The following is a 121,896-nucleotide window of genomic DNA, read 5'->3' on the forward strand; positions in this document are numbered from 1 at the left end:
CGGCAAAATCAATGTCTGGAGATTAAAAGTAGATGGTTTCTGAAGCACACTTTTTCTTTAAATTACTTTAAATTACAAAGTCCCGGGTAGCTAACCTACGGTGGCTCATAGAGGACACGCCATCCACTTTTAAAATTCAATTTTATTGCGCGATGAAATCAAAACATCGCGCGATAAATGGGAAACTTGTTAGGTCGCATGTGATCGGCTGTCACGCACGTTTTTTCTATGGACGAGACGACAATGGCTACAACAGATGAAGAGGTATGTTTTGAGGTCAATAGTTTATTTCATTTTCGTGAGAAGATCATCGAGCAGTACTTTGCAATACTACTACGACACACAGCTCTGTGAATCAGTTCAGTAAACCTTAATTTTGCGAAATCTTACCAGACACTTTCAGAGATAACTGTCAGTGTCTGAGAACAAGTGTGGATTATCTAATCTTTCTGATTACATTGCAAGTTTGTAAATCTCTGGATGTCACCCTCTGCATCGCCAGCCCCGTTAAGAAAGAACTTTCCAACTGTTGCAGCCATTGTAGTCTCGTCCGCGCAAACGACGTGCGTGACAGCCGATCACGTGCGACCTAACAACTTTCACATTTATCACGCAATAACGTTCATTTTTCGCGTGATATTTTGATTTCATCACGCGATAAATCTTCTTTAAGTCAACCTGTGAAAGTCGTGAATTTAGCGTGCCCACAAGTGCCTAACACGTCGTCTAACCGCATTCTATCGCTAGAGGTGTTTTGCTACGGAAAATAGTACGAATATCTCCACTATGAAAAGGAAATCTCTTTAACTTCTTTAAGCCGTAATAGACGAAAATAAAAATGCATTAGCACGATCGCTCGCTGAAATTTAATGTTTTGCCTTCAAAAACGAATCGTCTATGTATTTTCCTACACGATGTTAAATCATTAAAGGGATCTTAAATGTGACAAAAAAGGGAACAAATCCAACTTTCGTCAGCTTCATCAACATTTTCCTCGCTCTCAAAACAAAAAATTCAAGATATTAAATTTTCAGCTCGTTTTTCGTATACTAGTATCATTCCTCTTGTCATGTAAATGGACAAAGAAAAACTCTGAGATCAGTCGAAAGCGCCCTCTGGCCTTTATAATTGGTTGAGGGACTTTTTATTCACTCGTTAATTGTCTTTTGCCGTTTAAATCTTTCTACGAACTTTTCATTTCCAAAAGTTGTATTGAAAAAGACAATACAGGTTTCAATTTGTTTAAATGAAACCTTTTTTTAATGTGCCATCGCCAGAGGTTTTCCTTCTCAGAAATTTGTCTTCTTCTCTGGCTTAAGGCCTGAAATTCAGTTTGTGTTTAGTAATTCAGCAAAGCTTCTGCACAGATAAGTTATATCAAGTAAGGATTTGTGTGACGCAACACCGTTTAGCTCTTTAACTTCCAGACTTACCTTGTAATTCTCCTTACTGTCAACTTTACAATTCTTATAATGTTAGTTCAGAGAATTTAGTATCGAATCAACTAATTATTCCCCAAATTGATAGTTTTCTTTATTCTCATCACTTTTCTGGTTGATATTGTATTGACATTGTAAGGAGAAATTCTCTCTTAGTCATTCATAGGAGTTAAAAGGTTAAGTTGGCTTGTTAGCTCAGTTGGTAGAGCGCTGCACCGGTATCGCAGAGGTCATGGGTTCAAATCACGAACGGGCCTGAATTTTTTTCAGGTCTTATTTTCAACTACTATTTCAGTAGTGTTCTTAGTTGCGAGGATCTCTTATATTCGTTTCTTCACCGCAGTGCACATATATGATTTTCATACATCCACAATCATTATACGGGTTAAGACAAATTACAAGCCGCACGACCTCTGAGCTTTTCGTTTCGTTCCTAGAAAGTGTATCGCCGGGAATGTGAGGTATTACATGTGGAGCTTTACTCAGTGTTTGAGAATCATGAAAAGAATTCCAGGTCCATCATTTTTAAGTCGAGAGTGTAAATGTTAAATAATCTTTTAACTTTTGTGTGAAGAGTTACCGTCAGGGAGACTGAGCTCCAGTTCCACTGACAAAATGATGTAACGCCACGTGTATTTCCTACGGATCAACATCCTCGACACTGCTTGGCGAGCTTTGATACATTATACAAGAATCATTAGGGGTTTCGTACTGAAAAGTCCTGAAAGATCGGTCATGAATGTATTCTTCTGGATGTTAGGTCTTCCTGGGAGCGTGCAGATTTTGGTGGCCTACATATAACTTGGTCCAAGCTGAGAAAAGTTGTGATGTGTAAAACTTCGACAACTATCAAGGAAATAAGCAAGTAGGTCAAGTAGGTCAACCTTAAGTGTTAAGTGTCTTAACATGTTTCATTTATCTCGTAAATGAACCTGCGTCACCGCTTTACTCTGTTTGTTGCATTTTACTACAAATATATCTGAATATAAGATTAGTCAGCGTTGTTGTCTGTGATAATGCAAATTCCAAGTTTGATTTTGAACGGTTGTTATCTTATTCAAGAATAACGTTTGTCCCATTTGTGTTATTGTTAACTAATCTCAATCATTCTTCGCTGAAAAATGCGATATTGAAAACAAAATCGACCTGACTGCTTTAAAAAAAATTTATCAAGTCGGTAATTTCAGTTTCAGTCTTCAATGACTCCGAGGGAAATGGAGCCTATGACATGCCATGTGCGTGTGTGCGGTAAGCCAAGTAGCCCTGCAGTCAGTGGACCTCAAAGGATATTTTGATGGACTTTGTTACAAAATCAAAATCGAAAATCACATGATTTAGTTCTAGAACGACTGAAGTTAATGTCAACATGGTAGCAACGCAAAAATCATCGTGGCGGAACCAACTAAGACACGTTTGACCCGGCCATAATAATGAAAATGGCCATTATTTTCTCCTTCACAGTCTCCAAAGGAAATTAATCGAGACCGAAACGTGAGGCTGTTTTTGTGGTCTCGCTAGACTGTTTCAATTTCATCTTTAATTCATGCTAAGTGTATCTGTGCGTCAAAATAGAAGCACTTTGACTTGACTTTTCGGGTCTGTAATCGACAAATACTGACAGCTGTGTTTTCTTTTTTCCTCAAGACAGTGGGGGTGTAATACACGTACTTCGAAATGTGGACTATGACTCTTTAAAGTGTGGCTTGCTCCTGCAACTACTTGTCACGTGAAAGGGAATCAATCTGAATTTACTTTTATCTTAATTTGTATTTTGTGGTGGATGAAATCTTTCGATATGGCTGTTGCAAACTGGAGACGAAGCATATTAGTTGAATTATAACGCAAGATTTATTTGTTTTAAAAGCAAAGCTACTTTAATATTATTTTTTCGAATGTAATGCAGCACCGTATTTTAACTTTTATCATCGCGAAGACTTGTGATTTTAGTTTACAATGATTTTGTTCTAAATTCTGTTTATTTAATGGTGTGGAACGGATTACTAAGTTGTGTCAAGGTAGGCCATACCTTCTATGACTTAGTTTCTTTTCATTAGTTTACTACGTCATAGGTCAGTTTCACGCAAATTGTTCTCAATTTTGCATGAAATGTCGATGTTTAAAAGCATTTTACTTTGCTATCTGCTATGCCTGAGTAAATGCTGTGCCCGACAAATTGTTTCATGGGAATGTATAGAACTGTCAGCGACCGAATTTTTTTTAATAAGTCGTCGCCTACGTTTTTAGATAGTCAATAATTTCCGTCAATCGTTTTTTAAAGCTTGAAATTTATTAGCAAAAAGATTTTGTAGAAGGCGAGGTGTGAAAACTCACTACATCCAACTTTATTTCTTCAAGCAACGCTCAAATAGCTGAGCGCCTACTTGAGGATATTGATTTTTTATGCATTTAATTTCGTTTTAGCACCTAAAATTCATCGCTCGCGACTAGATGCGGTTCGGTTGGTTCAGTTAAATGGATAACTCAGACAGTCGAAGACATTTTAAACCCTAACGACAAATAAGACATTTAAACCCACTCCGGACAATAAAGTTCCGGGAGTTACAACATACTTTGTGCTTGAAGTGACACCAGTAATACAAAGAAGAAATAGTTTGATTGTTCCTCGACTATCTTCAAGGTGCTGAAGCGATAAAATAACTCGCAATAATTTCATGGTCAAATTTCAGCCTCTGTTTCCGTGTGATAATGAATTCTCTTCATGAAATTAATGACCAATGCAACAAACACTTTTGACGAGATCACAGTAAATGGCATGCCCAAACTTGCCCGCTACATATGCTCGTTTGTGTTCGCGGTAAAAACTCAGTTGCTACAAAAAATATCAAAGGAAATGACTTTGTGTGTTCTTAAACGTCACTTAACCGAAAAATGAATCTTACCTTTCTTTCCTGAGCTGACATTTGCTTTCCTTTTCAGTATCTGTGGGTAATCAATTATTTTTTATTTGACCGAACTTCAGCTCACGTGACAGTTAATAACTCGAAGCCGGTGAAATTAGGAGACACCAATAAGATTGCCTTACCACCGCAGTGCCACGCATTTGGAGTCTTGGGAAGTATCATCACGCTTTACTTCTATGTATCGAGTACTGTAATAAGGAAAAACCGAAACATAGATTTTATATATATATATATATATATATATATATATACCTATATTTCTTTCTCGTGTAGTTTTTTCTGATCTAAGACTAGATTGAGTTATTTTGACAGCCAAATGATTATAAATTTAATGGCATGGGTTTGGTACATCTGTATCAATATGAATGTGGTTTGCTTACATCGACAAATTCATCACTTTTAGAATTCTCTCTTTTTTCTGCATATACTTTGTGGTCATCTTTGTCATGCTTTTCGTGTTAGTTTCAGCGTGTACTAGCGAGCGATTTATGCGTAAGCGTAATGCACAGTATTTGGCAGGTCAACTAGAAAACAACTCCTTATGTATGAAAAAATTCCCCCTCCTGAATGAAGCCCCCTGTCTGGAACTTCAAGTTTGCAATAAGTTTCTCTATATTGAGGTCCTCCCTTTCCAAAACAAAAACTCTAAAACAGTTGTGATATTGATATTCATTTGGGTTAGTTTGCGCCTTAGTACAAAATATTCGTGTCATTGAAAGCTTGTACTAGTTTCCTTCAAGGGAAAAGGAGTAAATCCCTTATTTTCTCTTGTTTCCTAATTAGATATCACAGGGTTTTTTCCAAAGAAAGTCATATTGTAAACAGAATTTATTAAACCTGGGCGAAAATTCAGAAAAGAAACATAATACGCATTTTGACCTTCGAAAATTTTTCAAACAATCCCCTTCCCCTTCTCTGACAAGCCACCTTTCCAGTGAGCCCCCTCCTCCTCCCCCTGACAAGCATCCTCGATAAAATCGCCCTCGTCCCTCTCTTTGGCAAAGCTCCTTTGCAGTAGTACCCCTCCTCCCTCTCGGGCAAGCTTCCCCTGCCGTAATTCCTCTATTTCCTCCCTGGCAAGCTCCCTCGCTAATAATCCCCTTCTTCTCTCTCTAATGAGCCTTCCGTTTAGGAAATTAGAAACTACCTTAGTGTTTCATTAAGCGTTTATGGAAAATCACTTTCAAAGAATAAAATATTCGTTGCTTGTCTGGCGTTTTGAGAAATTGGATATATAAATAAGGAATAGATAAAGTGATTTAATTCCTGTTGTGAGTGAAATTATTGTTGTTTTGATTCATACAGGTACAAAATCGTTTTCATTTATTGGTACCTCTGGTTTACCTTGAGAATCTAATGACCTTTACCATGCACGTGCTCGATATGGGTGGGCATATTTAGAGACAGCACAAGTGGTGGTTGAGATCTAAAGACAAATTCCTATTTAAATCAAAATATTGGGACAAGCGACATTGTTTGTCTTATCTAGTATTAAGGACATTCAACTCTATAATTCGCTTCTGCTCTATCTCCATTTTACTTATTTTAGAGGATTGGTCAAAAGTGTTTTTAACGCATGCTCAACCGAAGAGCCTCCCTTTCCATTTAAGGTAGTCTTTGAAGAGGGCCTCAATGAGGTTTACCCGTGACCAGTCAAAGGGCTTATTGACTGACGGTTAAACTTCAATCGTCAGCTGTGAAAAAGGATAGATTTTACCATCAACCGTCAAAATTCAAATCAATATCTAACCATCAAACACTTCATTGAATCTCCCTATTTAAGCCGCTTGCTAACAATAGTTTTAGACCTTGAAGAATCTTTAAAATGGTAAACTTAGTCTCCAGATTTCCAAAAGTTGCCCAGTTTATCGTCATTTTCACTAATCGTGACTGATTAACTGGCTGGTTTCACATTTTCGCCCGTAAAACGAACAGATTGTAAATATTGTAATATTTTCCTTGATGCTTTAAACTTGTCTTTGCGCACGCCACTACGCACCATTCCTAGTGTCACGTATAGATAATGTTGAGTGTCCCGGAAACTAGTCGAACGAAAGAGAATCCAAAATGTGCACGAGATACTAAAGAAAAAATAGACCGTAAGACAGTACAAAGAATGCACTAGATACAAACGTGACATAAGACGTGAAAATCCAATAAAAGCGAACCCTAAATGAGCGAGGAATACTCACGTTTCCATCCATTGAAATAGAATCCTATGAGTGTACGAGATATAAACACAACAATCGAAAGAAAAGAATTCTAAAAATATAATGTGCAATGTAATAACGTAACTAACGAATGAAGGAGTATCCTGAAGTGCTCAAGATAAAAACTAACGTAACAATCGAATGAAAAAGAATCCTAAGAGTGCGTGAGATAAAAACGCAACAGTGGCATGAAAGAGAATCTTTAAAATGTGCGAAATGCTAACAAAACAATCCACAATCCATTGCAAGTCAAGCCTAAAATGCGCGAGATACTGACATTACTTATCAATGAAGAAGTATCCTAAAAGTGCACGAGAAACTAATGTTACAATCGAATGAATGATAATCCCAAAAGTTTGCGAGATGGTAACGTAACATTTATTGTTGATGTTCGAAAAAGGAAAAATGTAATTTTTATTATAACTATTAGAAATATATCTTCTTCTTAATAAAATTCAAGCTCAAAGGCCCTTAAATTTAATTACAAACCGTCAAAGGCCATAAAATATTAACCATCAACAGGAATGGGTTCCCGCCATCAACCATCAAATCTACCCGGACTTTTCCCGGACAAGGATATCCACAAGCTGAAATGGCATTCCAAGAAAGCAAGAACAGCCACCAGATTGACCACATCATGATTAACGGGACCTGCAGGCGCTCACTACAAGATATACGTGTTTGGCGAGGTGCGGTCGTTACTATCACTTGCTTTCGGCTGTTTTGAAGCTCAAGCTCAGAAGGACTGGGAGGCAACCTCACAGACATCAAAGGTTCGATACAGAGAAGCTGAAACGACCTGATGTTGTGAAAGCGTTTGTCCTTCAAGAAAAGAACAAGTTTCAAGACAGAGGGTCCAAAATAGACTTTTCCAATCCTGCATCCTGCCTTTTTTTTATTTCACCCCGCTATCCCGCCGCAGTGAACATTTTTATGCCGATCCCACGTGGTTAAACCAAAGTTTCTCTAGTTCACCGCCAACTGATAAAAAATTATAGCCTTTAAAATAATCATAATGTACTCCAATTAAGGAGAAAGGCAAAGATTTGCTTAACGCATATGTAGCTGGCTTAAAAAACGGTTGTTCCACCGTGTGTTTACGGTCTTCATAAGTGAGAAGCAAAACTCCGCCTAAGGAAGGACTGACTAAAAAGCTATCCTGTTACATACATCAAATTCGTCAGCCGATCGCAAAACGACAGAAATCGTATCTCAAAGATACGACAGACTTCGTCAACTTCATAAAAAGCCAAAGCTTTCGAAACAAGTGATATTTGTTTCGATCGACGTTACGAGCTTACAGTGACACAGATATACACCCCTACCCATTCCAAAGCGCTTATTAGAAAAAGTATTTAGACTCATATTTCAGCAAATCTCATCCCAATTCAACGAACAAAATTACTTGCAACGCACGAAACCGCCATGGGCACTAAAAATGGCAGTGGCTTTTGCAAATATATTCATGGCTAAAATCGAAATTCAAATCCTAGATAAAAGGCGCTAACAAACCGTTCGTTTCATGAAACGCTACATCAACGACATTATCTCTCTCCTGCACACCAACAGACACGTCGTCAACCATTTTATTGAACAAGCAAATAAACTCTTCCCAATAATCAAACTTTCGCCTGAAATATCTGATTCAGAAGGTACTCCCTTAGACACCGCTATCTATAAGGGTGAAAGATTAAACAGGGAGTCAGTTCTCTACGTGAGAACCCACTTCGAACCAACAGAGACATTCCGATACAAATTATCCACAACGTGTCACCAACTGGGAGCAAAGGAAGGCTTCGTCAAAGAAAAAGCGTTGTGATTCCTCAGGAATAATTCTTTTAAAAGAAAAATTTTAAGGTAACGTTAGACATACCTGGCTGAGAGAGATACTACCTGAAAAACTTCATTGACAACCAACTCTCAATAGTAAAATTTGAAAGACGTAAACGGGCTCTCTTCCAAAAGGAAAAAAAAACCGAATCTTACCCTTTGTAATAAAACAATACCACTCAACAGTTCCAAACATCAAAGAAATCCTTATGAGTAAGTGGCATTTAATAAATCAACAACCATTGCTAAGGGAAATCTTCCAAGAACCGTCGACGATATCATAGAGAAAGGGGCGTTCACTCAGACAAACTCGCGAGAGCAAAACTACTACGAAGGTGAGAAAACCGGACGTAGTGTGTAGTTGTGTAAACACTTGTAACTAATACAGAAAAAACTGGACGTAGAACGGAGTCATTTACGCCTGCTAACCCCAATTTACACGGAAGCATCGGGTGACTCGTAACGAGCTAAATTATGATCCCGCCTGTACCCGTCCTATCCCCTATCCCACCTTCGAAACGGAGCATATCCCGGTCTCGCCTTCCTATTTTTTTCTCGCATCTCGACTATAAAATGTCTCGTATTTCCACATCCCGCCTCGACTTTAAGCCTCATGCTGCATCCCGCCAAACTTATGTTGGACCCTCGAGACAGTGCTACAGTACCTTGATGAAGACCAAACAGAGCGAGAGGACTTGGGCAACAAGAGATGTCATAATGACTGTGAATACATGGAAATCATATATGTGTACTGCAGTTGAAGAAACGAATTATATAAAATTGATCCTCGCAGTTATGAAACACCACTTCAGTAGTGTTCATAACTGCGAGGATCGTTTATATTCGTAGATGTCATAATGTTGTACCTGCCTGCACGAAAAGCAGAGAGCAATATCTGGGATATCGGAAACAGAACAGCGGGAAAGAGTAGACGGCAGATAGTACTGGGCGCACCATTGAACACAGGTGGAAAACGAAGAAGAAATTTTTGGAGGCAAGATCAGAGATACTAAAAGACAGGCTCCAACAGTAGTACAAAGATGCCAACCGTAAGTAGGCATAAGAAGCAGCGAGGCGTAATAAACAAGGACCTGTCTATTAGATCACCAAAAAGATCTGCAAGAAGTACACAGCTTACAACACTTCAACAATAAGGGACAAGACTGGGAGACTGATGTTTAGAGAGAAGGAACAAGAGGACAGACGGATAGAGTGCGTCGAAGAAGTATTGAACAGACCACCGCCGGAAGTAGCTGCTGATATTCCACCGGCAGAAGTAGACTCAAAGGTTAAATCTCTGAAAAAAGGGAACGCACCAGGGCTGGATAACCTAGGTCCAGAGCTGTTTAATGCTCACCCAGTGGTTGCAGCAAGCATCCTACAGCAACTGTTCTACGAAATATGGAAAGGAGAGAGAATTCTTGAAGAATGGTAAAAAAACTTGATTGGGCTCAAGTTTCGCCGGAAGAAAACGGAGGTTATGACTATCAATGTGTCCAATCCATAACCTATTAAGATTGAGGATCAAGATTTTAATCAAACGGGATCCTTCACTTATCTTAGTACTGTAATAAAAAGCGACGGTGGAGAAGACAGTGAATTCCAGAACCGAACAAGGTAAGTGGAACCTAGAATCGGACGCAACGGGGAAACAAAGCTGCGAATTTACAAGGATTGCGTCCTGCCAACCTCGCTATACGGCTCAGAGTGCTGGCGAATGCGATCTTAAAAGGTTGTTGGTATTCCACAGGACATCTCTCCGAAGGATCTACCGTATATTAGGCCCAAGCAGCATCTCCAATCAAGAGCTTCTGGAGCGCTGCCAACGTGAAGATATGAAGACCACCCTCAAAAAACGACGGTGAAGATGGGTCGGGCATGTCCTTCGGAGAGAACCCGACAGCATTGCAAGAGTGGCCTTCTACTGTATACCAATGGGAAAAAGAAAGAGAGACTGACCTAAAACAACTTGGCGTCGGACGGTCGAGAAGGAGATGAAGACCACATATGAGACGTGGGGTGCAATCTAGAGGCGTGCCCAGGATAGAGAAGAATGGAGAGATTTCGTTGCTGCCCAATGCGCTAAGAGGCGCGATTGGTAGTAAGTAGGTAAGAAAGTTAGAGAATTACAGATAAGAGGGTTTCCTAATATCTTACTATTTTAAACTGGAGATAGAACAACCTTATTTTTGAGCTTACCTTGTTTGGTATGTGCTATAAAATTCCTTTGATATTTAAAATACGTTTCGATAAAAGCAACACTATCTTGTCTCCAAGAAATATACGATCACCTCGCGGATAAACTTTGTTGGAATAGAAGCCAGGCCTCTGCACCATTTTCAAAATTCCTATATATTCAGTTTCATCTCGGACTTTTTTCGGCGAGAACTTACCAACCCTAGGCAAACCAAAGCGTTTTAAAAGTGGATAGGAAAATGTACCCTATCGGTTATCCTTTAAGGGGTGAAGGCTAACACGACCCCTCACGACATGGGAGCTGTCAGTTGATTTGTGCCCTAACCTGTAAACGGCTACTCAGGTATGCCTCACGCAGGACTGGCCAAGTGTTTTAACGTGTGCGCAATCAGGTTTAGCAGGTGGCGAAAGCTGTTAAACAATTGGTACTCCCGTTTGTTTGCTACTACTACTTCGGGCCGATTTACGACAGGCCTACGATGCGAGTTGTTTCGTGTAAATCAAACCTACAACTTGCTTATGACTGTCGCGTACGTCTCAAAACATGTCGTAAGATTTTATAACATGTTTTAGAATGTTGCGACAATCGTCGCCGAAATCAATAAAAATGGTTTATCGTGACAAATTTTCACTGAGTAGGGGGAGGAAAGTAAAGCTTCTTTGCGTCAAAATGGCGGACGAAGTTGCTGTTGTTGGGAAGAGGTTGAATACAAAATTGAAGATAACTTTTTCAAAAGAGGAGACAGAGAAATTAATTTCGTTATGGGGCGTGAAGAACAAGTCCTGTTATGGCATATAAAGTAAAGTATAATTTTAAGATATCCACCCTCTTGTAAAATTTATCCCCCCCATATGAAACCTTTAGGTCAGTGGTTCTTATGAAAGCCGACAGTAAATTCTGCAACATTTCGCTTAATGACCTCTGCGATATTTTAAATACTTTAAAATGTAATTTAAACTCTGGTAATTAAACGACCTCTGCGATCTTTAAAGTACTTTAAACTCTGGTAATTTATTTCCAATTAAAACAGCGCGTGATATGAGCTACAATGCCCCGAAGTTGCAGAACTTCCAACCCTTGTAATCAACCCCAAAGCAATTGCTTATACCTTTGTCCTCTTTCCTGCTACTCTATAGAATAATTCCGCCTATCACTCCTTTCAAGATAATCAGTCGCTGCAGCCGTTAAAGATCGATAACCGATCAAGAGGAAACGGTGGTCATCGAGCTTGTGTCACTGTAGATTAAGTTTATGTATAGATGATGTCGCACAGTTATCGCGACTACAATGTGAAATCAAAATTGGAGTAAAGAGAAAGAAAAAAAAACCTACATTCTGGCTACAGCGTAAGTGAGATGTGTGACATTGAAATCAATGAGAGCGTAGAATTAGTTTCGATAGGGTTGAAATGTCAAAGACTGCATGGATAAACTCAATTGAATTATTAGATTGATTAACTATAGTCGAAGACAGAATTAGGGTGTAGATCAATTATTCATGCATACAATAAAGACATTTTATCCTCACGCGGAACGCACACGAAGGTTAACTGTTAAAGGCCGGATCACCGTGAAGTCACGTTTTTCATATTTCTTATTCAAACAAACATGAAACTTACCAATCGATCAGTTACTCATAGCAAGGAAACCTGCCAAGTTTGATATTAATTAGTTGATAATTCATGTAAATATCTCGGGATCCCTTATTTTGCAAGTTTTGCAAAGGAATGTTCGGCCTCCTAAAGAGGCATTTTTGTAAAAATTCGTAAGATGTGGGTCATAAATTTTCAAGAGTTTAATCGGATTCCTGTGGAACCTAACAGACTTAATAAAATCACTATTATGTCTACACTGCTATAAAATGATTAATGGAGACAGTTTTACTGTCAATATGTGAATAACAGTAAAAAGACACGAGGAGTGCCTGACATTGTCGTAGCAGGAAAAGCTCGGGACAAGTGGATTAGTGCGTGACTGTTCTCAACATGTGTAGATGTATGCAATGGGCTGCTAATGCGCAAAGATTCCCTGTCCAGGCTATTCGTTCACTGTTAACTTTACTCGGTAAGATAGAAGAAACCCAGATTTTTGGCGCCTCCAAAATTGTTCGCACTACTGAATAGTAAGAAAAATCACAAGTTTTTGCGACTGACCTCGAAAGTGAACGGAGTAAAGAGGAATCCAAATAATGAAAAGAACCTAAATTGACACTGTAATGATGAATTTTGAAGCAAGTGAGACCCCTGGGATTGGTTCTCTTGACGGAATCAAGGAATTTTTGCGTCCATGTTACTTTAAATAAGCAATGAAGCGTTTCCTCTTTCTTCACGGGCCGCGGGATACAGTTTGCGGAATGCAGAATGTGTGTCGGTCACGCGCGTTGCATGGTTATCTTTTCTCCTTCATTGCTACCGATCCATCGCCAATTTTCCAAACTGATCGAAAAAAGGAAACACATGATCCAGTATAAGGTCACAGCTGAGGGCGGGGGAAGATATAGGGTGCAGGTAGCTTTCCCTGCTCACGTTTTTCCTTTCCCCTTCCCCTGTGATACTTTAAACCAACAAAGAACAAAGAAAGCTGGCGTGTTCCCAAATTTCATAAGTATGCTTAGCCAGAACCTCTCCTTGAGAACATCTTGCCTTTTCCGTTACGTAATTGCTATCGAAATTATTACATGATCTACAACCTAGCACCTTTGATATTGCGAACAGTAGCCTTTAGTATATACGCAACAGTTGACTAGCTGTGCGTGAACTATGCTTTTGGGGGGTTTTCGGGGCACTGTGAGAACGTAAATAGAAATGCGTCATCCAAAAGCGAAACCAAGGTGCTTAGCACTTGACCAAGCTGTTTTTTTCAAGACATGCTTTGCTGACTGCTTCGCTATAAAGTCTGTTTCCAATTATCTGATACGTGCAGGAGTTGAAACCGGATTTCCTGTGTCTTAGTGATCATGTAATTGTTGGCACGCGCCTAAATCAAATTACTCCTTCACGTTTTCGTTAAGAGAGTCTTTACCCTCGAATTTGGCGACACTACAAATAACACTTCAGCGATGCCGTCACGAAACAAGGGAAAGAGTCTCAAAAGATATTTCTTCAATTTCTTTTCTTTTCGAGACAATTTGCGAGCGAGATAGCTGCATGATGTGCAAACATTAACTTTCATATACCACGAAATAGAAAAAGTCCCTCAGCGAAATGTACCTATTGCTCTTTTGATGATCTCCAAAATCATTTGAAAGCGTAGTAAGGCGATAAGTGCATCTTGAAAAATTTAACACAGGAAGTTGAAGTTCGTAGGCTGTGCCAGCACAATCCCTGTTATCCCTGTTAACCTGAAGCAATTTCAATTGTACAAAGAATCGAAACACTCCAGTAAGTAGTGGCCTTTTAAGTTAGACGATGACGCCACATGAGTGGGTTAGATTTACTAGTCAGCGTTCTATCGCATTCGTCTGAGTAAACATAATATAAAAAAATATGACGGGAAAAGGAGAACTGAAGTGCTATTTCTTCTGGCTTTTTAGCCTTTTATTCTAGAGTCTAAAAGTTTGCCAAATTAAAATTTCTAAATATGATACAGAGAAAAAGATAGAAACAGCAACGCATCTCAGCCCCTTCACTCTCAAGATCTCATTAGTAATTCTAATAATCACCTCATTGATAAAATTTCTTTATTCTCATTACTTGCCAGTTGAAATTGCATTTGAAATTGTAAGAAGAAATTCTGTTTTGGTCACTCACAGGAGTTGAAGGTTTAAACGAAGTATTGATTTATGTGCGAAAGTCTGTAAATCATGGAAATATTCCTCCGAAAAATTCTGTACTCTAAACCGTCAGTTGTCCTCCACATGTGTGCAGCAGTGCATCTTCGATGTTTTCGTCATCACTCTAAAATCCTGATTGATGAAAATCTGCACTGCATCCAATATGATTCCCTCAATGTGATTGGTGCGCCTTAAATTATCCAGTCTCTGCATACGTAATAAATAGCGTGACCTCAGAAGAAATCAATTACTTGAGACATCCATCGCCAGCGCAGGTTTAAAAGCGTTCAAGGTAGGTTGGTAATCATTTGTTTGATAGAATTGATTTTGTAGCTTTTAAGGTGTGAAGATGAACTGCAGAAGCCTCAATCCTGCCATCGATCAATCGCGGCAACGCTTCAAAGCTGAACCGAGTCGCTTGTTGTTTTACATAGAATCCATTCATTTCGAAACGTGCGACTTTGGTAATGAGTGTAATCCCCTTTTCACTCTTTCGGTTTAATACAATGTTCTCATGAACAGTTCCAATGAAGCAATGGAGCATGTCACTTATTGTCGCAAATGGAAATTTCTCCCTGTTTCGATACGACATTTAAATATGGGAAAACCACCGCTCCATATGTAAATAACGACGAGAGCAAAACGCTTACAGTTCAGTTTTCCGGCTTCGGAAGATCAGCATGATCTTGACCTGGTACCGTTAAGAGAGATCTCTTTAGTCATGAAAGCTTGAAGTTCCAAGAATTTGATATTACCTGTTAACCGCAAGATTCTAAAGGAAAAGCACTCAGCGTTTCTCCTGCAGGTGAGCGAAAACGTGCATGAATATTTTCTTCCAAATCAGCTCCAAATGAACCTTGATATTAATCAAACTTTCGGGCTTGCAAGACACGGTGAGCTCATAACTCGAGGTGATGTCTCGGGTAATATAAGCACTCTCTCGTCTCCGTTAGGATTTTATATTGTTATAGTGGTATAATATCACGCTTTGCATCTAGCCCACGTTCCTGCGTAAGTTCCATGCCCAATGTCTATTGTCTTGGCACAATTATCTATCGTGTACAACACAAAACAACAACTCAGCAGAATAATTTTTCATTGTAGCGAGTTTAAAGAGTTTGTGATAGAACCTGTCGAAGCGGAAGTGAAAGTGCTCGGCATGGCGGAATAATGTTTCGTTAAAAATACATCAATCATAACTTTCACCATCGTTTTCCCAGGTATCTATGACGATTAATCTTAAAGTTATGGATGATTTGAAGTCGATTATTTAATTTTGGTTTCGAAAGTGCAAGTTCTGTTTTGGGTCATGATTTTGAGGTATTTGGTTTCATCTGGTAGATTCTTTCAATTCAAGATCATCTGCATTTATTGAAATTTGCTCATTGTTTGTGAGACCTTTCTGCCCTTCGCCAGGTAGCCAAAAATATAACAACGTGGCAATTGTTTTCAAATGTGCAGACAAATATTTCCGAGGGACTGCGATGCAATTATTTTTAAGACAATGTTGATCATTCGGTAAGGGCCTTTTCATATAAACAAGACTAAACCATAATAAATTTATGTAAGAGATTTCGGCCAGGTGAGTATAGGTTATTGAGAGCTGAGGTCTAATCGGCCCCCATCTCAGTTCATATTGGAAAATGCAGTTTGGTTGATACGATAAACAAGGAACAATTTTAATAAGCCAGAGTGGTTGTTCTCAAATTGTCGCTATTACATTGTGGTCTAGTTGCGCTGAACACTTGACCTGATGTGCACATCTTCTCTAACGATCTAAACTTCTTATGTCCTCTTTTTCTCTTTGGCATCGAAGCTACAGAAACTGCGGTTCCATTGTAGCTATGACTCGACTATATATGATCAGAAACATTTGTGAAGAGAATTTATTTAAAACGTGGACTGCTATCATGAACCGGAAACTTTCAGAATGATAAATTATGAATTATAGGCCGCGCTACAACATAAGCTAAATATCTGCCGTAACTGAATATTTGCCATATTAATTCTTAACCTCTCAAAATTTATGTTCGAAGGATGGATAACGTTAATTATCCACTGGATAATTATCCTTTGGATAACGCAATACGTTTTGCTGAGATTTACTTGCTCTGGATAGTGAGTTATCCGTTGGATACAGATATATCTATCCTTCGAACAACTTGGCCCTGGATGATACATGTCATTTCTTTTTAATGTAAGCACAAAATCATAAGGATTGCGAGTAATGGGAATGTAGGATAGGAAATAACGATTGCTCTATAATACTTAAGATTGAGCTAAACAGAGACGACACTGACTTTGGGCAACTGAGTAGGGAATATATTCCAATTGCTGAAATCACATAACGTCGATCCAGCGAAGCTTGAGGCAAACAGCAGGCCATATGAGAAATATAGAAAAAAGATAAAAAAAAATACTTTTGAAAAACACAAGAATTTTGCTGTATAGAGATCGAATAAAGTTATACTTCGACGGTTATCAACTTAGCTGACGTGACTAGACACATTTTTGTAGCCTGGAACTTTTCAATTATTACATGACTCGATGAAACTTGCAGTGTTTGCGATTTTGTGAAACTGAGAAGGGAATGGATTTCAACAGCCAAATTAATACGATGTCCAATATAGTTTGGAGCAAACCGTAGACCATATGAGAAATTAAGAAAATCATTTAAAAAATAAAAGAAATTCAAGAAACTTTCGTTGAGGAGCTCGAATAAAGTTAGTTTTACAACTTGGAACATTTCCACGATTGCATAACGGAATGAAAAGTGCAGTGGTTGCAAAATCGCGACTTCCGTGTAATGAAAGCAGGACGAAGGAACTCAAAATTATCAGCCAAGCGCGGCTTAACTGATAATATCCAACACTTATATCATAGTTTGCAGAAGGCTTAATCATTCTTTTTTTCAAATCTCTAACCGTTTCCTGATTCAGCAAATAAATAACCAGGGACATTTTGCCCCCGAGACCTTATTTAACCATAGGCAGGCAACAAACAGACATTACTGCTCATTTGACATGATGTTGAAAGAAGCTGTTGTTTTTTTGAGCCCTTGACAAGTCATGAAACGTTTTAATTGTTTTTTTTGTCGGACGATCTCAGTCAAAATGACCCAGTGAAGATAATTGTGGCCACCAGCCAAATCAATTTTGATTTTAGTCGCTCCACTCTTATGCTAGCGATCTATTTTCAGTCGTGACTTTATAAGTTTTGTTGACGGATAAAATGCCAAGTCACGTTTTATAATCGAGGTCATTTATCAAAAAACGTTTCGTCATAGGCATCATAAGCAAACCTGGTAGGTAAACTTCACCGATTTGCACCTGGAACGTAATTTAAATGATATTCCTTGTCAGTTTTTTTGTCCCTATTGATTCAGGCTCATCTTTTTGCAAAGGGCTTACTTTTTGAAAAATTAAGTGCAAAAATAGCTTTCGTCGCGAGGTATTCTTAAGCGTTGCGAGTTTCTTGTCGAAGCTTATTGCGAAATTAATACGATGCCAAAGCGATTAACCATTAAAAACCTTATGGCCTTACAAACTGAAGAGAATATTAAGAAAAATTATACACTACATGGTCGATTATTTTCCAATTAACAACTCTATAATAGACCAAAATGATCACCACTATCCGCGTATTATAACAGAGAAGACTTTTAATTGTTAAATGTTCCGTTTCCAATTTTATTCATGTCTTCCCTTGAAAACCCACCCCACAAGAGAAACCTCATCGCAGTGAAGAAAAGTGAAGGCAATGGCGAACACTGACCTCACATGTCATACGTGATATTCCTTTTGGATTTGACCGCATATGGACAGTTTCACTTCAAACTATCATGCGACCTGACTGACAAATGCCACAGCTGAAATAAGAAATCCATCTCAGCTTACCAGGGGAAAGTCAAAGATTCATTGGGTAATTTCCCAACTTAATGGCTCATTTCCAGTTTTATTGATGATGTCTGTAAATTTACTTGATTGACGTTTGTTGAAAGAGGGTACGATTACATGACGTGGGCTGTAAAATCGTGCCATTCTAAGGTAATACTTTTTTGTATGGTGACCAGATGGAACGATCTAAGTCCACGAAATTGGGTAACATAAAATAACAGAGAAAAATTCAAAACAAACAGAAAAGGAAGACAAAAACGCAAAACTAACAAAATTAAATCCACATAATTTTAACAGCCCAGGTTTCGTTCTTCGACGAGATTAACCATTTTTCTTTCTATATATAAAATAATTTGTAATGTCTGACCTGAGCAGTATGCAAGATGCTTGTCACAAAATTACCATGAAGCAGTTTTTCTTGGCACGGAAAGGACCCATGATATTCTTCATGAAATGCCCATCAAAAATCATAATCTACCTTTGGTGAGATTTTAAAGGTAACCCTTAAAGTGCCGATGTTTGTAAGAATAATTCCATACCTTTATACGCGACAAAGATGATCACGTTTTTTTTTAGAGAATGATCGTTACAGAATTATCACAAAAGTGTGTTTATATCACCAAATTGAAGTTTAACTTTGTCGATTATGCGTCTTGTTGTGCAGGTTTTTGATCTGAAATGGGTAATCTGAATTCAGTTTTGCATATCAGATTTAAAGTTTCCTTCCAGACCAGCTCTTTTAGACTTAGCCCATTTAAAAATAACTTTATTGACGAAGGAAAGTTTTTTTTAGAGGTTATTTAACATTGAGAATATTTTGCTCTATTTTTTTCGCCTGGAACTCAATACTGATAATCGAAAGACCCATAATACATAAATTTTCCCTAATAGGTGTCTGAACTCATTTTTGCATATCAGATTTAAAGTTTCCTTCCAGACCAGCTCTTTTAGACTTAGCCCATTAAAAAATAACTTTATTGACGGAGGAAAGCTTTTTTTAGAGGTTATTTAACATTGAGAATATTTTTCTCTATTTTTTTTCGCCTGGAACTCAATACTGATAATCGAAAGACCCATAATACATAAATTTTCCTTAATAGGTGTCGTTGATACTAATTTTTGCTCACAAGGCACACAAATACTACTCCTGTTATTTTGATAGTTCAATGCAAGCCTGCCAATTATACTTCCACTCACTTTGTTTCACCCTAAAAAGTCCTGTAATCCTCTCTCAAGAAACAGCTTAATACCAACACTGCTTTGTCAAAGTTTTAGCGAAATGAAGGATGTGATAAGAGTTGTTGGCATCGTCGCGGGAAAACGCAGAACCTTGGAGCTTTCGTGATCGTTTATCCAAAATCTTAAGTCAGTCAAAATACCCTTTCACCACAGGGGTTGTTATTGAGTTCGCGTGCCATTTATTTGGTTACACGCGTGCCAATTGCCGCATACACGCGCCAAAAACCCAATCAATGCTCTGTTTTTGGAATATTTTTTGAAAAAAAAAAAGAAACAAACAAACAAAATGAAATAGCCGTTTCGTTTCGATGCTACTAATATTCTTTGCATTGAAACTGTCGATTTCGGCGTCACAGAGAGATTTTCGCCGCTGGCATGATATTTTCCGTCGGTAATACCGGTGACTAAATTCAGCCTGGCTTAACTGCAGCTGTATGACAACGTTAATTTGCGTTGAATCAAGGAGGAGGATATTCTTAGTTCTTTAGCTGATCTGTACGTGTAAAAATTTTTGCAACAACTGGAGGAAACTGTCAAGTGAAGTAATCCATTCATTCAAGAGATGAAAGCTTTGAAAATGACATGATAGTAAATGTTTAGATGCTGTTTTAGAATCGGGTCATGCACCGCATCATGTACCAGCAAAATAAAATCATGGTAAATTCAAATCTACATGTGTTTACGACAACTTTGGAAGAAGAGGTTCTTTGTTTTTTGGAATAATTGTCACCCGTTGGAATGCTTCCAGATTTCTTATTTGTTTGGTTTTCCTGAACAAAATATTCGCAGTTGAAAGCATCTATTGTATTTCGATTGCCCTTTACACCCACACAAAAGATTGTTTTGATGAGATAACATTAAAAAAAAAGCCCCACTTCATGAAGGAATCTTTGCATATTTTGTCCCACAGTCCTTTAACTGGGAAAATAACGAAAAAACAACAACTCAAAAGTAGAGATTTAGACGGCCCTTCATGACTTGTATTTAATCATTTAAGCTCTAAAACTCTTGAAAATTATTTAATTGAATTAATACGTGAAACATCGACAAACCCAGCGCTGAAAATTGATTTTTCATTAAAGACCTTGACGAGTTTACTGCTTAATTATGCATGAAAACTCGTGATCTCTCTGGCTCGGATATTAAACTCCACGTGACAGGGTTCAAATCAATAGAACGGAATAAGAAAGACAAGCATTCTTTAGTGCTTATTTTTAGTCCAAGTTGTTACAACGAAAGCATTGCCCACGGATTACACGGGGCACAGGGATTAAATTCACGTCTCTTTGCTGAAATTGTAAAGACTTGGTAAGTCTTAATGTATTTCCGAGTACAGAGAAATATCGTGTACAATCGTGTTTTCGACTCTATCAAGGGACAATGCTGATATTGTTATCTTTAAAGCCCGTGTTTTATCGTTTTCTCGAAGAACGCATTCTCAAGTCTATGAGGTGTACATTTAATTCTTCGCTTTTGGAGGTTAAATGCAGCGACTCTTCCCTGCAACAGTATTTTGAAATGAAGGCGAACTATTCATGAAATGATATTCACAACAATTTTGTTTTGATATAAAACATCTGGCTCTTTACTGGATAGTTAAATTCACAAACACAGTTCACAATTTTTCCATGCATAATGGTAGAGGTCAGTCAGTACTGTTCAATTTTTCTCAGAGCTGCCTTATACTGAGCTGTTAACAAATTTTAAGACCTCGTGTATAAGGTCTACAGCAATTGGGTCATGTCACGCGACTGTTGATTTTTATGACACTAATTCAATGAAACGATTTGCGGTTTCCTTTGCCGTTTGTAGCAAGAAACCTCTGGAACCGCAACGAAATATTTTTTTTACTTCAGAATTAATTTTCTGGTGAGCAAGTTTATTTTATGTCGTAGGCGTAAACCTCTCACAACATAGCAACGTTTTAGAGTAGTGTGAAAACTGTCGATTCATCGCAAGATTTTCAAACGGAGTCCTAAAAAGCGCAGGAAATTAATTGTAGAGAAGTTATCCGCGTGGTTTAATTTTATCGCGAGTTTTGACCTCTGCATCGGACATTCAAGGTCGTGGGTTAGAAAATAAAAATTTGTATATCTTGAAATAATTTCGCGCATCTATTCAAGTCTACTAAAGAAGCTTCGTTAGTCTGACCTGTTCAGTACAAATCTCTAAAGATGAAGCGTTTGGATGTTGAAAACCTGGAAGGCGATATAATTTCCTATTTGATCGGTGAGAAAGAGTCTTTTTTTATATCTTAGCCCAGCGCTAAAACTAAGGAAATTGTGCCTTTTGTATAGATGCGATAACACTCCTGTTTTTGAGAAAAGTGTGCATGCACGCAATACATCTTAGCAATTTGAGGTGCAGCGAGGTTCTTATGATGGAAAAGGAGTTTGCGTAAAGGCGGTGTATATACAAATGACTCCTGAAAATTTGTCTCACTGGGTTTTCCGAGCTGGAAGTGTTTTTAAAATTCTACGCAGTACACATTTTAGGCAGAGGTTTGTGTGACATCTCAGTAAGGGAATGTCACACACATTGGGTAGCCCCTGGATTAATGGACTGATTGACAGCTTACCGAGCTCAGCCGGGTAACTGAGTAGTAGTCCAGCTAAATTACCACAATGAATTCGAACGAGACCAGAACCTTTCAAAAGTGTTATTGCGTAGCTATGCTAGAGCCCCGCAGTATTTAAGTCTTGAAGAATGGTACACGATATCAATTCGGCTTGACCCTTCACACCCTAACATCAGTATGCATATTCTCCATAATATTTTTTAAACATTTTCCAAGGTGTTGATAAGAAGAATTTGTCTAATAATTGAGAGCTTCTTTAGTTGGGGATCATTTCCTTTAATTCTCGTGACCTCAATATTTGATTTGGGGGTGATATTGTAAGGAGAAATTAGATGCTAGTTAAATAGCTAACACAGAATTTAATCATAAACCAAGAGATAACTTCCATGACTAACTGTGGAAATATCAAAACGGTTTGCCAAGGAATGAGAAAATTAGGAATCTCAGTATCACAAGCCGTGAGGTGGAATTATTTTTCACCAGAACAGCTACCTAATTAGAGGAACGTTTTTAAACTCGCTCAAACTTTTCCGGACTTTGCCCTCCCTGCAGCGAACTTTTCATCAAAGCTTATTGACTAATGGTGTTAATTGTAAGAAATGATGTTTACTCAGACTGTGGACGATTATCGTGTTACCGACTGTAACCTTTATACTGTATAGTATGTGAATTTGGTATTAAGCTGCTACTCGATGAGAAGTTAATAATGGTTGAGCGCTCCTTTATTGCAGTTACTCAAGGCCCGACGTCGGTAAATGTCACACCCTAGGAATAAACAGATTATTCTAAATTATATTTGCGCTGGAATTAAATTCCGATCATTACTGTACTTAGAAAAGTAACTGCGGCCACTAACAGCGATTCCAAGCGTCAATCATTTAACCCATGAGTTTATCAAGAGCTTTCCAGTTGTATCATCGCCAGTACTTGAAAATCCATTTTACATTCAGAAAATTTCCCTTTGTAATATTGAAAATCATTGATTCCCCTAAGTTTAATTCTGGCGCAGTTGGAGCTCTCCTTTCAAAAATTTTAGATCTGAAATAAAGTGACTTAGAATACTTCTATCCAAAACCGTGTTTTTTAAAACACTTTTACAAAGCCGACCTTCGAAAAAGTGTTTGTGTGATCAACTTTTAATTGCATACCAGATTTACACTTTCGGTTCTGAACTAGAATGGATTATCGACAGTCGAGGGGAAAAGTACATAGTATCAGTACCCAGACGCTTTGAAATTTCCAATGTCATTTTGATTTCCAACAACACATAGCTGCCTAAAGCGTCATATGATAACTGTAGTCTTTTTACTTATCCACTTTCACCTGAGCTGCCTTAAACATCACTTTGTGTCATTACAAAAAAAATTATATGGCCGAGGATAGTAAAATAAATTACAGGACAAAACGGTTTTGTTGCCTCTTGATTTGATATGCAATATGTTGTTGGGAGATATTCTAAAATATCGACAGCCTAAAAGAACTGAGTTTTTTGGTTGCGATTGTGCTGCTGTTATGTATTTTCTCATCTTAATAGCCCTATTAACGTGGAGAGAAAGCAATCCTATGTCACATTTACCGTCGCAATCTCTTGTTTTCACTCCATATTAGGTGGAAACTGACTGATGACAAGCTCTTCTGTCGCGTTCATGTTTTTGGTCGCGTGCTAATTGAACAACTTACACGCGCTAAAATGACTTCTTATCATCTTAGTTTCAGCTGACGCACGTTCTTGTCTCAATTGTTCCGGAAATAATCCCCGCTAAAAACCCAAGTGAAAATTGAAGAGCTTGAAAATGTTTCTACTAATATTTTTGCTGGATATCCACAGAGATAATGTGTGCAATGCTCAAGGTTTCTCTCTAATCGCTATGGTTTTTGCAAGGGGTCGGTATCAGAGCGGTGTCGTACAACAGAAGGCGGTTTTTGTATTTGACAACATGACTTTGGCTCGTTGTTTGCTCTCAAAACAAGGCTGCTCTAAATAACGAATTTAACGAAACATATATCTTGGTAGTCTATGGCATCATACTAAACACCGTTTATTTTCTCTCGAATAATTACTTCGTTTGGAACTTTTAACACGTAATGCACAGGCGAAAAGAAAAAAAAAACATACAGTTTCATAGTCTACTAGCTCGATCAAACACGGTTCTGTCTGTCTCATTTCCGAAATCCGCTGGGTAAATATTTCCGGTTCAGGAAACCGGATTGTCTACGCCAGCAAGAAAGTTCACGTGGATCTTTTTATTGCCGTGGACAGCACATTGTCAATCGGTTCACGACGCTAGTTATTGCTTCTTAATTGGTTTTTATATCTAAACGATGCGACAGAAATTAGAAAACAGTTCTGTTATCTTGAATAATACATTTGTGATCAAAGACCGCGTTTACATAGAGATTAAGAAAATGTTAATTTAGTATCATGCGGCTTTTCTTGTCATTATATACTTGCCTTATGTCATCACAATGCAATACAATATTGTTCTATCTTGGAACTAAAATTTTCTTCACATTAGGAAACTACAAGCTCATTCTCTGTTGGAAATAAATCCACGTCGCCCGCCGATTAAAAAACTCCAGTTTTTCGTTTGCTCGCCAAGCACTTTGTTTGTATTTCTGAACAAAAGAATAGAACGTAAAAAACAAAACCTGGCTGATTACAATTTTTATGCATACGCAAGTGTTTTTGATGATGTAACTTTCCAAAAGCGAAACATTTAAATTTGAAAGCTTTAACATATTTCTGTAGTAAAATTAAGTGTGGAAATTTAACCCGAAAATTCGACTCAGATATTGATGTTTTAAGTCTCTTTCAGTGCTAAAACGGGTCTACTAACTTTTTGAAGTTTTGTAAAACTCATTCAGTGGACGAATCAGCAAAAGCGGAGATATAAAGCACCGAAAATTGGTTTTGATTAATTTAACCTTTAAAATTGTTTATGCATTCGAAAGCTCGTGATCATTGAGTCGGAAAATTAACTAACCCCACGTGATAGGACCTCCAATTAATAATCTGAAATAAAAGGGCGAACATTCTTTCGTGCAAAAAAACTCACTCAGTGACTGTGAACATTTCACATTGCTTGCGCAAAAAACAGCCGTCATTTGACAGCCGTTCCAGGATTTTCAAAGATTTAGTAAGTGTTATGTTTTGTTTTCCTAGGTGTGATCGGTGTCCAAATGAAGGTGCTTTGAGTTAATGCAGAAAGTTGACGTTGATTTGTTTGCGATAGTAGAACTCTTTTAGACGAACATTCTCGAGTTTTGGTATAAATTTCTAAATTTCCTGGTATTATTTGGAGAAAATTTTGCGTTTTACCCTCAAAATCGAGTGTTGATGTCTGATAAAGCACTATCTTTAACATAAACGTGTCGGGCTGTATCAAAAGGATTACACACGATTTACTGATTTTTGAAGCAATCAATTTCTAAGACGACCCACGATTTGAACAATTTCCAGGAGCATTCTTTTACCATGAGGTATCAAATATGATACCTCGTAAATTCACTAATGCATATTGACTGAAGGGATACGCAATATCGCAACACAAAGAAAGTTTTCCAAGCATTTCCATCGCGGATAGTGAACTGGCAGGACAATGCCGAAAATTTTAATAGACTGTTATATCCTTCACGGTATAGAACTACAATTTTGGGCCGGCTAACTTGATTTTACAACCAACACACTAAGAGTCACAAAAAATTTATTTGTGGCAAAAGAGCCGAGTAAATGGTAAAATTTTTCCCAAAATGGCAAGAAGGTCAAGAAGTAATAAAATTGTCGGGCTTCGTCGTGAGATTGAGAAATACCGTCACAAATGAAGCCGCTAATGTCTAATGATGTTTGGGCCACGTGTAAACGAAAGTAAAAGGTGCGGCTTACAAGCTTACGGCTGGCGGTTTCATAACTCCTAACATAGAAATTTAACACTTTCTTTAGTTGTATGCCGAGACATTTTGAACTAATACTTCGCTTTGTTTGTCAAAGAATGGATAAACAAAGCAAAACAAGAGGAAACTGGAAAGAATAAGCTCTGTGATCGCGATTTTATTCAGTTTTTAATTAGTTATACTGCTCAAGCATTTTTTACACCCTAGTAGATCTTTTCATATTGCAAAGCCTTTAGCCGATATACAACCGGAAAGCTTGGAATTATGTCAAATACAAATGTTTTGCAAACATTATTCTTAAAATGAGTTATGCGTTACGATCGGGAACACCCCAAATTGTATTTAATTCAAAGTAAGTTGATGAAGTGAACTAAAGTTGTATGGAAGTGTGAGGGTTGGAACGCGCTCTTTTAACTAACACAGAATGGGCACATGGCGGTCAGCTATTTTAGGTTTAAGGGCGGACGCTTTTGCTAATATTGTTGCGGCTCTAATTACTGTTTCATCGCCGCTTTAAGGGTGGAGTCCAAGTTCTAACTTGACACCGCGAAGGACTTTTGCATGTTCCGTAAAGTCACGTGTTAACTTCATGTTTACGTCATTTTCGAGTCTCGAGTCATTTCCAAGTCGTGCCACCGGTCAGATTTGAGTCACGAGTAAACTAGTCGAGTTCTACTTTACCTAAATTATCTCCGGCCATTTATTACTTATTTTCTTTCTGTTTCTTCATTCTTTGCAGTGCCTCTTTTTCAGCCTGTCGCGCTGACAGTTAAGTCTCCTAGACTGAGATCATGTCAGGAGCCCAGCTCCCAATAATGTTATTGATGATGTTTTGGATGTTTTTGCGAAGTCTTAAAAAAAAAAACAGGTTTTAGGCTTTCGTTCATAATACGCGTTAATCTCCTTAATCCTCATTCGTTGTTGTTCCCTCTCCTTGTATCAACACTTTACCTATAGCCGCTGTTATTGGTCAAATAAGCAACCATACTTAGCTGAATGGCTAGAGCTAAAATTGACTATTTCTGCAGCCAAAATCTCACGCTATCAATCACCAATTGTTTTTAAATCTCGTGGTGAGGTGAAAGCTCAAATCTTTTTGTTGTCATGAGATTGTGTTTAAGACTTATCAACGACATAAAATTGATTCATCTTTAATTTGACGTGCGTCAGTCATTTGAAGCCAATCTGCGAGATTAAAAATTGATTCTCAAACAAGAGAGAGCTAATAATCCTTTCTTGTTCTCGAGATCGTCAGACACACAGTAGGGACATACGTATCTTACAAACCTCGTCTTTACAGTCTAAGCTGCGTAAGTTGCACTTCGTTTTAATCCCAGTATATTCATCGCCTGCGCTCATTAGTCATTCGAAGAAAACTCATTCCACAACTTGCGATTCCAGTCTTGACCTTACTGTCATATTTATATCTCGTGGCTTTCTATAGGTTTACTGTTGTCTTCTTTCTATTGGTTTACTGTTATCTTGCACAGAGCAAAACAAACAAACAAAAACAAAAATCGTTTAGTTAGTTTCTGCCTTATTTCAGTATTTTTCTTTGTTCAAACGCAAGAAAATCCAAAAGCAAGAAAATTTTTTCCCTATTTTGGACACTTGACCCCAAAGCCATCCTTCAATAAAAGATAGATATTCTCGAAGCGTGTGCGGTGTGGGTCTCTCGCATTAGATTTAAAGTGGCATATTTATGAACACGGTGGTCTAACGTCTGCACATGTACAAACGTTGAAATCACTAGGTTATGTGCTTTCAGGATCTCAGAATCTAACATGTCTCACACGAGCTTAAAGAGCCACAGTTAGGGTGTTTAGGAAGCGTTAAACATTTTTTGCTAGAGCTCTAAACAGAAGAGTAAATCTACACGATACCTGTACTTGAATAAGCTTTGTTTTCCACGAGTGTTACTGAACTTTTCTTTTTCGCTACTTTTGTTCCTTACAGATTTCTATAAGAGATTCAATTTAATTTTCTTTCACTTTTTTTGCGATGTAGTGATGGTTTCATATGTTTGGTATGAAATTTTGGGCGTGAAATTAGCTCGTGGCCGGCCAGAATTGATCCCCTCGCGCATGCTCAAAGTTTGACTGCTGTGTTCATATTTCCTTGCGATAAAATTATCTAGAAGTCAGGGTTCTATCTTTTGAAAAAAGACTGTTTTCTTTCGTTTTCAATAACCAAAATTTAAGCTGGTTCCTTCTTGGCTTTTCCAGCCACTGTGATATGTAGTAACAACCTTAGTTGAGCATTCATATCGCTTTTTCAAAGCTGGGAATAAGTTTACCCCAGGACAAGTAAAAGTGCCAACATTTTCTTAACCAACGGCGCAAGTTTAGTCCATTCCGCACTAAATTTCCGTGAAAGTCCTAAAAAAATCCATCCATAACCGAACATTGTCGAAAACGTCTATCAGATCCCGAAGAATATATGTTAAGATGTAACACAAAACCAAAACGTAGCAGCTCATATCTCCGAAATCTAACTTGCGATTTGACCATTTTCTCGAATTGTGAAAGAGGCTATTTTATTTTTAGGTAGAAGTGATTAAATACACAAGCTTGCGTGAGATACCATGTTTTCTTAACCAGCGCGCGTGAGGTCCACGGTAATTGCGTAGGTGTACTTAAAAAAAGATTGAGTATTTTTTTTTCTCGCCATTTTTAAATATTAACGCCCTATTGTCATTTCGGCACGATTCTACCCCTTACGTCGCTCAAAACTGATTTAATATTGAATAAAAATGACTAACAGTCCCTGAGCACACTAACCAATTAACCAGCTCCCACTGGAAATAGCCAATCGTTAGGCTTCTACCGTGAGATGCAAATCCAACGCAAGCCAATCTTGGCAAATCGTTGGGTGTCTCTGACAGCTCGCAAATTTAACGTGCGGTTTGGTAAACGTATAAGAGCATAATTACTTGTCAGGAGGAAGATTTGCTGGAATTAGCCTCAACATTAGATGTTCCACAAGTGAATCAATCGACGTTTCAAAGGTACATAATTTCAGTATGGATATTAATTATTTCAGATTCTATTGTAGGAATGTAAGTGCCGGGGGACGCTGCGTTTGACTTGCGTGCAACTCGTTTGCGATCGTCGCTGTACGCTATTTTCGCGCATAATGTATGCGCACGCGATTGATGATTTTTTTTTTAAAGAAGTTAATGGAAGAAGCGGTTTGATTTATCTTTCCTGAAGTGGGAAGGAATAAGAACGAATCCAACTGTTTTGGTTGTTTTAGAAATCTACTTAATCAGCAAAAAATCAAGCGAAATATTTTACGCGGGAAAAAATAGCTTTAAAATGACGTGATACAATTCAAATTTTAAAAATCACTGCGCAAAATGTTTTGATCGTGCATTCTTGCGTCTTATTGCATCATTTATCAACGTTCAGATAAATTAGTGAGGGCAGTAGTAAAAGTTTGGTGTTGTCCATCTTTGCAAGCTTTCTTCTAAGTGTTTACATACTACAGAAAGGGAAGATTATAATTAAGTTGGCAAAGGATTGTATGTTCGCAACTGAACAATTCTGGTACCGTAAACCAACTTGAAAACGCCTCAAAACGCATTTTCGAAGACCAGAATGGCAGTCGGGGGTTTTTCATGCAGTAAACGTAAACTAATGTCATGTTCGTTAAGCTTTAAATCACCACAGTATAAAACAATTGGGCACCATTTCTTCAAGTGACGTAGTACATAATTTTTTCGTTTATTAAAAGCTTTATCATTCGTTTTCGAAGAACGTAGTTTTTGCGATATAGCAGTTTAGAGGCTTGACGTTCGTTTCTCACGCAGGTAACTGAAATTTCTGCTCTGTTTGTTGGGCTTTAAATCGCCAAAAGTTAAAACTATTGAAAACCATTTCAGTCTTCAAGTAATGCACCGAAGAGTTGTTCATTAACTAAAGGCTACATCTTTCAGTCAGAACATACGTGTTTGCTTTTAAATATATTTAAAGCTGATTAAAGTGCTATATGCGAACTATCATGCTAGGGCTTATTAGCAGACGGCCGAACATAGCCATTTAATGTGGACCGCTACATACCTAAGCAAGAACAACGGTCAGAGAAAACAGAAATTCAAGTAGACGAAAAGAGAGCATAACTAAAATCCGCTAGAAATTGACTCGTGACACAGCCTTGACCCGCTCGTGGTTCGATTTAAAATTCAGTCACCTTAACTCGTGATCGCTTGTTCGGATTTGAAGGCACTTTAAACAAGAATTTCTACTGAGTATGAAGCTTCCAGTAGTCTTTTTTATTGCTTGAGTTTTGGATAGTGCGTGAACATCGATACTGTCGCAAAAAAAGGAAAATCATTTGAGTAGATTGACAGAAGTAATGAAGCTTTGGATGTGATTTCAATGCAAAATATAATTTGTCTTTCATAGTCAAGTTTGCAATTGTTAATTCACGAAACTGACATTTTGGTTGCGATTCTTTGACATTAGTCAAACTGCTTTTTTTAACTTACTGCGAAAATCTCGTGTTCCGTGAACGCCTTTCCGGTAGTTGGCAGAGATCAGAAATTTTCAGATTTACCACCAAAACTGTAATGAAAATTCCTCTTATGTTTCTCTAAGTCGAAATATACATACCTTCCCTGTGTGTGGGCTTTAGAAGAAGTATTGATAAACCAAGTGGTTAACCAGTAACTTCTCCCTGTAATATCCGTACATTATCCAGTAAAACAGGTCATGGGAATATCCAAATTTATCAGGTAGAAGTTATCTTGATCTTACACCAAATTCTCGTGACTAATTCGCAAGAAAATGTGTAGCAGCTAGAGAGGAGAATTGAAAAATGATCTTGGGAATTAAGGGGTTAAGCGTCAAAGACACGCTATCAGACAAAAGTAACTAATTAATTGCTTTCTTTTAAATATTTAAACTCAGCAAAGGCGAACAACTGCAAAAGTCTTAAAAAAAAGGGCAGTGCAGAGAGGAAAACAAAATCTATCATACGGGGAATCGTAAGGGGTGTGCCAAACAAAATAAGCTTGTCCGGCTTAAAGACAGTTGTCTGAATGGCACAACTTTTTTGTCTCTCTGTCTTATTTATCAAGCTCGTGATAACTTCTCAATCCCAATCTATTCATTCTCCGGCGTCATATGACAGCCATATGACTTCTGTTTCATAGTTTGTGTAAACAATGAATCAATTAGTAAATTGTGTTTGAGCTATACCATTAAACGACATGCCATCTCCTTTCTATTCGTGTGACCAGAAAAAAAAAGATACTATGACATATTATACTCAAGCAAGGAGACTGATGCCCTTACAGACCCGATGGCAAGTGCAGATTTCCTCAGTTGAGTCATGATAAAGTTAACGACCTTTGACCATTCGATCCTTGGGCGTAGCTCTATTTGATATTGCGTGATAAAGCTTTGACCTACGTACTTTGAACTTTTTCAACCATCTGAAGTGTCTAGTTACGGCTGTAAACTGTCTTATGTTATCCATGAGTTTTATCTCTAGGGAGCTGTACATTCACACCGTTCTACGTTTTCAGTCTCGCACGTTCAACAGCTCCGCGTTTACAGCCCAGCACAAGTTATATACCCTCTCACAAAACATATGCATTAAGGATATCTTTTGCCGGTCGGGAAGCTTTTTGAATTTTACATTCAAGCAATTTTCAAAGGGGAGTCAAGGGTCGTCTGGGATTGCATCGGTTTCGCTTTTCTCTTTCTGTGATTGGTCCTGTAAATTTTGCGCCACCATCGCAGCCAATCAGATGAGAAAGCAAAAGCAGCTGCGTCTTGGTCACTCGTGTTTTCCCGTTCTTCGGGCAACTTGCTTGTTTAGGCTACTTGTATTACTTTCCTTCTCTCTGATTGGCAGCTGTAAGTACGGCACCGTAAGGGGCTACACAAAAACACCAGTTTGCACGAGGAAAAATATAGTCCTCATGCCATGAATACTCATGATTTTTGGCGCGTTAACTTTCGAAATAAATTGTTATATTCTGGCGATAAGATGAACAATTGGCTCTTGATTCTAACAATAGCAGGAAAAGAGATTCATCTTGTCAGAGAGTGGCAATTTTAAGAATCACCACTCAAACTCAAGTACAATTTTTCATCGTTTCATCACAGCTATTTTTGGTTTATTAACTTTGTCTCGTCTAATGATCTCTCATTCTCTGATAAGGGAATACAAAATTTTGTATAACGTCAAAAGTGCTTTTCAGAGACGAACCGTTCAATTTCTTATGACATTACCGATGCAGTTGATGCCCCGTCGGAATTCTCTCTTTTCAAAGATGATTACGTGAATAATTCTCTCCCGTGTCCTAGGTATTGTCAAAGCCAAGAAATTCATGTGAATTTCTCGAGAAATTTCTCTATAATAAATAAATGTTCCTTTGAGACTTCATGCAAAAACGTGCTCCGAGTCCAAACCCCATGAAACTACTCTTTCAGGGGTTCGATAAGCTATGGGCGTGTGCGACCCATTCACAAAGTTGACAGCTCAGTTTACTTTAAAAATGACGCTATAAAATATACAACAATCGTTTCGTAAGAGTCCAATCCGCCCCTATTTCAGACCACACCCTGTGTCTAAAATCGTTTTTCCTTCTAAACCCTTTGAGGGAATTTAGCCCCCTCTTTTCAACCCTCGACCCCCATAACATGATGGGTTTCTCTACCTTCATGCCAGTCCTCCGTGAGCAACTGACCTTTATACTGTTAAAGGGTAATGTTTAAGAAGTGAACATCGCCTTTTGCAGATGAATGTAAACAAAAATAGACATATTTCTTTCTTGCTTAAAAAAAACTTTTTAAAACCTGTTATGATTGTGCAAATTTGGGAGTAAAATTAAAACTTAAAAACATGTCATTGCATGAACGTTTGTAATACCCTTGACCGACTTAAGAAAAAAATTCGAGATAGACAATATTTTAGATGATATCAATTTTTTTGTCACGCGTCTTTAATCAGAATAAATTCTCCACCATTATTTTAGATTATGTCTCGTAAATTAAAAATTTTCACCTTTGCAAAGCGTTTTTCCTGGTATGAGAAACAAGGGAAAGGAAGGTTAAGAAGGATGCTGCATCAATTTTTCTTTCCTTGTGGTAAATTGCCTTAGTCATTTAAGTTGCAAATCTTTACATAAAGAAACTGATTCAGTCTACAACCTCGACACTAAAGGAAATTGAAAAGTATCATTTCGCCTGGTTTTTATCACCATAATAATAAAGAATTTTTTTCTGCATTAAAATAGGTAATCTGTTCGTATCCGGCAACACCCCTTAGTTCTCAAAGAAATCGACGATTTCTAGTGATTTTTATAAGATCACAAACTAGCTCATCGATAGAAATAGCACATCATCCAAGTGATCTTGGGAAATGTACAATTTTGCCAGAAATCTTGGCACGTGAGCAACGAAAGCCAAAATGGCCGATTGCTTTTGTTTGGGGGATTTTATCAGCCTCTATAGTATTCAAACTTTGCAACATGGAATCTGCAGAATGATTCACCGACTTTCGATTGAGTCGGTAAATTTTGTAATTTTACCTGGGGAGACACTGAAAGTTCCAACTACTTTAGTATAAACGTGATCTCAATTCATGTGGCATAAAGGCTACACAAAATCTTGTTTCCATCTCGTGATTGTGTTTGGCAGCGAATCATAACGTAAATAGCAATTCGTTTTTTTGAAACTTCGGCCAGTCAGCTGCTTCAATCAGGAGCTCTACTTATAAAACTAGAGCTGTCATTGAAGCAAACACTTCTTCATTTGACCAAGGACACCTTGAATCTGTCTGAGAGGAAGAAGCATTTTATCTGCACCTTGCTATAACTCTCAAATTGTAAGTTGTTCATTGTCCCTTTTCGTGTACATATTCTCTTTTCGGTATCTATTTTAATTTTCTCTCAGTCATTTATTCTTTTGAAACTAGTTTTGAAATCAATTTTAATGGAAAGCCGAACATATAATTACTATTTTTCGGTCTGAAAATGCTCTTAAGCTGAAAGTCAACTCTTGCTAAAGTGTAAGAGTATGTTAATTGCTGGTACATGAATATTGCACTACTAAGTGAGGATTTTAACACATCGAAACTCATTATTTTAGTTCCACCATGTTGGATTCAGTTGCAAATTTGGACTATGACATTTCTGCAACCAGTCAACAAAGTTTTATAAGGTATGTTCTCAACCAGACTTAGAGTTTTAGCGTTTATCAAGGCTAAACATATGCATTATTATATACAAAAACGAGAAAAATAAGCCATGATGTTCGAAAGTTGTTGTTCCAAAGATGGAACAGTGGAAATAAAAAAACCAAACTTTTTGTCCTTCGACCATGGATATTAACAATAATATACACATAATTCTGAAGAGTATTTTTAGAATTCGCGTTTACAGCGGTAAAGTAAAGGTTCGTTTAAACCCTTTGCCAGCTTTGTTTTGATGTCGAGGGTGCGAATCGACAGGCGGGGCTTGAGGTGCCCAAAAACCCTCAAGTTTTTGCTGAAAACAAATACCTTATGGTATTTGCTGCAATGCGCCAGTTCAACCGTTTCCTATGAGAAAGTTCCTTAAAAAAACCATTAGCATTTAGGTTTAGAATTTTTCGATCATCTTCTGTTTGTATCACAGTGCCATTGCAGACATGTTTCTGTCAATTTATTACTTAATTCCAGGAGGACTAATTTAACCAACTCCCTTAACGGCTAAGAAAAGATGCTTTGAAATTTGTTCTTTCCTTAGGTGAAACAGAGAGGTTTCGTTTCAATTTTCAACTTTTTTAGCACCAAAACAAGTTTGAGTACTTCCATCATAACAGACTAATTCTGTTTCTAAAACATTTTAAAAAACGATTGAAAGACAACAAGCGCAAAACTGAAATTAGAATGTATCATGTCTTTATTCATGAGTTAGTAGAAGACATTTTTTGCCAGTAAACGTACTGTCGATGTACAAACTACTCGTCAGGTGCACTTGAAACACTGAGCGTGACAGTGTTACGTGCCAGTCCTTAGTTTTGTATTTCCTTTGAAAATTATATTATAGGGAAATATCACTTTGATCCCACATTACGTCCAACAATCTCAACAACAGTGAAACAATTTGACTCTAAAATAAGACTCTAGAAAATTCGAACAGACGAGAGAATTTGGTTTAGCGGATTAGCGTAGTGCCAGAGTTTATACAAATTGCTTCGTCTCCTTACCAGCTATGCACGTTCCAGGTTTGAATCCTAGAAAAAAATAAAGACGGAGAAATTCGAACTACTTCAGGCCTGTGATAATTGCTGTGATTGGAGTAACAAAGTTCAAAAATTCAGCTTCTTTTCCCTCTTCAATCGGTTGAAAAAATCTTTATAAGTCCTTACTTGTCTATTGCGCTCTTTTGTTTAGTATTTTTTTTTCCACTTTTTTTTTGTAAGGGTGCAAAGCTCTGGATTAAAAAAAATGTGGTTTTGGTCAATTATTCTTTTAACCTATTTGAAAGCTTTCATAAATATAGAGAATATATAATATAAATGTTTAAAAAAAACGAAGATTGCTAGATGGAAACGATAAAAGTATCCATTAAAACTGGACTAAGAAAACAAAAGTCGAAGACAATGGAAAATAAGAGGGCCAAAGCACAGGAGAATAATGAATTAGGCTAATCGTTTTTTCAAGACCAGACAATAGGTATTATTTTTTCCAATTAAAATTTGTCTACAGGAAATTCAGAATGATCCAATTTTATACCCTAAGGGTTGACAACAGATAAATTAGTCACGCGAAAAAAATAACCCAATACCAAAGCTGCCCATAGGAGACCGTTGCATTGTTATTACATTGAGCGGACTGAAACCAGTAATCGCAGCAATCGGCCTGTAGCAGCTGCAAAGGACAGTTTTTATTTTTTTTCAATTTTTTTGGGTAACCAGAAAGAGGGTTTGGAAAGAAATTACGCTCACTTAGAATAAAAAGCAATAATAAAATTGTGACAATCACAAGCGCAAGCGATTTTATCACGTGCAATAAACTGATCTTCACCTTCTTTTCTTTGAGCCCCAAGATGAACATAAGACCTCGAAATTCATTCGCGAAAAGTTCTTCAGAGCAGCATTTACTGCGGTTTTGCTTGTACCATTCAATGTTGTCCACTCGGTTGAATCCCTCGCTTGCTCCATCCGCTCCCTCTAAGGGCGACGCAAACTTCATTTTCGACATCAAGAATCTGCAAAAGAGGTAACAAGAATTGTTTGTTGTAGACCAGTTTCTGTAGAGGAAATTTGTTTCGGCGATGGAAAAGTGAAACACTTAGGTAAATCAAACGAGAAGGTAGATTAAGCGCGATAGCGTGTTTTCAGGAGGCTAACATTTCGAGCGACAGCCCTTGAAGAGAGCAAAGTCTAAGCCGGCTTACAAACTTCAGTAACACGTATTGTGCTAAGATAGAGCCAAGGAGCCTTTTTTTTTCCAATAACTGCAGTGTTGTGTATTATAAATTTTTAAAGCTGAACATTTCAGTTGGTTTCACAAAAGATTTTCATATCAAATTTTTCCCCTTAAAATAACAAGCAGCAAAGTCATTGTTGGCGCTGTAAAAGGTTTGACGAAATGGCATTCGTTCCTAAATCATTGGTTTTGACTCTGCAAAAACGAACGGCCGGTTTTTATTTCCCGTTACTTGGATAAGGTATCCTACTGCTCAGGCCATGGAGATCAAACCTGAGAAATTTGTGACTAAAATCTAAACATACTTGCTCTTGTTTTTGTTTGAAACTGCATCTATTTGTAAACTGATCTTGCTGGGCTCTTTTTTTTCTAAGGGCATACAGGAAATAATCTTCATTAAACATGTTATCTGGCATACTCTTTGATCACAAAACTATAGAAGTGCAATTTTTCGATAAATTATTCCCCGTTCCCACATGACTCTCACAATCGCGAGAAAGGACTATGATTGCATGGATCAAAAGCTCTTTGGTCACTTGGCCCTAAAGATATTGGTCATCTTTTGTGTCTTATCGATAAACTAATAGTATTAAACTTATCCTATATACAGATAGTTTGCAGTTTAACACATCCAGCAGAATTAATAGAAGACCGAATCGAATAAAGGTTCATATATTTCACCTGAGAGCAAATATTTTCTTAGTTTCTATTGAGAAATAAGGACTTTGACAATAATCGGTTAAATGAGCAAGGTCTTGGCGTCCCTTTATTATACATGTTAAACAGACACAAGAAGCCGAGGTAAAATCATTAAAATTGCAAAGTATTTTAATGAAGCACACTCAAGAGCCACTCTAAGCAAATTCTTCGAGATCGTACGCTTTTCGACGGCGTTTTGAAAATTTACTGGATAATTGTTCTAGGAGGACTTTTTAGGTAGTCATCCTGGTTGAAGATGTCGATGAGATCATGATCTTTCATTTCTTCACCAAAATAACAACGATCTAGAAACTTCAAGGCATTTTTTTTAGGTCTTTCTGTTGGTCGACAAAGTTAGAGATAGTCGCAACTTGACGGTTATAGGTAAACGGCGAGAGTTGAATTTCTACAACCTCCTTTTCATACGTTCGTGCAGAGGTGGAAAATATTTCCTTTTCATCCGAATTGGAGATATCCTTTTCGTTTTTATCATCTGATGGATCTTTAAAACTCCTTGTGAAATCGAAAGATAAGCGAGATACATTTAGTCAGAGGCGATTATTAAAAATTAGCTTTTGAAACTATACAAGAAGACTTTGAGTTTTATGCTCATGCAATGAATCGATCAAAGAGCGGCTAACATGACCTCCCCTTCTAGTCAACATTGGTTACGATAAAAATTTCTCTGTTGTCATGAAAGAGTCAAATACCTCCATGAGTGTGGACGTTCCTTCAGTGAAAAAGAGATGGGCGTTTCTGTCTCTCTGATCTCGATTTCCAAAGATTTCGCATCAGAAAGCATATGACTTCTTTATCGCATAATGGGCTTGTTGTATCGGTTTTTGGCTTCTTCAATCTTTAATTTGTAACCAGATTGACCTTTAATTAATGGATAACCATACATGTTACACGAGAGTGCTTTCTAATTGGCTTTCAACGTATTAAACCTTTCTCAGACATCTCTGTTGGATTTGTAGAACGAGGAATTTCTATACTTCAACTCATTTAATTGATTTTTTTATGAATTTCCCTCTTATTTTCTGGAAATTCTTGAAAAGATAAGATTCATCAGTTTTGACGATAACTGTAAACTGTAAAAGGTCACAAAATACGTTTTTATTTCAGCTGAGTGGCTGTTGATTCGTAACTCTCATCTTTGTCTCAAAGTATAGCGTTTTAGTCATTTCGATCACTCTACGTTAGTTAATTCAGCAACACGATTGTTCATTTAGCCCTCTAATTTTTCAAGTCATTGATCTTTTCATCAATAAATTTGCTTATCTACCTCTGCCATCTTTTTTCAGCCAGGATTTAGTCTGCACGTAATTTGTCGTTTTATTTTGGAGGGTCACTTAATTATCTTGTGCTCAATTTTGCCTAAGGCCAATCTGTTCTTCGATTGTCAAAATATACAAAAAATGTGAACAGGCAGGCATAATATCTATAGATACCATAGTTAAGAAGACAGAAAATGCAAATGCCTTAAGAGCAACTTCATGATCTGTCAGGATCATCTATAGTATGTTATACTTGCTGACAAGTAAACAATTATGATCAACGTCGCGTTAATTTTCGGCAATTAAACCCGGAAAAGGTTAGCATAAAACATCTGCGGATTAATTAGATCGAGATCTTAGTGTCACCATAGATTAACGAATAAAATACACCAAAGGTTCAGAATAGCAAAGAGTAGGGAGAGTGATAGTAATGTTACTTCCACTATATTTAATAATGGTGATAAAGAGTTTACAGTTGTGATAGTAAAGATAACACTGACATTGACAATAGCGATACTTGAGTAATAACAATTGATAATAATTAACATTGATCTCCTGCAAAAAATTAATATTGGTTTATTGTTGCACAAAAATGAAGAAGAACTAAATCTATTAGAAGTATTAGTCATGAAAGTTACCCTGCATTGACACATTACACCCATACTTAAAAAAAATACACTCGAGTAAACGTTTAAGGTAAATTTAATTAAAACTATTTTGGTTTTCTTAAGCTGCAACGTATTGACATTACCAATTTACACTCTCGGCTTCGAAAATGTTTCCATAGAAAGATTCTAATCACAGAAATTTAAGGTGGGGAGGTAAAGGTAATAAAGAGAGAGAGATTCTTGGAATTTTTGTCTAAAGCTCGTCATCTCACACAATATTGATTACAGTGATAAAAATTGATAATGATAACGATGATGATTTGGATGATACTGGTACTAATTGTAACGAAAATAATTACAAAAATGGAAATTCCAGCAAGGTTCATAGTATTGTAAAAACTATAAACTTAGATTACACAATTATATGAAAACATACAGCATCTCCAACTCGTGTTCTAAAAACGGTCATCCTCGACAGGCGACTTCAGATTGTTTTAGTCTCTTGAAGCAGTTGGAGGACACAACTTTGTCGTTGGTCTCAGTTTGGTTTAGGAAATGGCAATGTAAAGTCCATCTTTCTTTTGATTATAGCTGTTCTGCTTAACAGTTATCAGTCACCAGTCTCGGGTTAGTTTCGCACCACGGTTAGTTTCTCAATAGGGAAGAATTGAGATAATTGGAAAAAATGATGGAGTACAAAGAGAAAAAAAAAAAAAAGAAATTTGATGACCAAAGACCGTATACAGTTGACCCCTTCCGCATTGGAAACATATCTAGCAGGGGTAGCTATATCATAGAAGACATACCAAAGATACCACGTCATGTTTTACATTGTTTTTTTGTTTGTTTGTTTGTTTGTTTGTTTGTTTGTTTGTTGTTTGGTAATATGTTTCTTCGGGGTAGAATAACCAAAGATAAACCAAAGATATTGTTGTAAGCAGAATTTTGCTTTTGCAACAATTGCAACTCGTCGTTTGTTGTGATCGCGTGGACTTCCAAATTGGATAAAACAAATCAAGGTGTTGGTATGGATATTCTGGTTTTTACACAATTAAGTTGTCTCAAAGTCTAATTTTATTTTTAAATATATTGACCTGTGAGCGGCTAACGGCAAACCCGTGCATTGTCAAGGTTAAGCGACTCACAAGGTGAACCAAACACAGATAAATGTACAAAACAAACAAATGTTAAACTAGGTTTGGCAGTTATATTAAGAACGTGATTCAAGGTTAGGGTGAGTCACTGTGAATCATTACAGCTCTTTTTATCTTGTATCCAGCGGAAAAGCTAGTTCGCGGTTTTGGCTTTTGTCGAAATTTGAAAAACCGATCAAGCAAGTACGGAACGGGGATGGGCATAGAATTCCTTCAGCTGACTGCACGTGATCTCCCTCTTCGCATATTTTGGCAAAACCTCAGCAAAGTGCATAACCTCTTGCATAGCCTGTAACTTACTCAACTGATACAGACGATACAAGACTAAATATAATCCATAATTATATTCTCGGTGAGCGCAACATTGTTTTCAGCAGAAAATAAAAGATAATAACTTCTGTTTCTTTAGCTGTCAACATCGCAAGTGGGGTGGAGGACTCCTGGTACGTCTGGAGAAATCATCGTCCAAAATAAACGCGTTATATTTACTTTCTGGAGATATTTCAATTTTTGCACGTGTAGTGAATTCTCAATGATTACTTTTTCACGTGAAAAAAAACTGAACTTGACTTATTTACTTCGTACATGATATTACTTTTGCCCCCGTCAAACTTTTAGTCGTCCAACTAAATCTCTGGCTTTCGTCTTCGAGGACTGCTTCTTTTATTCCCAAAACGAGTTTCACATTGATGTTAAGATTGCTGGAGGAAAGGTACACTTAAGTAACTACTTGATAGAAAAATTTTAGTCACGTCAAATTTTGAAGGGCCTCGGACGGAACATTGGCGTTGTTTGCGTTTTTCAAGAAATAACACAGAATCGTGCTTTCATGGAGTTTATTTATGAAAATTTGGCTGGGTAAAATTTTAGTGCCATGTAGGAATATCCTTTAGACAATCATTCCATCCCGAAACTCCTTTACCAGTCAGGATTTGCCGAGTGTAAGGAAATTTTGTTCTATTTAGCTATATATGACTCGCATGGAAATCAACGTTCAGATGAAGCATTTGACCAATGCCCCATTCACACCAAAGCTTAAACATGTTTAAAAGTTGTTTTGTTAAACACACTTTAATTTTTTTTTTCTTCATAGAAACTATTTAGCCGAATATTTTTGACTTGAATGTAGCACATTGGAAATGCAAGTTAGCAAGTACTTGAATCCAATGGAAAATCAAGTTTTTCAGTTCTCTGTTTATAATTTTCATTCAATGAAAACCAGTTTAACAAAACATGTTTTGCTGGTGTGAATGGGGTATAAGTTACAGACGTTCTAGAACGCACTTCTGCTCAACGATGGTTAGAATGTGTTGGGTTAGCTGGCCCTAAGCTGGCCCTCGTTTAAACATTTGGTAATTTGTGCTAGGATCTTTATTTGTAGCCGACGCTTGCGGTGTAGCACTTATTGTCTTTTGACGTCTTCTGTGCCTCTATTAGAAGCCAAAAGCGTACGAACTTGTTATGTGTTCGAAACCCGCGCAGAAAAATTCATTATACTTAGGTAATTGTTACTAGACTTCAATGCATGGGAGGAAACTGCGTAGCGTTATGTTGAAAATTCTGAAAGGTGTTCGTTTTGACACATAATTTTCTATTAAATAATACTTTTCGGACTTAAAAGATGATATTTACTAGGGTGTGGCATCTTCAAATTGTCACTTGAAGTCAGAAAGCTAGGTACGTCTTACAAACGAGTTTTTCCGCGAAACTTTCCAGCTGGGAGTTTGACGTTGTCACCTTCTCAAGTTGGGTTGCTTCTTGTAACCGAGTGCGTCTTAAAGCCAAATAACCGCATATAAGCATTTTCAACAACAAGTATTTCAGAGTCGTCTAATTTGATCAATGTTGAAATTGTATGGTTAAAATCCCGAATTTTGTGCGGCATGCAAAGTTTTAATACTGGAAATTATCAGCTCTAAAGGGGGGAGAATGTGGATATAAAAATCTACTCTTAGTGTGAAAACCATGGTTTTCTTAAAGTATAAAAGATCATATCTTGGGCGGTTTTTCTCAGTCAGTGAATATCCTATAAGGTATTGACAATTTTTTGCATCAAAATTGTTAATTGTAGACATTAGGAATACTACAAGGCTGAGCGTGGAGCGAATTTTACTGAACACGAGACTCATGTCCCGTTACAATAATTTAAACATCCAACATAACGATAACACAAGTTTACTCGATAATTTTTTTCCATGTCGTAGATAATTTGAATCCTACTTCAGTTACCCGAGCAACTAAAAAACGCCTTCATATGGAGCAAAACAGCAAAGTTAATCAACCGATTTTCCAGAATTACCTATATGAGAGATGTATGCAATATGCTCACAGCACGCGGTAAAGATATCATGATTTAGAAGTCTGAAAAATTTCGCTATTTCATCAGTTTCTATATAGTAAATTTCAGTTCAAATTCTATTAAATCCCAAATCTAGTATTTGAGTTTTGGAGTTTGAAGCTCCAGTTTTGTATTTGATCAAACAATCACCTTAAATGAACCACTCGCGTCTTGCTGCCTCCGAATTAAAAGGTTCTATGGCAGACGATTGTATATTGAAGTTTGACAATCAGTTGTCCAGATCAGTTCAGGTACAATTTCCTAAAAACGCAAAGAGAGGTAGATCTATCAGTAGTTCCAACATCTTAATCCTTCAGTTAACTTGAGTTTTGCTATTTTACTGCTTACCTTTTGGTGTGGTGATGATATACCACGCGCTCTACGATATTTCGCTGGGACAATATATCGATGGAGCGATGTATCGCAAGAACGAAACATTGCAAAAAAAGCCCCAAAATCTCGCCGATTTATTGCTCTAACGTGTCGATAAAAAGCGCCATATATCGGCGGCGATATTTCGGAAGAAAAAAGCGCAATATTTGACGATGATCGTTTGCAATACTTTTGCGCAGTGCTGTAAATAATGATGATAATACATTAATTGTGGTTTTGATTTTAAAAAATCAGGAATTCAGCGATCAGCTCCACAAAAGTGTTTAAGTGGATATAACTTTTGCGGATCAAATAAGAACTTTTGACTCAATGGACATTTTCTAGTTGTTAAAAAGAGGATGAAATAGCGGTGCGAAAACACGGATATCATTTTCGAGTCATTAAAAGCTATATTTCACGATCAGAGGCAGCAAGTGAGAAAAATGCTGTCTTCTCTAGCACGGAGAAAAAAATTACTTCTTCCTTTTTTTTCTTATCATTTAAACCAAAAAAGGGAAAGCAGAAAGTGTTTTGCAAATTCTTACACAAGCCCTATGGGTGAAATTTAGTTTAATTTGGTTTTTCACCTTCTTTCTTCATATGAAAGGAGCCTTGAAAAATTTTAAGGTTTTTATGGTTTTCGCTTCTGTTCCTCTGAAAGAGATTTTATATCAGCTTCAGAGAATCTCTTCATCGCTTGCCATGTTTCAGTGATTGTTTGCGCAGACAACTGTGCAAAAGCTTAAAACTAAGTTATCAACTGATACCCTCACCTGCATACGCGTTACTCTGGTCTCGGATGAAGTATTGTGCGGATTCAGTATGCGAATGGCTCAATTTCTAGTAAAAAAAATCGTTTCTATGTTATAGAGACCAACATTTACATCCCATTAGAGCACAGGGATCGATTCGCATACGTTGGGGCTTTTCTGATAAATCTCTTGAATTGTATGGGCTATCTGGTAGACATGATTCCCTTTCTTCACAATCTATCGACATTTTTCACAGATCATTCATGGGGTGAAGCAGTTTTAACAAAATAGGGCACATTTTCCTTAGTAGAGCAAGACTGAAATGAAAATGATCACAACAGCCAATCACAACAAAATAAAATATTATAAGGAGCCAATAAGAAATCGAATAGAACTGCCTCAAGCGAGGGAAAACGTGATAACAGTCGCCAAATTGCATTTTGTTCTAGTTTTGTATTTTATTGGTTAAGATACCAACTCAAGTTTTCTATAAAAATCACACAGTGAAGTAATGCAAAGACATTACAATGTCATCGTTCTCTCGATACTTGAATGAAAATTTTCCTGACGCTCGTCGCTATAAGAATAACAGAAGCTTCAGTGAGAAGTATGTCTGAAAAGGCAGAATTATTTTTGGCGTCCAGTGCAGTTTGTACGATGTATATGTAAATTTTTACTTATCTCCACGCAGAATGCTTCCGTAAAAATAAGTTCTAAAAGTAAATTGTCAATTGCCAGTTATCTTTTTTGATTAGGAAAGGACAATTTCTATTAAGTTTCAAAACTTTCGCTAATATTTATTACCAATAACCGCCAATTTGTGTAATTTTGCGGATCTTTTTTTCCTCATGCACATGACATCAGGAAAATCGTCAATATTTGAGAATGAAGGCGAGATTTTCAACGCTGACTGGAGTAATAATGCACATGAAAAATTACGCGCTTCTGATTGGCTGAAAACGAATGCATTCTCACGTAACCGCGTGCAAAGTTGTAACATGAGTGCAAACTACAAAGTAATAACATGATTTCTCCTGCAATTTGGTGTAATAAGCACTAGTAAATTTGTCAAAGACTACAAATTCTAGAGAAAGATGTTTTTGGTCTTGTCACGAGCGTGAGCAAAACAAAAATTCTGAGTCCTCATGAGGAATCGAGCCTCAAACCCTCTGATTCCGCGCTCCAATGCCCTACCATTGAGCCACAAAGACTCCACGGTGGAGGCGGCCCATTACGAAGTTCATATTACGCGCGTCCTGCATGAGGATCAGCAATGTCGATAGCGTAATGTTTGTAGATGGAATAAGAGAGATGGTAAGGTTTGAGCTCGGTAAAGAAGTAAAGAAAGATGTTTATCGTCTTGTCACGAGCATGGGACAAATAAAAATTTATTCGTGCTTATTAACACCAAGTTGCGCTCGAAATCATGTCATTACCTGTGGATTAATTACCGTCAGCTAAATTCTCACAATTAACTGAAATAGCAGAGCTTTCTTTTTGTCTCTGAGACTTTCGCCATTATACATTTCATAAAACGTTTTTAGTTTGGTAGCAACTTAGTTATTTATATGTATATATGCCCAAGTTAAGCTATGATGATCCTCTCACGCAAGTTTCAATGGTAGCAAATGCAGTAAAGAAGCCTGGGCGAGATTCGAACCATGTCCCTTAGATAGTTGATGGCTACTAGCAACTTTGCTAAGAATCCACTCGTTGGTAGCGAGGCAAATGAACTTTTGTTACTATTGCAATACTTGAAATTAACGGCGCGTTCTTCGACACCAGCTGTAGATAAATTGCCCTCAGTTAAATTCCCACAATGAAGTGAAAAAGCAGTAGCTTTCTTTTTGTCTCTAAGACTTTGGATATCATCGTGAGAACAGACAGGTCTGGGTATCGCACCAAATTCTTTTGTCAAATTTACAAAAAACTATATGGCAGTTAGAAAGGAGAATTTCTCATTCGATCTTGGTAATTAAAAGCAGTTTTGCGCGGCGCCATAAAATATGTTTTACATCCTCTTCACGTGTAGCCAATCACCCTGTCAAATTGATAGCTAGAAGGGTGTGGGGGCGTCTAATTAATGGCATTTCGTTTTCAATACTCTGACATAAGGGTTATGATGTAACTTGAGGATGACATCAAAAGCAAGCCGTTTTCTGGCATAGCAAGGCAATATAATTAATTACGTGATACACTCTTGAATATGGCGCTCTTCAACAGGATATATTTAGACGTAATCAATATCACTTTGCACGACTTCATATCTGGAACTGATTTCATGGATCTGTAAACAAAAAAATATATTGGATGTTGTATTCAAACCAAGAGAATGTTTGCTTCGAGATTTAATCTAGATAATTTTATCGGTATCTCAGACTTCTTGATTTCATTTCTACCAAATTAAATGCTTCCATATTCGGTCAAAAGTAGTATGCTTGGTCTTTAAAAGCAATCCTATTTCGAAGTTGCGGGAAATTTATCCATTGTGCGCACAGCATCCTGACTCAAACCTTAAGGAAAATGGTGGAAGAAGAAATTCCTATATACAATTTTAATTGTACTTTTTCAAATCACATCGAGTTACTCAAGTTATTTTCGAAAAGGTGATTTTAAATGTCTTTGTAGCATGTATTGTTCGAATTTCAGTTTTATGTGATGTGTGGCGGCCCACTTTGTGTCGAGGCGCAAGCCTGAAGTTTGGTACTGCGTGAAATCCAACAAAAGCTTGATTGTTCTTATTCAGTGAATTACAGAGTTTTAATTTAACGATATCTTGTATGTTTCGTCTTCTGAATACAACTTATTATAAGGTTTCTTCAAATTGGTTCCAGAACGAATGATATTTGAATGCACTGCGCGTGCTCTACCTTAATTACTGTCGTGGCTTTCGACCATGACCAATAGCAAAGATAATTACTGGGATACCTGTGGTAGCCCAGTCATAAAATGCCTTTGTTTTTTTGTCTTTTTTTTTTTTTTTTTTTTCCTCCGCCACAAAATGGAAAAATTGCGCAATAGTACCTAGAGTTCATTGGGCCCTCAACACCATGACAACTAACTGTGATCCAATGAGGGTGAAGATGTTCACATGCTGATCACGTGTTATCTTCATGATGATTGACGTTGTCATGCATGGACAGATCCGGGTCACATGACGAGCACGAGATTTTCTTTTGTCGGTCGTGTCGTATTTCAACGTGTTTGGATTACGATCACCTGAAGCGTTATAGCGCAAACGCTCGAAATACTTACAGACGCATACACAAGTCGTATTGTTCGCGGCCAGTCCACACTAAAAGATGTTATTGAGCGGTAATTTTGGACCGGATTGAGTCGCGAACTGTGTATCCGTTGTAGTTTCTGGTGATTTCTGCCGTTTTAAGCTTGCTTTACCATCACTGTTATTCACATCATCTACTTTTATTACGTTGGTAAAATCTGTACAGACATCACACAAACCAACTCGCGCACAAAATAAGAAGAGTATATTGAAGGCTTGAAATTATATTACGATCGATTTTCATCAAGAAATGGGCCAGGAATTTTCCACATATAGTGCAAATAATCGTGAAGGCTGATCGAAGAAAAGCGATTGCGTGACGCTCGGTAAGCTGTAAGATGACATGTTATTATTTACCAGACGTAAAAACTCTTCAGATTCTCAGTCTGCATTTTGTACCCACTCTGCAGTCTCCAGTCTATATTTTGTATCCGGTCTGCTGTCTGCATTTTGTACTAACAGGTATCTGTGGCACCAATACAGTTTACTTTTGGTTACATTTATTCGCACAACACACATAATCTACCACAAAATACCTGTGTGTGAGGTAATTCGACATTTTCGTTCTTTTCCACGTTAATACTCTTCTTTCCTTTTGTAAGAATGTAGACCACAAGTAATCCACCCACCCTACAAAAAATAACTCTTGCATGCATATCATGCCTATGTTTTAAAATAGGTGTATGCCCTTAGCCAGACTTGAGCTCACTATTTCAGTATACTAATCCGACACCCGTAGTATCACTACACTTGATTCCAAGGATCCAGTACCATCCAGGTATCCCAGTTACCCTGCTCACAGGGTCTAGTTAAAATAATAAAAGAAAGTTTGCCGGCATATCACATTTCTAACCTTCTTTGCCAAGTGGTTTACAATATTGAACACGCCTCCGGTCAATAATTTGCCATTTGATGACATGTTTTATGAGATCTATCTAAAGAGGTCATCGAGTAACTCGCGTGCCATGGTTGTGGTTGAATAATACAGTTTCAACTTCGACTCAACAATTATATCACAGTTCACAGCTCAGCTCGTCTTATCTTCAATAATTGTTTTGACTGGAATATTGTTGAAAATCTAGAATTTACGCAAACTGTTTTGAAAGTACTTTTATCTTAGGCAATGCAATATTTTTCTCGTACAACATATTTTCGTCGTTCGTCAACCGTCCCCTTCCCCCCCTCCCCCTTCCCGGCTTTCCAGCCCAATCCCAAAGGCTGTATTCAATGGAAAGGACTAAGAGAGATTCACGATTTACGACAACAGTAAAACCGACATTCCCTCTCAAAAAGCCTCACTTTATGAGCAAAAGCTTATTACCCTATAACTTCCAAGGATTGCACTTGCATTTATATAGCGGAATTAAAAATAGACAGGGAATCCCCGACCTCTACGTATTATTTTATGAGAATAGAATGATCTGATTGGCGAAGAAATCATCGCGTAAACAATTTGTGTCCACTGATTGGTCAGAAACGGACTGCTCCGATTTCGTGCAATGTCATCAAAATGTTATACGACGTCATAGTTACCGCGTGTCCGTCTAGCTTTGAGATCGGGGATTTAGTGGATTAGAAAAGGTACGACTTTTATGTTTTAAATGCACAGCTGAAACAACAGTCAGATTTGTTTCCCCTCCATAATTTTGCTGAAGTCGATATCGTAACTAAATGGCGTCATGTCGGAGTGCTGTGAGAAGTTATTGAGCTTTTAACCTAGGTAAACAATCCCGTGGCGCCGCTGCGATGTAAATCTCTTTGTCCGTCCACGCTTCCCTTGAAGCTTTTAACGGCGTACTTCCTCTTTACAACGTTCGATCCAAACTGAAGGACTCTTGCAGGAAATAGAAAATCAGTCGAGTGAAAGTGTAGTTTTGACTAGAACGCACGTCAAGTAACGGAAAGAGACGCAATCAGGAATTGTTTTGGTTTTATTCAATGAAAGAGTGCTCAGGGTCATGTTACGTTAATCGGAAGCTCTACTTGTTGAGCCTACAACACTTTCGTTATCACTACACAAGTTGCAAGCATTTTAATCGGTGAATACTGATTCGTGTTTCCATGGTAGTTACTCCAAGTCGATTTTCATCCATGTTGTGGCACACAATATCAATATATGTCTACACCGGTCGTTTGACTTATCGGAACCATTAGTGCTTTGCCAAACAGGAAATCTGAACCGATAGGAATAACTGATGAATTGATTTAGAACGGCACGTTTCTATAATCCAGGTCTTACAAAGCGTTTCTCCAGTTTTCGATTTTTGAATAGTTAATCGTTGTTCTTCGGTTAGATATTTCTTTTTTCGTCGATCGATTTCTGTCGCTTGTTAAGGGATGAGTCGTTCCTTCGCGAGTTCATGTTCATTACAGTACGTAAACGTCATGATTTAATTGTATGAACATCTAGCGTCGTAAGAGAATATGAGACTATATGACGATATTCTTCATTTTTTTAAATTTCTGTTCAGAGCGGGGATTAATTTTGGTTACGTGAAAAGAGGCCTTGGTGGAGATCTTGCATCACGTTCCACTGTGCCAAACAAAATGGTGGATAATGTTGAACCGACGATTAACACTCTTCTGCATGATAAACATTATAAACACCTTCTCGATGATGTTCGGGGGGACGAGAATCCTTCATGGTAAGTACGTTAATTTTGCGTAGCTCTTCATCGAGTGACTTGAGCCAAAGCGAAGCCATGTACTTTTGGGAATTATGTATACTATCATATGTCCATCGCTTCACTTCGATCAACGATTCACATACTGAAGCGTATCTGCATTTTTATTATCATTATTATTATTTTCTTTCGTCGTATCTCATCAATTGAGAAATATCTCTTCAACTTACAGATACTTAGAAGTGGATTTGCGTAGTCAATCAGTGTATTAGATGTTTACTATTTTTGGTCCCGATCAGGATCTATTGCTCAGGCTTGACTTGGAGTCGCGCCCTGTTGTTTTCGTTTCGTTTCCTGATGCAATATCATTGCAATAATACTCTGCAACTGTCTTCTTGACGCAAAACATACACAGGGCTGATGCCCTACTTATATTTTCACTCAGCGGATCGTTTTACCCCCTTTTTTTTCTAAATCGACGAATGCAATATCGACAAGATTGTTATAGATATTGGCTAATGAACTTGTCAAAGTTGACACGGTAGAGTATCGTGTGCGAATGAAAGTCACGCTTTCTTTGGATTTTGTCTGTATTCTGTCACGTGAATATCACACGCGGGTCAAACTTATGAATGCATCTTGTGAGTGCTATAGATCACGTCAAGTTAAAATCCACAAGCGAATTATTTCATCAGAAAGGTGAACTTAAAGTATTAAAACGATTGGGACTTCCTTGCTGTAAATAATAAGATGGACCGTAGGATCAAATCTGAAAAACCCAGGTTAGATTCATTACCTCTAGGAAGAGCAACTGTGTAGCAAATGCTTTTAATTATTATTTGTTCCATCTTTTAGAAACACATCCAACTTAATGTTCAAATTATAATTAAGTGGTATGTTAACTTAGTCACAAGTTAAATGTGTTTGGAGGAAAGATTCTACATGATAAACAATCGCAAAACACTATTGCACTGCATCCCTCACTTTGTGTTTACTGTTGAAAACTACTGTCATAGATTTTCAGGAAAACTGCATTGAGTTCATGGGGATTTAATTTTTCTGGTAAGGGTCTTTGAAAATTCCCTAACCCACCCTTGTTAAGTTTTGCAGCCAAAAAAAGTTGCCATAGGGTAAGAATTGGGTTTAAATGCCCTCTTTTTCTTTCTCTAAATTGAACAGCATTTGACATTTTATTGAAATCATCTTTTGGACATTAGCCCTTGTGGTTGCAAAACAACATGATATCACCATCAGAAATAACACTCGACTTTGTGACAGCCCAAATTACCTATTTTGGTTATACTTTGATTTTCATTTTGAAACAAGGAGGAAAGTGTTTAATCTGTTGAAAACTTAATATTAATTTACAAAATGATATTTTGCAATATACTTTTATTACAGTTTTTTTCTCGTCCCACACCTGTGGTCACAAAGGTGTTCCAAATTTGGTTGCAAAGTTCAACTTGGCAATGCATCATACCATTTCGACCCTTACACTTTTCATATCTGATCAATGATTCTCTCCTTTGGTGGAATGGATTTCCTAGCAAATTAGTTTAGGAAATATGGTGTTACACAGTTTAATATTGAGATATAATTTTATCACTGATGGACTTTTCTCTACTCAAATTAAAACTTTTAGGCGAAGTTACTTTTTCATCACCTCTGAGAGGAGGTTGGGGTTAGTTAATAGCCAATCCTGTGTGACTCTTCTTATTTCAATTCAACCCTCAGACTCCCAAGATCTGATTGTGAATATTTCTCTCTAGCTGCTACATATTTCTTTGTAAGTTAGGTACAAGAATTTGGTTTTAGATCATAATATTAAGTATAAAAATTCTCATCACCTGTTTTAAGGATAATATATGGATATTATTGGGAGAAGTTACTTGTTAATCACTTCTGGGAGTAAAGGTATATCAAGTGTGAAAGTCAGTTTTGCTATGGTATAATTCCAGCCCTCTCTTCAACCTGACTTCCAATTCTGCTGCTATAAAAAGCGGCAAGTGCAGTTGTTAGTATTGTTGTGCAAGCTCGTTAGTTATCCAGTTGATTGACTGACGTGCCACTTATGCTGAGAGAAAGGAGCTTGTCAGTTTTACAAGGCTTTATTTAGTGATGACTTTGACAAACCTACTTTGCGATCAAACAATACTTGTCAAACCAGTGTGGACTTGCCCAAAACCACAAGCGAAATGCAACATCAGCAACTTTTTTTAGTGATGTTCTTAAGTACTACTTGTGCAAACTCCTACATCTAGTGGCAGAGTATCGTTTATCAAAGAATTATGTTGTACATGTATGACTTGTTTTGAGGCATTTATTGAAAGCATCAAAGATTTTTACTAGTTATCAACCAAATGGGTGACAAATCATATGTTGGTGTAACTTGAAGGGTTTTACAATCTTTGTTTGACTGAATTTCTTCATTCTCTTTAATTGTTTTGAGGGTAAACAAATTGAAGTTGTTTTTTTTCCTTTGTTGTGTAATTTTTTGTCAGTACAAAAAAACTGTGGTCAAATGCAGGAAGTTGTTGTTGTCCTCTAGAAAGTCAGGAAGTTCATTAAATAGCCCAAGGTTAATGACAATTTTTTTTGTCCTTATCTTACCTTATAGCTGTCTATTGTCAGGTATTAAAAAAAAAAGTGTGTTGCCAATTGAGTTGTTATTTATTCAAACATGCTCTCATGAAAGACATGTTATGAAAGAGTTAAGTCAAGAAAGTCTTAAATAAGGTGTTTACCGCTAGAACAGAATTTAAAGTTTGTTTTCTTGCCAAAATCCTGAAGATCACCTGTTGCTAAGTGGATTAAATTTCTTTTGTTGTCTGATGAGTTTAACTTAGCAGTAGTATTACATAAGAGATAAGAAAAGTGTCAGATAGTGTTGAGGCCTTCCAACATTCATCAGATTAACTTCTTTGTTGTTAGAAGTCAACTTTGCCTAGGTCAACAGTGGTAGATATCAGGTTTCTATTGTGTCTTATTGTTTTTCTATAATGTCAGTGGTTGCAGAAACAATGGCTTTTGTATTTCTCAGTTAAATTTGGCACAATAACAATAGTTGGCAGAGGTGATGAGTTCCGCTGACACAAATATAATGGCAAGCCGGCACCCCATTTTAGCTTAGTCAGCTTAGAGAATTATTCAGTTTCACTAGTTAAAGTGAATTTGAAACTTTGGATCAGTTCAGTAGTAATACAAAGCAAAGATGTCATGTACTCTGGATTCAGGCTTTCCAAAAATGATGCAATGGGACAAAGATTTATGCCACAGGTAGCAGAGTTGATCATGTTATGCAGCTTAATAGCAGCCATAGAAAATTTCTGGTACATTTTCACAGCTTTTCTTGTGCTTTGCTTTTTGTGAGCTTGCTTAATTTAAAAACATGGTCCAGTTTCATGAAGGGTTTCCCAGTCCAAAGCTTCTTAATACCTGCAGTATTCCACGACATCATTTAAATGTGGTAGTTGATAAATTTCTGGTTAGTTATAGGTTTGATTTACAATTTCCTATACGGTAATGTACTTTAATCTGTAAACAAAGAAACTGCAATCGCGAGTCATTTCAACAAAGTAGTCTCAAATACAGCATTGAGTCATGTTTATTAGCCACCTTTGTTGAACAATAGTTCTTAGTAAATTTGTCTTCAGGTGAACTTCTGATTGGAGGTTAACAACAGATTTTCAAACACATGAATTTTAACAAGGATGAATATATAAGAGTGAGCCACATTAGAATCTATATTGTCCTTAGAGTAAAAGTGGCATTTGTTGTTGTTGTGTAACGCAACTAACCCTTTTCTTACTTTTGTTTTTAGTTTTCTGTCTCCACTGGAAACAGGAGAAGGTAAGAAATACAAAATTTGAATACTTGTTTGTTTTCTTCGCTTGAGTATGTTGCAATCAGCTATATCAGTGATCTGTTTTGAAAGTTGGCATAAAACCAAAACGAAAATATTATCTCTAGTAATGTCAGTAGTAAATTGCCACATTTTCTGAGTACAAAGCAGCTTTGATTTTGTATCAAGTGGAGAAATACGTTTTTATGTTTTGTTCTGATGAAAAGGGAATTTGAACAAATGTGTGCTGTGCGAGTGACTAATCTGTAAGTGGATATCCGGAGTAGTTATATTTTTGTTTTTAGGATATTGGATAATTCAGTAATCTGAGATAACATGGCAGATATTCAAGAAAACAATATCATGTACCTTTGACCTCTTTGCGGATGTTTCTGGATGCTAATCTTTACATCTAGTGTATTGTTTGCAAGTGATTTCCTACAAGTCCAAGGAAAGGAAAAATTGAGCTGAAAACAAAGATTTTGTGAAATATTGCATTCCCAGCTGTAAGATATTGCATAATATAAAATCCAACTCTTTGTCTTGCAATCAAATTTAGAGCTGTGTTGATGAAAATTCAGAATTGTGGTGAAGCCAACAACTGCAGGTCATCCTCACGGAAATGTTTGCTCTTTTTTTTAAATTTTTTTTATTTTAGATTCTCAAGACAATTTTTTGCCAAGTGATATGAGGTCATACAGCCAGCCATTCCCGGTAAGCTGAGGAATTATTCCGTCATTTTGTAGCTGTATTCTTTCCACACAAGTGTTGTGTTACCCTTGCGTGGGTTGGTACTAGGATACATGTAGGATTTCTCTGATTTTTCTTCTTTTTGTTTGTGTTTGGCCCAAGTGAACTTTCCATTGTTTTGAGGAGAATGTTGCTGTAATTGTACATGTATATCATAATTTGAATCTTGATATTGTGGCTTACTGTGTCAAGCAAAAGTGGAACTGATAGTATTTGCCATAACAAAGGAAATGATATCAAATTAACACTGTGATTTTGGGCAGTTGAGGTGAATCCACATTAAGTCTGTGATATTACATTAATTCAGTTTGAGTCCACAAGGTTACAACTTTTTCTCTATTTTTTTTTCTCAGAGAAGAGATTTAAACTATAACAATGTGTGCTGTACAGTTAAATTCATTTCTATTTTTTCTTGCCATAGCTGTGATTAGGAAATGGGACACTTATCTATTTAAGGGATTGAGAAATAACTCCATATTGTAAAACTTTTGAAAAGCCCTTTCTCCTTTACAAGAAGGGAACAGCATCTCAACATGTCACAACATCCCATCTCCATCTTTATATTTTTAGTAGTTTTCAGGCACTGTTGGACACAGTGTTGGAAGCCAGCATTCACTAATTCATGCACTCAACTGGAAGTAAAGTTTCATGACTTAAATGTTGTGTTTGAATTTTGTATTTACACCACAGTACATACCAAGTTCTCAGGCACCAGTGGATTTGCCGACATCTACCAGCCCCAATCCCCCAGCTTATCCACACAATATTCCACAATCTCCTGGCCTTGTGTCAGTGCACAGGAGCTCTTCTTCTATTTCTCCAATCAATACTGCACATTATGAGACTGTAAGTGGATTCTTGGTTTGAAGTGCTTTTACAGTCACTGTGATTATTTTTCATCTCATGTATTTTTGAGCAACAGCTCTGAGAAGTTCCAAGGGGAACAACCCACAAGATTGCATCATAAGCACAGCATGTACTTGTTTGCAAAATTGTTACATTTACATTTGTAAGCTCTTAGATCTTTAAACTTTCTTATAAACAGTCATTCAGGGATATTGCTTTTTTTCCTAAGTATTTAAGTCTTAAGTTTCCACAATCTTGTGGTAGATGTACGCATGTAATTTTACTTAGGACTAAAATTGTCTTTAACTGCTTGACTCTCCATTATCTGTGAAACCTTTGATCCCTCAGAGTGACAAGCATCAGATTTCTTCCCACAGTAATACTGCTGCATCATTCATTAAGATCTTGAGAACAAAGGAAATGATTGCCAATCTAAGAAGCTTTGATTGTTAAACAAATTCTCCTTGTCAGTACCAAAGGAAATGTATAGAGAAGAGTATGGAGAATTTGGATACTAATATTAGGGGGTGAAGGGTTTATCAAATGATTGCTACAAATGCAGGATGTCAACAGAGATACTTTACTCTACAGTCTAGCACATACAGTGACGCCTCCACTCCTGGTACTCCAGCAACTTCATCTCCCAACATGGTGCACACCTTCATGCACCCTTCCCGCTTACCGCAGATTCCCAGCACCACAGAATACCCAGGAGAATTGAATTTCCAGTTATCTTTTGGCCCTCTGACTGAGTCAGCCTCCAAGTCTGCCACATGGACCTACTCGGATGTCTGCAAGAAGTTATATGTGAATCTAAACAGTTACTGTCCAATTAAGTTTAAGACATCTTGTCTCCCATTGCCTGGGACATACTTGCGAGCTGTTGCGGTATTCAAGGGCTCCACTAATTTGCATGATGTTGTGAAGAGGTGCCCCAATCATATGGAGAACTCCAATGATGGTAAAAATCTCCTTTATTAAATGTAGCTTAAGACCCATCTGTTATTCTCTAGCTGGAACCTGTTTAAGGTTTAACTAACCACTGTTTTAACAAGTAACATAGTTCATGTATGTACAAGTAATTGTTGATAACAAAGTTAGGACAAATGTATGATTCCCTTTTGGTAGTAATTCCAGTTACCAATTGAAACAATAACAATTAATTTTTGCATTCCTTGGTATGATATTGGTTGCTTCATCTTTTGACGGTGTCCAATTTTTTTTATAAACTAATTCAATAAAAACAAATGATCTCAAAATACCCTCCACCAATGCAGCATCACAGTTTCTTTCAAAACTGAACCTCTTCAATCTACTTTCTCTTGGTTCTTTGTGATTTTCAAAGCAAATGAATATTTTCAAATGAAATAAATTGTTTTTGGTTTCTTGCTATGTAAAGGTTCTGCTCCAAATGCCCATTTCATGCGGAGTAACAATCCTGCTGCCCAATACCACACTTGTCCTGAGTCATCAAGACACTCCGTCATTATTCCTTACAGTGGCCCACAAGGTGAGACTAGTTAAGATGAAGATCATACTAGCATACAGTTCATTTATTGCTGTTAATTTTTTTTGCAAAACAATGTGAGGTTGGGACATGAGAGGTGACTGAGTTATTTTGGAGGTCTTTTGCGACAAACTGCTATAACTGTATTGCTTGAATATATACATGTATGCTATGTTTATGACTACTTTTCTTGCTGCAGTCATATCTGTACATATCTAGGCTACTCTTAATTTGTTACCTGAATTATGGGCAAAATTGTGTTGCAAGGACGCATGTTTGAACAAAACTTCTCCCTTTAAAATGCAAAATTGTTTACTCTCAGTGATCCTGTTTGGGTGCAGTCATTTTCCCTCAAAGTGCCTCTGCATGTTGAGGTTTGTATGGATACAGAGAGAGTATGAAGAACTACACATGTAGTCACAATTTGAATTGCAGCCTGGAAAGGAAGCAGCATTGGTTAGGGCAATGAAATCATCCAGATGATATAACATATTCACTTCATATACTATAAGTTTGGTCTCTAAATCTGAGCTTTACCTGATAGCACACTCATTTTATGTTTCAGTTGGTACAGAGTATGTTACCGAGATGTTTGCATTTATGTGCTTCTCGAGCTGTGCATCAGGGCCAAGCAGAAGGCCAGTTGAAGTTATCTTCACACTCGAGAGGGACGGACAGACTCTTGGCCGACGTGTAGTGGAAATAAGGGTGTGTGCTTGTCCAGGGAGGGACAGAAAATCTGATGAAAGGATTGCATGCGGTGAGCCTAGTTCATCACAAGGAGCCAAACGCCCAAGAAAAGGTGAGTTTTAATGAACTTTCTTTTTTACCAAGCACCAGTCAATGATCAAGGCAAAGGATTTTATCAAATGTGAAAGAGATATTCTGTTTGTTTTATAATTTGGTTCACCAGAGTTTTGAATTTTGTGTCTTGTTTAGAGGTTGTTCATATACCAATTTTTGCATACATGTTTACCAGAAAATTTTGAATTGCTTCAGGGTCAAAGGGTCCTATGTCAAAGAGAAGGAGAACAAGCTCAAGATCTCAGGAAGAAGAGTTCACAGTTACCGTAAGTGGAACTCTCAAATAATAGTCATTTTATCCTTGCAAGAAGTAAATGTTGATCTTATAGTAGATGTCTTAGATCCCTGCTTGAAAATTGAGATGCCTTGGTATATAGCCATAGCTGAAATGATGAGCTCAAATGTTTAGACACTTTAGCAAGATGTGCCAGTCGTGGTTGCCACAAAAATTTTTGTAGACACCACCAAAATTATGAAAATAAGTATGATCTATCCACTTTGTTCTCAGTTGTTTTTGAAGTGATATCTCTGGTAAATTTGTTTAACCCCCCAAGATCTGATTGTTAATTCTCCCCTGTGGCTGCTACACATTTCGTTGTGAGTTAGATGCGAAAATTTTGGCGTAAGATCAAGATAGTAACTTTTATCTGATAAGTTTGAGTGTTCTCATAGCTGTTTGTTGGATAATATATTGATATTATAGAGAGAAGTTACATAGTAATCACAGCCCTGACTACCATCTCCACATATCCTCGTTGTATAAGTAGTAAATGCAAAGAAAAACCTAAAGGCTAGTTTGACAAACATACCTGAACTGGTGTAATTTGCATAGTAGTGCTTCGTGGTCAAGTTTTTGCTTTCTCTTGTCATGATGGTTTCTTCAATGCTTTTATTTCTCTTTGCAGACAAAAAATTATCATGTCTACGAGATTCTGCTGGACATGAAGGAGAAGCTGGAAGAGAAGTTTGAAAGTTGGAATATTCAGAGCCCAGATCACTCAATGTAAGTAATCGGAGATCCTTTTAGGAATTCTCTGAAATGTTCATCATACAAATTTTCATCACCGGATATTGGTCCTCCTTGCGACGAAATAGCAAATAGAACTTAAAAATTCATTGTATGTCGCGAAGCAAATTCTTTGTCCAAGGTCAGTGAAAGGGCAGGCTGTTGTTGAGTAAAGTTTATAGGAAAATTTTTGATAGTTTTTAAAGTGAATGTACAGTAAAGCGACGGAAAATAAACTTGTTCCTTTTGATAGACTTCTCTGTAGCATGTTTTAACTTTTTTTCTTCATCGGTCGATTTCTGAGCAATAAATTTTATTTGGTTTTAGAAGCCTTGGCCATGTTTACGCTTAATCGTTTCGACATTTTGAACCGTGTGCTATCAGTGTGTTTACAGCGTTTCAAGAGCAGTTTTTTCTTCTCGCTGTTTTTATTACACGCAACAGAACATAAGGAGTGATTTGGGTGCAATGAAGTTAAAAAGATGGTTCGTATTCGTCACCAACTTTTACAATGAGGAACAAAAATGAGAAATTGCTTTGGGTTAGGGTTAGGCTAATTTCTGTCCTCGCTACTTCGCAGTCGAATGGTGTGCTAAGTTGTAGAGAAATTATTAATGAGCCAAGTTTTGAACTTCTGTAAGCTCGTTAGTGACATGCAAGATAAAGGTTCGCAAAAAGCTGGTGAATTATGAGCCAAATCGTCGAATTTAGAAAGTTGTCGAGCACAAGAGGGTAACAGACAAAACTTTTGCTCCGTCAGCAGCTTGCTAACCCCATAAAGCTCCGGTTTGGGGGGTTTTATTGTAAGGGAAAGTCTTGCAACTGCTATTTTAGGTCTTAGTGAGACAACTTTTTATTTCTTATAAAAAATTGTTTGGTTGTTGTCGTCGTGGCAGTATTGAGAAAGATTTTCCCATTCCTCGCCTCGTTCACCATTACAATGTGTAAATTTGGCCGGATTAAGTGAAAGAAAGGGGAAACGTTTGAAAAATTGGTTTTTGTCTCTTCATACAGTCTGTCAAGGTCTTTGGGAAACTTTAAAAAAAAACATACACCCATTTTTAGGCTTCATGAGACCTTTTTAAGTGGAACAAAGAATGTTTGTAATTAGATCGTTCAAGATTCCCCGGGAAACCAACTACAGTGAAAAAGTACTTTTACTTTTAAAATGCGTTGGTGTTCAATCACGGTTTCTTTCTTTCCAAAAAGGGACTTTCCCTAAAGTATTTCGCAATGCTAAGTTTTTGATTTCCTCTGTGGGCAGAACTCTATTGTCCCACCGCGAATGAAGTTTTAAATTTCGCTGTACAATAGGGAAAGAGTATATCGCGACAAGTTGCTGGCAGTTTTTCAGCTGTACTTTAGCCCTTCCCTGTGTAGGCTGTTGACCTCAGATCGGAAACAATAGCTTTTAATTGTATCTTCTGCTGTAAGGTGAAGTGGTTCCTTAGTCAGCTCATCATGATTTCAAAACATGAACACGCGTTCCAGCAGGTGACTTGTTGACATCCCACAAAGTTAAATTTAGCTCCAACTACTTTGTTGTCAAATTGTGAGTCAGAAAAGTCTGTTTACCTTAACTTACTCGCAAATTACGTCTCAACATGTTATTAACATGAGATCATTTGTCACTTATGCGAGACTTACTGTAAAGTGATAAAGATCTGTCTCAACAAGAATCCTTTTTTCCGATACATGTTGTTTTTGTGTTTTCGGTTTTATGTTTTTAACCGGTCGTGCATGTGCTTGTGTGTAAAGGAATTGAAAGTCATTTTGTCCTCTTTCAGGGTTTTGAGTACATCTGAAGACGAAGGTGAACAGCCGTCGACGTCCAGTAGTCCAGGGGCCGTGTACAAGAGAACGAGTCTTGCATCCATGTGAACAACTGAAAGAGCAGAGCTCCGCTAAAGTGCGTACACTTGCGAGCTCGATAAACCATTCTCAGTAAATGTGTTAAATGTGATTTTTGTTATGTTCAGGTTTTTTTTACGTTAATTTACTCAGGTGCTGAACTATGAGTGAATCAGAGTGTGTCTTTACTTCAAATTTCTTTTAATTTATTTCTTTTTGGTTTGTAATAGAAAGGTCAGCCTTGCTTTTTTTTGGTAGATGTTTATTCAGGTTATAGTGCCGTTTTCAAAGCTTTGTTCATCCTATTTTATGTACGTTGTTTAAATACGAAATTTAATTCACATATCTGTTAAAAATTTAGCCCTCTCCATTTCAGAGGTTGCGTGAACGAACCTCAGGAGAGTAATTTTTACGCTAGCGCATCGTTATGGGAAGGAAGCTTCGCTTGTAACTTTGATACTGATTTATTTGGAAAAATCCTATTGAAAAAAAATATATTTAGGGAGGCTTTGGTTTTACAGAGCGATCTCTCAAAAACTCGAATACACGCCACGCGTGAAAAAATCAATCACATTTAGTGATCAAAGCTCTATTAATTTATATCTAAATGTCTTCTTTTTGGAAGACAAATCACATTTGGTTTTACAAATGTCTGATTCCTAGAAGGATCTTATGTGTTTCTATTAACGCGAAAGCTATAAAATGACGCATTTCCGAACGTTAATGGCACTACCGGTTTTGATTGCCTTTTTTCTTTCATCCATTTTGTAATGCTACCAATTTTTTCGTTATACGCAATTGCTGTGAATTTCTCGCGCAAGATGGCGGCAAAAGTTTGGGCCAATTTTTTTCGTAGTTAGGCTAAGCTATTAGGTATTTTTCCTTGAGTACAAGTTACTAAAGTTGAATTTTTCTAAAGATGGAGAAACGCCCCCAATTCTTTTCCTTTGATTTGGTGTGCAATCAAAATACTTTTGAAATGGTTGTTCAGATCATTTTGCACTTTGGATGAAGTCATCACTTTGAATTTTCGCTTGTATACCGCCTTCTTTGGCCGCCATTTTGCCGAAATACAGTTTTGTTTAATTCATTTGTACTAAAGGATATATTTTGTTTGCATAAAATTGGTTATTATAAAAAGCTGGCTTTTAAGAGTAATATTTTTTTCTATAATGATTTTTATGTTTGCTTTCGTCCAAATTTTAACTCCTTCTCTCCCTGACAAAGCGATGGTTTAAGGTTTTGGAATCTCTTGCCGCAAAATCAGTTGTGTTGGCTTTGAAACGAAAACCATTCACTACTTTTATGTGATGTTGTAATTCTTTTGAAATGTGTTCTTCTCATGAAATTACCTTTGATCTGCATTTTTAAAGATAAATATCTTTTGGTTTGTCGTGTTAATTTTAAGGAGTGAAGGAGTTAAATCATTAATGGTGAGAAATGCTATCTTTTTATTGATTCTGCAGTTCTCGAGAGATAAGAAGTTTCCGATAGTAGAGCAGTATATTGTTCCATAAGATGAGATCTATTTTGAAGGATTTCTGTCTTTTTCGAGAGTCTTGTAGGATTTCCTACCTATGTTTGTCTTCCTTCGTAAAACAAACATTCTTGTAGTTTGCAATCATTTTAATTACACGTAACTTGCCTGGAAGTCGTCGCATACGCTCGCTCGCTGACTTGGGTTTTGCAATGGGTCTTTGATCGAGGTGTCATTTTATAGAGCAATGAATTAAAATCGCAATCCTAAAACTTACAGTGTGGATCTCTGACTTGTTTACTATTTGCATAAGCAATGCTCTCCGCAAGTAACGAGTCCCGTATGAAGATTAAAGCAAGTTGGTTGGGCGGGACGTGCGAGTCGGAGATGTTTTGTTTTATGTCGCAATTTCTGCGATGGTTAACCCATCCTATTTGACTCCAGGTATGGATGGACGTCCCTCCAATTTTTTAGGACTTTTTCTCGGTTTCAGACGTCAAACAAATAAATTGAACGAGACTGAACACGTTTCGGCTGAGCCATAGCGTGTCAAATTTGACTTATAAAATGTTCATATTAGGTTTTGAATATGGAAGGAAAAGCGTTTATTTGTCATTATATTACCATAAAGATATGCAACTCTTCTATGTGAGCAAAACATTTGTAGGTTTGGTGTCTACCTCTAAATCAATTTCCCTCGATGAAGCGATGAGTTCAAATCTGTTTTCTTTTGCCATTACTCATCGCAAAGGAAACCTGTATGTTTCTCTGCGTAGGTTTTTGGTTATTTGTTATTGTTTCCGAGGATGATTATCCTAATCCTTCATAAATTGAACTTTAAGTAGCCGTAGATAATCTCATATAGCCTTGACCTCATCTTACGGAAACATACGGAGGAAATCACTCCCTAGCTTACGATAAACAATACTCCGACTTGTATGCGTGTGAGATGGACTGCGCGGTGGAGGGGGAGGGGGGCTGGGGGAAGACGTGCCTTCGTAACTGTAGAAATTCATGCATGTGCAAGTCTAAGCTTATGAATATTGACATCTCATGGAATTAACAGAAAGGTGAGGCTCCACCCTCTTCCCTCCACCCCTTCGGATAATTGCTCTCTCCCACTCCTGGTAGAAAACTTTTTGGAGTAGGTTATACTTTATTGGAAACTGTAGTTGAAGGATTTAAGGGAAATCTGCTTAGCCTTACACGTTAGTGGGCTAAAAGGAGGTTTATAGGTGAAGGTGATCGGGAAGGTTACATCAACACCAAGGTATTGATGACTAGCTAAAAAAAAATTTTTTTGACGAGTTCTCCTGTTCAAGAGAACTTGCAATTTGAATACCTTTTAAGGCCCTGTCACTGGATGTTGCTAGGTCAGTTTAACACAGAAAAAAGGATCCCCTCTCTCTCAAAATCAGTCGGATAAATTTAGTTGTTTACAACAATGTTTCCAACTGTTAATGCAAACACCGTCGGACAAAATTGAAATCTGCCAAATCATTTGATATGATTTTTGGATAATCTCTACAACGGATTATGTTTTATTTAAATCGTACCAGTTGGCGCTTTTCCAGACAGGTTTTTAATTAACGGTATACACGCAATACGGAAAACAAACGGTAATTGTTTATTCAATTCATCTACGGCGCTGGAGATCACGAAGACATAAATGCTAAATTTTGTTGAAGGACTTACACGAGACTGGGATGGATAGAAAGATAGCCAGATTTTTCAAGTTTGTCACAAAGACCTGTTCGCCTCTCAATCGCATACCTTCCTTGTTCATTGTCCGTCCATTTTTTCATCTCTCATGTTTGTTTAAACGTAAAAAAAGCTATCATTTTTATGTTATTATGGCTTAAGGAAAAAAATCGACAACAGTAACACAATGAGAAATTTCGTGATATTTGCAATTGGACAGGGGCAAGGCTTGAATACTCGCCTAGTCGCCCTTGGAAGAGGTCCAGTGTTATCAATTTATAAAATCTAGAAAGAAAAAAAGACAAATAAGGAACGAAATAATCAAATGGGTGTCTAAGTGTGGGATTACAATGGCTTAATTTCACCACACTTTGGGATTGGTCCAGAAATCTTAATCCATTTTCTAAAACAACCAGACGCAAAACCAATTACAGCATCAAGTATTACATGTACTTCACTTTTTTTTTTCGCCTAGTCCAGCATGCACTTCGAGGTGCTTCAAACAGGTTGCCTGTCTTGACTATTTGTTTGTTTGTAATGTATTGTACAGTTCGTATCACTTAGTGTGGCCACGAACAAAGATTGTCACAGTAGTAACTGGCGGCAAATATTTTCCTCTCCGAACCATCTGTTATTATGAGAAAAAGAGGATTGAACTTGGTAGGGAAGAATTTGGCCGCATACTGAACAAATTGCGCGAAACAAACGGGCACAGAGACATGCATTACAGCCCTAGCTAAATAGGGAAAAAGAGTTATCATACTACGCAATGCAAGTTCTGAAATACTTTTATTCATTTCTTAATAAAAGTTGTAACAAGCTTCATCTTTTACTTAAATATAGTTTTTGTTAATTTTATTGTCTATAAAATTACAAAGACGAAATTAATATTTTACATAGGTGTGTTGCGCAGAAATATGCACAAAATATTCACGATAAGTTGTTCAATGATAATATTTAACATCAAAATTACCCTTGCTTTTGAGATAAATCTTCCTCCAGAAGCTTACGAGTTTCGGCCCTTTTTCGAGCTTCATTACATTTACTGATATAAAATCTAATTAATTAAATCTGTTAATGTAAAATATTGTCACCCAGTTGAACCCAGCAGCTTCTCAAAATAACCATCAATTTGCTACTTGAAGTTTAAAAAGCTTGGGGATTCACTGATTAGATGCAAAACTCTAAAGAGAGTTCCTCAGAGAATTATGCTGAGGTTTAACGTTCTAGGCTGAAATTTCAAGATTTAAACTTTAGTATTGTTTACTTATCGGAGAAACCATTTGCAACGTTCCAGTTTAGCAATTTTCACATAGTAAAAATGTATCTGCATTTATCAGGAGTGCGAAGACATTTTCTCTTCCACAGCTTCTACAGTCTCTTTTTGCTCTGCGCTCGACGCAGTAAGTTTTTAAGTTGACGATATTTCGTTGCAGGACTAGTTGAATTATTCACTCGACTCCCGTTGAATCTAGGGAGAAATTCCTTATGAAAGTATCCACTATACTGGTTGAACAAGTGCTCCTGGATTGTTAAAGAGAAATCAAAAGATAAAGAAGACGTTGGCAAGTGGACTTTACATAACTTCTCCACACGATATCAATACATAATTTGACAAACTGGTATATTGAAAATTTATCTAAGCTAATTGATCTAAGCAAACCAAACCAATGCAATGCACAATCGGCTCTTACCCATAACGACTCGTTCCTTCCCTTTGCGGGGGAGCGGCCATAGCTTCTGTTGTAGGCGTCGTATCTGTTGTGTAATCTTGACCACTTTGAACTGATCTGCCAACGTTAGCTGGTTCATGTAGAAACTTTTGGATCTTCGTTTCTGGCAGATGCCCCATATCCTGACGCATACAACAAAAATGTTTCCAAATTTTGAATGAAATCAATCCGTTACTGCGATTCCTTAAATTGTAGTCCTTCTGGGATGATCATTTCTTTGGTTCAATTTTCATCCGCAGGTCAAATAAAATTTATTTCATTAAAAAAAGTGTGATCAGATTCCTTTACAGAAAATAATAACCCTCTAAAATATGCCTCGCTCCTAACGTGTGGATTTCTTACTCAGTGGGTAGTCGCGTCCAACTGGTATCTGGGAGGCCTGGGTTCGAATCCTGTCGAAGCCCCTTTTTCGGCTTCTTTTTGGCGATTGTTTGAATTGCAGTCCACCAAAGGATCATTTAATGTCTCTGCTTAAAAATATTCTCGAATCTAACTTGTGAAAACCAAAGATAGAGAATAAATACAACACGTTTGATCTTGCCAGATGTAACATTTCAACAGCTTGAAGGAAGAGCAAAAGTTCGAATTCTACATACCTTTAGTCTCTCATATGTATCCCCAATGATACCAATGAATAAACTCAATACCACATAAATGAAGAGCGTGATGAAGGTGTAGATGTAGATCTTGCTGAATATCCACACACTGAAAGGGCTAGTGGATCTTGATATCTCCGCATAAGTATTATAAAGATCATCTCCATTGATCATTGAATATAAACACTCTGCAGTTATGACGAGCGACTTAAACTGGAATGAAACATGAAGGCATGAAAAGTTAAACCTTGGAGCCTTAACCCTTTACCTCAGGAGTTTCTAATTTCTCCTTACAATTTCAATCTTGAATCACACATTAAAGGAAATGATCACCCACTAAAGAACCTCTTGATTGTTCCACATATTCTCCGTTTCAGCACCTTAAAAAATGTATAAATAACAGCATGGAGAATGCGCATACTGACGTTCAGTTGAAGAGGTGCTACACTCTTTCACACCTCTCGCCAGCTTGGTTCACGCAAGGGCTCATACTTTCTGCAGGCAAAGAAATACTCGTGCAGCGCTGATATAGCCTGCACTGCAGGTGTCTTTTAAGTGCGAGCTAACGTCATAAGCTAGCAATCGTTTATCCTACGGGCCGTGTTTGACTTGGAGTTCGAATGGACGGTGGGGTAGGGGGTGGGGCAAGGGCAAAAAGAAATCTTCCTCCGCCCCACCTCCACCCTCTCCTTATTTTTGACTGTCGACCGCCCCCTCGGTGTTATTAAAAATCAAAGATGGCGGCCATAATTTTTGTTAAGAAATATGGATTTCTGACTACTCGCTCAACCAAAATTAATTATGGAAGGTATAAGGCTAGTGCTGATAAAGAATGCCTTCTTGCAGGCTGACCAGATTTTTAACTCAGACTTTTCTATCAGGAGTCATAGTTTTAATTTAGGTTTGTTTGCCGAAGAACTGAAAATAATCTTGTGTTCCATTTAATACTGAAATACAGAGTAAAGAAAGAAAAAATGGACCGCAAAGAATCACGTCAACTTAACTATACCATAACAAAGCATTACCAAATACCAAAATAATACTACAATTGCATCAAGTGTTAAAAATAATAGGCTGTGAGGGTCTTTGTCAAATAAGAGGGCAAGTGAACGAATGCAAGATAAAATGGCTAAAATTCGTCCTTGAAGTTTACCTTAGGGTGGAAAGGACCAAAGGCAATCCAGCCGCAAAACATAAAACCAGCAAATATCAGAATCACACATATGAAGAATCTGGCCATACTTGGAGTCGCCGCCTTCAGAGTCTCTAAAAGAATCTGCAGAAATATCCCCAGAAATTATTATCCTGAGCAGAGAAATGTGGCATTATTTTGTCAACTAATTAAACAGAACGCTCAATTCTGAGCCAAAATACTCAAGAATGACTGCGAATACATGAATACAATATATTTCAACTGTATATTAAAAGTGAAGATAAGAGTGATCTTCACAGTAATGAATACTACTTATTTTAGCAATAGTAAAAATCAAGCCTGTGAAAAATTCAGGCCTGTACAGGAGTTGAACCTGTGAACTCTGCAAAACAGGTGCAGTGCTCTACCAAGTGAGCTAAAAAAATCCAAGGTTGTTGCCAATTCCATTATCACTTTTTTTAATGTTCTTTATTTTCATATTGCCACTATCCTCATTATTATCATGATTATTTTTTTTTTATCAGTATTAACATCATATCAGGACATTAGGCCAAAAGTGTGTAGAAGTTCAGAATTAAAATTGTGACAGAAAACATAAAGAACAATTTTGACATTGCAGCAGTCAAAAACCTGTACTATCATTATTTTTATCGTTACTATCATTATTTTTATCGTAGGGAGTTCAAAAATTTAAGCACATTACGTTGTATTTCTTTGAGTAGCCAAGGAATCGAAGAAGACCAATCCAGACCAAAAGAACTGCCGTTCCCAGAAATATACTGCTGACATTATAGAAATCACTATCCTGAAAGACAGTCAGAACATTCCCATTTTAAAATAAGTGTACCTCTTGAAAAGGAAACATAAGTTGAGTTTTCTCAATAGCACTTCCAAGAATTTCTTATCTCAAAGTTTAAAAATGACATAAACTGGCCCCTGTCCCATGAGTCTGGGTATGACCAGAAATACAACAGTAAGTCAGGCACTAAGAAGACAGGTGAATAGGCAAATTTTTCAAAAATATTCTGAACCAACAAACTTATCTTTTCAGTTGTTGACCCATTTGACATGTAGTACATGTATGTATGCTTTACGTGGCAAGGTGTGTCGAAAAAATTTTGACTTTATGTGTTCAATCCATTTTTTTTCTGGCTTGTGTCCAACATGCAGGCTAAGAGTCAATAACAACACATGATGCACATTAGCATTGCATGATGCACATTTCTCTGCCAACGAGAGGTTTTGAGACAAATCAGGAAGAGAATTGTTTGGGGTCTGGTACTAATCTCCACTCATTATCAGTCCCAGACCCTTTGCAGACCTCTTGCCTGCTCATATTGTACAAGCTGAAGCACTAATAATGAGGCCTGCTTGCAGGTTAGCTGAAGAAATCAAGAAGATTCCTATCAGAAATAGCTTTGCAGTAAATTACTGCCTTTGAGAAGTATTCGGTTGTGATTCATGTTTCTATTTTTCTCAACTCTCTGGATGTGAGTAAGGGAAACTCTAAAAGGAGAAATAGCATTTTGATCTGAGATCACCTTTTGATCAATGACCATTTTGTATACAGAGCCAACAATTGTGAGGACATCGCTAGACATGATAACAATAAACCATAGACTGACAAACTCCTGGTAATCGGAGAAGGTGAAGTCTTCATGAAGATCACTCTTGAAAAAGCTAGCAGCCTCCTTCCGTCATAAAAAAAAATTAATAGAAAAGCATTAAAAATGATGATGGATGCAAAGTTATGGATAATTTTTATGTGCAACACAGGAAAAGCAAAGTGTTGTGGGCAATTACATGCACACTCACTAAGGTTTAATATTGATCAATTTTCTAATCCTGACGAGGAATTAGCTTAGAGTGTAGTGTTGATAGCATAAAAAAATGTGAAACAGCTCCATAGCTCACTTTCCTTGGTGTGACTTTTCTAACACTTTTTGAATTTTCAAAAATTTTACCCTCCTTAGCTTCCTCCTTAGAGTGTCTACCAACCCTAACACATCTCACTGTCTTTCCTATCCTTCTCCCTACTCTCTCCCCTCCCCCCTCAACTCTCCATCACCCCTTGCCTACCTGTCTAATTTATCAACAACCCTTCATCCTTTTTACCTTTCACTTTTTCACCTTTTTCCTTCTATGCAACCCTGTGTCTGTTCCCTTCTGAATCTCCCAGTTCCAACCTCAACTCTCAGTTGTCCTCTTCCTCCATTCTTGGCTAAATTGTCAACCCTTACCACTCTCTCTCCATTTCCTTTCCCTTCTATTCACTCAACTCTATTGCCCATCTAACTCTCTCTTTCCTATTTTCAAGTCCTCTTTACCTCTTCCCAGCCCCCCTTCCTCAGTTACCTTCCCTCCTGTCCTCCCCATCTCATCTCCTTACATTCATTTCCCCCTTCCTACCTGTCTCTCCTTCCTTTATTGACTCTTTCCAATTTACCACGATCTTCCCTGTTTGCTACCTCAACCCTTTGTTGCATCACTCATTCCCAACCTCCTCTCTTTTTCTTCCCATTTCACTACCTCACTTTCCTCTCATTTTCATCACCTTCTCCACTCCCTACCAACCTTGCATACCAGTAAAAATATCTGACCATCCTCCCTTCTTCCTGCCTCTATCCCACTCTCTCTATATCCATATGTTCTCTCCTTGTCACCCACAGTATGTATCTATATGCAAGAATTAACAATATCTTTCTTCAGACCTTGCTCTCTTGAAAAAGAAATACACTTTCTTATACATGTACATGCTCTGTGTGTTCCATTGACTCAATATGATTTGATCAGTAAAATAGTGGTAAAGTGTATAATTATATAACCTTGGCCAACTTAAGAGATTTGTAAATTGATCTTGTGCATAGCATAAGAGATAGAGCGCAGAAGGAGATAACAATGACATCAAACATCACCAAGGTAGTAGTGATGAAGTGGGTTCCTGAAAAAGTAAAGTATTGAAAACTTATAAATTTAACAAATCAAAAGTGGTTTAGCATGGTCTGTTCTCCTATTGATAAGGATGTTTGTCATCACAGTAGTCAAAATGTTATGGACTCGTGATGGGGCCAAGTGAATGCGCAACAAATTTTGACCACTGTGATGAGGAATATCATTGTTACAAAGAGTGCAGGTACAGACCACACTAACCACTGTGGATTTGTTTTTTACCACAACTCAGTGCATGACCAAGATTGTGACATGTTGATGCAAGCAGGGTTGACTGTACCCTTATTAACAACAGCAAATTGGCCATTCAGATTGTAACATAACTGCCAATTGTGGCAAAAATAACTTGTTTGCATCACCTGTCAGCTTCATCATTCATTACAAGTTACCCCTTCCTAAGAAAAATCCTGGATCTGCCTCCAATTACATGTTAATGTACAATTAATATCATTATTTTTTACCACAGGACAATCTTATGAACCTGTCCCACCTTTTCTTTCTTACCTTCAATAAGTAGAACAGCATGAGAAAATCATGTCACTTCATTTGACAACTAAAGTTTTTTTTTTAAGGTGAAACTTACTTAAGCGGTTCTGGCCCTTTATTTTTCCATGTTCACACCGCAACCAAGTGTTGTTCATATCAAGGTCAACTGGCATTCTTCCATCATACTTCACATTATCAAATGTAATCTAAAAATGACAATAACAATTCCTTCTGTCAGTCAGTCTTTAGAAGTCACAAAACTAAGTCAGGTATCAATCATAATTCATGATTGCTATGTAATGCAGTTTTTTTGTCCAATATACAAGCATATTCAGAAAATTTCAGCAGAATGTATAATTTATAGTGAAAGTGGCATGGCTGCACTAATACTGAAGACTTTTTTGTTTTAAGTTGCAGATGATCAACATTTTTTTTATAAAACCCTTTAAACCCCGAGGGTTACTACATGCACCTTATCTCTCCTTACAATATCACCCTGAATCAAACATTAGGGAACCAACTAGAGAAACTCTTGATTGTTAAACAAATTCTCCTTGTCAGCATGTTTAGGAATCTATAAAGAGTGCTATGGAGAATATCCATACTGATTTTAGGATGTTAAGGGTTAAACAGTGGTTAGCCAGGGATACAGTGTCCATGGAGTTCTGGTAATCTAATGCTACTGTATGCTTCTTTTGAATTTAATCATTTGATGTGAAAGACCTGAGCAAATTAACTAACACATGTCAGTGAACTTAATTAGATGCAATACACTGCTAACTCAAAGACAGGGGACCTCCCTGCACTGGCAAAAAAGTTGTTTATTTAGAAAAAAATTTTGTCATCACCACCATATTACAAGTGCTGATGGTTTGTTGCGACTTGACAAATGTTGGCAAATCTTCAAAATAATGCAATACATGTTGATAAAATTTGTGGTGGTTAAAAAATGGATAAAATTGAATTACTAAAAAAACCGAGATGAACCGTCAATCATTTCTCATAAAAGCTACAACCAACATTTAATAATTAAAACTGAAATGATTTTTATTACTAGAAAGGCAATAATTGTCTTGTGTTATAAATATTGGGGATTCTAAAACTTTAAAATGACTTAGGATGAATCCTAGATATTGGAGTTGAAATTTTTTGGCAAACTATGCTGGCTGGTCTTTAATGTACAGATCAGGCACTGACAGAATTTGTCAGCTTTGAAATTTTTATTGCTGATGCAACAAATAAAACAGAAATTTGTCAAGACAAGATTTGTCCTTTGAATTTGTCAGGACAATTTTAGTTTTGTCTGCAAGTGCAGAAAGGCCCTAGTTGGCAAAACTAATGATGAATTCAAAACTAAAATTAGATAACTACTCTGACTTGGAGAAATTCAAAAGATTTGTTCACACTTAATTCAATGTCCAAAATAGGAAGCACAACAAAGTAAAGTCAATTTTTTTTCTTAGGTTCTGTTTTTTTTCATATTATTCCTTCCCTTTTACTTCAAATTCAGTTTCCAACTCACCATTACACTCAGTTGATAACAGGCTGGCTTATCCCAGGCTTTGACATTCTTCAAATTCACTGTCTTCAAGGAAAAATTCAAGCTGATGTGACGTAACCTAATTCAATTGAACAATATGATGTTCTTATTTGAACAGCAACAAGCTGTTAAGTGGCCTGCATGAAGTTGGTACTTATAATTAAAAATTAAAATAACTGTTTTGAGAAAGATGTTTTTTGTCTTGTCAACTGGGACAAAGAAAAAGTTCTGAGTCCCCATGAAGAACACACCTCAGACCTTCAGTTTCTGTGCTCCCATGCTCTACCACTGTCAGCCAAAGAGACTCTATGGCAAGCAAGGCTCATTATGAAGTTCAAATATGACATGTGTCTTGCATACTGCTAGGATCAGCAATGTTGATATTGTCATGTTTTGTAAATAGAATTGGAAAGACCGTATGGTTTTAAGCTCGCTAAAGAAATAGAGAAAGATGTTTTTGCCTTCTCATGAGCAAGGGACATGTCCATATGAGGAATCAAACCTTACTGTTGTCTCCTGATTATCTTTAAGGGGTTGCTTTATCTGGGATACAGGTAGATATAAAGGGTCTGCCCATCTGCCCACCTGCCCAAGCCAAAATATTTGAGGTAACCATATCTAATACCCTTCAATGGAATTGAACTCTAAGGTAATCAAAAAGGCTAATAAGCGCATAATTTTCTTGATCTTCCTAAAGCAAGAAAATGTTCCAGCTCATCATATGATCTGCTTCTGTCTTACCTACATTAGGCTGGTGTTAGAGTATTGCACACACTTATTCCACCATGCATTTCCTGCTCACTTAAGGAAAGACCCAGAGCATGTTCAGAGGCCTGCACTTTTTGCAATCAATTTCTCGTGGCCTTTCATTACATCACAATCTAGCATTGCATAACATCAGATCTTTGAAAGACAGGTGCCATGCAAGAACAGTGTTATACCCTTTTTTTTGAAGTGTAATATTGCACATAAACTCCAACATCTGCTACCACCCAAGGACATTAGCAGAAACAATTTTAGAAACCAGCTCCATTTAATGTTGCCAAAAATGTGCATTAATCATTATATGAGCACATGTATTCCATCCATGTCCAGTTGGTAGAACTTTCATGATGTATTTTTTTTCTGTACAGTCATTTTACATTGAATGTAAAATTGTTATTTCATACATGTATATATAACTTTAACTCTTGGCAAATTCCATGCGATGCAGCCTTAGGAGGCTGTGGAATTTAAATATTTTGATTAACTATCTAATATCTATTTTTATCTAACGTATCTATAAAAGAAAATTGGCAGGGGGAGTAGGGAATCCTTTTCTCAGCCCCTCTACAAACTGATCCCAATTTAATTTGATTCCTTGCTGTATCCATATGCTATTAGCTTTAATTTAATAGCATCAGTAGTCTCTACATAACAATCTTTGCCCCTCAGCTACTGTTTGAAAGTAAATGTTGGTAATAAAAATGCTTCCTACCTTCCCAGATTGAAGGACTTGTTTGTAATAATGTGCTCGTGGTTTATAGGACGACCCAGATAAAAGCACACTACCAAAGAAAAGGACATCGTAATGAATAAAGACTGAAAGTTGAAATTTAATTGACGTAATAGAATTCAGGTGGCCATTAATTATTCCAAACAAACAAAGGTCATATAATACCATACTATTTAGTTCTAAATGACTAACTTCTATCTGCTCCCCAGATATCATTAGTAATTCTCCTTACTGTCTGCCACATAGTTCTTGTGATCTTAGTTCAGAGAATTTGGTATTGGATCAACTAATAATCCCATAATTGATATTCTTCTCTATTCTCATCACCTACCTGCTTGATGTTGTATTGATATTGTAAGGAGAAATTCTATATTGGTTGCTCATGGGAGTTAAAAGGTTAATGTTGTTTAGTGAATGCATTTACATCTTTGTAGCTATGGCTTACCACAACAATTTTGTGGCAACCATTATTCCAAACAACAAACAAACTAATTGCAAGTTCAATCCACAGAGTTTTAAAAGGCAAGAATTTTGACATAGTAATGCTCAATACAAACAATTGTGTTACATGTATGTACAAAAAAATACACCTCTCAGTTTCGGATGAAGTGGTCATATTGATCTGCAAGACAGTGCTTTAACTCCCAAAGAAATTCTCAATTTACACGATTGTCAGTACAGAATCAGTGACTCACCATTTGTTATGTTGGGATCGAATACATATGTGTTGTTTTCAATTCCTCCATTTTTGTAGTAGCTGTAACATAGTTGTACTTTTGGAGGTTCAGTGCCATTCATATGTGTGTAGTTATATGTTCCAAGTGGGGCTGTGGTGATTTGATAATACTGAAAATTAAACAAAAAACAAAACAAAACTAAAAAAGATTGAAGTAAATCAAGATTAGTGCTGTTGCTTTACCTACATGTTTCAATCTTATAATCATGGGCTACACTGCCTTACTGTAGGACACAAGGCACCCTTATTCAATGTAGCCTGGTTAGCTTGGTTGACTAATCAGGCCTTGGGTGTTTGAAGGTTGGATAACGCTATCTACCAAATAAAGACCTATCCAGTGAAAAGTGCAATACCTTTTGCTCACACTTGTCAGCTGGAAAGCAATTTATCCATTTTTTGTATTATCCACCTTCTGAACAACTGGACACAGATCTAAATGCCACAGTTTGACCTGATAATCATTGCATTTGGTTCTTCTTGACTATGAATTCATTGGGGTGGGAAATTTGAAGTGTAAGTGTCAAGTCTCTCCAGTGGAATACAAGTGTTATATCTTTAATTATGAAGGTGCTTGAGGTAAATCTTTCTCTTTAATGAGTGAATGTCTTAGAGGAAGAGGTCTACAGGGTCAAACTTTTAAAGCTTGGTCAATGTGTAGAGAGTCACTGCTGCTGATCTTGCCTTTTACAAAGAAAAAAATGGGTTAGGCATTTGACCATGAATTATGCCCCTTGGGCACCAATTTACAAAAGTTCAAATGCCTGTGGGGTTGCCCAGGGGGGATGTTGAAACTTCGAATTAATCGACACATAATACAACACTCCTATAGTGTCTTGCTTCACCTTAGGGGTATACATGAAAATGATTTGGAATCTTGAACACCCTCACCCTACCACCCTTGGAGTACATATATACAGTAGAATCATTTGGCATCCTTAACCCTTTAACTTCCATGAGTGACCACGGCAGAATTTCTCTTTACTACATCTATACAATATCATGCAGACAAGTGATGAGAATAAAGAAAAATATCAATTGTGGGATTACTAATTAATCCGATAACAAATTCTCCAAACTAACATAATGAGAATCATTTGGCAAACAATAAGGAGAATTATTAATGAGATCTTGGAAGTTTAAGGGTTAACACCCTCTCCCTTTGGGTGACTATGCAGCCTTTGCCCATCTCTCAATGAAAAATTAAGAAAAATTTTCTATGTAAATTGGCAGCCAGAAAGAGTTTCTAAAGCTGACATTTCAATCCTTAGCCCTTTGCCAGAGTGAAGGTTGATGGGCTGAGGCTTGAAACATCAGCTTAATAGAAACTCTCTGCGGTAGCCAATTTTAATTAATCAACTCAGTTGGTAAAACCAAATTCTCTTGTAATACCACCTAACACAGTACCAAAGATTTTTATTAGAAAAGTACTTATGTTTAACTGATGTTACAAAATGTATACCTGTTCATGAGCGTAGTGAAGATAATCATAAAGTTCTTTCCTTGTGTACACAATAACATCTTGCTGTTTTCCCTGATAGTCTTTTAGAAACAGGTGTCGCAAAGCAATGTGGTTATGCTCCAGGAATGTAACCAAAGAAAAACGATCCAGTCCAAATAAACATATCTGTAATCAAATATGCAAAGTCCATGTATTATGCACAAACAAATCTTAATCAAACTTACATCTGGTGGAAAACTGTGAAATTCGCCACCTCTAATACCTGTCAATACTGCCTAAAGATCACCTCAAATTAAACAGGTTAAAGGATTGCTCTAACAGTTTGAATATGTTTATGAGTATTGTGGACATTTCTTGAGAATAATTCATTTTTTCATTCAATTTGTTACTTTTTTGGTTGCATGCTTCCACAAATGAATTTTCTTTATTTTCAAAATAAAAATTTCATTTTCCTCCACCATTCAAACTTGAAAATTTACCATAGAAAGAAAGAGGTTTCACTTTTAATTTATATGTTTTTTTTGGAATCACAAGGGAATCTAAAATTAGCATCATTTCAAGTCCTAGGCACACAGAGGAATTTGTTGATCTTAGTAGTATGCAGCCAGTGTGAAATAATTGCAAATGAATCATCAGGTAATTGATTAATTAATGTGAATTTATAATATTTTAATCAATTGAGTTGATGATGCAATGGGCCACCGTAGAGAGTGTCTAAAGCTGACATTTTTAGCTCCAATGAAGGGCTAATGCTAGAAATGTCAATTTTAGGAACTCCGTTGATAATCTTCAATTCTTGTAATACCCCCAGCGATGCAGAATCACAGCTTCCTTAGAAACTAACACTTTTACTCACAAATAATGGCCTACTTCGCCGTGGGGTACTATACAACTCAGTGGTGGGGCTTTATGTTGCGAAAGCGGATCACTGTAATTTGCCAAACGAAACGAAACGAAACGAAACAAAACGAAAATATGTAATTTGCGAAATGGAATATGCTAATGATTTGCAAAATCTACGTGATGAACTTTGCCAAATCTCCACTACGTTCGTGAATAACTCAAATACGTCGTTTTAAGGCCACAGAGCGCAAAAGTAATTTGAAATGTTATTTGACGCTGTAGCTTTACTGTCTATAAGGTGCAACAATGTGCGTTGTCGATGAATGATTCGAATGCGTGACACGACACTTACTTAACCGTAAATGCACATGGAAAGTGTCGCAGCATGTTTCTAGATGAAATATCATGTTTGCTGGGAAAATGTAACTGACTCGAGCTCTTTTATTTTCTTGAGTCTCGGAATAAAATTCCAGATTTTGCTAAATGAAAATATGCTAATGATTTGCAAAACAGAAATCCGTAATTTGCGAAATAGAATTATGCTTATAATTTGCACAATAGAAATTTCTACTTTGCGAATCATTAGCATACTTCCATTTCGCAAATTACAGATTTTTATTTCGTTTCGTTTCGTTTCGCAAATTACAGTTAGCCGCGAAATCTGAGGATCAGAAATTCAATTCCACACAGGCATTCAGCTTTTTCTCTGTCCGAGATTCACGATAAGACAACAAAATATTTTACTTCACTTGTATCAGTAAAACAGGCTTTTATAATATCTCTATCAAATAATGCAACAACGCGTACCAACGACTCTTCTTTGTATTTTCATTTTGTTCTTCGGCTGAAAGCGGGTAACGGGCGATAATTTTTGGACATATTTCTTCACTGTTATGATTCACTTGACACTTGCAGTGTTGTAGAAACTGGCAATGTCAAGGCCCGTCCTCCACTCGTTTCCCAATAATGAGGCGTAGCCACTTACATTTATGGATAAAAACGCAGAAAGTTTGCTCTGTACAATAATTTCACCCACTGAATCTTACCTGGATGGTAACAAGAAAGACTTTCACGATCTGAACGACCAACTTCCATGGCTTTCTCCGTCTGGCCCGAAATTTCTGAATAGGATTCATGTAGTGATATTTGATCTTCGTCTTCATGATTTCTCGTTGACTTGGACTCGATTGCAAGCTTGCCATGGCTTCGCTCCCGTCAAAACTAGAGGAAGTGTCGTTTTGGGCCTGCTGCTCATTAATCGAACGATTTATCGCAGAAGTTTGGTCCGTTTCGTCATCCGCTTGTTCCTCCAGAACAGTGCCCAGTTCACTTGAGTACGAACGCGCAACAGACGATTTCCGGGAAATTTCTCTGGTTGGAGAGGTCATAATAACAATTAATTGTCACGTTTTCTTTACAGGAGGAGGTCAAGCTTTAAATCAACGAAGAGGATCTTAAGAAGATTTGCAAAGCGTCCAAATATACAACTACACACTGATTTTCACTTGATTCCAGTGATGTTTTGAAATAATCACATGACGATTTCGTGTCCGTGACTGTCAACTTTATTGTTGCGTTACCTTTAAGAACTTTCACAAACAATGTATTTTCGCCCCCTCTATATCTGTATTTTGAATTTACAGAACAAAAGAAGTACTCAAAAGAAATTGACTGAAGCAAAAAGTCGTTTGTCGGCTGTAAGATAAGTTATTTGAAGTAATCTGCTTTGAACCTGCCTTCACACTTTGGAAAACCCGGATGAAGTTCTTCACGCAATCATTGTGAGTCAGCGTTAACCTTATCGTCAGCTTCTGAAATAATCCAAGATGGCGACCCCAGCAAGCGGTAAAGATGAGCTTGGTAAGTTTACATCGTCTGTTTTCCTCTTCTTCTAGCGGTTTTATTAACTTAGAGCAATATTGAAATGAATTGAATTGTCCTCATTTTGTAAGAACTTCTCGAAAGAGTATTTCTACGTGTTGCTTCGGCCGAATCCGATGACCAGCTGGAGAAGACAGTGAAAACATTTTTGTGCCCGCTTCTTCTAAAGGTTTCTAGTCCCCATCAAGAAGTCAAGAATAAGGTGTGTAAGTGAGAAAGAAGTAATTCTGTTACATTTAATGAAAACTTCCTCGTTCTATCTTCTTAATTCGAAAACGCCGAAACCTCAAAACTGAAAGTTCCACATTACTATAATTTTAACTTAGCTTGATTAATGCATATGCTCACGCCAGGAAGGTACATTTTTTAACTTATCATTTTTAAAAGTATCTCTATAATTAAAAGAAGGGCTATAAATTATCAGTTATATTAATTTTAAGCAATGTTTTTGCATCCATTTTTAAAAACGGAATTACCCCACACGGTATGGTATCTTGTGAGTCTTTGGATCACATTTCAAGGCAATCCGTAAAGTTTACATACCCTATTAATTTGTTCAAAGAAGGCACATTTGCGTAAAAAAGAAGAAGGCTATTTTTGCCTCCAAAGTTTTCCCAACAATTTACGCCTTTGAGCGACCACATGTCAAGTTATGTCACATTACAACTTCACGTCGATTTAAGTGTGTACCCACGTTTCTTGGATCGTGAAGTAGTCATAGATTCATGTTGTTGTTCAGGTTCATTTCTGAATCAGTGGGGCTCTCGTCAGATTTCACTCGTAAATGTAAGACTGCTATAGAAATCGGAATGCCCTTTGATGACGTGTGACAATTTTCATTTGTTCATCATCCAAAACTAACTATAGCTTCCATTCCGAAAATTTTGCTTTTAATTTCTTAACCACAGAAAGGCGTTTTACCTCTATAATAAGACATGTGTATGTGAGCGGCAAATGGCAAGAATTGAACTTTGTCATCTGCCTTTCATCTGTAAGGGCAGTAATGTGAAAATATATGCATTTATTGTGATTAGAAGATATTTGTGTATTTCTCTGTTGGATCTATTGGATAAGAAGAAAAATAGGCAAAATTTGCCATTTGTGTTTTCCGTGAACTATGTTAAAAGTCCTGTCCATTTCTACCACATGCTCTCTGTATCATATTCTGTTGGATGAGTGTTCTAAAACAAAATTCTTCAATTGGTTTTCTTTCCAAATGATCCAAGTTTATTTACTGAAGAATTTCTCTTTTCTCTTTCAACTGGAAACAATAGCTTAAATGTAAACAACAGAAGTTTGGAGTTCATTGACAAAAACAGCTCACGAGCACACCCATCCCACAGACACTTCCTCCATCAATTGCTTTCAAAGGCTTCTAATGAATTTCAGATTTGTAGACAGGTGTTAGGAGCTGTCAGACTCAAAGCTATATATTTTCTTAGATCAAACTCTTGTAAATTTCGATTGTGATCTAGCATGTACTTATCTGAATGTTTATGAATACATGACTTGCAAACACGCTTCGCACACACTGGTAAAAGATGGGTGTGCATAAATTAAAACACCAATAACAGGAAGTAAAATACAAATGTGGCTTACAATAATCAAATATACACATTCAAGGTCTCTTTTTAAAGCTCTGAAAATGCTCTGTTTTATTAAATACAAATCAAACATGAGAACATTGAGGGGAAAAACTTGAAGGGATAAAATGTTTTCAATCATTCTTTGGAGTTCATTGACAAGTCAAAACAAAAAGGATATACATCTACTTATAGATGCTGCCGCTGGAAGTTGCTTAATTGTGCTATTATTTCATTCCTTTGAGTCTTCCTCTAAAAGATCTCACCTTTTCCAGAATGAATGGATCCTGAACTTAGTCATTACTCTTCCGGCGGTTCTACATGCCCCCCACTCCGAAGTGAATACCCAAAGGAATAAATCAAGCCTTCTATGCACAAAATCCAGCAGTAACACCCATTTCTCAATGACACACTTAAATCAACATGAAGTTGTAATGAACACTGAAAACATGAACTACTGAAAAACGAATCAAAAAAATGGAATGATTATGCTTAGTTTGACATGAAAAAATTTATGTATATAAATAAATAAAAAATGAAAAAAATAAAAAACAATTTAAGCTAAAAGATCTGCCTTATCCTTTAAATCAAACCAGGATCAATATTCTTAATTAGTAACAACAGCAGACATGCATATTGAAATGATTCTTTTACAAACATCACAAAGGAATTATGAGTCCCTAATAAACAGGCAACAACTCTTTTAATTAACTCCTCATCAACAAATATGAGTTAGTGAGGGGTTAGGAGGAGAATAATGCAAGGAATTTGTAATGTTTCACTCTGCAGGTAATGACCATATTGACTCATCTCAACAAGCGTTTGAAGAGCCGACCACAAATCCAGCTCCCTGTAGATTCACTGCTGTCACAATATCAAGTGAGTTGCATACACATTTACTCTCATTTTGTTTCCAAAGGCTATCATGTGTAAGCTAATCCAACGGCAGAAATTTTTGAAAAAGTGTTATTACTGGGTGCTGAAACTGATATAACCTACATCACACAACTTCTACATGTTGGTACTTACATCAACATGTAGAGGAATACAAGAACACCACCTTGAATGGAAAACAGTTCTGTGAAAAGCGTGGCTTGGCTCCAAAGAATCTTTCCAAGAATTCTATGGTCTTAAAGAAATCCAAGAACAACTTTGACTGTCTTATCAATGAAATGTTCTTGATTAACGATCTGAGTCTTAATGTACAATCTGACTCACTTATTGCCAAAGTCTTTGTGTGAGCAAAATTTTGTCTTTTTAAATGTTTTGTTCTTGCTTTTATTCTTCATAGTTTTCTTTATGAAACTTAATTAGTTTTTTTGTGAAACTCTGTAACTAGTGTACATGATTGTTTTTTTAATTCAACATTTAATACACAGTACATTAATGATCATTAACACTTCTGGTTTTATGGTAGCTGATGATACTTCCAGCTGTCAATAATTACTTGTGCTGAAAAGTTTTACTTCAATTTAATTGTCCATATTGATTTCAGGATAAAACAGTACCAGCCTTTGTTATTGTAAGTACTAATTTATATTTGTAACTTCCAAGTGTGTTTAGGCTCTTGTGAAGTTTTTTTGTGTATGATAATTTGAATCATCCAAAAGCATAATTTCACCAGATGGGAGGTTTTTGGGAAAAACTGTGCCTGGGGTCTTGGATGCAAGACAGAGGGCACAGTTTTTCCCAGTGCGGACCAACCTTAGCTGGTGAATGACATTTTTATTTTTTTCTAAAACCTAACAAATGGTTGCAAAAAGAACCTGAATGATAAAGGGCTGTATCTACGGCAAGATTCTCCATAAACAGAACAATTTATAAGTGAGTAGATGGTAGAGAAAACAAGGGCAATGCAAATGAAAGATAGAGGTTTCATCAAAACATATTTATTTATGTAATGATATTAAAAGGTGATTTAAAAAGGCTTCCAAGAAAGCTTCAAAATATTTTTTCGGATACCGCCTGCTGTGAGCGGGCCAGATGGGAAGAATACTGCCCACTCTTGGAACCAATCAGATTGCAGGATTTGTAGAATACCGCCTGTTCACAAACTGAGAAAAAAATAAGATGGAATAAGTAAAAAAAAAAAATTTTTATTGAATTGCTACCTGTGCAAAACCTTAGATTTTCTTTCTTTTCCTATCTTTTTTGTTTTAAGAATTTTGACATGATATATCTAAGAATGGGTTTTCCACGACTCACTCTTGCAAAACAAGCAGAATTGGCTCCACAGCTGATGAAGTGTATTCAAGATAAACCGCAACCTCAGCAAGATTGGTGAGTGATTAACATATTTTGGTTTAAAATGTCAAACAGTTACAGTTCTCTCTTACTACAGGTAGTGATGAAGTAATGGTTCAGTCTCATAACCCTTTTCTCCCTCACACCAGACTGAGTTTGATCCATATTCTCCATTCTCTTCTCTATAAATTTCCTTGGTACTAGCAAGAATAATTTGTTTAACAGTCAAAGCTTCTTAGTTTAGTGATCATTTCCTTTATTCTCATTATCTTAAGTAATGATGCAGTAGCATTACTGTTGGGGGAAATTAGATGCTGGTTACTCTTAGGGTTGGAAATGTTAAATTATCTATTCATAGTCGCTTTGACTACTTTTTAAAATACTGTATAGATGTTGGTAGCTTGCCACTTGTAGACAGCTAAAAGTGAGAGCCAGAGACAAATGGAAAGCAAGTCTAGCTTGGCATATATTTTTTAAATTTAGCCTCCTGCAGCTGGTTTTACCAGTCTTAGGTCATTTAAAAGTTCCAGATTCCATAGAGGGAAGACAAAAGATGTTTCAATTTACGGAGAAGTCAGTGGTGGCTCAGATCTTAAAGGATTTTCTTCTTGATGTTCTGTTGATGCCATACAGGTGTGAGAGTTTTTGTCCCTTTCTATTTAGATGGAAGTCTTGTGTTGTTAAGTTCTTATAATTGTAGAGGCTGTTTTCAAATTTTATCTTATTTTGGCCAGCTATGACCATTATTTGTGATATCATTATTTGCGATGTAACAGCTGAACATAAAGAACAATGTACATGTGGCTTGTGTAGCACTTAACAGAAGTGACCTTAAAGTTTCAATTGTTGGCCATCATTCATGTGCAAATTAAATCTGATTCTGCAGTCTCAATCAATATCCCTCCCCTTGCCCCCCTCATTCCCTCTTTCCCCGCCCTCCCTCCCTTGGCGATCCATGGGCATTTGATCGTCATCCATGCCCAGGTGTTGGAAGTTTGAACATTGCCTGGGTAGGGTGGGGAATTTGAATCTGTGGAATACTTTCTTGTGATTTAATTTTAAACATGGAGGATTTTCAAGAAAAGGAGTCCACTTTCATAAGCAAATTTTCGCATTGAAGAATGATGTTTACAAGCAAAGAACTCAACAGCAGGGCAAAAAACTTAATTTGCTTAAATTTTACAGAATTCGTTGATCCCACAAAGAATTGTTTAAGGAAAAAATTGTGCTTGAATTAATAGGGAATTGAACCCAATTTTCACCATGGGCAAGGAGGGGGGGATTATTTGAATGAACCAATCTTCAAAAGTTCAAATGCTCAAGGGGTTACTTAGGGGGTGGATGTTGAAGCTTCTTATTGCTTAGTGCATAATGGTTTTGGCACACATCACTCTGGTTTGAAAACAGGCAAAGGGGCAGTCATTGTAGGAGAGATTGTTATTTCAAATTTCAGTCAACAAGGTAGGAGCCTTTCCTAAATGTGTATTCAATCAAACAGAATCAATGATTCAAGGATTCTTTTGCCACTTAAATGCTGTTCTTAGAATCAGTCTCGAGCAATGTTTGTAACCTTGTTTGTAGCACAACAAAGCGCAAGCCACGTGTGGTCATCATAGGGTCTGCATCCTCTCAGTCTTCAGAATCAAATGCTGCTGCTGAAGAATCAGACCAATCTTCCAATACCACCCCTGCTACACCTTCCTCTGAGGCTCCACCTGGATTGAGTTTAGCAGCTGTGAAACGAGTTACTGGTGATATCCCTCTAGAGCCAAACAAACTAGAACAGGTATATTAATCATCAGACATGTGAGAAATGATTTCTTTCATCCACTGACATAGGAATACTCACTTTAAAGCCGCTTTCCATACTAGCCTTGCACATCAAGGATTTTGATACATTGTTAATAACTAACTTTTACATTGTGTAAATTTTCTGTTGTCAACTGGTCACTTTTTCAAATCCAAAAGTTCTTTGCTTTACACCACAATGTAACACAAGGAAAGTTGTAGCACTCAGAGTGACAAAGGCATATAAGTTGTGCATTTTTTTCATCCATGTGCACAAAAAAATTGTATATGCATGTCTGACTATTCTGCATCTGAGCAAATGAAATTCGTCTGCACAGTTAACATATATCTGAGTGGTACTGTAGTTAAGTTAGAGTTTCCTTTAGCTCACACATGAACCTCCCAATGAAGGGACATCCTAGTACATACGGAAAGCTGGTTCACTGACACCTTGGTTTCACTCTTTTTTTTTTTTTAGATTAAACTTGGAATTCTGAAATTCCTAGCACAGGATTTGTTTGAACCCAGTGACATCATTTGTCATTTTCTGGTTGCTACGGGAGACACAAGACACAGGTATGGTATGCATGTCAATTTGTTTCATTGGCAGTAAGCTCCTCTCTAACCTTTGTACATGGATTTTTTCTGTGATGTAGTTATTGAAAACTACCCAGTTCTTCAAAAAAACAGTGAAAGCTAGTTTTCTTTGATTGATGTCAGATTTCAATGATATTTTTCTGTAAATTTTATTTTAGTGTTCTGGGTGTTGGGGATCATGAACTAAAGAGAATATCAAGGTGAGCACTTCTCTTCCTAAATCTTAAACTATAAGTAATTCTGTTAATTTTTTCTCTAGCATCTGAGCAGTCTGGTAGTCCTAACTCCTCAAATCTGATTGGCTAATTCTGTGGGCTTCAGCGGTCTTGATTTTTCCATCCGAACCCCAGACACAGACTACACTAATCTTGGCAATTGGCACTTTTCAATTGTTTCACCAAATACGTGTAATGATGTAAATATTGTAATATGTGACTCACAGTTATGGATTCAGAGTACAAAAACTATCAATGTACAAGGGCATTTTATTATCCTGAAGAGGAAAACATACCTCAAGTTTCAAAGTTTGCTGAAAGCCTTTCAAATCACATTATTTTATCATTTTTGACTCAAATGAAATAATGTTTCAGTGAAGTCTCTTACTTGTAGTTTGCATTACCTTCAGTTGGTTTTCTATGCTACCTACTTGCTAAAAAACTTGTCCTGTTTTTGGAGGATCTTGCCATAATTACAGCTCTAAATTACTTTGGTTCTCTTTTCACTCATTTCATTGTGTTCTAGGAAAAAAATTTTATTCACCTGCCTAAATTTTGGTCAATAATGGGAAAACTGTGTCCTTTGTTTTGAGTGGCACCCTTGGCGTATGACCTCAGGCAGTATCCAAGACTTTAGCACAGTTTTTCCCAATATGAACCTTGAGGCTGGTGAATAACGTATTATAACTGTCTTTGCTATTTGGGAACTATTTTGCAGCTCAACAGACTTTGAGAATCCAATGGTTGTAAATAAGATGCTTGGTATCTTTCAAGGAACTACACCTGTTGCTGGAGCTACAAACCAGGTATTCCTTTGGGTAGAGCTGTATAAAAATAAACTCTGATTTCTAAGAAAAGTTAATTAAACTGGCCCACATAGCAATCCACAAGCACAGTATATTTTAACATCAGTTTTAGTTGGCTTGATGCTGTTTAATTCCTAAAGTGCCAGTGCAAGTCATTTTCATGACGATCCTCTTCTTGTTGAGATTTGAAATGTTTTTCTCCAAGTTTGAAAGGTGTTGTGGCCACTTACTTTAAAGGGGAGTAGTTCCAAGAAACCACCTTATTTGTCTCTTTGATTTGAAAGTAAACACCAATTTACCACTTCTACTTTTCTCAGCTTCCAACCAAAATGTAACCTTGTGAAATTGTCTTCTAATGTCCTAGAAATTTGGCTGCAAACACAGTCACTTTTAACTTGATTACAGTTCCGCATTAGTAACTGATTTCTGAACGTGGTGGCACAGAATATTTTTCCAGATTGTAACTCAAAATGTTGGGGAACAGAATATACTTGTCGTCAAGAGTTGCCTCTTCAACTTCTCTCTTTTTTTCATTAATTTTAATTTACAAGGTTTACATGTATAATGGTTATTATATTGAGCTGAAGTTTGTGACCATGTTGGTAAGATTCTCAATGGTGGTTCATCTCTCAGTGAACTGCAAGTTTGCTGAGATTCAATCTGCCTAAAGGTTTTTTTTTTCCAATGTACATGTAACTGGAAAGCATGGCATAAACTCATGATATGAAAACATCTGACTTGGGGGAGTGGTGACAAAAATCACAAGCCTAGTCTTCTGGGGTCTCAATAGTTAGCCTCAGCAATATTAAACCCCAACAGTTTGCATCCACTGTCAGATTTATTTTGAAGACATTTTCCAAAAGATCTGATTGCTGTTTTGGATCTTGAATAACTTCTGTGCCTTTTCATTTTACATTGTTCTAATCAACTGCTGGTAATGCATGATTTCTGGAGCACTTCCTTAAATGAACTTTGCTTGTGATGTGGAGGTCGCTGAGATCAAGGTGAGATTACTTGAGGTACCCCTTTCCTGAACTATCTGTTTGCCTTTTTGCTCTACAGGCAGCACAAATCCTGCCAGATCAGAAGAGATCACCAGCAGGTATTAGACTGAAGCAAAGGATTTATCCTTACCTTCTGAGGTCCAGAAGGGCTGCTGATCAATTTCCAGCCTGTCTACAGGTACATATATATATGTTATTTGCCGGCTGGGAGGTCCGTATGGTGAAAAACTGTGACTGAGGTCTTGAAAATACTGCCCGAGGCCGTAGGCCGAGGGCAGCATTTTCAAGACCGAGGTCACAGTTTTTCACCATACGGACCGACCCTTAGCTGGTAAATAACATATTTATTGTTTTTAAACTTGACGAAATTCTTTCCAAAAGAACCCGAATGATTTATGGACGTAAATACGGCAAGATCTTCCATAAACTGAACAATTTTTGAGTGGGTAAATGTAGTTAAAATAGAGGTGATGCAAATTTAAGAGAGATGCCTCAGCGAAACATTTTCATTTCCGTAACGATAAAGTTGATTTAAAAGGCTTCCAAACAAACTTTGAAACATTATTTTTACAAGTATCTGTCACAATCTGACACCTGTCAATTAGAGAGCGCGCAAGAAAAAAAAAGCGTAGGAACATTTGAAAACCAACAGAACTAGTTTGGCAAGGACTGTCACAACAATGTTTTCTTCAAAATCAGTTATTGATCTAACGGAAAGTATTATTCACTCTCATCGACCATTCATTCATGTACGAAGATTTACCTCTGTTCATTAAGTAAACGGCGAGGAAAGTAATTGTGAGTAAATTCAATTTTTTTATTTTGAAGTTGTGAGAGTTTGCTCGTTTGTTTGCTGTAATGGCGTGTTTAACTCTGATCTTTCCTTCACAAAAACTAAATTCGAACGGCACACTCCAACGAGACACAAGGGAATGTAATGCGGCCTTTTCTCAAAAAATTCCTTCAATTTCTGTTGTGCAATTTAAGGTACAAATGTCCAAATTGAACGGAATTGAAAAGACTCACCAGGAGCATATATTTGTTGTAGAACTTAAATTAAAACTTCGCTCGCTCTTTCACTATGAACAAATTGCTCGAGAAAATTCAGATATTAAATGAATGAAAGTTCCATCGTTCAGTTTAACTGTAACCAAATACCTCACGTTTCAACTTTCTGGGTACTTTTTGTGAACGATTAAAATTAATTGCAGACGGTTTTTAGGCCGCTTGTCAACCAACGTAATGACACTATTGTTTATACAAATTCATTCTGAAACCAATATTTTTCTGTCAACCAAAGTGATTTGATAGAGAGAAAAGAGAGGATTCATAAGTTATTTATCGGCTTGAGGTAGTGACCGACGTGTTTGCTTAAAAATACTGCCCAGCCGGAAAACGAGGTATATTTATGAAAAATGACAACGAAAGTTGGGATGTACTCGGCGACTCACGAAAGCGTTACCGTGGCCCGTGGGCAGAGATAGGAAAATACTGACCGGGTAAAGAACCAATCAGATTGCAAGATTCGTTACCGTGCCCTCTAATAAAACAATAACTTGACTTATTTTACATCAGTCATGGCATTTGGTGACCACTCCTTCGGTACTCAGTTGATTCATGCCCAGCTGGGACCATTCATCCCCAGTCAATTCTATTAGTTGTTTGGTATTTATACAAATAAGGTTTTTTGTCCCCATACAAAAAACCAATAGGTTTGATATGGACAGAAACTGGGTATGAATTGTCTGAGTTTGAGCACAAATTGACTGGGTACAAAATGATAAGATACTTGGCATTCAGGTGAAAATTTCACATGACATAAGTGGTCTAAAGTGACATTTGATATGTGTTATTAGGCATGCCAAATAACTTAGAAACCTGAACAGACATTGGTAGATTGTTCTATGTCATGTGACAGTATCTTAGACCTGTTCTGGGTATTGAGTTAAATGATACAAGAAGATCTTTGGATGATAAGCTGAACATCAAATATTTGTTTCAATTCTTTTGTAAACTTCTCTGAAATTCTGTGTTTTAATCAATTCATCCAACTAATTCACCATTTCCTTGGTCATCATGATAGATTATATTTGACAGTCTCTTTGGCAAGGAGCTCAACAACAAGCTGAGGGTGTATGCTGTTCAATTTGTCCACCACATCTGTTTGTGGAGTTCTGAGAAAGTTATGAACATGATGGGACCTGTTCTTCTTGGTGGAATGACAAAATTGATCAATGAAGATAAACAGGTTTGTATAAGAATCAAGCAAGCTTGTAAATTCAGTCAGATTTCTCCTTGATCTATGTGGATTTCATTTACATTTTAAGGTGAAAAAAAAATAAAACAAACACAAAAACAGATATAAAAACAGAATTGTGTTTGAAAAGGATTGAGAGTGAAGCATGGGCATGAGCAGAATTAATGCATAGTTGTCATGTGAAGGACAATAGTTTTAAAACAGCAGGAATAATAATAGTCACTCATTTTGCAGGATCCAAATCTGAAACGATTGGCATATACTGCTATTGGAAAGCTAGCAAAGTAAGTGTGATATTATTTTCAGTAGTTTGTACTTATCTTAATTATTTTGATCAAAATTGGAATTATCCACTGATCAATTTGAAGTGGGGGTGGGGGGAATTTGAGCCATGCCTGGCTGGGGTGGAGAATTTGAACCCAGAATGTCAAGTCTTTCTAGCAAAATACAGGTGTTATGTTTTTAAATATGGAGATGCTTTAGGTAAATAGTTTACTTTTGTGAGGAAATGGCTTGGAAGAAGAAGGTCCATAGGCTTGGTCAATGTGTACACAATTTGCCTTTTACAAAAAAGTTGGATGGGGCATTTGAACACAATTTTTTCCATACAAGGATGGGAATTTGAACATACCAATCTCAAGGTTAAATGCCAGGGGAGGGGGGATGTTGATTGATGCATTACTTTGAGACATTTTGTACAATAGAAGTGGTGCTTGAAGGGTAAACATGTATTCTGTTGCTCATAGCTACATGAAACTTTGTTATCATAATCTCAGGCGCCTTCCTCAACTGTTTTGCAAAGATGTGGCATTAATTCAAAGGCTCTTCCAAGCCCTTTGTCAGGTTGGTTTGCTGTAACCTAGTAACATTATGCAGGTGAAATCTTCTGTGAATTTATGGGATTACTAAGATCACTGACTCTTCATGTTACATCCTCTAGGAAAAAAAACTTATAACAACTATTATCAATAACTACTAATTCTACAATCAACTATGGATTATATCTGTTATCTATATAAGGAACTTAAGCTTACTACCCTTGATGGTTGTTATTGGATTTCCTTGTCATTAACCCTTTAACCCCTGAGAGTGACTGGCATCTAATTTCTCCTTACAATATCACCCCTGAATCAAACATTAAGTCATGAGAATAAGGGAGATGATCAACAACCAAGAACTCTTGATTGTGAAACAAATTCTCCTTTTCAGCACTTTAAGAAATGTATGGAGAACAGTATGGAGAATATGCATACTGATGTTAGGTTGTTACGGGTTAATCTCTTTGTTTTTGCTTTCTCTATCAGTTGTTGTAAATTGTAGTAATATTGTGTATAATGGCAAATAAAACAAATTAAAATGTGAAATAAAGAAGTGTGTGGGTTTGGTGGAAGATGTGCTACATTGTTTTGAATGCTTAGTTCTGCATCCCTGAAGGAGACAGTCTGGGTAAAAAAATACTGGTTTATTTAGCATTTGAAAAAACTTGCCCAGCCACCTCTCTTTGAAAAGGGGCATGAATGAGTTGAATAAACTATGAAAGAACCTTAGAAATTGCATGCTTGGGGAGGGGAACTTGCAATAGACTACAACCCCATCAAGAAAAACTTGCCAGTGTTTTTTTGGTTGCAAGGTAAACCTTTTTGTTTTATCTTCCTGTTAGGATTATTGTGATATCTTTTGGTTCATTTATTATGTCGTACATGTCATCAATGTTATGTGGAAAGTTTAGCATTGTTCATGGGTCACCTAACCTTTACAACCTAACATCAGTATGCATATTCTCCATACTGTTCTCTTTACATTTCCTATGGCACTGACAAGGAGAATTTAACAGTTAATTGCTCCTTTAGTTGGTGAACATTTCTTTTATTATCATGATGTAGCAGTAAGGAGAAATTGGCTGCTGGTCACCCTTGAATGTGAAAGGATTAGGCCACACTAAACATCTAAAATAATATACATACATATTGTTGTGTTTTAGGAAGAATCTGACAGTCGTCTAGCAGTTCAGGAAGCATTATCTATGATGGCACCATCATATAAGAAAGCAGATGCCACTATCCTGGCTTTGATAGAAAGTCTTATACTCAGCTATGTAGAGCAGGTAATTTTTACAAATTTCACATGTACATGAACATTTACATATACCAGGGAGTACCTACATGACGTTGTACTTTTCTCAATGCGAATTCTTTCAATTCTTTACACAGTCATTGGTATCAAAGGCGCAAGGGTCGCAATTTTATGTGAACGACAGCATAGTGCTTGTCCATTAATTTTACTTAGGTTTAAAATGTTAGAGGATAAAATTACAGATTATTCAAGGGCTGCTTTGTGGTCTGGGGTTTGATTTGGATTATACGAAAATAAAAGAGGCGAGATAAACAATGTTCCTCCACTTTATTTCATTCCAAAACAGCAAAAATTAAAAGAAAAGTAAAAATAACAACAGATATAGGGACCTGGGCCCAGAAGTCCTGGCTGTCGCATGACAAGCTTGCCAGTTGTAATGCACTGCATTCATAGCTGTTGAGGAGGCTGCATTTGTAATAGAAGCTTAGAATTGCTTGGAAAACTAGCATGAAAAGAGGTGTTAGTGCCACATTGAAACTGAGATTTCGTTGTCAATTCTGGCAGTTCAATGACTTCTCCTTCGGAGACAAAACATCGAAATTGAGGTCAAGAGCGACAATTTTCTACACAGTTGTTCGTGGAATGATCATTGTCCCCGTGAGGAGACTCCTATACATATACTCCTATACATATACTCTCCCATCCTTTGCAAGAGGCATCGGTTTCAATAACTTAGTTGGGGTTCCCCCGTGGTCATAACTTTTCCATGTTAGGCTTTCAGTTTGTCTCTGCACCTTCGCTCTGACGAGGGGCTAACGCTCGAAATGTCAGCTGTACAACTCTTTACGGTGGCCAATTTACGTTATCAACTCAGTTGATAATGCCAAATTACCCTGTCTCTATACCTTAAAAGTTACTCCTTTACTGGGAAAACAGCCTGGATGGAGGAAGTGAGGTGTCCTAGGAGTTTGAAAAGTCCCTTGATTGTTGGGGTGGGATTGATCAGCAGTTGGTGACATTCCTTTCTGACCTTTTTGAATTTGTGTCGAGGAAGGGAAAGAGTTAAATTCATTGATCCCTCAGAAAACCTCAGAAACTCGATACTGGTCCATGGGGTTAGAATTGATTTTTAGCATGGGTGTATAAGCCGCATCAATGTCGGGTCTGGGAAATCTGCAGCAACTTTTTTTTCTCTCAAACGATTTTGAGGGTTCCGGGAAGTATCGAGAAAAGTAGCCAACTGCTCATTCGCCCGCCAACGTGAGGAGGATGATGGGGAATCCTCATCATGTTTTTCATCAATCTTTCGCTCAAACGTGGTTGTTTAGGTTGAGGTGGATTAAGCTCCCCACTTGTGTTGGACATTGTATCAACCATTGTCTTAGCTGCTATATGGGCCCCAGGCGCCCCAGCTTCTATTGTTTAAGCCTCGGATTGTTTAGAAGGAGCCTTGAGCGCTCCAGTTTGTTGAGGATCATGCTCAACATCAGCTTAAACACTTAGAGCCGAGCGAAGCAAACGTATCGCTGTGGGATAGACAAAAATGCTTTCCATTAGATCTTTAGCTCGGCTTGAGAAGTACCTTTCTCCATTGTTATTGGGGTAATTGATTGAGATCCAGTTGCAGTAGCCATGCTTTTCCAGGAGCGAAATAAAATGGCGAGTTGATCATGCGACAGTCTTCTGGGATCTAGGTTCCCACAGTTGTTGTTATTTTGACTTTTATCCTATTTTTCGCTGTTTTGGATTGAAATAAAGTGGTGTTACATTGTTACATAGAGACAATGCTTTCATTGACAAATTTTGAAAGTATACATTTAACTTTAAAAAGTAATGCCCATTTTTTTAGGGCATGCTGCGATTTACGAAAAGAGAACTTATTTGCTGGTATTATGTAGGGCTGTATTATCTATCGAAGTCTTTAGATACAACTTCCAGTGGATAATTCAGTGTTTATCGCTTCAAATGACATCTCAGGTTTGGGAAATTTATTTTTCCAAATCTGTGATGTTATTGAAAGAGTTAACCGTTACGCAAGGACATTTAAGGAAAGTTTGCAGTGGTCAGAGACTACGATAAGTAATGTTAGACTACACGACTTGTTTTGTCTGTTTGTTTGTTTTTTTGTTTGGTTTGTTTGTTCGTTTTTTCTTATCAAAACGAAGAAAAAAGATACAGCATTTAGTGGATAATTCAGTGTTTATCGCTAGAAATGAAATCTTAGACAAGGAAAATTTATTTTTCCATTATCTGTTATGTTTAAAGAGAAATTCATTCGGCAAGGCTATTTAGGGAAAGGTTTCAGTGGTCATATATCACGATAAATAATGTTAGACCACACGACTTGTTTTGTTTGTTTGTTTGTTTTTGTTTGTTTTTGTTTGTTCCTGTTTGTTCTGTTTGTTGTTATCAAAACGAACAAAACTGTTAAATCGGCCGAAGACAACCTTTTAGTGAACTTCTTTGAGCGTATATGATCAATGTGGTACTTCATGTATAACAAAAAGATGTTCTTTTTTTGGCCGTCTTCTCACGGGCGTGGGACAGAGAAAAACTATTTAGTCTCCATGAGGAACTGAACCTCAGACTTGCGGATTCCGCGCTGTGATGCTCTACCAGTGAGCCTTAGATACTCTAATTCAGGCCATTGCGAGGTTCATATCTAACACATAACCTGCATATAATAGGAACATACACACAGGATAGGATCACCAATGTCGAAAGCGTTCTATGCATAAACAGCATAAGAAAAAATGGTAAATTTTGAGCTCGGTGATGAGATAGAGAAAGATTTTTTTCGTCTTGTCACCAGTTTGGAACCGAGAAAAATTGCTTGTTTTCTTTAATACCACATGTATTTTTAATCTGAAAGGTACATTAACAGTATTTTTTTATATCCAATTCTTTTGCTAAGGAGACACACCAGGCAAGACTTGTCGCTGTACAGTTTGCTAATGCCGTGTTCCTCAGGACACATGTCTCGTCCCGTTATGTGTGTATGTTGGCTGTGGCTGATGTGTAAGTCGCTTTCTCGAGCTAAGTTTTTATTGCCATATTTTTTCCTTAACAGACGTGATGGCTTGGTAGTTAGCGTGGGGGATTCCTGATCGATAGCTTAGTTTTTGAACTCTGAACTTGATTAAAATACTTCATTTAAAGGGTGTTTCTCTCTGTTTGTTAAATATGAACACAGCTGTCAAACGTCGGGTATGGGCAAGTGAGTAAATCTTCCCCGGCCGCACGCCAAAACACAGCGGTCAAACTTAGGGCATGTGCAAGGGGATCATTTTTGGTCGGCCGGGTATCAATTTTCCGCGCAAAATTTTCAAAGAAAACATTAGAATCAACCATCTCACGCAAAGTATGCGAAAAAATAAAACGTTCATAGAAATCTGGAAAAGGAAGCGTAAGTAGGGAGAGGAAAAACTCAAGACTTTTCCCGTACTTAATTACGGTTATCCTGTTTCTTTGCCCTTTTTTTTTTTTTTGGAGCTTTATCAAAAAAGTTGTATTGTTTTACACAGCATCTGGACTTACTAGTTTGTGTACATAGTTCTAAGATGACAACTTGGTTTGCAAACAAACTTCGCTACCTCGCCAACACAACGTTTGCACGTGCGCAAGCGTTTGACCGCTGTCTTCACACTAATATCCCGCAAAAGATTTCTAGGATAACATATGAAGCGACCGCTGTCATGCAACTGAAATACGCGAACGTTAAATTGAAATATTCGTAAAAGTCTTGAAAAGGAATAAAAGTAGGAATAGGAAGACTTTTTTTTTAGACTTTATCTGATTACGGGTTTTCCTGTTGTTTTACTATATTGTTTTGCGCTTTGTCAAAAGCGTTGTACACTCTAAAACATGATGGCTTCGTAGCTTGCCGGTATGGTTGTTTATTTCTCTTGTGAGAAAACTTCGCTCATGGGCAGAAGTTTGATGGTTGTGTTGACAAATGCCTTTATCGTAGTAAAGATGATGTTAAAGAAGAAGCACGGAGGGGATTAAGAGGAACACGAGTGGCTGATAAGACATTGAAAGAAGTTAGCGGTGGGACCGAAGGTGAACTTCCTTCCTTCGCAGAGATGGTGTCATTCGTGGCTCAAAAGGTACATACAGTAGGATACTTCTTACAGTTAAATTCAAATCTTTTGATGTAACGTGGTAGGAAAAGGCTTTACCTCAGGAGTTTCTTCTTTTTATGCAAGAAAATTTGTCTTAATTTGCATTTCCTCGTATTGGTTTACGCATGCATCGATATCTAACTCTGACGGCCACTTAAGTGCTCATTTTGTAATGCCAGCATATACTTATCCAATTGCAGAGTCTCGAAAGATTGAGAAGCAAGAATTGCTACACAGCAGGAACAACTGCGTTGCCGTTTGCTCCACCAGTTTTTTCACAGGTACTCTTAACTTAACGTGCATATGAGAAAAACAATTGAGATCTCAGACTTTAAAACGATGATGTTTTTGATACTTAGACGACAGCCAGAAGGTCAGGGTTCTTTCCTCGGGGGCAAGGCACAAATATTCCGCTTTTAGCCTTTGGTTTAAAATGTTGAAATAAACACACTCCAGCTGATTCGATGTTTTCAGTGCAAAAAAATTAAAACCGTTTCATTTGTCTTCCACTCGCCGTTCGTGTTCATTAGCATATCTTAACTTCAAAGAGACAAAGGGTGTGGCCACGGGTCCAAGTGTCAGGAAGACACTTGCGTAGATTCCTTTACTACAGTACAGTCCTGCAAGCGACCCTGGAGACACCATATGTAATGCTCCAGTTACGTTCCTGATTCCGAAGCATATAGTCTCATGAAATATTCCCACTCCCCTTGAACGTGATTTTAGTTCATGGCAGGTTACACCAACATTTCGTCACAGACAAACTACTAGTTTCCCTTCCAGTTTGCCATTACCCATGCACGACTAGTAGGACAGAAATATTGTAAAATAAATGGTTTGTCCAGTAACACTGCACAGTGTTCCTGGCTATTTACAGTCAGTAGTGTAGTAGTTTTAACCCTTTAACTCGCAAGATCTGGTTGTCAATTCTCCCCACTAAGTGTTACATATTTCTTTATAAATTAGTTACAATAATGTGGTGTTAGATCAAGATAACAACTTTTACCTGATAAGTAGAAGATTATCCTGTTTGTTGGATAATGTTGGGATATTATGGGTAGAAGTAACTTCCTAATCACTTTTAGAGTTAACAGAAGGTAACTGATGAAATATGCCGTTAGTGTAGAGATTTACGTTGTGGCATTTTGCTTCAGGTGTTACTATATTTGCAAAAATGTCTGGAATATGCTGCTGGTGTAACAGAAGAGGACCGGATCAAAAACTGCATTCTTCCATCTGTTGCACAATATGTGGAGAAACTCTTAGCAGATGTTATAGTTGAAGGTATACACTTCGTTCTGTGATCGGTCCAGAAAACTAACCTCAACCTGTCAACCAATCAGATGCGTAACGAAAAAAAAAATTCGCCACATGGTCATTCACCTTGTTCCGTGCCTCAGGCAGTTTTACGCGGGCTTCTCCATAATTCCATGTGTTATTTTTGTTATCTCTACACGGCTACTGTGGTTAGTTTGGTTCCGATTTCGTGAAACTCAATGGAAATGCATTGTTAGACTTCTCCACTTCTGTACTGTACAGGGCGTGAAGTGTTGTTAATTATGCTATTTCTTGACTCTGATTGTAGACTTCCAGTCAAGTGCCGTGGGAAAGTACATTGAACTTGTAAAACAAGCCCTCCAGTCCATAGGAGGTATGTTAAGTCATCTTCTCTTAACCCTTTAGCCTCTAAGAGTGACCAGCGTCTAATTTCTCCTTACAATATCACCCCTGAATCACACATTAAGGTAAAGAGTAAAAACCTCTTAACCCCTCAGAGTGACTACCATCTAATTTTTATTCATTTTTTCACTACTGATTCAAACGTTAAGGTTATAAGAATACAGGAAATGACCACCCACTCGAGAAGCTCTTAATTGTTAAACAAATTCTCCTGGTCAATACCTTGGGAAATGTATAAAGAGGATTATGGAGAATGTGGTGGTGCTACCATAAAAAAAAAATTAATAAAAGTACAACACTCACCCCGCTGTAGGATTCTGAAGAGTTATCTAACTTTCCGAACCTATCTTCATCCAAATCAAATTGCCTAGTTCTTCGCGGTTTCAGCACAGATTGATTAATACTACTGTTAACCAAACTGTTGCAACCCTTTGACTCCTAAGAGTGACTTGCATCTAATTTCTCCTTACAACATCAACTTTGAATCACACACCAAGGTCTGAGTCACTCAATAACGGAAATGATCCCCAACTAAAGAAGCTCTTGATTGTTAAACAGATTCTCCATGTTAGCACCTTAAGAAATGTCCAGAGAATGAACAGTATGTAGAATATGCCTTCTGATGTTTGGGTGTAAAGGGTTAATCTTACTGTGAATCAATTTATTGTATTTTGATATCATTTCTTTTACTTTTTGCTTTTTTTATTTATTTATAACTTTTAGGATCTGATCTTCACGCTGTGGCTCTGTGCTGTCTTCTCCAGGTTGTGTCTGTTGTTCCGAATAAATTGGCAAGGATGTTTCATGGGAAACTCGACTGGATAAAGGTAACCCTCCGTTAGACGAAGGGCTGGCGCCCAAAATGTCAGCTTGAAACTCTATACGGTGGCCATCTTATATTATCACCTCAGTTGATAAATCCAAATTATCTTGTTACACCCCTCCACCGACGCAGCACCACCGTTTCTTTAGCAAGTTACCCCCTTTATGGATAAAAGTAAGTTTGGTTTCGTCCAAAATGGTCTGATTTACGCTCAACATACTCTCAAGAGAGTGTCATTATGTGTTATCATGTGCTATAATGGGGTCGTTTGTAGTAGTCTCTGGTTATGCTCTGCCACTATTACTTGTTAGGAAATGCCTAGTTTTCCAGATACTCTTGGCGATTGATAACAATTCACATTTCACTCACAACTTAACGTTGATAAACATGGGGCCTGTACGCAGTGTAAGTATTTAAAAGAAACTCTAGAGTCACAGTATTCGTTGTTATCAGTACTAACACCGGTACCTTTATCTTTAATCTTTTTACTTTTGTTTTGTTTTGTAGAGTTTTACATTTTCAAGTAGAGAGGATGCTCGTCAATATGCCGGCCAGTTATTGGCAGTTGTTACCTGTACAATGGGGGAAGAATCTTTCACGAATGTGATTAAGGAACTCTCTGCAGCGCTTGATAGTGAGGTTGGTGAAACACAAGGTTAATTCAGAGAACGACATGAATTTGTCACTGAAATGGTAAAACACTTAAAAAGATTATCTCCTGGACGTCTCCCAAACATAGTTTGATCGGAAGTTCAGTCAATTATTTGCATTTTGTCCACAGGATTTTATAAGATTTAGGGTAACAAGGGAGTGGAAAATATTTACAATGTTTATAATTTAATTAAAACTTAGACACTCATGTTAAATGATCGCTGATTTGGCCCACTTTTCCATAATCATGAAACCTTGGGGGAAAAAATTAAGTTAAAAACAACTATTTTCAGCGTTTTCATGAAGTTGAATATTTTTCCGTTATCGTAAGCGTCATCCATTAAGTTCGGGGATTTTTCGCCGCGCAGTCACTCCTCTTCTTAAAAATCCCATCTTTCTTTTTCCCTTTTTTGCTAAACTAATCTTAATACTTCACGCGATGCTTTTAGTTGTTTGAGATGCAGCTTGGATCAGCGAGCACATTGGGCTTCGTCATAGCCAGGCATCTTTACCAGGAGGCATTAAAATCTGCAGGCAAACAAAACCTGGTGTTAGAAGATATGGAGGTGGACGACTCCGGGAATGTTGCATCTGTAGCCACGAAAGAGGAGCTTGTGACAAGCAGCGTGGAAAAACTAGGTTTGATACAGTTTTATTCCGTATTTATGCTACAGTGTTACGTGAGAGGTTTTTGACGACAAACGAAAATGTCCTTGGAAGAATATCCTTTAATTAAACTTTTTGCAATTTCCTTAACAATTTCTCTTGCGAACTGTGACTGTATTAGAAAAATTGGTGCTTGAAAAGTATTTTCTAGTCATGCTTTTCCTCGTTCATAAACGGGAATTTCAGATAAGTATGCGAGGAATTCCAAGCAAAAGTTGCCTGCAAAAAGGCCGTTTGATCTTCCCGTAAGTCTTTCGAGGACTATACCTTAAGTGTCCTTCCTTTTCACATCAATACGGGTTTATCAGTCTAGGAATGTAAACCGTTTACCTTCGATAAGTAAGGTTATTCATGATACTTTAGCTTTTCCAGATGCCCAACCAAAAAAAAGTGAACTTCGTTTTGAGGAGCTACGTGGTGGTTTCTTCTCAATTCATAGCCGACCATGCTCATTTTTTGGGCAGCAATGCCTTTTTTTTTTCGGCTTTTCTATCTTAAGGAACGAATATTTTAAAGTTTCTTTTAAAGTGGTGGTTTCTATCGCGTATTAAGAACTTTTTTTTTTCTTTTCTGTTACCTTGATGTTGAATTAGAATATTGTTATGTTATTTTGGCAGTGAAACTCTTGAACAGCAGAAATGCATTGATAAGCTGTTCTGCTTGTCATGCTATTGGTGAGATCGGTCGAAACGGACCGCTTCCTCTTCCCGCTGGACTCGAAAAGATGGAGCAAGGTTAGGAGATTTATTATCGTTCTTTTTCTTTTTCTTGAAGCTTTTAACGCTGCTGATCCTAGCGGCGCACAGAACGCTTGTAACACATGAGCTGCTACAATGAGTGGAGAAACTGGGCGTCCTGGCATGTTGTAATACTTTTTAATTTTTTCCTTTAACTTCCATTTGTCTCCTCCATTGCAGTACATAATGGTGACTCATTTCCTGTTAGCAAAATGCTTCTTTTTTTTTTACATTGTCCGGGAAAAAGAGGGTTTTTCAAGTAATTTACAAGAGAAGAATAACAAGATCTTGTTCATTATGTTGAATGGCGCGTTGTCGACCAACGACCTATGGGAAGCGTGCCAACTTCATTTGCCACTCATTGTAGTCTTAGTCTTTGGTAGAGATAGAAAAGTATCCTTTCTCACAATCAAATTACCCGGCGGGGGACTCGATTCTTCTTTGTATTTGTAAAGTTTCTTACAACACCGACTTTAGAATCACAACTCACAAGAATTTGTGATGTTCATATTCAACAGTCATGCACATCATTCCAATCAATTCCCATGATAAGATTCTGCTTTCGATGTGACACGACACTATGTTTGGGGTCAGACGTTTCACATCTTTCTCAAGGCTTGAATTATTTCCGTCGTAGGTAATAAGTTAGTACAGTTACCTTAAAAATATGTCTGAATACTTCTTGATAATGGAATTCTCTGAGAACTTTGCTTGTGTTTAATATTTAGATGTAGCAACTGGACCATCAGCCACTGAAGATCATGTTAGCAAGTTGTCAGTAGTTGAAAAACTGCTTGACACTTTAGAGAACTCAAAGGAGAATAAGGTACTTCAGTCAATGACGTGTTGATCTTTCTGGGAACAATATTCATAACATTGATTGATTGAAATAGAATAAGAGAGATGGTGAGTTTTGAGCTCAGTAAAAAATAAAATACGTTTTTCGTCTTATCACGAGCGTGGGACAAAGAAACAATTCTGAGTTCTCACGAGGAATCGAACCTCAGACTTTCGGTTTCCGCGCTCCGATGCTCTACCACTGAGTCACAGCGAGTCTGTGGTGAGCAAGCCATTCATTGATCAACTCATCAAATTATCCCATCGATATCTGGAGCTTTTTGTTGTTCTGTTTGCTTGTTTTTGTTTTGTTTTTTTGCCAGATTATTTCATCCTCTGGTCAGTTGCAAGGAAACAATTTGAGTCGCGACTTGTAAATTTGGTAGATGTGAATATTGACAAACTAATTGATGGACTATTGATTGGCAGGTCAAGGAACATGCCGCCCATGCCCTTGGTTTTCTTATGGTTGGAGATGAGAATTTCCCGCATCATGAGAAACTGATTGATGGCCTGTGTGAAGCTGCCAAGGTGCTGCTATCTTCATGAATAATTATGATCACCGAAACCCACAATTCCCAGCACCGAGTTTATCACAAATGAGAAATTAGTTCCTTTTTGACATTAAACCAATAGAACCAATTTCAATTGAATGTCAAAAGAAATCCGGAATAGCACTGGTTTCGCTTTACTTTGGTCAGTGATTGTAAAACAGAAAACTTGCGCCACTTTTTCAACCAATCAGTTGCAAACTACAACCAAACAGGAATTGGTCACCAGCATTTTCCAGTGGTTTGAGCTGTTTACTTGTTCTTACTTTTAGTTCTCATTGACGCTTTTGGGGCATATTCACTTCCTCTGAATTACCGTTTTCATTACTTTTGTTTTCGTTTGATGACACTCAATCGAAAAGCTCTGTCACAGTAAGACAGTACCAACCAGTCTTTGTTTCCTTACTGAACAGATCCGGCAAGTAGAAGTGCAGTTCACTATAGGGGAGGCCCTGTCATGTGCAGGGGCAGGCAGAACGTCACAGGTTGCCCGTGATCCTTGGGTAGTGGAACAACTTGCAAGTACTGCTTTTGATAAGACAGATGAGATCATGCAGGAACTTACTGAGAAGATTATCAACAAATATGCAACCAGTCCCACCCCATACGTCAGACAAGTATGTTTCTTTTGATCCACCTTCAGACTTGTCCAAGCCTTAGGTTTCTGTAGATGAGTGACACTTATTGAAAAAAAAAAAAGGCGGAGGTCACGGACAGTTTTTACTAAGTCTGGAATTCTTGAATTGATATGAGAATTCACAAGCTTGTTTTTCTGACTGAAGAAAGTCATAAATCCATAGAATTAAAGTCGCAATTTTTGCACACATGCAGTGCATATGAATGATTATAGAAATTCATACCCCTGAAATTTGAACGATCCTTGAAGCTATTATCTACTTAAACTATACAGCAATTTTCAATTTAGAGTTGAAAGTAAACCGAAACTGCATTTAGTCCTCTTCCTTGCGCTTTGCGATTGGCTTGTGTAGAAATTTCGGTCCCTCCTTTCCACCCCCTCGGATGCAAATTACACTCCCAAAGACAATGTTGCTCAGCAAGATGGCTTAGATACATGGGCAGTTAACAATAGTGGACTGGGGAGAGGGGTGAAAGAACATCATAGACATTGTTATGGGGAAGTGTCCCAGTTATTTACGTCTGGGAGAGTAGAACCAAAACCACATTTAAATTATTTGCGGTGTCACTCGTTTGCAGCAGTTTGCTTGTTTTAATTTGAGTTCTTATTGTTTCCTCGTGTATCAAGTTATTCGTTGTGGGTTACATGATTACTTTGTGTTTGGCATGACGACACTCGCTCTAAAAGCTCTTTCATAACCGCAATTTTCTCTTTCAGGCTTCTTGCATTTGGCTGTTGTCACTTGTGAAGTATTCCGGGAATCACAAAGTTGTTCAGGTGTGGCTTTTTGTTCCACTGATCATGATTCTCTCAATGTTTTTTAACTATTATTATCTTTTTATTTTTCCATTTTTTGAGGATCTATATTAGGCTATTAAAGAGGAAATGTTACGAAAATTTAATTCTGTTAGTCTTGGGTGTATTCTGTGAAAGGCTGTATAATCTTTTTTTCTTCTTACAGGCAAACCTTAAAGAAATCCAAATGGTGTTCATGAATATGTTGGCAGAAACAGACGGTATGACTGAGTGTTTAACGCTTTGATGTGTTACTTATCTGATATCTTAACCCTTAACACCCGAGCATCAGTCTGCTTATTCTCCATGCTGTTCTCTGTGCATTTCTCAAGGTGCTGACACGGAGAATTTGTTTAATTTCTCATAACCCTAATGTTTCATTCAGGGGTGATTTTGTAGGGAGAAATTAGATGTCAGTCACTCTTAAGGGTTAAGGGATGAACCAATTAGTCAGTTTCCTATGTTTTCATCACCATGACGTCAAATAAAACGATTAAAAAGACCTCCGACACAAGTCTTGATAACCTACCGGCAAATATTAATTTCTGCATCACCCAGAACAACACACAGATCAGAAATACGTTGCAAGTTTTCAAGAGGAAACCCAAGATCTTTTATCGAAAAAGATAGAAATTAAGAAAATATTGAAACAGGTGATTCGTTTTTCCTTGTCACGATGCAAATGGACGTCTCAAAAGCAAAAACAAATGCGGAATACCTCATTTTCAGAAAGACATAGACGAAGTAACCTTTACCTTAACTGCGCCTGCAAAAGCCGTTTTTCTATTAGCTTGTGGCCTGTGTTTATTGCTTATTATTCCTGTTATCATCCCAAAAAAAAACCTGTCACTTTTGTCACGTGAATTTGTTTACTTGTGGTTTATTATTATTAAACTCGCATTTTTTCATTTCGTTTCCAGACCTCACTCAAGAAGTAGCTTCGAAAGGACTGGGTCTAGTATACGAACATGGCGACGGAGAGAGCAAGAAAGAGCTTGTTTCCCTATTGGTTGATACGCTGACGAATGGTAGGAGGTGAGCACTTAACTGAGTTAATAATTAACGAGCAGTTCTGTAACGATACTGAGATTAAAAGAGCTATAGGCATTAGATGATGACGTAACTGTTCAAAAAGTGTCTTTAATTATGCTTAAAATTTGACTGTGAACCTCGCCATTTAAAAAAACAAAAAAACAAACAAAAAAAAGAGAAAAAGAAACCGCAACGTGGCTCAAATAACTTCTCTAGACTTTTGTAAGCTCCTCAAGCGTCAGTGGAGTTGCAAAGTTTTTTTTCTTTGCTTTTTTTTTTGTTTTTGTTTTCTCGTTTTTAAAACTCTTTTGTCTTCTTCGTTTCAGGTCAGTCCAGCACGTCACCGGTGAAACCAAGTTTTCTGAGGGGTAGGGGGTGTCTTCTGCCATTAATAACGATCTTGATATCGTCACTGTTATTCTGTCGAAGTTTTGATGGACACAAAACACGTTGGATCATCTCTTTCATCATTGTTCTTGAAACGATCCAAAATTAACGCACTTTAACGTAAATAGTCCAGAAAAAATGTGCAATAAAACAATTATTGAATTTGGTTTTCGCATGAATGATCAAACCTCGTTTCTGTGTTATCTGACTCAGACCTCGGTTTTGATAATTAATGATATCTTACTTAACCTCATCCAATAATTGCTTACTATCCTTCGCTAGTTTCATCCATTGATTTTGGGAAAATTTAGCAGCAATTCGTAGCCAAACTAGAGGGGAGCACGCTTTACAGCGTAAATGTAACTGCACACACCATGTTATGTACTTGCGGTATGGTGTACTAATTATGGATGAATGCCATGGCGGATTAACAGAAATTAGACAGGACTAACGAACGAGCCATGTTATTATGTTCTTCCTCACATCTCACTTGACGTTTTAGGAGCGGAGTCTCCACCTACAAGGAGTTATGTTCCATTGCAAGTGATCTAAACCAGCCAGACCTTGTTTACAAGTTTATGCACCTTGCAAATCAAAACGCTCTGTGGAACTCCCGGAAGGTATCGTATGAATTAAACAGTTTGGTTTTGTTTCGTATTTTGTTTTTGATTAATGTAATACGTCAGAGGGCATAGGCTAGTGCCTCTCTAAATACCTAGGAGGCGGCGAGTCACTTGTGAGCAGTCTCCTACGAGCACTGTTGACCGATGAACTCGCGGGCCTCTCGTAACGTATACGATGGTTGGAGAAGCCTCCTCTGTTCGCTTACGAGATGCCCGTGAAGCAGCACCAATGAAAACTTCCACATAAGCTACGTGGCGATAACCATGTCTAGGTTGTTTTACGATTGTTGGGTTTTGCCTAGGCCTGGTTATCACCGATCGCCTAGATCCCAATCATCCAGAGTGATACTCAAGCAATCGGGGCAATTACATGTAAACCAGGTCAAACGTTCTCTGACCACCTGAAACATCCAGAAAATAGAAAATTAAAATTCTATGTTTTTGTTCTTCTTTTCTTCCAAGGGTGCAACGTTTGGGTTTTCATCCATAGCTGCTCACTCAAGTGAGCAGTTGGAGCCATACCTTCCTAAGATTGTACCAAAGTTGTTCAGGTAAACATAAATTACTTTTTTCATGTTAAGTATTTTCACATGCGATCTTTGTTTCTGGCTATGTGTTCGTAAGGGGTCTCTGATGCTGTGAAGCAGTGGACCGTGTAATGGCTATGCTCTTTATAGAATATTTAGATTGTTTCTTAAATCCATCCTTTGGACAAATGTTGAACACCGTAAGGTATTACAAGAAATTCATTCATCTTGTCACGATCTCAGTCACATATCTCGCTCAACATAAAACGTACTGTGGTAACAGGTGTGAAGTTAGTGACTGAAGCGGAGCAGCCGTAACATGACTACGGATTTCCTAGCACCTGTTCTTGCTTTAGCGCTTCTTGTCATCGCCGCCTCAGTGGGCAAACCGCCCGGAGAAAGAGTTTGTTTTCCCGGAGGAAAAACCGCGTCAGCTTATATTTGCAGAAGAAGAATCGTAGCCCTGAAATCTCAAACTGCTCGAGTAGCGGAGCATGCGCATTCATTTTGCCGCTCTGTCACCTTTACAAGGCTCATATGTGACATGCGCAGTGTGTTGTGTGTGGAAATAGAGAAGAAGTATATTCCTGTAATTCTACCCTCCAGGTACCAGTATGATCCTAATATGAAAATACAACAAGCAATGACCAGCATCTGGGCTGCTCTCGTACCAGAGACAAAAAAAACGGTTGGTTTATTTAAGTCGTAGGCTAGCTTGCAAAACACTCTCTGTTTCTTTTAATACAAACGGAAGAAGCGTAAGCTAAGCGGGAGTTGTGATAAAACCTGAAGTTCAAGGGAGGAAAATTGAAGGGCATTTTTTCCTCCTTTTTGGAGTATATTCCTTTTCGTGTATCCCGCTTAATTTAACGCTCCTCCCATTTGACGTTGAGGAAAAAAGAAAAAAGGAAAAAAGAAAACTACAACGTATGCTAATCAAATTCACTTAGCGGTAATTACAGCTTCCTCAGCAGTGCGTATCCATAGAAAAGGAATGCTTAACAGAATGACTAAACACCTCCTGGTATACTGGAATTGATTGGTGATAGGAACTTAGTTAGATTTACCTATTGCATATTAACTTAGTTGCAAGTTTGAAGTGGATCTGTCACCATTAAATCCGTTTTTTTTTTTTGTTAATTTAGTGAAAACGCAAAGTGGTATTTTTCGAATTTTATCCGGTTTTTTCAGGGGCCTTTTCAAAAAGCTCCGTCCTCTGAGGACAGTTCACCCGGTTAAGTATGGACGATAGAGCTAGCCGTTGGAATAAAGTCACGCTTTCAAAATTTCCGCATTCCTAGTTTTGATGTCATTTGATGTTTTAGGTGGATAAATACGTGAATGAAATACTAGAAGACTTAAAAACAAGTCTAGAGAGTAACATATGGAGGGTAAGACAGTCCAGGTAGGAAAAAAAGCCAAGATCATTTACTTATAGCTTTAGCGTTTCGTCACATCTAAGGAGGAAGGGCTAGCACTTGAAATGTCAGCTTTAGAAACTCATAACGGTGGCTGTTAACAACAGACAAATTACCTTGGTATACCTTGCACCTACGCAGCACCATAGTTTCTTAAGAAACTTAGCCCCTTTGTTCATATGTTTAAAGTTTACTTTCAGCTTTGGAGGGGTTTTTTTTACGGATAATACTGCGAATTGTGAGGGTTCAAATAGCGATGGCATCACCGAAAATTGATTTTTAAGTTTATTGTTTACTGTTTATGAAATATGTCGTAAAGCGCTCAAATAATGGTAGTAAATCTATCAGAACTTTAAGATGAGTCAGACACTGTTACAAAAAGAAAACCAAAAACTGAACTTTTCTGTTTACAGTAGGTTGGTTAGATTTCCTGTCGGTCTGTCTATATGCTTGATTGTCCGTTACCAGCCCCACCTTCTATTCCCTTTACTTGTCTAGTGTTTCGCATTTTGTTTAAAAAGTTCTCATCGTTGTTTTTATTTTCAGTTGCATGGCTCTCAGTGATCTCCTCAGCGGTCGATCAGTAGAGGACATGCTCGAGTCTCTCCCCAAGCTTTGGGAGCTGTGTTTTAGAGCACGAGATGACATAAAGGTTGGTAATAAATGAAGATTTATGGCAGAAAAACTCCTAGATTTTCATGTTAAGCGAATTACTCATGAGTTTCAATAAAAGCCGGTTACGAGACCTCCGCCTATAAGACCTCTCACCGCCGTCTGTTGAGCCAGCGAGCAGGCTCTCGTGTTTGGGTTTTGCCTAACGGCGAAACTGCCTATTACGCTATCTGCAGCCGCTTAGAGGAAAAGCTATTGAAAGCTCTGATTACGTGAATTTCTTAGACTGGGGTTCCAAAATAATATATATTTTCAAGAAAATAACCACCCTTGAATATTGTTTTTTCTTGTAAATGCTAACATTTTACTGCAAAAGGTTACTCTTTCAAATGACTTCGCCCGGGTTGCCGTGAAAAGCATCCGGAGTAATGTAAAGAAGTGGAACGTAAAACTCAGTGGTTACTTTGCAGGAATCTGTCAGACAGGCAGCCGAAGTAGCGTGTAGGACCCTAAGTAAGGTATGAATTTGTGGTGACGTCATCGTCATTTCGTTTTAGAACTTGATTGGCATGGATAACTTCTTTTATCTTTTGAAATTTACGTTATTACAGACTGCTAGTCTGTTCCTCAGTAACTCGTTTTCTATAACAGTTGTCCTTGACTCAAAATAAACGGTTAATATCAGTTAATTTCGATTATTGAACGACTCCCAATTAAATTGAGCAATTGCTAGGCATTTGAGGAGATTTAATGGAAACCAGTGTTTCTCTGAGTGTGTTGATTATCTGGACTCTCGACGGTTTCGCGGACGATTGAGACGTAATAAGCGGAGACATCAGTGGAAACTATGTTTATGGGGATATGCAGTGAGTTCTTAATTTGACTTGATTGTGCAGGTGTCTATTCGTGTTTGTGATATAAATCAAGGCAAGCTTGGTGAAACAGCTATCGCATTAGTCCTTCCAACTCTGTTACATAAGGGAGTGGCGAACAGTGCAGACGAGGTCAGATCTGTAAGGTAACGGCGTTATCCAATTAGTACAACTTGATAGATTAGTTAACTGTGTTATTTCGTCGTGAACGCCATCAGTAATCATATTCTCCATACTATTAACTATACATTTTCTAGGGTGTCGACAGGGAGAATTTGATTAATAATCAATAGCTTCTCTAGTTGATGATCATTTCCTTTATTCTCATGACCTTTATGTGTGATTCTGGGGTGATATTGTAATGAGAAATTAGATGCTAGTCATTCTTAGAGGTCAAACGGTTAAAACGGATCGAATGCAAAATCTTCTTTTCTTTTTGTTGGTACAGTCTTTCTACAATAGTGAAGATCAGCAAGAATGCGGTATGTTCCTTTGTGCGCTCTTTTGTCTTTAGATATTCTAATGACAGGGGGTTTAGCTCCTCATAACCGTCGTAATTTCAATAACATGGTTCACGTGGATGTGTCGGCGGGAAAAACTTGACCCATGGCGGATACGTTAAGTTATGGCGGGAAAACGACTTCGAACAGATCTTGTAACTATACTGAGAGAGTATTATATTCTCTTATAAAAAGCAGTGAAGCTGGCTTCGATTATAGCTATTTATTTATCAAATGTCTTCGTTTCCCACAGGGTGCTCTGCTAAAACCTCACATTCCACTGCTGGTAATCGCTCTCCTGGAGTCACTCAGTGGCTTGGAAGACCAGGTTTGAAATTTGAATTTTATGCCAGCCCAGCAATACAGTCTGTATCTGACAACGTACTGATAGACTTTTATGGAAAGAAAATTGTAATGTGTATTCTGCTTGGCTTTACTGTGTTTTTGCTTCGGCAATTTCCCGTAAGCACCCAAATACACGCCCGGGGGCTTTTTGATTTTCAGAGAGGGATGGCGGAGTGGGGAACGGGTTGCAAACTTTAAGCGTTAGACAGTGGCCACTCTAGAGAGAGGCTCAGACTTATTTAAGCGTCAAAGGCATATAAGAAACATAAGAAACTCTAACGATCGTTTCCTATTTTGCTCAAACAGTCGATGAACTACTTGAGTCTGCAACTGCATAAAAGTGAAGACGTTCAAGAGAAGGTAATTGTGTAAAAACCTAGAATTCGCTCATTATTTATCGAGTTTAGTTCAATGATATGTTGGTATACTGTGTTTAATCTGACTGCAGCTCAAATCACAAATGTAGATTACACATAGAGTAACTTAGATAAAAATGCCATCACAGAGTATAGCCGCCCTTTGACTACCAGTCACGCATTTCAGCATAGAGATACGGAAAGTTTCAAAATGCTGATACCACACTGTTCATGCAACAAAGATTTTATCTGAAGTTGCATTATAAGGCTTTAAAATAAAGAAAAACATTTTGAATTTGACTTAACATATTTTAACCTCTCAACCTCATCCCTCTGGATAAACTGGTTTATCGTAACGGATTTGAGATCTGATGATTTTGTCCTCAAACTCTTAAAATTTATTTATGAACGCTAAACTAATGTCTGATATCAAATCTCGGTTAGAACATAGTTTTTGAGGAAACTGTGGTACTACGTCGGTGGGAATATCGCAAGATCATTTGGTTTCCTCAACTAAGCTGATAATGTAAAGTGGCCACCTTGAAGAGTTTGTAAAGCTGACAAAAGGCTAATGCTCGAAACGTCAGCGTTAGAAACTCTATACGGAGGGCTGTTTACATTATCAACTCTTTAGCACTGGTGAATTGATAGTTATGCCCTCATTCTAATTTCAGCTTGAAGGAGTACGAATTGCTGCCTCTAAGATGTCTCCTATGATGGAAACAATCAACATGGTAAATGTTAAACAAAATATTGATACCTTTCAGGTATAGTATTTCTCAAAACTTCACGTACTTTTTACCAGAGGTGAGCAACACATTCTCAACATTTTGTTGTACAAATTTGTTGACATTTTTGCGTAATCCTTTCGAACTTCATCACATTTCACGCAAACGTGTTCCTAACGTATTTCCACGATAGAAATCTGTGAAATTTTTTTTCCCTCTCTCTTTTTTTTTTTTCTAAGTTGAATTAGCTATCCAGGTCTAGATATCCTGGCACACCTTAGAGGTTTGCCTTGGCTTAAAAAAAAGATTTTTCAGCTTTCAGAATAGACTCTTACTAAAGTTTTGGGCCAAAGTTAAAGTTGAGTATTCTTGTTTACCGAAAATCTTCCGTCAGTGCAAATCAAACTGTACCCTTTTACACGTTTGAATAGATGGGAGTATAACATGAACCGTAAGCCATTCCAATGTTCCACGTTTTTTTAGTTAAGTGTGAAACTCTGCAAAATTTATTTATCAAATGAAGATGCTTATTTGGCTGCAGGCATCAATTACTTTCACAGGTTGATAACTGAGTTGTGTTCATTTTTATCTGCATTGACGGTATGTCGAGCTGACTAATCTATTAATATCCATATCAGCCTCTAAACTCGCTCACTTTTTTGTTTCTATAATTCAGTGCGTGCAATATGTGGACGAAACAGTTCTCCCAGAACTCGTACCCAGACTATCCGACCTTTTACGAACCGGAATTGGACTGGGAACAAAGGTAGTAGTTTTTCTCTCTATGTTTGTCTTCACACCTTGTTAGTTTTATGTATTTATATTAAAAAAGGGGTAACTTGTAATTGATTTTATTTTTTAGGCAGGATGTGCTAGTTTCGTCGTCTCTCTTGCTATGCAGTGCCCCCAGGAACTGATTCCATGGGCTGGTAAGTCTGAGTTTTCGAATCTCAATAAAAGTAATTATTTTGTTCTAACGTTCATTACTTTTTACACTTGATGTTACCGTGGTATTTTTTTCATTGCTTTCATAGTCTCGAACATAACCTTTTTCAAACAAAACCAAACTTTCGACATTAGAACAATTTGCACCCAAATGTCAATCCCGCCACTCCCCACCCCACCGCACCCCACCCACTTGGCCTTCGACTTTCATTGTAGTAAGAAAGCGTTTTGATGTACAGGATACGTCACTTATGAGCTAGCAAATACTGATTAGAGAGAAGGGAAGGGTGGGGGAAATAAGATATAGTGCCCAAAATAGTTTACGCGAGAGAAACTTTGCATATATCGAAAATCCTATTTAATTGGTGTCTTTCTTTTTTTTTGTCAATCTACAGCGAAACTCCTCAACGCATTGTCGTCTGGATTGAGCGATCGCAGCGCCTCCGTCAGAAAATCTTACGCTACAGCTATAGGTCATCTGGTCAAGGTAAACCCACATCAATTATAAAAAATCCAATGTCGTTCTTTACATGTTTGTTATTGTTCTAGTGTAAAATATTGATGTTGTTGTCATAGGAAGAGATTCTTATTTTGTCCACCAGCGAACATTCCTAGTAATTATTATTTGCCACGTAATTGTGACCATCTGTTTCTATCTTGATTAAACACAGGTCGCAAAGGACAGTACCGTGGAGAAAATTCTCGATAAAATAAATAAATGGTACTTTGAAAAGGAAGGTAAATGTTGGTCTTCTGTAAGTCAAGTTTAGTGACGCGTAACCATTGGAACCCATGTCGTTCCCTTGACCAACGTAATCGCCGTTTTTTTTTTCTCGCTCACACTTTCTATCGTCTTTAATGACTGCTTCTAAACTACTTAATCTTTTATACCCCAACACAAATAACAAAGGGAAGAATCTTTAGTTAGCGAATTAAAAAGCAAAAAGGAGCACAGTCTTCCTTGAGAGTAAAAAGACAAAACAAAACAAAGAAGGCTAACCAGGAGCTGAATCACTGAAAATTCAATAGCGTGCTTGGTTCAGAAACACACACAAACAAAATACCCAACGATATCACAAACCTAACAACTACCTGGGAGAAAAATACACACAGCTCGAGCAAAGCTATTTTATTAAGGAGAGATAATCCTTAGAGGGGGATTTTAAATCGGTTTCGGAAAAACCTCCTAAAAATGTGTTAGGTTTTAGTAGACTCATCTAAAATTATCTTGTTATTTCTTAGCGTGTCTCGCCCAAGAGCACATTTCAATGACTTTGCAAGGGCATCAAACCAGTTTTTTTTTTCTCAGTCCATCGTGTTAGCTAATACGTTATCGCTTCTTCTACGCTGCCTTAGAACCGGTCACCAAGTTTTATTTTTTAGTATTAAATATAAAATCGATTAAAGACGCTGTTATTTTAAACACTTACTTTCAGATGAAGGTTTGAGGTTAGCTTGCGGTATTGCTCTTCAAGCTGTGTCACGCTATTCCCCGGATGTGTTGAAACGTCACGCAGCTAAGGCCCTTCCCGCGGTCTTTTTTGCCATGCACGGCAAGAAGGCAACAGGTATTTTTCGAATATTTTTGGGTAGTTCTGATGTACCAAGTTACAGGAACAAACGACCATTTGACAACAAATGTTTGTAAAGTGAAATTTTCCGTTCTGTAGATGAATGATTTGCCAGGTGATTCTTACAGAGCTGTACATCTGTATTTAGCATCGTAAAACTAAAAAAAATTGTCATTAGAAACGTCGATTAGAACTAAAAAGAAAAAAGCAAAGGGAGGGGGGGGGGGGTGGTTTCATGCCAAAACGATATTGGGGTGAGAGAGTAGCTTTAAGTTTTTACACCTATCAGAGAGCGCCGTAGAGTAAAGGTTAATGAAGTATGTTCATTTACAGCAAGCAGCAGTTCAAGTTCCAACGACTCCTTATGGGAGGAGATTTGGCTCGAGAACACACCAGGTAAGTGATTTGCTTTTCTTGTGGTTGTGCAAATTTATGCGAAAATGCTGGTTATTCTTAAAGCTATGACTAGTCTAAAGCAACACCGTATGATAATAGCAATAAACTAATCTCAACTGGACCACGGGCAAACATTAAATCTTGAGACACCAAATTAACACTAAACAGTGTCAGGCAGAGGGCGGCTGTTATTCAGTCAAGTGTTGCTGCGAGTAAAAACGAGTTGCGGGCAAACGCAGATGAACTTTAGCAATGCCTAACGCTAAAAATCAAACGTACGAAGAACTGTTGACAGTGCAAAGTGCAGGAAAACCTTTAAACGATGTCAAATGCGGATAGACTTACAGACGAGGTAGAAATTCCAAGTGTAAGAAGTTTAATAGGTGCGAATCGTAGTGACAAGTAACTGACAATAGTGGAAGCGAGGAAAAAAAAGGAGCGGGTACCTGTACGATACGTGTCTTCCATGCTTGTTGAATGAATCAAGAAAGGTTAAATTGCCAACTTGTTCGCCGTTTTCGAGTGTTGATTTTATCATTTCTCTTTTTTGTTTTTGTCGTTTTCGTCAGGTACCGAAGCGGGCATTCGATTGTACTTGGATGAAATAGTATCAATCACGTGTCCAGCTTTGACGTCACAGTCATGGGCAACTAGGGCCCAAGCCGCCGTAACGATTTCTGCCGTAGCGCAAAAGCTAGGTAAGGATCTCGCTTGTTACGAATTTTAACAAATGAACCTTGCTGGATGTCAGAGGTTCACCTTTCTGTTTTCTAGGTTCCTCTCTTTGTCAGCCTAACCTTGGTAAGTTGCTGAGTTCTCTGGTCAGCGGATTATCTGGGAGAACATGGACGGGCAAAGTAAGTGCGCGTGTTTCTCAAAAATATTAATTTTCTGAAGAAAATGGTATTGTTGTGGTTGTGACGTACGGTATCCAATGTGGTATACTGGTTTCAGTATTTGAAACCTAAATTAACATCGTGTATAAGACACAGTTTCAGACTTGATTTATCTTGTCTTGCGTCTTGTTAATCGAACGTGGATTATTACAAGTAGCATGGTAAACTTGTGAATTACGTCGTTTTAACTCATACTTTTTGCACGATTATGTTTTGTTTAGGAATCTCTGCTCTCCGCAGTATCATGTGTTTGTATCAAGTGCAGGTAAGGCACTCAGACTCCTATACGAAGGGAGAATCGCATTCATGACAAATTGCAATATGAGCGATTATTTTCACCTGGGTGTCAAAGTTAATCCAAAATTGCATTAAATCTGGTTATGCTTTGCTGCTTTCTGTGCTATTTTTAAAAACCTTGGACCGTTCAATAAATCAGTCGCTAAACTTGAACCAATCCTTCTTCGGTTACTTGCATATTCCAACGTTAGAATCCGATCATGCATGTTTACTTTAAGTTATTATTAGTTCCCTCTGGCATTTCCCTTTTTTCTGGTTGGCTTTTGGGTTGTGGTTCTATTATAATCGGACGACAGTTGATTTCAGGAACTTACAGTTTATAGGCGCCCTTTGGTTGTTATTAATGCAAAGTTATATTTTCAACATGTTTGTTTAGAAAAAGCTCTTACTAAAACTGAGTCGTATGAACTTTTGACGTTTAGTTCTGCCCTTTTCTCTTCACTATATACAAATAATATTTTTTTCGTTGCGTCTCTATGATAGGAAGTCAATACAAGACTCGTCTCCAAGAGTTGATCCAGATATTGAGGAAGTAAGATAAGACGACGTTTAGATTTACATGTGACGTGCAACAGAACACAGACATATGTCAAGAAAAAAGGCTCCATATTTGATTTGTGAAGAACTTATACTTTTTATCTTTACCTCATGCCTAATAATGTTTCACTTTGTTACATGGCCGTGTCCACGGCTCCAATACTTGAGGGTTCTGTGTATGAATATAATATGATGCGGGAATGAATGTCTTGTCATGTGGTTGATCTTCAAACTTTTTCACTGATGTTTCACTTCCAATTTTAAGTGTTAAAATTGTGCTTCTTCTGTAGGCACTTGACTCGATATTCAAAGAATGCAAAAAAGAAAACCCAACGTACAAGAGAGCTGCATTAAAGTGCTTCGGAGAAATCGTCCAGGAATATTCTATCGATAGATTTCAACAACTCTCCGAACTTCTATTTCCTATTATAGCTCCTGTAAGTATTCTGTTGGTTCGCCATTTATCATCCAGAGGTTATTTCAATTTGACAGATTCTTCCCGATAAATTAAAATTGTGAACAGTTACCTTAAACTCAGAAATGGCCCCCCTTTCGTCTAGTGCTTCATGGTTCTAGTTAGTCCTTCCTCACCAAAAATAGCAAAATGATAATGTTACTATACTATTGTCAGAATGGTCATACCTTAGTGTTGTTATTTTTCAATTCTATGGGACGTTAAAAAATAGATAAATAAATAAATATATTAATATATTAATATGTATATACTTGTCTTTGAAAGCTTCATTTAGTTTCCATGCTATAAAATTTGTTCGTCTTTCAAATCAAGAAATGGATGTAGTATAATTGACATACTGACTCAAAGCTCATATGAAAGATAATGGCATTTTTGTTGGTTTTAATCAAATTTCTACTACCCTTTATAATAAGCCCGATGAAGCACGGTCTCTTTTTTCACCTCAGAATTCTTTTCTGCAATCGCTTGAATTTCAGTTCACTTACAAAGATCATTGCTTTACTTGAGAGTTACATTTCCCGTTAAATTCAAATACTCGCCTTTTAATCCTGCTGCAAATGTATGCTTGAATTTCTGACTGTGAGGAACTCAATTATCAATGATCCTTGGATGTTTTGCTTGTCCAACTTACAGGAGCCAAAGGAGGAGGAAGAAGGCGAGGAAGAAAATGGAGACGAGGAAGAGAAGGACAAGAAAGTGGATCAAGAGTTCTTGGTTTGTTCTTTTGAGTGTCTGGGACAGGCGTGGCCAAAGAATTCCACCGACTCCCAAGGTCAGGTTTCTTTTCCCACTTTAGCTTACGCATCGTAACAAAATCGTAGTTGTCGTAATATTAGCTGCCAGCTAACATTGCTTGGTGTTTTTGACCAGCCAATGTGACCGCTTATATTCCTTATAGAGTAACGAGAAATTACCACAGTTGAACCATTTTTCTCCTTCATCTTCATTTCACAGACAAACACGGAGAGCGTTTTTGTTCCATACTTACTGCAGCCCTTACTTCAAACACTTGGAAAGTTCAAGTCGTGGTTTTAACAGCCATTAAATTATTTATAGAAAGGTTGGTGGAAATTGTTTCGTTTCTTTGGCTGCTGCTGATTTTACGGTAAAGCAGCTTCACTCCGCTATGCAGTTGGTTTTGACATGAGTAAATTGACGCCAACGGTTTTTTTGTCGTCGGATAATTCCACTTTTAAAAAACTGTACGGAGCGCCTTGACATGGTTGTGGATGTTTGTTGCTCTACCTACAAATGAAACTGCAAACCGCGAAATTGATTATAACTGATCATACGTGAACAAACCTTGCAGTTAAACCGAAGTAAGTTTAAATAAGTCATTTTAGGATATTTGTCAAAAACTTCTCGAGTTCACCTGCCTAACAGAGATCTTCGTGTTTCTAAAATCATGAAGTTGTAGCTGTTGATTTTATTTTTGGTATTTATATGTTCTTGTCCATTTTCTTTTTCTTCCTCACGTTTTGGACGTGTTTGCTAATACATCACATTTTACTCTTCTGTTTTTTTTTTTCGTTACATTCCGTTCCGTTTTACTCCTTAAAGTTTGTTTCCCTCTTCCTCGTTTTGCTGTTTTTTGGCTCGGTAGCCAAGGCCCGCTAATTTTACGCGCCCGAAATAATAGTTAAAATCTAATTCTCCAAAACAAGTCTATTCTGTTTCGTTTCTTGATCTCGATAATTTTACAATTTTAAAAGTGTCAATCTCTTGATCTTGGAATAAAAACTGCAAATAAACTTTTTGAACCCGGAGAAACGGGCCCCTTTTCTTCTTTCTATTTATAGTTGTGGAAACGGTAGTTTTCAACTTTTTTATTTTGCTTTTTTTTTTCATTGTTCTTTATTTTCCAGGATGAATTGGGTCAATGGAACACCCGATGGCTCGGGAGAAGAGAGTATCGAGAGAATAACTATGTTAAGAAACATCCTCGGACAATTTGTTCCACCAGTTTGCGAATGTTTAGGTTTGCTTGATTTTAATGATGTTAAAATTTGTTTTAGATGAGTGTCATACGTATATGGCTCTAGTATTTTAAAATGGTTCACCTAGTCTTTTGGGATATGGAGTGACAAAGAACCTTTTTTTTCCAAGATCGTAGTCTGTAAACCCTTTTGATCTTTTCCTTTCCATAATCTTAGGTTTTTCTCACCTCTTGGTGCTTGTGTGCTCGTGCAAATAATTATTTCAAGGTTTTATTTGGTGTGGAAGTAATATCCTGACGCTTAAAAACTAGCCAAATGTAGGAAAATAGCTCCCTTTAGGTTGGAATGTTCCCGTCTTCGACGTTTGTCCCTCAAGGTAACTTGTAGTTTGTCATATTCTTCTGGGCGGTGTGGGAGCGCATTGAAATTGCCCAGCTCTGAATTTTCTGCAGCAAATAACCTGACTATGACAGATGCTGTTTCAGAAAGTTAGAAACTGTTTCAACTCGACAAATCAACAGTGCTACAAGCTTTTGAACTTACGTTAGTTTTTAAGGATCTTAAAACACCTAAACATAAGTAAATTGAATAGCGCGTTTCAATCCCTCCCTTTTATGTACATATTTTAATGTGTTTTGCTGCTTTATTTTTTTCACAGAGGTTAAGAAGTATGCTGCGGTGCGGTTGGGATCAGTTGAAGTTCTAGAGACAATGCACTCAGCTCTACAAGGTTAACTGATTTAGTCTAAGCATCCAGTAGAGAAGAGTCATTTCAATGAATTTCATCATCATCATCATTGCTCGTTGCGCCAACAGGTGCATAAGGGCTGTCACATTGTCCTCCCAACCCCCCCCCCCCCGTGGGGTTTGTGCCGCCGCCTTAGGGAATTAAGTCAAACAAAATTATCTCCTGCCCTCTTTTCATAGGGTGGGCTAGTGCTCGAGATGACCACTTTTCAAATGCACTTCTGTAGTTTAATTGCCTTGGGCAACGTGTTATTCTGTAATCAGGAAAGTCTCTCACTTTCCCGCTGGCGCAGCATACCAGTCTTTTTTTCCCTAGAAAATCATCAATAACTTGTTTCTTACATTAATTTTTTCAGGTCATATCCGCTTATCACTGCTGACGGAAGAACTAAAGGAACTTATATTAGACAGTCTGAAATACGTTTACAGTGACAAGGAACCTAACATCCGGGATAAAGCCCTAGAACTTAAAAACAAATTTCTCTCTCTTGGCTTCTCTGGTTCATAGCGTTAAAAACACGTCCAGTTATAATACGGAGTGAAGACGTGAATGGTGTGCAATCTGACATGGACCACCTTTCAAAGATACTGCACTTACCGAGAGGCCGCGGGTTGCGACTGCGCTTGGCCACTCAAGCGTGTTTAGCCGGCACTCGATCGATTTAGTCGGATAGGAAGGTGAAAACGCGCTCGTTTGCATCGATCAATTATTTATTTTCCCTTTGGGAAAACTGAAGCAATCAAGGGTTCAACTTTGTGTAAAACTAGAAAATCGCTTTCGGAAAAAATTTACGTCAATCAAGAAAAAAATATTGTTTCTGTTTCCATATTGATAAAATCAAAGATAAATGCAGTCTGCGAAGCATTGAAACAGCTTGTTAGATAATAAAATTATCACGATCGCTGAGCTCAAGTAGTCTTTGTAGTCCTTTATGATGGGTAGTGTTGACTCCATTGAAACACTTATGCCATTAAAGTGAGCTGATTTGCAAGCAATCCTCCGCCAAAGGTGAACTGCTCTTTGGAAACGAACTAAATAGTACTCTAAACAGGACCTTAATGGGATGATGGCTCTTACGGCTAACGGTTAAAATTATGGCTATTTTCTGGGTAACAGGTAATAGCATTCCATCGTTGTCACCAGAATCTTTTGTTACGATTAACTTTTTTACTACCAACGGTTAAAATTTGTCAATTTTTTGGTTAACGGCTAAATGTTTGGGCCGTTTTACGGCTATCGGTTAACCCCATTGAGTCCCTAAGCCACGCCTCTAATATGAACATTACTTCACTTAGAGGAAGATGTTTTTCGTCATGTCACGAGCGCGTGGGACAAACGAAATTAGTGTCCCTATGAGGAATTGAACCACTCTAACACTGAGCCACATAGTGTTTATGGTGAGCAAGGCCCAATACGAAGTTCATCATATGACACGCGTCTTGCATACTGCTAGGATCAGCAATGTTTTATACATTAGTCGGGGGAAATTCCTCACCGGTGGAGGCTTCGTATATCTGTTCTGTGGAATGTCACGCAACGCCGCCAACGACGCACTGAACTCGCACCGAGACTGGTGCGAAAACCTAAGGCGTTAAAATTACGTACGTATTCCGCTTTCAGTGTACTTTTCCAAGTTTATGGGGGCCGTAGATACAAAGAAATAGCCACCACCCTACCCTAGGCCTGCCATTTTCAATTGAACGCCTGCAATGTGTTTGAGGTAATTTTAAAAGGTCATGCGCTCTGTGGACCGGCAAGTTGAAACGTGTCCTTCGGAAAGTTGAGATAGGGTGACGAATCTCTGCGATCACAGCGGTTATTTAAAAGAACTATGTCCAGTTACGAGAATCCTTACTACCAAGGTAATAATTCATTCTATCAGGATGGTTTCTACGCGACGAATTACGATCAAAACACGTCAGTGCCGTATGAAAATTACGGCCCTCAAAATGGCGGAGGGAATTCGAACGGTGGATTTTACAACAACTATTACAATGGAAGCAATCAGTTTCAATCGCCTTACACGGGGAACATGAATCAAGGAATTACGCAAGTCGATGAAGCCCATGGCACAGATTTTGGCGATGAACCGCCATTACTCGAAGAGTTAGGGATCAACTTTGAACATATTTGGCAGAAGACACTTTCAGTTTTGAATCCGTTTAAAACGACTGATTCGCATATTATGGATGACACGGATCTCACAGGACCTCTACTGTTTTGTCTGGCATTTGGAGGTTTCCTGCTACTCCATGGTAAAGTTCAGTTTGGTTATATCTACGGTTTCAGTGCGCTGGGATGTGGGGCCATGTATATTGTTCTTAATTTGATGAGTCTCACTGGAGTGTCCGTTGGATGTGTTATAAGTGTCCTTGGTTACTGTCTACTACCCATGGTGGGACTGTCTGGTGTGTCACTGGTTATGTCACTTCAGGGATATCTCGGATCAATTCTCACAGCAGTTGTAATTGGTTGGTGTAGCTTGTCATCATCAAAACTATTTGTAACAGCACTTGCAATGGATTCTCAACAGCCTTTGGTGGCATATCCTTGTGCCCTAGTGTATGGAATTTTTGCACTACTGACTGTGTTTTGAGTCTGTTCAAGAAAATCTTTCTGATTGTAATTATAAAGTTATAAAACTCCATATGGTCTCTGCCTCCCTTCCCCACCTCTGCCAATGGAACAAAAAAATATCTGAGTTGGATACCAGGCAATTTTTTTTCAAGGAGGAAACTTGATTCAGTCTTCTACATCCAAATCGACTTGTAGACAAGTGTCAAGATATGTAGTGAATTATAACACTTCAGCTCACAACTCCAGAAAGTAAATTCTCTAAACTGTGGACCTTGCACTTCTCTGTTGGCTAATTGTGCCAATTTTGAGTTCAGGAATATATCTACGCAGGCATATTCTAGGAATTCACCTTGTTTTTTCCAAATCTGTTTACCTATCTATTGTATTAAATTTGAAAGGTTTATTCATTGTCTTCGGGCAAAAAAAGCTCATGGAGAAAATGTTGTCATTATTACATGAGAACAGTTGTTGACTGTCAGGTTCAAGGGGGTTCTTGAATTCAAATTATATTGTCTCTTTGGACTGTTAGAGCAAAAACTGTAGTTTGTGAATGCATTTTCGCAGCATCTTACAATTATTAGCAATTTATTCATTAGGGTATCAAGTTTGTCCAATTGATTTAAGTATTTATGCATTTTGCCTACATTTTCTTCTATTATGCTAAATATAAAAACTAAATCTAAAAATATCTTCAAAGTCCTCCCAAAGGGGATTAAATGATTTACATCAGGCAAGAAGAATGCTGTCTACAATGCCTAGGTCTAACGTTCCCATTCCATGCACTACACTTTAACTGTTAGCAATCAAATGTAGTAGCCAGAGAATCAATTTTTGTTTAAAGAGCATCTTTGCAGCTTCACTTACTAAGTTTATTTTAATTTATTTCTTCTTTTAGTAAGTTTCCATTGAAAGAGCTGCACTAACAACCTAGGATGTTGCACTGATATCACCTGTCTTTTGTCTCCCAAGATCTGCTAGTTAATTGTCCCCTCAATCTGTTGTAGGCACATTTCCTTGTAAATTTGTTATTTGGAAATTTGGTGTTGGATCTAAACAACAACTTTAACCTGATAAAATTTGAATATTCTCAGTACCCATTTGGTGTATAATGTATGAATATTATAGGGAGAAGTTGCATGTTGATCACTTCTGGATTTGATAGATGTTACTTACAGAAGGTAGCAAGTCTAAAATTAACCTGTTCAATCATGTCTGAAAGACAAAAATTAGCCTAATTTTTGTTACAGACAGGAACATTTTTATGGGGTTTACAGACACTCTTGAAGCCTTGACTATCTGTAAACACTTTGAGTTAATGAATTTAAAGGGAAGAAAAGCCAAATATTTAAACTTGAGAAATTAAAATGGACAGAATGAACAAACGTTAGGGTGCAGACAATTACTTGGTGAAAACCATGTCTTATTATGTTGCGTTTAATCTCAAACCACTTAAGCCAAAAACCTATTTCCAAACTTTTTTATTGTTGAGCTGAATATATTCAAACTGTGAGTTTTCTTGTAGTGATTTTGACAAATCTAGGTACTGTGTTTATTGTATCAAAATGTTTTTTACAACAATTGGCAGTAATGTTGCAATCTGATTGGCAAATTTGATATTGTCGATAAGAATACAGAAATGCTGCTTGCATCAAGGTGTCAGGTAATGGTCAGGAAAATTAATAATAAGCTTGCACCAAGATTTTGGTAGTTATGAACAGCAGGTTGTCTGAGTTTGGCAACTACAGTGTTTTTTTACTCCTATTTGTTGAGAAGTATTTCTGAAGTTGTGATTTAAGGATAAAATGAAAGGACATTGAACACTATTTGATCTTGAAAATCATTTACCTTGGGGCTGCATTGTATGAAGTTGATCAAAGTAATCCATGAT

The 121,896-nt window shown here is 37.4% G+C and overlaps 4 protein-coding genes and 1 long non-coding RNA gene across 22 annotated transcripts; 4 read left to right on the forward strand and 1 right to left on the reverse strand.

The window, feature by feature from the left end:
* The first annotated feature begins 1,337 nt into the window (after nucleotides 1-1,337).
* On the forward strand, nucleotides 1,338-3,609 carry LOC149037684 (uncharacterized). The gene is made up of 2 exons (XR_016181240.1): nucleotides 1,338-2,304; nucleotides 3,084-3,609. It is a non-coding gene; the product is annotated as an uncharacterized LOC149037684 (long non-coding RNA).
* Nucleotides 3,610-14,602: 10,993 nt separating this feature from the next.
* On the forward strand, nucleotides 14,603-61,861 carry LOC113681765 (tumor protein p73). Of its 18 annotated transcripts, none has more exons than XM_089187107.1 (12): nucleotides 14,623-14,660; nucleotides 34,075-34,146; nucleotides 49,355-49,528; nucleotides 53,328-53,356; nucleotides 54,007-54,062; nucleotides 54,789-54,944; nucleotides 55,536-55,905; nucleotides 56,344-56,454; nucleotides 57,017-57,253; nucleotides 57,451-57,521; nucleotides 58,161-58,258; nucleotides 60,049-61,861. In XM_089187107.1, exons 2-12 carry the CDS (start codon nucleotides 34,082-34,084, stop codon nucleotides 60,140-60,142), a joined length of 1,461 nt encoding a protein of 486 aa, XP_089043233.1. In that variant the 5' UTR covers nucleotides 14,623-14,660; nucleotides 34,075-34,081; the 3' UTR covers nucleotides 60,143-61,861. The 18 variants fall into 18 exon arrangements, with proteins under 18 accessions (XP_089043237.1, XP_089043233.1, XP_089043244.1 ...); XM_089187106.1 differs by lacking the exon at nucleotides 14,623-14,660 and adding an exon at nucleotides 14,895-15,173; XM_089187101.1 differs by lacking the exon at nucleotides 14,623-14,660 and adding an exon at nucleotides 20,600-20,811.
* Nucleotides 61,862-64,060: 2,199 nt separating this feature from the next.
* On the reverse strand, nucleotides 64,061-77,817 carry LOC113681769 (mucolipin-3). Its single transcript, XM_027198886.2, has 13 exons — nucleotides 77,327-77,817; nucleotides 75,438-75,602; nucleotides 73,938-74,088; nucleotides 73,225-73,294; nucleotides 71,730-71,826; nucleotides 70,305-70,413; nucleotides 69,598-69,713; nucleotides 68,314-68,463; nucleotides 67,476-67,577; nucleotides 66,773-66,895; nucleotides 65,620-65,832; nucleotides 64,985-65,145; nucleotides 64,061-64,814 (listed from the first exon to the last, which is right to left on the reverse strand). The coding sequence occupies exons 1-13, from the start codon at nucleotides 77,666-77,668 to the stop codon at nucleotides 64,742-64,744; spliced, it is 1,872 nt and encodes a 623-aa protein (XP_027054687.2). The 5' UTR covers nucleotides 77,669-77,817; the 3' UTR covers nucleotides 64,061-64,741.
* A 178-nt stretch (nucleotides 77,818-77,995) lies between these two features.
* Nucleotides 77,996-118,337, forward strand: LOC113681776 (proteasome adapter and scaffold protein ECM29). Its single transcript, XM_027198892.2, has 58 exons — nucleotides 77,996-78,140; nucleotides 78,233-78,363; nucleotides 80,534-80,623; nucleotides 81,240-81,266; nucleotides 81,906-82,024; nucleotides 82,472-82,621; nucleotides 83,570-83,774; nucleotides 84,255-84,352; nucleotides 84,532-84,573; nucleotides 85,307-85,394; nucleotides 86,457-86,576; nucleotides 88,482-88,646; nucleotides 88,890-88,939; nucleotides 89,432-89,498; nucleotides 90,637-90,759; nucleotides 93,643-93,746; nucleotides 94,699-94,837; nucleotides 95,053-95,133; nucleotides 96,007-96,136; nucleotides 96,438-96,503; nucleotides 97,256-97,359; nucleotides 97,863-97,994; nucleotides 98,456-98,645; nucleotides 99,290-99,406; nucleotides 100,138-100,235; nucleotides 100,676-100,777; nucleotides 101,211-101,414; nucleotides 102,152-102,211; nucleotides 102,396-102,450; nucleotides 103,150-103,264; nucleotides 103,588-103,629; nucleotides 104,151-104,268; nucleotides 104,734-104,822; nucleotides 105,405-105,486; nucleotides 106,124-106,203; nucleotides 106,763-106,868; nucleotides 107,299-107,346; nucleotides 107,725-107,846; nucleotides 108,149-108,182; nucleotides 108,454-108,528; nucleotides 108,852-108,905; nucleotides 109,576-109,635; nucleotides 110,306-110,395; nucleotides 110,492-110,558; nucleotides 110,970-111,061; nucleotides 111,246-111,312; nucleotides 112,011-112,142; nucleotides 112,479-112,541; nucleotides 113,111-113,239; nucleotides 113,316-113,398; nucleotides 113,659-113,702; nucleotides 114,218-114,266; nucleotides 114,562-114,708; nucleotides 115,380-115,518; nucleotides 115,701-115,806; nucleotides 116,612-116,724; nucleotides 117,342-117,413; nucleotides 117,787-118,337. The coding sequence occupies exons 1-58, from the start codon at nucleotides 78,107-78,109 to the stop codon at nucleotides 117,936-117,938; spliced, it is 5,661 nt and encodes a 1,886-aa protein (XP_027054693.2). The 5' UTR covers nucleotides 77,996-78,106; the 3' UTR covers nucleotides 117,939-118,337.
* An 831-nt stretch (nucleotides 118,338-119,168) lies between these two features.
* On the forward strand, nucleotides 119,169-121,390 carry LOC113681775 (protein YIPF5). The gene has a single exon (XM_027198891.2). The coding sequence runs from the start codon at nucleotides 119,263-119,265 to the stop codon at nucleotides 120,025-120,027; it is 765 nt and encodes a 254-aa protein (XP_027054692.1). The 5' UTR covers nucleotides 119,169-119,262; the 3' UTR covers nucleotides 120,028-121,390.
* The last annotated feature ends 506 nt before the right edge of the window (nucleotides 121,391-121,896 follow it).

The sequence above is a fragment of the Pocillopora damicornis genome, chromosome 11 (genome assembly GCF_964200805.1).
Source record: "Pocillopora damicornis chromosome 11, jaPocDami1.2, whole genome shotgun sequence".
NCBI classification, from domain to species: Eukaryota; Metazoa; Cnidaria; class Anthozoa; order Scleractinia; family Pocilloporidae; genus Pocillopora; species Pocillopora damicornis.

Bases quoted from the DNA above. Each gene is read 5' to 3' on its own strand.
- LOC113681769 (XM_027198886.2), bottom strand. From the start codon at position 77,668: ATGACCTCTCCAACCAGAGAAATTTCCCGGAAATCGTCTGTTGCGCGT. The intron at 68,464-69,597 runs GTTATATAATTA...TTATGACGGAAG, and splicing joins AATCTCTTAAGTTGGCCAAG to GAGGCTGCTAGCTTTTTCAA. The intron at 64,815-64,984 runs GTAAGAGCCGAT...TTAACAATCCAG, and splicing joins GAAGGAACGAGTCGTTATGG to GAGCACTTGTTCAACCAGTA.
- LOC113681776 (XM_027198892.2), top strand. From the start codon at position 78,107: ATGGCGACCCCAGCAAGCGGTAAAGATGAGCTTG. The intron at 86,577-88,481 runs GTACATATATAT...TCATCATGATAG, and splicing joins AATTTCCAGCCTGTCTACAG to ATTATATTTGACAGTCTCTT. The intron at 116,725-117,341 runs GTTTGCTTGATT...TTTTTTTCACAG, and splicing joins ACCAGTTTGCGAATGTTTAG to AGGTTAAGAAGTATGCTGCG.
- LOC113681765 (XM_089187101.1), top strand. From the start codon at position 20,615: ATGAAAACTCGTGATCTCTCTGGCTCGGATATTAAACTCCACGTGACA. The intron at 49,529-53,327 runs GTAAGTACGTTA...TTTTGTTTTTAG, and splicing joins GGGGACGAGAATCCTTCATG to TTTTCTGTCTCCACTGGAAA. The intron at 53,357-54,006 runs GTAAGAAATACA...TTTTTATTTTAG, and splicing joins TCCACTGGAAACAGGAGAAG to ATTCTCAAGACAATTTTTTG.
- LOC113681775 (XM_027198891.2), top strand. From the start codon at position 119,263: ATGTCCAGTTACGAGAATCCTTACTACCAAGGTAATAATTCATTCTAT.